Source organism: Perognathus longimembris, chromosome 14 (assembly GCF_023159225.1).
Source record: "Perognathus longimembris pacificus isolate PPM17 chromosome 14, ASM2315922v1, whole genome shotgun sequence".
Classification (NCBI taxonomy): Eukaryota; Metazoa; Chordata; class Mammalia; order Rodentia; family Heteromyidae; genus Perognathus; species Perognathus longimembris.
Genome location: NC_063174.1, coordinates 700931 through 825643, shown reverse-complemented (window position 1 = coordinate 825643; position 124713 = coordinate 700931). Strand labels below are relative to the sequence as shown.

The following is a 124713-nucleotide window of genomic DNA, read 5'->3' as shown; positions in this document are numbered from 1 at the left end:
CAGTCTTTCTCTCAACACTCACTCCCCAAAATAATCACTTCAATGTGTTTGAATTGTGAATCCTATAGAGACACAATGGTTTGGATCTTATGGCGCATAACTTATATTTGCACATAAGGGTGGTGTTTTGCTTTGAATGTCTCAATCTTGGGTTCCTAAATAAGGGCTCCAGATACAGAGTGTATGTATTGTGTATAATGTATGTACATATTGATAAAAGTTAAGAAGGTCGGGGCTGGGGATATGGCCTAGTGGCAAGAGTGCCTGCCTCATATACATGAGGCCCTGGGTTCGATTCCCCAGCACCACATATACAGAAAATGGCCAGAAGTGGCGCTGTGGCTCAAGTGGCAGAGTGCTAGCCTTGAGCAAGAAGAAGCCAGGGACAGTGCTCAGGCCCTGAGCCCAAGGCCCAGGACTGGCAAAAAAAAAAAAAAAAAAAAAAAGGTCTTTGCCCTTGACTATCCTACAAAATAGGTTTCTCCCTTTCTTCCTTTCTTCTCTTTCTTTTCTTTTCTTTGTTTTTTTTTTTTTTTTTTCCAGTCCCAGGGCTTCAACTCAGTCCCTGGCTTCTTTTTGCTCAAGGCTAGCACACTACCACTTGAGCCACAGTGCCACTTCAGGCTTTTTCTGTTTATGTGGTGCTGAGGAATCAAACCCAGGTCTTCATGCATGCTAGGCAAGCACTGTACCCCTAAGCCACATTCCCAGTGCTTTAGTCCTTTCCTTCCTTCCCTTTCTTTCCTTTTGTTTCCTTCCTTCCTTCCTTCCTTCCTTCCTTCCTTCCTTCCTTCCTTCCTTTCTCTTTCTTTCCTCCTTCCTTCCTTTGTTCTTACCTTCCTTCCTTCCCCCTTTTTTAGATAAGTTTCACAGATTTTCCTGCCTGTGCTGGCTCTGAATTGCAATCCTCAGATCTCAGCCTCCTGAGTAGCTAGGATTACAGGCATGAACTACCCAAGATAGGTTTCTTACTATAGTCTCTTTGCAGGTGGGGTAGCATATTCAAGGTTCACAAAAGCAGGAAGGTGAAAGGTTCAGAGTGACTTCATCCACTGACCCCTATCAGAAAAACATCCGAATGCTAACTGAAAAGGCTGCAAAGCTCCACTGGATTTGTGTACACAACTTGTTTACAATGCTACCAGCTGTAGAGTGTGACATTAGTATTCTGATAGGAAGGAAGCTTGATCAGACAGGGTGGCTCATACCTGCAATCCTAGCTACTCAGGAGGCTGAAATTTGAGGACTGCAGTTTGAAGCCAGCCCAGGGAGGAGAAAGTCTGTGAGACTCTTATCTACAAGCCAGAAGTGGAGCTGTGACTCAAGTAGAGTGCTAGCTATTTTGAGCAAAAAAGCTCAGGGAGAGCACCCAAGCCCCTGGGTTCAAGCCCCAGGATTAACACACACACACAACTTTGGGGATGTCTATCAAAGAGCTAGCAAGGTGAGAAAGAAGTGAAAAGTGGTGGCTCATGCCTATAATCCTAGCTATTTAGGAGGCTGAGATCTGAGGATTATGGTTCCAAGTCACTCCAGGCAGGAAACTCTGTGAGACTTCTCCAATCAACCAGCATAAAGCCGGAAGTGGAGCTGTGCCTCAAAGTGACAGAGTGCTAGCCTTGAGTTAAAAAGCTCTGGGATGGGGCTGAGAACATGGCTAAGCCCTGGGTTTGATTCCTCAGGACCACATACACAAAAAAGGCCAGAAGTGGCTCTGTGGCTCAAGAGGTAGAGTGCTAGTCTTGAGCAAAAGAAGCCAGGGACAGCACTCAGGCCCTGAGTTCAAGCCCCAGGACTGGCCAAAAAACAAAAAAAAGGAGGAGGACGAAGAAAGAAAGAAATGTCCTCCTTGTCTGTTTGGAGTCCCTAGTCCACCGGTCTCCATCATCTACCCATGTTCTGCTACTTGTGCTTTTTCCTCATAATATAGTGGGTTGGTCACCATTTCTCTTCTGTGCATTTGCTCATGGAATGTCATCACAAAACACAGTTTCCTTTCCTCCCTCCCCCCGTCTGTCCATAGGCTACCTATTTTTCAAGGCCCAATTCCTAAGCTATGTCGTTTATTCCACTCAGAGTTGCTAGGGCCCGTGCTGTGGCCTGTTTTGTGAGTGTTTTTTCATCTGTTTCAGCATTCTCATTGTCTCATCCACATTCGCAGCTTCACTGCAAGCTCCTTGAGGACCAGGGACCAGAACATGTATGTAATTTGTTATCCCAGAACAATACTTGACGTATGTTTGGTACTTGAGGAGAACAAAATGTCTTCAAGCAATGTGGCTGAAAGATAAAATATCCTAGAAAAACTTACTCAGATTGGGGTAGATTGAAAGTGAAAATATGTTTTGTTTTGTTTTTGGCCAGTCCTGGGCCTTGAACTCAGGGCCTGAGCACTGTCCCTGGCTTCCTTTTGCTCAAGGCTAGCACTCTGCCACTTGAGCCACAGCGCCACTTCTGGCCGTTTTCTGTATATGTGGTGCTGGGGAATTGAACCCAGGGCCTTCATGTATACGAGGCAAGCTCTCTTGCCACTAGGCCATATCCCCAGCCCCATGAAAATATGTTGAGAGTAGTAAACAAACGTGTATGCCTCATGAGAATCCCAAAGAAGAGGAGACCCTTACTCCAATCTCTCTAACGCAGTTAAAGGCACAAGTGTAGCCAAGGCTCAGAGTGGAAGGGCTCCTCCTCCAGGGGACAGGGCCTTTGCTTGGAGGGGATAAAAGAGCACAGACCTCTCACAGTGGCTGAGAGGAGCACTTGAGAAGGGTCTAGAAGCTGGCACCGGGCAGCTCAGGTTCCAGGCCTCTTGCCGATCCCTCCTCTCGGCTCAGACCAACAGTTCTGTTGCCTTTCTTGGAGGGAGGGAGGGAGGGGGGTAGCCTGGCTCTGGAGGAAGACCCCACCTCTTGGGAGTCTGGCGTGAGCCTGGCCTCAGCTTCCGTCTGCTCTGAGCTCTTCCCAGTGGGCGTCGGGAGGGAACACACAGATGGGCCGGGCTGATGGGGCGGGCTGAGCTGGGGGGAGGGAGGCGCCTGGTGTGTGGCCCCCCTCCCTCCCCGGGGAGGACCTGCCTGTCGCCTCTAATGAACAATTTATGCTTACAGCTAGGCGCTGGAAGCTTCTGTCACATGCAAGGCACTGGCCCTTTCTGGATCCTGGTCCTTTTCTTTGGCCACACTTGGCTCTGGGTGAGTTTTTCCTTCTGGAAGCTGCCCACCCACCCCCCTTTGGCAGCAGCCACAATAGGCTCCATTCTAGTTTTTCCCCTACCTTCCTGGCAGCTGCTTCTCAGCTTTACTCCTCCTTGTCCCCAGAACTTTCTTTTTGGTCCTTTCTGTGGAACACTGAGGGTTTATTTTTAATTATTTAATTTTAAACACCAATAAATGGCATAGTTGAAAATTCAAAGGGTAGAAGAAACACATACCAAACAAAACCCAAACAGCCACCCTCCTCTCCCTGTGTTCTTCCCACCGTGCACAAGCAGTGCCACCAGTGCTGTGTGAGTGAACGGCTGGGGCAGACACGTGTTCAACGGATGGAACCCGAGAACTCTGTTCTCAGATGCCTTACTGTAAAAACACATCAGGTTTCATGGGGACCCATCTGTAGTCTGGGTCAAAGTTTTCAGATCTCTGTGCAAACTGAAATGCAGGACTCTATGCAAAGAATTTCAGGGCAGAAACAGGCCAGACCATTGAACTAGTTGGTCCACATGTCCATAAAGCTGGCCCTGCAGCTCCTTTTTTTTTTTCTTTCTTTCTGATTCTTGTACTACGGTGTGTGTGTGTGTGTGTGCGTGTGTGTGTGTGCGTGTGTGTGCGTGTGCGTGCATGTGTACTGTTAATGAAGCCTGAACTCAGGGCCTTACTCACTTGCTTGGCTGTTTTGCTCAAGGCTGGTATTTTACTACTTCACCCACACCTCCGCTTCTGGTTTTTTGGTTGTTAACTGGAGTATCTCGTGTGACCTTCCTAACCTGGCTGGCTTCCAATCATCCTCTGGTCATGATCCTGAGTAGCAAGGATTACATGTATGAGCCACCAGCAATTGCACCACCATCTTGATGGTGACTGTTCTCACACCCCAGCTTGCCCTGGATTTCAGATTCATCTATTCAAAGAGCTGCTGAGAACCAGGTGCTGGTGTCTCGTGCCTATAATCCTGGCTACTCGGGAGGCTGACGTGAGGATGGAGGTTCGAAGCCAGCCCAGGCAGGAAAGGCCTTGAGAGTCTCCTGTCCAATTACCACCACAAAAGCTGGAAATGGTGCTGTGGCTCAAGTGGTAGAATGCTAGCCTTGAGCACCAGGGCTCAGGCCCTGAGTTCAAGACCCAAGACCAGCACCAAGAAGAAAAACAAACAAACAAACAAAAAACCTGTTGGAACTCTGTATGAATGTTCTTCTAACATTTCAAACTCCGAATCTCCAAAACAGAGTCCACGAACCCTGCCCACCGTCACTGCCTTCCACGCCTAGCTGCTCAGCTTACTCCTACCATGTGGGCTTCACACACTGGCCACATCCCATCAGTGTGGTGCTTTTTGTTTTTGAGACAGAGTCTCACTATGTAGCCCAGGTTGGCCTCAAACCCACAACTTTCCTATCTTAGCCTCCTGAGCCGGTGGGCCAAACCCCACCAGTTCTAACCCTCAACTCCATGCCTCTTTTCTGCTGCTACTTCCCTTGGAATGGCCCTTCCTCACCCTCCACGTGTGGGGCTGAGCTCAGCTCCACAGGTCCTGCCTCGATTGCTCCAGTCCACGTACCCCTCTCCCCAATATCCCAACCATGTCACCTCCATATTTGGAGACTTTCATGGACTCTCACCTCCTACGACGCTAGGCACACACTCCTTTGCCATGGCTAAAAGCCAGACCCTCTGTGGTGGGACTCCAAATCTTCATTTCCGTGTTCATCTTTTACCTCCTCTTCTTGTCCCTGAGGTTTCAACCCAACTGTACAACCATCTGGTCCTGTATTGGCCCCATGTGTTTTCCTGCATTCTACATTTTGAACTGCCTTTTTGCACAGTCCCAGAGTTTAAAGCCTGCTAACTCTGCGAGAGCCATGTCATTTCTCTGACCTTCTCACCACCACAATTGCATATGGCTCTGCCCAGTGTCCCGGCATTGCTTCTCCGCACTTCCATCTCTTCTTCCCATCCCTATCGGGAGGGAGAAATCTCAGAGTCAGAGCTAACTAAAACCACCGTTAAGTATCAAGCATCCAGTGGAATTCTTAGCCCTGTTTCTTACTAGTAACCTCAAGCAAGTTACTGAAATTGTTTATCCCACTGTCAGTAGGTAGCAATACCTTCTATAGGGCAGTGGTATTATTACTGTCACATGACCACTCTGCTGAGACAGTCCCCCTTAGCTCTTCCCCAATTGCAGGGATCTCCATTGGGTTCTGGAAGGCTGCGGGTGCCTGGCCCTCAGGCACTCAGGTATTTAGACTGTGTGTCTAGGGCTGAGCACAACCGCTGCCTCTGCTCCCTTTGTTCAGACTCCCGGCTCAGGCAGCGGTGCAGCGGTGGCGTGGGCGTCCCCAGGGGAGGCAGTGACAGCTTCAGTCCTCACACGGGCTTTGCAGGTGACAGCTGGGGTGGCGGGGTTCTGACGGGCAGCCTGGGTGGATATGCCTCAGCCTCACACCAGCCCCAGTCAAAGCTGAGTAGCTCTGGAAGCCAACGGCGGCTCCCAGCCTGCTTCCTGCAGTCGCACAGGATAACAAATGGGCCTTCTGCCAGGCACTCGCGGGTCACACCTATAATCCTAGCTACTGAGGAGGCTGACATCTGGAGATGGTGGTTCAAAGCCAGCCTGAGCAGGAAAGTCTGTAAGACTTCTAATTCACCACCAGAAAACCAGAAGTGGAGCTGTAGCTCAAAGTGGTAGAGGGCTAGCTTTGAACAGAAAAGCTCGGCCAACACCCAGGCTCTAAGTTCAAGCCTATGACTGACAAAACAAAAATTTTTTTTTTTTTGCCAGTCCTGGGGCTTGGACTCAGGGCCTGAGCACTGTCCCTGGCTTCTTTTTGCTCAAGGCTAGCACTCTGCCACTTGAGCCACAGCACCCCTTCTGGCCGTTTTCTGTATATGTGGTGCTAGGGAATCGAACCCAGGGCCTCATGTATACGAGGCAAGCACTCTTGCCACTAGGCCATATCCCTAGCCCCAGGTTCCAGCTTCTTTATATGTCTGTTTTCTCACTGGAAAATGGGCAAAGTGAACCCATTTATCCTTTTTTTTCCCCCCTTAAGTTTTAGCAAAGATTTATTTTAAGTATTTGCAAGGATTTGTTTTAGTATAACATGGTTAAAGTAGACAACTTTTTAAAAAGAGAAAGAAAAAGAAATAAGAGAAAAGCACTGATGGGAGTTAAAGGCTCTAACCTCACCCTGTTATTCATATTTGTGTGTGTGTGCCAGTCCTGAGTCTTGAACTCAGAGCCTGGATGCTGACTCTGAGCTTCTGTGCTCAAGGCTCATGATCTTACCACTTGAGCCACAGCGCATGGACTTTTCCTGCCTGGGCTGGCTTTGAACTCTGATCCTCAGCTCTCAGTCTCCAAAGTAGTAGGATTACAGGCCTGAGCCACTGGTGACCAACGTCTCTATTACCTTTGGCGTGTACGTGTATGTGTGCCAATCCTGGGGTCCTGAACTCAGGCTCTGGGCACTGTCCCTGAGCTGTTGTGCTCAAGGCCAGCACTCAACTGTTTGAGTCATAGTTCCACTTCTGGCCTTTCTTTCTTTCTTTCTTTCTTTTGAGATAAAGGTCTCACAGACTCTGCTCTCCTGGGCTGGCTTTGAACTGCAATCCTGGTCTCTGAGTAGGTGCCCAGCTGGCCTTATTGCTTTAAAGGCCTGTTGCCCTTCGAAATGCACTGCCCTAGGGCCACAGCCTCCCCGTGAGTTTAGGTCCCTCGCTCCCGGGGGCCTCCTGAGTTTTCCTGTCTAAAACACAAGTTTCCAGGCACGGCCATTCCTTCCCCGAGGGCTCCAAAGACCAAAAGCCAACATGGACGGATGGCAATAGAAAACTTCTTTATTGGAAGGGAAAGGGGTGGCCCCTGGCTGGCGCCTCCGGGGCCCCGGCCAGAGGGGCGGCACCGCTGCCTCCACTGGCGGGCGGCCGACCGGCAGAAAGCCTGTCGGCCTCACCTTTAATGGCCTTAAAGGGGAAGTGCCGGGGTGGAGCCGAAACCACAGAATCCAGGCTCAAGAACAGCACTTGCGAGCCCGGGCCTTTAAGGGCTAAGGGCTTAAGGGCCGAGTGGGCCGAGGCCGCACAGGCCAGGCCCAGGCTGTTTTCCTCGGGAGTCTTCGGAAGAAGATTCCCTCGAAGGCGAGGCGCGTGGAGATCGGGACGGAGGTCAGCTCCGTCCGGGAGTCTGCAGAGCCTCCACGCGGGGGAGGTGGCCGCGCGTGACGTAAGGACGGAACCCCGGCCCGCCCGGCTCCAGCCGGGTCCGGTCCGCGCCTCCCGGAAGCGCGCGGGCCCACCGGGGCCGTCGGCCGACCGCGTGGGGGAAGGCCCCGCCCCCGGCCGCCCCGGGGCATCCTGGGAGTTTTTGGTTTCCTCGACGGCCCGGCCTCCCGGGGGGCGCGGGCGCGGGCGGGGCCGCGGCGGCCACCGGGCTCAGAGCACCGAGAGGTCGTGGCAGGACCGGGAGCGCTGCTTGAAGAACTTGGCGTTGCGCGGCACCAGGTTGGCGAGGAAGCGCTTGGCCTTCTTGGTGAGGCTCTCGCGGCGCGCGGGCGGCGCGGGGCCCTCGGGGCTGCCGGCCTCGGGCCGCCGGCCGCCGGGGCGGGCCCGGGCCCCCCGCCGCAGCCGGATCTGCCGCACCGCGCCCTCGAAGAGCTCCCGCGTGTTGTGGTGCAGCGCGGCCGACGTCTCGATGTGCTTGCAGCTCAGCGTCCCGGCCAGGTGGCGGCCCTCTGCGGGGAGGGAGGGAGGGAGGGAGGGAGGGACGGGCTCGCTCGGGCGCCGCCGCCGCGGGGGGGGGGGGGGGCGCGGGCTCCGGCCCGGGGCCGAGCGCGCGGGCGGGCGCCGGGGAGGGCGGGCCGGGAGTGGGGGCGGGGCTCTGTGGACGGCCTGGGGCGCGGGCCGGTGGGGGAGGGCGGGGTGGGGGGGGGTGGGTGGGGAGGAGGTGGCCAGCCCGGGAGTGACCGGTTCTGGATACACACCCTCCAGCGACACCTCCCGCGAGCGGGCCAGGTCGCTCTTGTTTCCCACTAGGATGACCGGCAGGTCGTGGTGGGGCCTCCCGGCCCGGAGCCGAAGTAGGGTCTCTGGAACTTTGGAAAAGCTTCGTCGATCAGTGACCGAGAAGACGATGAGAAAGGCATCTCCGGTCTGAAGGCAGTGGTCCTGCAGCCACCCTCCAGCGTCCCCCTGCGGGTGAGCAGAGCGTGGGGGCCGCGGTCAGGTCACGGGGTGAGTGAGACTCTACCCGGCCCTGCTGAGGACCACGCACCGATGGACGGCGGAGTACCAGGAGCCCCACACGGGACAACTGGAGACAGCCGTTCTACTGTGTGTGTGTGACACGCGCGCGTGCACCTTTGCCCTCTGAGGGGGTACAGATGAACAGTGGGGTTTCACACAGAAAATGGGACAGTCACTCTGCCCTTGGCCAAACTGTCATTCCCCATTCCTTCCCGTTCCCCCACCTGCTGGCAGCCACGCTTTAGTCCTCACCTGTTCCCAGATGTCATAAACAACTAAAGTCACTTCCTCCTTGTCCACCGTGATGCGTCTCTCATAGGTGTCCTCTGTTGAGAAGTAGAGTGGGAGTAACACCAGTTAGGCTTCCCATCACTTGTGAGGCCTGATAACCAGGAGCACCAGGGAATTCCCCCTGGGGGTGGGGTGGGACTGCCACATAAAGCACTTCTGCCTTTCAGCGGTTGCTTATGCCAAGAGCACTCATCCCTGGCTGGGGCTCCCAGGGTCCCCTCAGCCCACGAACCCTCCCCTAAATACCTGAGTTCTCTGGGTCATGAGCTGTGTCCCCTTGGAGACCGCCGAAAGTGCCCGCGAGGGTGCTCTTGCCCACTCCACTTTCCCCAACTAGCATCACCTTGAAGATGCCATCTTTGGGGGCAGGAGCGGCCTCTCCTGAGCCCAAGGAGTCAGAGGAGCCAGAGGAGGAGGCCTGAGCTGGCCAGTCAAGTTCATCCACAGCCTGGGCCCGCCGCAGCTGGTGCTTGTAAGGCACAGGCATGCTGCCTCTCCGTCTGGGGGCTCCCTGGGCAGAGGGTGGCCCGTTCCGGTCCAACCCTGCCAACAGTTTCTCCTGCTTCTTGAGAAGTGAGGCATCTGCTTCTGGAGGAGCAAAGGAAATCTGTGAGTGGGATATACCCAGCCGTCTGCCCAGAGCGTAACTTGGGTCTTCCCAGCCTCCCAGGCCTGGCCACGCCCAGTCAGTGACCTCGACCTAAGAAAAACCCAGCTCTTCGGCCCAGTCTTGCACACAAGTCCCCCAGAGGCCTGAAAGGATGACCTTCCTTCCAGAGAACTCACACGAGCTAGATCTTCCCCGCCAGGGCCTCAGCCATAACCTGTTTAAAACAGTCCTCACGCAGGAGAGGCACCTGTGCATAGGTTCACACCCACTCACACTTTATACTGACAGGCACACCCGCACACCCCTAGATGAGGCCTCTGACCCTGGGGGGGGGGTGGGTAGCTCCTTCCACCGGTGGGGAGGGGGGCTTGCCTTTCACTGCTTCCTGCACTGGTGAACCCCCAAACTGAGGAGGGACAGAAGCTGGAGGAAGCTGAAGCAATTGCCCAGATCCTGGGGAGTAGGTAGGGGCAGGCAAAAACTTTGTAGGGAACCGGTTCCCAGAGCTCTGTAAGATGATGGTCTGCATGAGTGTGAGCCTGTGCGTGTGGGGGGGGGTGCTGCTTTTTGAGGCCCCATAGGTGAGCACCTCCAGAGCACCGTTACACACGTGTGAGGACCCTGCGTTCCTAGCTGTCCCTGGAAGATGAGAGACTATTGTGTTGGTGGGGCGGTGCGTGCGCATGAGAGCCAGGGAGGGTGACAATGCAAGGGTCAGGGTAACCGGAGGAGGAACAACAGACACAACAAAGGGGGATGGAGAGAGGCTGTAAATAGCACAGGATCAATACCTGGCTGGCAGCCAGCGCCTCCGGGAGCCAGAAGAAACCCTTACAACAGGTCCCCAGGGTGCCCCCGCGGTGATTCCCAGGCTTGAGGACTGTCCCTTTCTTTCTTCTCTCCCTTTGGTCTGCCCGGCCTATCTGGAATTAGGTTGACCCAGGAGCCACAGACCAGCCTCTCCGGGCCAAGCCCTGGAGGGAGGGGGGAGGGAGCGTCGGGGTAATTGTTCCTCCCCTCCACCCCGTCCCACCCAGCCCTGAAGCGAATGGAGTCTTCTCCACTTCCGACTCACTTCATCCCGCTTGCTGATCGAAGCCCTATTGCCGGCCTCCCCACCAAAGCTCCCACTCCCACCCCCGTGGCTTAGCCAGAACCTGCTCCGGTCAGTCCTCACCTGGCGTGGGTGTCCCTGGTGGGGAGGCCTGCCGGCTGCCGGAGGGACAGAGTGCTGTGGTTTCCGTGTCCATGTCCATGTCTGTATTGTGGTCCGTGTGCATCGGTCCGTGTGTGTGTGTGCATCCACACAGGAGTGCAGCCCCGCAGCGCGTGGCTCCGGCTCCCTCCCTCAGCCGCTCGTCAGCTTTCCCCTTTAAATACCACCCTCCCTCCCCACAGACACCTGGGGAAATTGTCCCACCCCCTGATGAGGTCACATATGCTAATGAGCAGTGATGTCAGCGGGATTCCCTCCTTCGGTCCCCCCTCCCTTTTCTTTGTGTCATTTCCCTCCGGGAGCAAGCTGGAGGCAGAGCTGGGTTAAGGCATGGGGGAACCGAGTCGGAGGGGCTGACGAGGCCGGGGAGGGGTGGGCTGTGTGGGCTGCGGGCTCCTAGGAGGAGGCTGAGGGTGGCGGGAGGCAGAGACCCCAGGGGACAGGTCTGTGGGTGCGGGATCCAGGACTTTGTGTCATTTGTCTGTGTGCAGCCCGGAGCAGTTCAGTGGCTATGGAGGGAAGAGGGACAGAGACAGAAAGCTGATCTGAACGATAAGGAGCCCGACGTGCTGCGGCCGGACAGGCCGGGGACCACGCGTCTCCACGGTGCCCTTTCTGGGCTAGCAGCCACTGGAGTACTGTTGCACAGCCTGTCCCCGGGCGCGGCTCTGTTGGGGGAGCTTCATTCTGCTGCTGAGTTGAGATAAGTGTGGACTCCCCACCTTCTCTCCTTCACCACTAGTCACCAGGAGAAAGGAGAGGCAAAGCCGACCCACGGTGCATGCTTCCCTGTGGGAAAAGCCCGGGCAGGTGGCCCCTTCACAGCCCCTTTTCTCTGCAGATTCCCACCGATGACCTTCCACACCCTTAAGACGGGGTGTGGCTTAAATGGTGAAACGCCCGCCTTGCAAGTGCAAGTTTGAACCCCAGTAAGGTGTCCTTCCCCAAGGGGAAACAATCCTTCAACGTGCCATTTCCATCTTTTTGCTGGTAACTGGAGATAGAGTCTCTTGGACCTTCCTGCCTGGGCTGGCTTCTAACAGCATTTCTCAGATCTAAATGGACAGGATTACAGGCTGAGCCGTGGTCTCCCTCCTCTTCTCTTTCTGCCTGTACTGGGGTTTGAACTCGGGGCCTTTCAAGCTCAAGGCTGGCACTGCTTCATTTCCAGCTTTTGGTTGTTACTTGGACTTTGTGGATTTCCCTGCCGAGTCTGGCTTTGAACCAGGACCCTCTCCAGCTACTGAGCAGCTAGAATCCCAGGTGTGAGTCCTAGGTGCCTGGAGTTTCTCTGATACTCTTCGGCACCCAGCACACCATCTGATCTCCTCTCCTCCTGCCTGTTTTGCCAGCACTCTGCCGCATTCTCTCCCTTCTGTGACTCCCCAAGGCTCAGAGAGGTGAGCCGCCTGTGTCTAAAGCACTCCTGTGGAGTGTCACCAGGGTTCCGGAACACTTGGCTTTTCCTAAGGCTGTGCCTTGCTTTTCATTTCTTCACCGTACATACTGCTTTCCTTGTCTTGACTATAATGACCGTCCTTAGTCTTCTGATGGGAGAAGCAGGAGTATCTTGGAGATGACGTGTAGTGACACCTTACTTATGTAGAGATCAACTCCAGGGCCAGGTCTGGAGGAGTGGAGAGGGCTCCACCAGCAGTAACTGTCATTGGTCTTCAGTCCCCCGTGACAGCCCGCCTCCCTTGATCTTAGTCAGTTTTGTGGTGTCGGTGCGTGGTCCTGCGGAGGTGCCGTGGAAGCACACTGCTGCCTGAGCGCCTGGCGGTGAGGGAGGGCACCTCACAGAACCTTTGAAAGCACTGTCAGTCTTTACACATGGGCCTGAGGTCATGCTCCAAGGTCACTTAGTATAAATGCAAAAGAGCCCCACAGGCACCACTTCTAAAGCCATAAGAAGCGTTTGTTTCCATGAGAGAAACATTTGTTTCCACTGTTGAGAAAATTTTGCAGATCTGCTGAAGATATCACTTTTTTTGGGGGGGGGGGGGTCGGTCGTGGGGCTTGAACTCTGGGCCTGGGCACTGTCCCTAAGCTCTTCAGCTCAAAGCTAGCGCGCTACCACTTGAGCCACAGTGCCACTTCTAGCCTTTTCTGTTTATGAGGTACTTAAGGAATGGAACCCAGGGCTTCATGCATGCTAGGCAACCATGCTACCACTAGGCCGAATTCCCAGCCCACTTTGTTTTTGAGACAGGACTTATTGTATAGTCCAAGCCAGGGGTGAACTTGTAATCCTCTTACCTTAGCCCCCTGAGTGCTGGGATTACAGATGTACAAAATGAGTGTCACATTTTGGAATATTTCCTTCCAAACCAGCTGTTTTGTGGTGTGTGTGTGTGTGTGTGTGTGTGTGTGTGTGTGTGTGTGTGTGTATATAAATTTTTTATTTATTTTTTGCCAGTCCTGGGCCTTGCACTTGGGGCCTGAGCGCTGTCCCTGGCTTCTTTTTGCTCAAGGCTAGCACTCTACTACTTGAATCACAGCACCACTTCTGGCCATTTTCTATATATGTGGTGCTTGGGTATCGAACCCAGGGCTTCATGTATATGAGGCAAGCACCCTTGCCACTAGGCCATATTCCCAGCCCCTTGTTTTGTATTTTGTTTTAAACTGTAAAAGGTTGGTCATAGTGGCATACCACTGTAATCCCAGCACTCAGAAGGCTGAGTCAAGAAGATCATAAGTTGAAGGCCTACCTGGGCTACAAAGTAAGAACCTGTCTCAAGTCTCGCTCTCTCTCGGAATGCACTTTATCTTTCTGGAAAACTCACTTGGACTGGGTTCATTTCTGTGATACTAGGTAAGAGTAAGGAGCAGTGAATTCTACCAACAGTTCTCTACCACCATTTTTGTCTCCCTCTTCATTCATGGGTCCTGGGAGTTGACAGGCGTTTCCTTCGCACGCTATTCCCCTCCTCCTGCTCCCAGTAGGCTGCACTTGCCCTTTGGCCAGCACTCAGCAGTGGGGTCTTGTGGGTACTCCCGTAAGATGGAGAGTGGAGCAGGAGCCAGTGGCTCACACTTGTATTCCTTGCTAAGATATGAGGATGGCAGAAAAGTCCATGAGACTCTTATCTCCAGTAAACCACCAAAATAGCCAGAATAGAGCTGTGGCTCAAGTGGTGGCGTGCTTGCCTTGAGCAAAGTTCAGGGGTGGTGCCCAGGCTCATGCCCCCAAGAAAGTGTGCGCACGTGCACACGCGCACGCACACACACACACACTGATTTGGAATGGAGGAAGTGGAAGTGTGGCTAAGTGGTAAAGGGCTACCCTTGAGTGAAAACACCAAGCTAGACTGAAGGCCCTGAGTTCATGCCTTAATAATGGCGTGCGCGCACACACACACAGATTTGAAATGGGACCAAGCTGGGCCTAAGTCCTGAGCCTATAAAAAGGGTCGACAAGCCCTGGGGCACAGCTGTGTGTTCTGTGTTAAGTACATGTGAGAAAGGATCTGGGGTTCAACAGGAGCGACTCTAGCCCACCCCCTTGCTCCCACAGCCTCAGGCCACGTGGCTGGGTCTCCTTCCCTTCCTAACGGAGCCTGGAGATGATTCAGCCCCAGAATTTCTTCTGTTTTTGGTTGGTTGGTTATGCGGCTTGAACTCAAGGCCTGGACGCTCAAGGCTAGCGCTCTACCACTTGAGCCACATACAGCTTTTTCTGTATAAGTGGTGCTGAGGAATTATTATTTTGGTTGTGGGGCTTGAACTCTGGGCCTGGGCACTGTCCGTGAGCTCTTCGGCTCAAAGCCGGCGCGCTACCACTGGAGTCACAGCGCCACTTCTGGTTTTCTGGTGGGCACTTGGAGATAAGAGTTTCACAGGCTTTCCCACCGGGCTGGCTTTGAATCTGGATCCTCAGATCCCAGTCTCTGGAGAGTAGCTAGGATACAGGCTTGAGTCACCCACTCCAGCCTTGAGTAGATTTTAAGACGGCCGATGTCACAGTTAAAAACCTGGAATGTATGTTACACGTTTGGTGCACAGCCCCTGGGCACGCTGGGGTGGGAGGTGTTAGGTCACTGGGCCCTCACTAGGGATTGAGTCAGGCGCTGGTGACTCAGGCAGAGCCCTTCACCCCAGGGTGGGGGCAGACAACCCAGCAGAGGAGGGAGGAGGAGGGGGAGGAGGGGCCAGTTCCCAGGGGAGTGCATCTCTCCCACCCTGGACTCCTTCTACATCTGTTCCCATTTTCCTTTTTTTTGGCCAGTCCTGGGGCTTGGACTCAGGGCTTGAGCACTGTCCCTGGCTTCTTTTTGCTCAAGGCTAGCACTCTGCCACTTGAGCCACAGCGCCACTTCTGGCCGTTTTCTGTATATGTGGTGCTGGGGAATGGAACCCAGGGCCTCATGTATATGAGGCAGGCACTCTTGCCACTAGGCCATATCCCTAGCCCCTGTTCCCATTTTCCTAAGGCAGCTTCTGTCTCTTGTCACCTCTGTGACACCATCATCCCTCATAGCTCCTTGGCTCTGAGCACTGCTTGACCTGCTGACCTCACTTGGGAGGCCCAAGGGTCCCGCCCTCACGTGACTTCAGCTTGCTTTCCCTTTCTAGGACTCATAGCGCGAATCCCACTGCGGGTAGCGTTCTTCGCAGCCCGGAGGACTGCTCCACTTTGTCTGCACTGATGGTACCGAGAGCCATGGGGGCTTTTGCATCCGAATTCCACCGTTCCCTCAACTAAGCTTGGCAAGCCGGGGAAGAGCCAGGCTGAGGCCTCATCCGTTCCGTGTGGGACAGATCTTTACCAGCCTGGTGTGGGTGCAGGGCAGGAGTCGGGGCTCCTCTGTGCCACCAAGGACAGTCTGCTCCTGTGATTTGTGGCTCTGACATGACTCCATAAATGGGAGCTGTCTGGGCTGCGGGGCCCAGCTGGCTCCCTGAGCTCCTGCCTGGTGCTCACCCTGCCATCCGTCACTGCGGGGCTGGGCTCCGGGAAGGAATGGCTGGTTGGTAGAGTTCCCTGGACCCCCCTTCCTCCTGAGGGGTGGGTGGCTGGAAGACGCACAGAGCCGGGAGCAGGTGGAGGCCTCGAGCAGGGAGATGTACCACCAGGCGAGCGAGCTCAGAAATGGCACAGCGGGGGCTGGGGATATAGCCTAGTGGCAAGAGTGCCTGCCTCGGATACACGAGGCCCTAGGTTCGATTCCCCAGCACCACATATACAGAAAACGGCCAGAAGCGGCGCTGTGGCTCAAGGGCGAAGTGCTAGCCTTGAGCGGGAAGAAGCCAGGGACAGTGCTCAGGCCCTGAGTCCAAGGCCCAGGACTGGCCAAAAAAAAAAAAAAAAAAAAGAAAGAAATGGCACAGCGGATCTGCAAATGTTACAACTGACAACTGCTTTATTTTCTATTTCTGTGGCGACGTGGTCAAGCTCAGGGCCTCATACCTGCCATACCTGCTACAAGTGCGCAGTCCACCACTGAGCCCCACCCCCAAGCCTGGGCAATGAGCAAGCCACGGGATGGAAGCCCTTGTTGTATTCTTTGACAACTAGCCTTCTGGTGCTTAAGGTCACTTTGGGGGGGGGGGGTTGGGCAGGGATGAAGTGTCCAGACCTAGAATCCTTTACAAGCCTTACTCTTAGAAACTGGCCCCTGGACGGTGACGGGACACGGGGGGGGGGGACAGGGGGAGGGCGGGAGGGCAGGGCTGGGGGGCTGCCGGCGGGGACACCTAGCTTTCCGGCCGCCTTACAGACTTGGGGCCCTGTCTGGAGTCGGGCGCCCTCAAGCCAGCAGCGGCTCGTCCTCAGCCTCAGCCGCCCACACCTCGGCCTCGGCCAGGGGCATCAGCAGCACGTCGTCCTCCTCCTCGGGGGGCCGGGACGGCGGGGTGCGGTCCCGGCGGGGGCCAGGCTGGCCCGGGGGGCCAGAGGCTGGGTAAGAGACGGCCGCGCAGGGCCTGCACGACTCCGGACAGGAGTGACGGCTCCAGGGGCGCGGAGGGCGGCGTCCCCCGGGCTTCGGCGCCGGCAGGGGGGGGCCGCCGGAGGGGCGCCGGCGGGGGGCAGGGGGGCCTTGGTGGGGAGCGGCGGGGCCTGCTCCCCGTCCGGCCCGCCCACGGCGCCGCCCTCCCGGGCCGGGCCGGGCCGCCGTCCTGGACCTCGACGGGGGCGGGAGGGCGCGGCCTGGGGCCGGGTGTCAGGGGCCCGGGCGGCGGGCGGCGCCCGGGAAGCAGGCCCCAGCGGCGCAGCCTCCGCACCAGGCGGCGCACCGAGCCGCCCCGCGCCCCGCGGCCGCCGCCGCCCGCCCGGGCCCCTCGCGGAGCCGCGTCCTGGCGCAGGATCTGCAGCAGGGACCGCAGGTTTCCCAGCACCGAGCTCTGCGGGGCGGGAGAGGCGGGCGTCGGGGTGGGGGGGGGCGGGGAGGGGGGAGCCCCGAGGGAGAGGACGGGGGAGGGGGGGGGGCGGGGAGGGGGGGCCGGGGAGGGGGGAGCCCGGGGGGCCGGGGAGGGGGGAGCTCGGGGAGGGGGGAGCCCGGGGGGGGGAGCCCGGGGGGCCGGGGAGGGGAGCCGGGGGGGGTGGGGGGGGGGCGGGGGGAGCCCCGGGGGGGGGGGGCGGGCGCGCGCCACTCACGTCGCTGGGGCTCTCGGTGGGGAAGTCCTCCACGGGCGGGATGGCGCCCTGCGCGATGAGCTGCCCGTAGGACGGGGGCGCCTGCTGCTGCACGATCTCGGCCTCCATCCGGACAGAGGCGCGAAGATGCTGCCAAGAACCGAGCGCGAGCGCCGCTCAGGCCCGGGCCGAGCCCAGGCCGGGCCCGTGAGAACCTCGCCGGCTACCGACCCCCCCCCCCCCCGCCCCCCGACGGCCTCAGGAGCCAAGGGCCGGGCGGTGCGGGGCGCCCTCCCCAAGAGGGGCACCCTGCAGGGGCCTGGCCCCCTCCCCTCCCCCACCTGCACTCCCGCGTGCGGAGGGCGTAGAGCTCGCGGGGGCAGCCCTCCCCCTCTCCCCCGCCCCCCCCGCCCCCCCACCTGTACTCCTGCGTTGTAGAGCTTGCAGGTGCAGCCCTCCCCTCCCCCTCCCCCGCCCCCCCACCTGTACTCCTGCGTGCGGATGGCGTAGAGCTCGCAGGTGCAGCCCCTCCCTCCCCCTCCCCCTCCCCCCGCCCCCGCCCCCCCCCACCTGTACTCCCGCGTGCGGAGGGCGTAGAGCTTGCAGGTGCAGCCCAGGGCGATCACGAGCAGCAGGCCGCACACGAGGCTGCCGATGACGGCGGCGTGATGACCTTGCGGGGCAGGGCGTAGGCGCAGTCGCGCTCGTCGCTGCCGTCGGCGCAGTCGGGCTGCCCGTCGCACACCCACGTCTCGTACACGCACTTCTCGTCGCGGCAGCGGAAGTTGCCGGGCTGGCAGTGGCGGCAGCGGCGCTCGTCCGCGCCGTCGGCGCAGAACGTCTGGTAGTTGCAGCGGTCGGCGGGCGGGTAGCAGGCGGGGCGCCGGCGCCGGGGCCCGGGGCGCCGCAGGGGAAGTGCCCGGGCGGGCAGCCGGGGCAGCCGCGCTCGTCCGCGCCGTCGGCGCAGTCCCAGGAGCCGTCGCAGCGCTGCGCCTCGCTGTAGCAGCGCTCGCCGCCGCCGTCGGGGGGCGCGCCGGGCCCCGCGCCCCCGCAGGGCCGGTCCCACGGCAGGCAGTAGCCGCGCACAGCGGTAGGTGGCGTTGAAGCCGCGCCCGGCGGCGCCGCGGGCCGCCGCGTGGAAGGCCACGACGGCGCGGCCCGACAGCGTCTCCACCGTCACCGCCTGGCCGTTGCTCAGGTGCGTGAGGCTGCGCAGCAGCCGGGGGGCCTCGGGCGGCCCCGCGCCGTCGTACACGTGCACCGCGTCCCCGAAGCCAGGTCCAGCGCCGTGAACCGCACCGCCAGGCGCCGGCCGTCGTGCGGGTCCAGCAGCACAGGCAGGACTGCGGGCGCGCGGCGGCGGCGGGGCGCGCGAACCCCGGCGGCCAGAACACGCCGTAGAAGCCCTCCAGGGTGCGGTTTGCAGGGCGGCGCGGGGGGCGGCGGGCCGGGGGGCGGCGGGCCCGGGCCCCCGCCCCTGCCGCAGCCCGCCTCGTCCGAGCCGTCGCCGCACGCGTCCGCGCCGTCGCAGCGCTGGGCCGCGGGGACGCAGCGGTGGTTCAGGCACTGGAACTCCTCCCGCAGGCACACCAGCCAATCTGGAGGGGACAGGGGGCGGGGCCTTAGGATCCCTTCCCCCCCCCCAGGGCCGGGTGGGGGGGGCGCGGGGCGGGGCCTTAGGATCCCTTCCTCCCCCCCCTCCAGGCCGGGGTGGAGGGGGGCACGGGCGGGGCCTTAGGATCCCTTCCTCCCCCCCCCCCCAGGGCCGGGGTGGGGGGGCGCCGGGGCGGGGCCTTAGGATCCCTTCCTCCCCCCCATGGCGGGGGGGGGGGGGGGGGTCGTCCGTCCCCTCCCCTCCCTCCACTCCCCCGCCCACCTTGGCTGTAGGACAGCAGGAAGCCGGGGCCCGCGGACCTCCGGGCCGCCCCCTGCGCCCCCTGCGCCCCCGCGTAGCTGTAGGTGATGGTCACGTTGCCCCCGGGCAGCTGCAGGGGCCCCGGCGGGGCCTCACACAGGGAGATGGGCGGCTGCAGCGGGGAGCGCAGGGTGAGGCGCTCGGAGCCGCAGGCCAGGTGCAGCCTCTGGAACCTGCGGGGCAGGGCGGAGGAGAGCCGGGCGTGAGCTACCTGGGGTACCCCGGGCTCCTCCATCCCCCCAGGTCCCTGCTAGACCAGAGCACAGGCAGCCCTTACCAGCGCCCTTAAGGAGCCAAATCTGGAAGTAAACGTGGTCAATGGCTAAAGTCCTAACCCAGGACGGGGCGCCATGTCCTAGAGACACGCCCCGGAGCCAGGAGGACCGCCTTGTGTTCGGGGAGTACTGCTTTCCAGTGGTTGTAGCACCGTTGCCGGGTACTACCATGAGCTGGCAATCTCTCATCCTGTACAACTAACCAGAACTCTCCAAGCCCTGGCAGCAGGAGGGAAGACCCGAGAGCCTCCTGGTATACGCAGAGCCGTAGAGCTCCTAGCCAGCCTCCTAGCCAGTCTCTCCCCGCTGCATTCGTAGCACATGGATTTTGCGACCCCAACCCTATGACCCGCCGGCAGAGTAGCTTGAGGAGACTTGGGAGTATTTAACAGACAGGGTGGTGGGGAGCTGAGGGTGTTGCTTGGTGGTAGAGGGCTGGCCTAGGCACGGGTCAGGTCCCGAGTTGCATCCCAGAACATAAACAAGGAAGGAAGCTGGGCACTGGTGGCTCAAGCCTGTAATCCTAGCTCCTCAAGAGGCTGAGATCATAGTTCAAAGCCAGCCTGGCAGGAAAGCCCAGGAGACTCTTATCTCCAATTAACCACCAAAAAGCTAAAAGTGGAGCTGGGGCTCAACTGGTAAAGCACTAACTAGCCTGAGCACAAAAGGCTGAGGGACAGTACCTAGGCCCTGAGTTCAAGCCGGGGATGGACACACACACAGGAAAAAATAAATAAAGAAAAGAAAAAGAAGGAAGGAAAGCAGACAGGCAGGCAAGAAGGAAAGGAGAGAGATAGGCAGACAGGCAGGCAAGAGGAAAGCAGGCAGACAGGCAGGCAAACAGGTGGATGTGGTAGTGCATGTCCTATAATCCCAGCACTGTGGAGACTAAGATAGGAGATAGAGAGCTCAAGGTCAGCTGGGCTACTCAGTTAAGACTGTGTCTCAAAAACAAAACAAAACAAAATTTTGGTTGATCCTGGGGCTTGGACTCAGGGCCTGAGCACTGTCCCTGGCTTTTACCCCGCTCAAGGCTAGCACTCTGCCACTTGAGCCACAGCGCCACTTCTGGCCATTTTCTGTATATGTGGTGCTGGGGATCGAACCCAGGGCTTCCTGTATACGAGGCAAGCACTCTTGCCACTAGGCCACATTCCCAGCCCCTCAATTTTTTTTTTTTAAGAGCAGGAGCTGGTGCCTCTTGCCTGTAATCCTAACTACTTGGAAGGCTGAGATCTGATGAGATCTGAGTACCTCATTTTTTTTTTTTTTTTTTTTTTTTTTGGCCAGTCCTGGCCTTGGACTCAGGCCTGAGCACTGTCCCTGGCTTCTACCCGCTCAAGGCTAGCACTCTGCCACCTGAGCCACAGCGCCCCTTCTGGCCATTTTCATATATGTGGTGCTGGGGAATGAACCGACCGTATTCCCAGCCCTGCGTACCTCATTTTGAAGTCTCCCTAGCAAAGTCTGTGAGGTGCTCATCTCCAAATAAAGACCAAAAAGCTGAAGTGAAGCTGTGACTCAAGTGACAGAACACTAGCCTCGAGTGAAAAAGTTGGGCACTGGACCAGTGCCCAGGCCCGGAGTTCAATCCCCAGCACTGGCAGAAAATAAAAATAAATAGGAGGTTGAACACTGTCAAAATAGATTATGAAAATAGTGAAATCTATTTGGAGAAGGCAAGGACTGTGGAAGAAGGGGTGAGGATTGGAATACAGTATCAACATAGGTAGAAATTTAACAACAAAATCTCTGTGTAACATAAGCGGCTAACAAAAGAAAATTTAAAAAAGATAACTGCGGGGCTGGGAATGCGTAGTGCTAGAGTGCTTGGCCTAGCACGCAACAGAGCCCTGGGTTCGATTCCTCAGCACCACATAAACAGAAAAAGCCAGAAGGGGCGCTGTGGCTCAAGTGCAGAGTGCTAGCCTTGAGCAGAAAGAAGCCAGGGACAGAGCCCAGGCCCTGAGTCCAAGCCCCCAAGCCTATCAAAAATAACCAGGACAGTTTTATTTTCTTTGTCCTTTGTGTGGTGCTGAAGCCTTGGTCTCATGCTAGGCAAGTGCTTCACCTCTGAGTTAGCTCACCTCTATCCCAAGGAAGAGAGAGGTCCAGTTCCCACTCGACCCATCTGGCCCAATAAGCTAAAGCTTTAAGGTGGACCAGGTCGAATGCGAGTCTGCCCTTCTCTTGGCAAGGATGCCATCCAAGGCGAAGTGACCTCTGGAGGCCTGGGCGGAGGGGAAGGTGCAGGGGTCTCGCTTCTCACCTGATGGTCACCGTCTGCTCTTTGCTGCCCGGATGAGCCAGGTGCAGTTGGCAGGGGAGCTGGAGCTCTCCCTGCCTAGAGGCCTCTGTAAGGTGCCCTGCACTTCCAAGAGCACGGCGGGTGGGGCCTCACACGCTGGAAGGAAGAAATGACACTGGCGGAGAGCTCTTGTATCCCATTCCTCCCCAGCACTGTGGCCTCCAGGAGCCTGTGCCCTTCAAGGGGCCAGGCCTGCCACGCATGGAGGCCCCTGGCCCCTCTTCCCCTCCACGCTCTCAGCTTCACCTCAAACATCAGCACCGCCCCGGGGCCAAGAAGAGCGGGTCATACCGGTCCCCTCTCTGGGAAGACTATATTCCCAGCTGTGGAGACCAAGTCAGGGTGCTCCACTGGAAAAACGCGACACACCCACTGCGAGGCAGGCCCGCGGTCAGGGGGCGCACCCCCGCAATCCGTGATTTGAAACAGGCAGGCAGAAGCGTCTGTGAGACTTCATCTCCAAGACCAGAGCTTGAGACTCTCGAGTTCAAGCCCCTGGTTCCGGTGACGAACAGGCACAGGCGGGCCACAGGTGGCTCAGGCCCGTGGCCCAGCTACAGTGGCCAAGGTCAGAGCGCTGAGGTGGGGCGCCAACCCTGCGGGTCCGTCCTGAAGACAGTCTGCGGTCCCTCAGGGGCCCAAGCAGACGCTGGGAATGGGAAGCGGGGCTCCAGTGATGGAGGACTGGGGTCAGCCCCGGGCCCCCCCACTGTCGCAGGACGGCAGAAACCAAAAGCAAGGGCTGCGCCCCCCCGGTTCTCACCCCGGATCCTAGCGCACGGGGTGCTGGGCCCTGGAGGCAGAGTTCGGACCCAGCCGGGGCCGGAAAGTCTGCGAGTCTGACCCGGGCGGGGGGCGTGGCTGGAGGGGTGGCGCCCCCTCCGCGGGTGACGCGGGGGCCAGGGGGACGTGGGAGCAGGCCCGGCCCCGTCCCGCGCCGGGCCCCGCGTCCTCGAGGGGAGGCGGCCCCCCGGGGGTCCCCGCCCCGGCCGCCCCCTCCCCACGCTCGCCCGGGCTCCCCGCACTCACCCGGGCTGGGGCTGGGGCTCGGGAGGCGGGTCGGTCCGGGGCGGGCCAGGGCTCCCCCTGCAGGGGAGGGGAGGAGAGTCACCGCGCCGGCTCACCGGGGCCGCGGGCGCTTCCGGGGGGCGCGGGGCGCGGGGCGCGGCGGGGCCGGGCGCGGGGGGCGGCGGGGCCGGCGCGGGGGGCGGCGGGCCGGGCGCGGGGGGCGGCGGGCCGGGCGCGGGGGGCGGCGGGGCCGGGCGCGGGGCGCTTACCCAGGAGGAGCAGGAGCAGCGCGGCGGGCCGCAGGCTGGGCCGAGGCGCGGGCTCCGGCCGTGCCCGGCGCGGGGCGTCCGCGGGGCTCCCCCGGCCCCCGCCGCCCCGCGGGGGCTGCATGGCCCCGGCTCCGCGCCCCGGGCTCCGGGCGCCAGGACGCGGGCGGGCGGCGGCGCGGGGCGCGGACGGGGCCTCGCGCCAACTTCGGGGTCGTCGTCTCGCGCGGGGCCCCGGCCCGGCCCGGCCCGGCCCGCACACCGAGCGCCCGCGGCCTCTCCTCCGCGACAAACTTTGCCGAGCTGGCGCCCGCGGGGCCCGCGCCGCTCCGCTCGCCGCCTGCGCGTCCGGGGCCTGGGAGCCGGGGAGCCGGGGAGCCGGGGAGCCGGGAGGCTGGGAGGCGGAAGCGGCTGCGCGGCGCCGCGGCCCGGCCCTCGCCCCGGCCGTCCCCGGCCGGCTCGGAGCCCGAGCCGCCCGGCCCGGGGCGGGGAGCCCGGCCCCGCCCCGCCCCCGCCCGCCCGTCCGCGCGCGGCCCGCCCTCCGCCCTCCGCGCGCCTTAACCCTCCCGCGGCCGGGGCGCGGGGGCTCGGGGGGCGCGGGGCTCGGGGGGCGCGGGGGGCCGGGGGGCGCGGGGCTCGGGGGGCGCGGGGGCTCGGGGTCCCCCGCCGTCCGGGTCCGGGTCCGGTGGGTGGAGAGCCTCCGCGGGGGCGACGGGCGCCGGGTACGGAGACGAGCCTCCCGTAAGTGTTTACCCGCGATCCGCCCGCCCCGCGCCCCGCCCCGCGCGGACGCCGAAACTTCCTGGTTGGCGATCCGCGGCTACGCGGCCGGCTCCGTCGAACCGGGCTGGGAACCCGGCTTCGCCCCGGCCGAGGCGCGGCGAGGGCGCCACGGAGGATCAGTACCCGGCGCCGAGGAACCAATCACCAGTACCCAAACCCCCCCATGCCCGAGGAACCGATCACCAGTACCCAAACCCCCCCATGCCCGAGGAACCAATCACCAGTACCCAGCCCCCAGCACCGCCCGCACCCGGTGGCCTCGTGCCCTCCCCACTCCCCCCCCCACAGGCAGCGGCAAGTGCTTGCGGAGTGTGGTCCCCTCCCCCTCTCCAGGCTGCAGCCGAGGGGCGTTTGTCACGCGTGGACACCGGTGCTGGGCCTCGGGTCCGTCCACGACTCCGAGGTGGACGCGCGGGAGGGAGCGGGCGGGAGCGGTGCGCGGCGTCTGGAAGCCGAGCTCTGGACCGGAGCAAGAACCTGAGGCTCCCGCTCCCGCGCGGCGTCCTTCCGGCGGAGGCGCGTGGCGATGCCACCCGCGCGCTCAGGCCCGACCCGCAGGGGCGCGTGGGCGATGCACCCGCGCGCTCAGGCCCCACCCACCCGCAGGGACGCGTGGGCGATGCCACCCGCGTGCTCAGGCCCCACCCACCCGCAGGACGCGTGGGCGATGCCAACACGCGCGCCCAGGCCCGACCCGCAGGGGCGCGTGGGCGATGCCACCGCGCGCTCAGGCCCCACCCGCGCGCTCAGGCCCGACCCGCAGGGGCGCGTGTGCGATGCCACCCGCGCGCTCAGGCCTCACCCACCCGCAAGGGCGCGTGGGCGATGCACCCGCGCGCTCAGGCCCGACCCACCCGCAAGGGCGCGTGGGCGATGCCACCCGCGCGCTCAGGCCCGACCCACCCGCAGGGGCGCGTGGGCGATGCCACCCGCGCGCCCAGGCCCACCCGCAAGGGCGCGCGGGCAGTGCCACCCGCGCGCTCAGGCCCGACCCGCAGGGCGCGCGGGCAGTGCCACCCGCGCGCTCAGGCCCCACCCGCAAGGGCGCACCGGCCCGGGCAGATAGTCCCAAGACAGTCATCAGAACAGACGGACACCGCGGAGAGGAAGTGTGCTTATAACCCGCGTGGGTAAACACTGCCCTGTCCTATACCAGGTCTGAAACAACAATAAAGTCAAGTTAAGAAATTGTTGTGGTTCTGTGCAATCTGTAAATGGTGACATCATGGAAAGTGGGGAGATGCTTCATTTTCAAAAATGATGTTAGCCGGGCGCTGGTGGCCCAAGCTGTAACCCTAGCTACGCAGGAGGCTGAGATCTGAGATCAGGGTTCAAAGCCGGCTAGGCAGGAATGTCCGTGAGACTCTGGTATCCAATGAAATCACGGAAAAGCCAGAAAGGTGCTAGCAAAAGAGGTCAGGGACCGCACCCAGGCCCTGAGTTCAAGCCCCACAATCAAGAACAACAACAACACAAAGACAATATGTATCTTAAAGACTTGTGTGTGTGTCAATACTAGGGATTAAACCCAGGGCCTTGTGCTCTCCCTTAGCTTCTCACTCACAGTTAATGTTGGAAAATGGAGGAGAATGGGGAAAGGAATAGGCCGGACTCCATCCTCAACATGAGGGACAGCGAGGGGCACAGACCTTCTTGTGGGTTTGGAGGTTGTGCGAGGAACTGGATTTTGGGGTGGGCTTATATAGGGCTTAACAAGGAAGCAGAATATAGAGAAGGGGGAATGGTCTCTCGCCCCCGGGCCGTGTCCTTGGCCAGGCCCCAGTGGGATGCTCGGCCTGGTGTGAGGGCTACTGTCCCCTGGGGACCAAGGGTGGGGTCCTGGGCCAGGCCCAGATTGGAATAACCTGCAAGCCCACAGGCATGTGGTCAAGCCTGTTCGTGTGCACCTGGTGTCTCGCTTGACCTGGGGAATGAGGCAGGAACCAGTCCTTCATATTCCACATTTAGATACAAAAAAGGATCCAGGCCAGGAGGGGGGCGTAAGCCCAAGTCCTTTACTTAACGCTTTACCCATTGAGCCACACCGACATTTTTGTAGGGCTCACCCCTTGAGGGCTCCATGCAGAGGCCCCCGCACCTGTTTAAGTCAGTGTCCAGGACCTGAGTTACCCAGGTACCTGGGTCACCTGGAGGCAGCTACCTCCTCCTTCTCGAAGGTCACGTCCAACCCACCTGGCCAGATCGCCCACTCTTTCCTCTATAATCCGGCTCACCACAGTCCCTGCCCTCTCTCCTTTTCTCCTCTTCTTCTCCGCCCTGTCTCCACGTACCTCCATCTTGTGCTGGCTGGCAGTTTGCTGTCCCCCAAATAAGCTCTTCTCTGCCTGAACCATGTGGTGGCTTTCCTTCCCTGAGAACCTTACACTTGTTTTGTTTTGTTTTGGGTTGGCCGTGAGGCTTGAACCCTGGGCCTTGGCACTGCCCCGGAGCCTTTCAGCTCAAGGCTAGCGCTCTGCCACTTTGAGTCACAGCGCCTCTTCTGGCTTTCTGGTGGTCAATGGAGATCAGAGTCTCGCAGATCTTCTGCCCAGGTTGGCTTTGACCTGTGATCCTCAGATCTCAGCCTCGGGAGTAAGAATCCATCCGCCCCAGCCATCCCAGGGGATCAGGAGCAGCGTCGGGAATGGGAGAAGGGTTAGAAGGAGGTTTGTTCCTGGGGCCTCGCCTCCGCGGGAAGGAGGAGCACCGTGGCATCTGCCCCCACCCTGGTGGCCGCCCGTAACGCCGGCCCTAGCGGGGAGATTCTCTGCCTGCCCAGGTAGGTCTGGGCGGTGAGTGGGGTGCCCAGCTACCCAGCCCAGCCCCAGGAGATGGGGTCTGGGTGGAGCTGGGGGGCTGCACGCTGGGCCTGGCTGGGAGGGGCCGAGGGCCTGAGGCTGGAGAAGGCTGTCACTGAGTAGCTGGGATTCCAGGCGTGAGCCACGGGTTTACCCAGGCGTTTGTACTGTACTCATCCTACACTAGGCACTGTGGGATGCCGACCACACCCCTGTGGAGTAGATATTATTTTTAACCCTAACTTTATAATTGAGGAAACTGAGTCATGTATGTGTCAACTACGTTGCTCAATACCAAACTACTAGCGTGAATAAGAGCCCAGACTTGTTGGGTGCCAGCGACTCGCGCCTGTAATCTTAGCCACTCAGTAGCTGAGATCTGCGGATGGCTGTTCGAAGCCAGCCCTAGGGGAAAAAAGTCCGTGGAGCTCTTATCTCCAATTAACCACCAAAAAAGCTAGAAGCGGGGCTGGGGCTCACGTGGTAGAGTTCTAGCCTGAGCACGAAAACTCATGCGCAATGCCCAGGCTGTGGGTTCAAGCCCCAGGAGCAGCACAGAGAAAGAAAGGAAGGAAAGAAAAGATAGCCCAGCTGTCTGGAATCACAGTTCTTATGGTTAAACATGGTTGACTGTAGAATCGTCAGAGCAAGGAATTACTTAACTCCTGGATAATTTCTCAACTAGATTCTAAAACAGACTGTTTGCGAACTCGCAAAGCGGGAGGAGGTGACCTGTCAGCCCCACCTTCACCTGTCTGCTTTCCAGCGCGTTTGAACCCCATTCTCCACGGTCCCTGTGGCGTGACCTTGCCTTACGCCTTGCTACAGAGAGACACTAGCAGCTGGGGGGGGGGGGGTGGAGGGGAGGGGAAGGGGCTCGGGATGTGCCCTCGGTCCGACTTCAGCCACCAGCCCAGCTCCCCCGCCCAGCCTGGCCTCTAGGTCCTGGAACTCCTACTTCCTTCCTTTGTTCCTTCACCTTCCTTTGTTGCTGATGTGTGGGCACCTCATTGTATCCCTTCTGACAACTTCAGCAATTTAATTGTATTCATGTCTATTCCTCCTCTTCCTTCCTTTTTCTTTTTTTTAAATTTTGCCGGTCCTGGGCTTGCATTCCAGGCAGCTCAGTCTCTGAGCATCTTTGTGCAAAAGGCTGGCACTCTACCACTTGAGCCCCAGCCCCAGTTCTGCCTTTTCTGAGTAGTTTATTGGCCTTGAGTCTCCTGGACTTTCCTGCCTGGTTGGCTTTGAACAGCTATCCTCAGATCTCACCCTCCTGAGTAGGTAGGATTACAAGTGAGAGCCACCAGTGCCGGGCTATTCCTCTTCTACTGCTGAGCCCTCTGGCAGGGACTGCTGTCCTGACTAGCCGCTGCCCTGGAGGTGGCCATCGCTCCTCACTGGCACGGCCAGACACATTCCGAAAGCATTCTCTGTTGTGGAAGCTTTACTTAGACAATGTCATAAACTTAGACTATCTGGATTCAAGCCAATGGAGCAATATGGGCTGAATGATAATAAAACTAGCAGTACTCAATTGAAATACACATCAGTGGTATACTTATCAAACCTGACATCAATCTGGAGAGCTCTTATTAACATTTTAAAAAACTAATTAGCTGAGGGCTGGGAATATGGCTTACTGGTAGAGTGCTTGCCTAGCACGCATGGAGCCCTGGGTCCGAATCCTCAACACCACATACACAGAGAAAGCTGGAAGTGGAGCTGTGTCTCAAGTGGTAGAGTGCCAGCCTTGAGAAAAAAGAAGAAAAGCCAGGGACAGTGCCCAGGCCCTGAGTTCAATCCCCAGGACAGGCAAAAAGGGGAGAGGAAGAAGAAGAAGAAGAAGAAGAAGAAGAAGAAGAAGAAGAAGAAGAAGAAGAAGAAGAATCATCTTATAGATTTGTCTGCCTGGATGGCTTAGAATGGAGATTCTTAGATTTTAGTCTAAGCAGCTAGCTAGTGGTGTGAGCCACCAGTGCCTAATTTATTTTCCTTTCCCTCCCCCTCCCTCCCTCCCTCCCTCCCTTCATCCTTCCTTCCTTTCCTGTCCTGGGGCTTGAACTCAGGGCCTGAGCACTGTCTCTGGCTTCTTTTTGCTCAAGGCTAGCACTCTGCCTCTGGAGCCACAGCGCCCCTTCCAGCTTTTTCTGTTTATGTGGTGCTGAGGAAATGAACACAAGGCTTCATGCGCGCTAGGCAAGCTCTCTGCCGCCCAGCCACATTCCCAGCCCCATTAACTACCTTTTCTGTGTCCCACATCACTACAGGCTGACTCGTGATGCTAAACTCGCTATATATTAAGGATCCTCTTTCTTTCAGTTTCAAAAACACCTCCTCGCTCGTGCCAGCGCCTCTGACCTGCAATCCTAGCTACCCAGGAGGCTGTGATCTGAAGATCCCAGTTAGAGCAAGGCAGCTATGTCTGACAGACTTTTATCTCCAGTTGAGCAGCGAAGAAGGCAAGCAGTGGAGGAGTTTGGCTGACGTGACTGAACCCACGAGCAGGTTGGCCTTGAGTTCAAATTCTCCCCTCTCTGAAACAAGCAAGTACACACAAATACCTCCCAAAGCAAGCAAGCACACAGAAATACCTCCTCCCTCTTCAAGCCTTCTCTCCTTGACTCTGTTAGGCCGGCATGGTTCCATTAATATTGCTTTAAGGCGTGTAAATCCTACTGACACCTTAGTCCCTCCAGTTTCAACCACGGCCTGATTACAGTCACTGGCGTTTCCAGTATTTGTCAAGGAAGCTCTTCTGATGTCCAAGTCTGCATCGGTCACTGGGTGACCAATTTCCCCACATGTTAAAAGTGTAAAGAAATGAACACTATCTGTTTGTTTGTGCTCATTTGCCCCGACGAGCCCAGCTCAAGGTCTGTCATTGGGCGGTGGTGGTCAAGGCTTCAACCCCGCACTGGGGCTTAGGCGGCTTGGCTGGCGCTGAGGCAAGCCATACCGCGCTAGATGCTAAAATCAGGCCCGGGAAATCTGGGGTGAGGACAAGCCCCCGCAGGGAGAAGACGGGGGTCAGTCAGGAAGGCCTTTTAGGAAGCGGTTTTGGTAGATGTGATGCAGATGCAGACGTTGGGCTACAAGAAGCCAGAGATGGCAGTGGACTTCCATAATCCCGGCAGCTGGGAGGCTGCGGCCGGGGGAGCATGGGTTTGGGGCTAGCCTGGGCTACATAGTGAAGATGCTGTCTCAAACACACACACACACACACACACACACACACTTGCACGCCCTAGGGGACGGGGAAGAGAGAGAGGGAGAGAAACCTTGGCTGAGAGAAAGGAAAAACTGGAGGAAGGGGGGCAGCTGGAAATTCTGTGGCGTCCAGGAGGGCGTTTTTCCATGGGAGGCCTGGCGATTTGAGGGGAGGCAGAACCGGAGACCCCGCCATATGCGTGCGAGGAGCTGCTCCGTCCCGGGAGGAGCTGAGGTGCAGTTCAGCTGCTCACAGGCGGGGCAGATCCCTTAGCAGGTCCTTGGGGCCTCTGGTCTCCCATAACTGAGAACTGCTAGGATGGAGGACGGAGGTTCAAAGCCAGCCCGGGGAAAGGAAGCCCACGAAGCTCTTCTCTCCCATCAACCAGCAGAAAGCTGGCAGTATAGGTGTCGGCGCAAGTGGTAGAGCAGCCGCCTCGATGGAAAAAGCTGCGAGTTCAAGGCCCTGACGGCAAACCCCAGCCCCGGCACAACCACACACTTAAAATGAAAAACCAGCACAGAAAGCGGTGACCCAGCGCTGCTGACGGGAGGGCAGCGGGAATTCAGGACTTAGATTCACCACGTCCGGCTTTCTGGTGGTTCATTGGGGATGAGAGTCTCGTGGACTTGGCTGCCCCGGGGTGGCTTCGAACCGCGGTCCTCAGAGCTCAGCCTCCTGAGCAGCGTGGTCCAGGCGGCAGAGGGCCGGCCGAGCGAGGGTGCAGCCCCGAGGGAAACCCCTTCCCTGCGGGCAGCCCCCCGGGGAAGCCACCACGGGAGGGCGCGGCCCCGTGCGGGGCGCCAGGGGGCAGCCCGCGGGGAGGCGGCCGCGCGGCGGGAGCAGGCTCGCGGGGCCCCTGACCCGGCTCCCAGCGGGGGCCCCAGGCGTCCTCGGCTCCTCCGGGGCGGGCGCCGGCTTCGCCCTTCCCTCCCACCCCGGTCCACGCTGCAGTCCCAACGCCCACCACCGGGGGGCGCCACCGCGCAGCCCGGGTCCACGCTGCAGTCCCAACGCCCAGCACCGGGGGGCGCCACCGCTCAGCAAGCCGCCCCGCGGCCCGGGTCCACGCTGCAGTCCCAACACCCACCACCGGGGGGCGCCACTGTGCAGCAAGCCGCCCCGCGGCCCGGGTCCACGCTGCAGTCCCAACGCCCAGCACCGGGGGGCGCCACCGCTCAGCAAGCCGCCCCGCGGCCCGGGTCCACGCTGCAGTCCCAACACCCACCACCGGGGGGCGCCACTGTGCAGCAAGCCGCCCCGCGGCCCGGGTCCACGCTGCAGTCCCAACACCCACCACCGGGGGTCGCCACCGCGCAGCCCGGGTCCACGCTGCAGTCCCAATGCCCACCACCGGGGGGGCGCCACCCGCGCAGCCCGGGTCCATGCTGCAGTCCCAACGCCCACCACCGGGGGCGCCATCGCGCAGCCCGGGTCCACGCTGCAGTCCCAATGCCCACCACCGGGGGGCGCCACCGCGCAGCCCGGGTCCACGCTGCAGTCCCAATGCCCACCACCGGGGGGGCGCCACCCGCGCAGCCCGGGTCCACGCTGCAGTCCCAACGCCCACCACCGGGGGGCGCCACCGCGCAGCCCGGGTCCACGCTGCAGTCCCAATGCCCACCACCGGGGGGCGGCGCCATCGCGCAGCAAGCCGCCCCGCGGCCCGGGTCCACGCTGCAGTCCCAACGCCCACCACCGGGGGACGCCACTGTGCAGCCCGGGTCTATGCTGCAGTCCCAACACCCAGCACCAGAGGGCGCCACCGCGCAGCAAGCCGCCCTGCGGCCCGGGGCCACACTGCAGTCCCAACGCCCACCACCGGGGGGCGGGGGGGGGGGAAGGGGGGTGGCGCGCCACATAGCTTGCTGCCCTGTGGCCAGGGATGTTCTCCCCTCCCACCCGTCCACGCTGCAGTCCCAACGCCCAGCACGGGGGGGGGGGGGGGGGGGCGCCACCGCACAGCATGGGGGTGTCCTCCCCACTATCCCAGGTCCATGCTGCAGTCCCAACGCCCAGTACGGGGGGGGGGGGGCGCCACCACACAGCATGGGGGTGTCCTCCCCACTATCCCAGGTCCACGCTGCAGTCCCAACGCCCAGCACGGGGGGGCGGGGGGGGGGCGCCACCTCACAGCAAGCCGCGACCTGGCCTGGGTCCATGCTGCAGTCCCAACGCCCAGCACGGGGGGGGGGGGGGGGCGCCACCACACAGCATGGGGGTGTCCTCCCCACTATCCCAGGTCCATGCTGCAGTCCCAACGCCCAGCACCGGGGGGCGCCACCACATAGCACACTGCCCCGCGGCCAGGGCTGTTCTCCCCTCCCACCCCGGTCCACGCTGCAGTCCCAACGTCCAGCACCAGGGGGCGCCATTGCGCAGCATGTCCCCCCCCCCCGGGGCCTGGGCCCACACTGCAGTCCCAACGCCCAGCACTGGGGGGCGCCATCGCGCAGCCCGGGTCCACACTGCAGTCCCAACGCCCAGCACTGGGGGGCGCCATCGCGCAGCATGCCGCCCCCTGGCCCGGGTCTATGCTGCAGTTCCAATGCCCACCACCGGGGGGCGCCATCGCGCAACCCGGGTCCACGCTGCAGTCCCAACGCCCAGCACTGGGGGGCGCCACCACACGGCATGGGGGTGTCCTCCCCACTACCCCAGGTCCGTGCTGCAGTCCCAACGCCCAGCACCAGGGGGCGCCACTGCCCACCCGCTGCTGTCCTCCACGTGGAGCCCACGGGCAGCGTGGGGGATCTCGCCTTCCTTGCTACCCCTCCAGGTCAGGGTACCAGAAAGGCGGCCCCACCAACAGCATCCCGGATGGAGGGCAGGCAGGAGGTTCAGGTGAATGAACTTGGCCTTCACCTCAGAGAGAGTGTGTGCGCGTGTGTGCGCGTGCGCGCGCGCGTGTGTACCTATGTAATTTCTTTTTTTAACTCAATTTTATTGGCAAGGTGTTGTGCAGAGGGGTACAGTTACGTACTAAGGCAGTGAGTACATTTCTTGTGGTATCTTGCGCCCTCATTTTTCTTTCCCTTTCTTGGATCAGGTGGGCACATAGACAATACCCAGTGTCATACCCAAATCATATACAGTAGCCCCGTGGGGTACGACGCCCCAGGAGGTTCACCTCGAACTCGAAAGGCGACATCAGCAGCAGAGTCCTCCTGTGTCCTCTTTATGTAATTTCTCTGACCTGGGTGCTGTCCCTGGCTTCTTTGGGCGCAAGGCGAGTTCTCTGCCACTCGAGCCACGGTGCCACTTCTGGCGTTTCCTGAGTAGTTTATTGGACATAAGAGTTTATTGGAGATACGACAAACTCTTCTGCCCTGGCTGGCTTCGAACTGTGATCCTCAGACCTCAACTTCCTGAGTAGCTAGGATTACAGGTGTGATCCACTGGTGCCCCGGCTTATAATTTTATTTTAATTACACACACACACACACACACACATACACACACACGGGTTGGGAATGTGGCTTAGTGGTAAGGTGCTTGCCTTGAAGCCCTGGGTTCAATTCCATAGTACCACACACATAGAAAGAGCCAGAAGTGCCGGGTGCTGGTGGCGCAGGCCTGTAATCCTAGCTACTCAGGAGGCTGAGGTCTGAGGAGTCACTGTCTGAAGCCAGCCTGGGCAGGAAAGTCGGTGAGACTCATCTCCAGTTCACCACCAGAAAACCAGAAGTGACCCTGAGGCTCAGCCTTGAGCTGAAGAGCCCAGGGACAGCATCCAGGCCCAGACCAGAGCTCAAGCCCCAACACTGACGTGGGGGGGGGGGGCGAGGGGGGGAAGAGCGGGAAATGACACTGTGGCTCAAGTGGCAGAGTGCTAGCCTTGGGCGAAAGAAGCCAGGGACAGTTCCCAGGGCCTGAGTTCAAGCCCCAGGACTGGCAAGAAACAAAAACACAAACTCCCCAGTCCTGGGGTTGAGCCCTAGGGCCCAGTACTTAAGCTATTGTTTCTGAGATAGGTTCTCAGTAGCTGCCTTGAACTCATGATCCTCCTGCCTCACCTCCTGGCGAGCTAGGACTGCAAGTGTGTGCTGTCATGGTCAACTCTCCAGCCCTCTTAGAACACCTCCGTCTCTGTGGTGCCTGCCTGTAACTCCATCCCTTGGGAGCCGGAGACAGCATCTCCAGTCCCATACTATCTCAAAGCAAAACAACCACCAAACCGCTTTGGAAATTGAAGTAGTTGGACGCTTATGGCTCATGCCTGTGATCCTAGCTATTCAGGAAGCTGAAATGTGGAGGATCACAAGTTCGAGGCCATTGGGGTAGGAAAGTTTACCAGACTCTATCTCTAAAATAACCAGCCAAAGACAGCGCTGTCAGGCATGGCTTAAGTGGTAAATCAACAGCCTAGTAAGCTTGAGGACCTGACTTCAAACCCTAGCACCACCACCAAAAATAAAAAATAAAAATAGGGCTGGGAGCATGGCTTAGTGGTAGAGGGCTCGCCTAGCATGCATGAAGCCCTGGGTTCGGTTCCTCAGCACCACATACACAGAAAAGGCCAGAAGTGGCACTGTGGCTCAAGTGATAGCATGCTAGCCTTGAGCAAAAGAAGCTCAGGGACAGAGTCCAGGGCCTGAGTTCAAGGCTCAGGACAGACAAAAAAAAAAAAAAAAAAAAAAAAAAAAAAGGATTGAAATAAAATATAAAATGAAGTTCACAAAATCTGTGAAGTGTAAATTACATGGTAGTGATTCTTTAGTTATCTGCTCACCATGTGTATACAAATACATTTGTATACAAAATCACAACAATCATCTACCTGTATATATCACAAGGGTCACTGGCAATTCAATTCAATAAGCTTTTATCAAGTGCCTGTTGTGTGTCTAGAACCATGTTGCCTTTTTGTAAGAAAAACAAGGCTAGAAGATGCTTGCTTGTGGCTGAGATTGGTTTGGCATTATATATCACAGGAAATTCTTGGCAGTGTTCTACCATCAGAGGAGGGCAGAGCAGGGCTTGTGTCTGTCATCCTAGCTACTCAGGAGTCCAAGATCTGAGGAGGGAGGTTCAAAACCAGCCCAGGCAAAAACAATCTGTGAAAGTCTTATCTCCAGTTACACAGCGAAACACTGGAAGTGTGGCTCGTGTGGTAAAGCACTAGCCAAGGGAGAGCTCAAGGCCCTGAGTTCAAGCCCAGCACCTGTATAAACACACACAAATAAATAAATCAAAAGGAGGGCAACAGCTGCGGCTCCACGCGCAGGGAGAAGAATTGTCTTGCCAGGCGCTGTGGCTCACCCCTGTCATCCTGGCTACTCAGGAGGCTGAGATCTGAGGATCCCGGTTCAAAGCCAACTGGGCAGGAAAGTCTGTGAGACTCCTACCTCCAATTAACAAGCAAAAATCTGGGAGTGGCGCTGTGGCTCAAGTGGTAGCGCGGCAGCCTTGAGATGAAGAGCTCAGGGACAGCGCCCAGGCCCAGAGTTCAGGCCCCACGACCTACAAGAAAAAAAGAATTGTTTGTCTTGTCTGAGTATACTAACTCATTATTGTATTCATCCAAAGTCTGTGAAACCTCGTGTCTCCAATTAAACACCAAGAAGTCAGAGGCAGAGCCTTAAGCAAACAACAACAAAACAACTAAGAGGTAGAGCCCAGGCCCTGAGTTCAAGCCTTAGTATTGGTGTGCTTTCTCTTGTGTGGTGCGTGTGCATGCATGCGCGTGCGCACACACACACACACACACACACACGGTCTCAGGACTGTCCTGTCTAAGCTGGCTTTGAGCTGTGATCCTCAGATCTCAGCCTCCTGAGTTAGGACTTCAGGCCTGGGCCGCTCCCGCCTCCTGCTAGGCCTCCTGAGGCCCCTGCTGCAGCTCCTCCGTGGGAAACCCCGTGGTGCCCAAGCCAAGGACGCGCTGAGGGGGAAGTCAGCGAGTGAGGGTGCAGGATGTGAGCTACCGCGCGGCAGCCCCGGCCCGGCCCGGCCCCTGACGCACTGAGCGACTGCAGGCACTTCTTTGGAAGGAAGTCCTTCCGTCCATTCACCAGGGGCACATCTTGTGTCTGTTCTGCCGCCTGCCTTTCCTCCCCCCCCCCCCCCAGCCTCTCCTTTCTTTCCCAGTCCTGGGGCTTAAACTCTGAGCCTAGGTGCTATCCCTGAGCTTTAGTGCTCAAGGCCAGTGTTCTTGAGCCACAGCTCCAGTTCCACCGTGTGTGTGTGTGTGTGTGTGTGTGTGTGTGTGTGTGTGTGATGGTCATTCCTGTCGTGGCCCGCTACCCACCGCGATCTCCGATGTCAGGCTCCTGCGTGGTTAGGATTGCAGGCCTGAGCCACCAGCGTCCTGTGCCTGGCCCCACTGCTCTTTTGCTCTTCTTGGGGGGCAGGGAGTGAGGGGCTTGGGGAGGTGCTGGCTCTGCTCCCTGGGGCTGGGCACAGGTCTGGGGTGTCAGATGACACCGGGCCAGGCCGGGTGGCACTGGAGGACAGGGGCGGCCGGGCTGGCAGGCGCTGGGCCGGGTGGGAAGCGTGTGCGTGAGCTCATGTGGAAGGTGGCGTTGCGCCAGCCGAGCTGGCCTCCCTCCCGGGCCCTGGCTGCCTAGCCCTTGGCCGGCGGCTCCAGGGCTCCCTGGTCCCCCTCCACCCACTGAAGGAGAAGGGTGGAGACCCCGCTATGGGGAGTCTGTGCCGGACGGGTCTTCTGAAGGATGAGAACTGAGGTTTGCAGTGTCAGAGGGGCCAGGAGGGCTGCAGGGCTGGGGAAGCCCCCTAGGGTTCGGTGGGGGCCTCCGGGGCTGGCTCCCCAGGCTGAGCACCCCTGCCCGACACCCACCCTTCCCCTAGCTGCTCTCCCGGGCCACCAGCCCTTGGTGCCTTCTCTGCCCCTGCCTCTGGTGTCATTACTGGGCTTAGACTCAGGGCCTGGGCGCTGTCCTCGTGTTTGTTCACTCCAGGCTGGGACTCTACCTCTCTTCCTTTCAGGGCGCCCGCTTTTCTACGCCCGGAAGGGAAGTGGAGGCCTTCAAGGCGCCTTCCCGAGGAAGATCCTTTCTCCCTCGCCCCTGCCCACTCGTGTCCGCAGCCCGCCTGCGCTGGTGCCTCCGCAGCACCCGCTAGCATGGCTCACACAGGGCCACACGGTGACACCCGAGGGACCCTGTCACCCTAGGCATGCAGGAGCCCGAGAGCCGAGGATCTCGGTTCAAAACCAGCCAGAGCAGGAGAGTGGGTGAGACTCTCACCTCCAGTTAACCACCAAAGAGCCAGAAGTGGTCGAGTGCCAGGCCTTGAGTTCAATCCCTACAGAGTATCAGCACAAATGAGAGAGAGAGAGAGAGAGAGAGAGAGAGAGAGAGAGAGAGAGAGAGAGAGAGAGAGAGAGAGAGAGAGAGAAACTTGCTTGCATTGAAAAGAAAATCAGTCATGTCAGGATTTTCAGCTGTGTTCCTAAGTACCTCATTTTTTTTTTTTTTTTTTTGCCAGTCCTGGGCCTTGGACTCAGGGCCTGAGCACTGTCCCTGGCTTCTTTTTGCTCAAGGCTAGCACTCTGCCACTTGAGCCACAGCGCCACTTCTGGCCATTTTCTATTTATGTGGTGCTGGGGAATCGAACCCAGGGCTTCCTGCATGCTAAGCGAGCGCTCTATCCTGCCTATGTTTTTTATAGGATTTTTTTATGCTTATTTATTGTCAAAGTGATGCACAGAGAGGTTACAGTTTCCTGCGTTAGGCCTTGGGTACATTTCTTGTACCGTGTGCTACCTCCTCGTGCCCATTTTTAATTTTACGTCCCTCTTTCTTCCTGGGTAAAATGGGGGCACGTGCGTGGCTGCAAGGCTGCTGACTGTGAGGATCTCTGCACTCGAGCTCCTCTCCCGGGCAGGGAGGACGGGGCGGCTGTCAGATGGCAGGGAGCGGAGTCCTGGGGGAGAGCAGCAGGCTGGCCGGATCCTCAGCGGCGGGGTTGTGTCCCCCGCCCAGTCCTTCCCTCCGAAGGGCACGGACTCCCCTTCCCTCTTCCTTTCCCTGCCTGGCTGGCAACCCTGAGGCTTGGGCCCAGCTGGGGGCAGGAACCTGGGAGCAGGGGAGATGATGAGAGGGGAGTCCTTGGCCCTCTCCGAATGTGTGGGGTGCCCTGGTGGGCAGAGCACTGCTCCTCCTCGACCCCTGCTGTCAGTCCAGCCGTGTCTCAGACCCATTATCCTGGGCTCTGCCCGGGGCCTGGTCCTGAAGATCCCCGCTGGCTTTCTCCTGGCCGCTGGTACTCACAAGTGCTGCTTTCGAATAAAGGAACTTGGAAGCGAGGAATTGGGTCAGGCCCAATGGCCGAACTGGGCCAGGCCAGGCCAGGCCAGGCCAGGGAAGGCAGTTTGCAGCTCTTCAGGAGCCCCAGCCCCTCTGCCGCCCATCACCTGGGCTCCTCCCAGAGTTCTTGCCCGCAGGTGGGGGCTTGTGGCCGCCGAGACCCCCTCCACGGGGGCAGGGCAGCTCACGCGCCGGAGGGGGCAGGCCCCGGCGCGTGGGAGGCATGGGACCCCCGTAGCCCCTGCAGTTCTGACGGGAAGCCAGACCTCCACCTCGCCTCCCTTTGTCTCCAGGCCTCCCCTCCCGCCTCTCCCCCTTGGCTTCGGAGAGCGTCTTGTGATTCCAGAATCACGGCCAAATAATTTCCTCGTGATGGGGAAACCGCACTCCAGCCACAGGAGCCCGAGGCTCCCCCCCCCCTCCCGCCCTCCAGCAGCCCCCCTCCCGGCTCTCCACTGGTTCCAGCTGTGCTTTGCAGAACTCCCACTGGATAACATCTGTAATTGTCTCCAGATGTGGACTACAAAAACAAAAAGGGGCCATGAGCTCATCTTTGGAGTTCCTGGCCGCACGCTCGGGACCTACCACCCCCAGATGCCCCTGGCGTCCTTGAACTATCTCGTCAGGACCCATCCCCGCTGCTGAAGCCCCAGCTAGAGGCAGCACTCCGGGAGGACACACAGGCCCTGCCAAACAGCTGCTGGCAGGGGAGCTGCCAGGCTCAGGGTTCTGGGCTGGCAAGAAGGTGGGGGCAACCCCCTCTGCCAAAGCAACCACACTGACCCCCTTGAAGAGCAGCTGTGTGGACGCCCGGCCCAGGTGGGGTCGGGCTCTGGGAGGGGGCTGCGCCCGGCCCTGGGCCGGAGCCCAGCGGGCTGGGCCGAGGCAGGAAGGGAAGGCAGGGAAGGAAAAGGGCCCCTCCGTGGAGCTGACTCAGCAGCCGAGGTGGCCGCCCTGCAGGCTGGCTTTGGAGGGGGGGCCAGCGCCTGGGAACCCTGTCTGGGGCAGAAGTCTCTAAAGAAAAGAAACAAACCTTAATTATTCTGCCCTTCCAACCCGACCCTCCTGGTTCCTTGGGGGCACCGGGGGAAGGGTCCCTCTGCTGCCAGAGGCCAGGCTCTGCTTGGGGGCCCCGAGTGCCCCTACAGCAGACCCACGCCGAAAAGGAGCCCGTCACAGAGCCCCAGATTGACACGCTCGGTCACGGGTCACGACCCGCCATGGGAAGAGACGCGAGAAAACCCAGGCTGCGGCCGGCCCCCACGGAGGGTCATGCAATTTGGGAAGATTTTCCTACTGGCCACGTCGTGACCACTTCCTCTAGTCTCTGGCGGCCTCGGGCTCAAAGGCAGCCTTTTAAGGCATGCAGGGGAAGAACAGCTGGCCTCCCTCATCCGCTCCCCTGCCCCCAAGGAGGTGTGCCCCGCTCCCCCCCCACCGACGCCCCAACTCCGGCTCCTAAATCCTGCTTGATCCACTCAGAATACCAGGCCCCACCTCTTGGAACGCGCGGCTTAGGGTGTCTCCCCACTTCCTTCCCAGCCCTTCCCAACCACCTGCCCGCCCCCCACAGAACTACAACCAGACATAGATCGTGAAACGGTTTATTCTCTGTGGAAAGGTTGAACAAGGTCAAAAATGTCCTCAGAGGGCACTGACCCAGCCCCGCCCCGCAGGTTCCTGGGGTCAGACGCCTCTGCCCCCCTCCCCCTCCCCTCCCCCTCATTAACAAAAAGGAACAATTTGAATGGAGTTCATATATAATAATTATAATAAAAATATACATTAAACAAAACAAAAAACCGAACAAGACAAATTTAGCTGAACTGCCAGCACCGTTCACCCCGTTTCCCCTCCCCCCGAATCCTCCCCCGACATCCCTCCTCTCACGCCCTCTCAAGTCCCCGGTACCAGGACCACCTCTGGTGGCCGAAGGCGACTTCAAACGGACGGGCTGGGTGGGAAGGAGGAGGGCAGGACACCCCAGGGAAGCTGGGCTAAGGCACGTGGGCGCCCAGGAAAGGGACCGCCGCATCACGACCACGTAGCCAGGCATCTGCCCCGCACCGGAGGAGGGAGACAGACTGAGCGTTCCAGGTCTCGGGGCCCCTCTGGTCCCACAGCTCAGTTCCCCAGTCCCCTGTCCTGAGAGCTCCCTGGTGGAGCCCTGGTGGCCTGCCCAGCCCCCAGCCACGCCTGGTGCCACACTTCATTTCCTGTCTCCTTTGGTTATTTGGGCTTGGGCCTCAGCCCCAGGTGCCTGCATTTAAACGAGGCTCTCCAGGCGCATCTCTGGGGCTCCAGACACAAGCATCTCCCCTGGGTCCCATTCTACCCTGGGATACACTCCTCTCTCTGGTTTCAGCTCTTCCAACCCTGAGAGTCTCACCCCAGGCTAACATGCGAGAGGGGCTAGGGTTGCCAAAGGCTCCTTCAGCCACAGTTTCGTCTCCAATGGCTCAGGCGCCTTCTTTGGGAGTTCTGCTGGGTAGGAAGGGCAGAGGCAGATCTTTGTGGATCTTGACCGAGCAAGCCACCAACGCCAAGGTCTTTAGGTGATGGAGCCGCCCTCCCTGCCCTCCCCGCCCCTTCTCGGGGACCTTCACCCTCCCTGCAAGAAGATCTCACTCCCATCAGCCTAAGAATGGCCGGAGACTGCCAACCGAGGTCCCCGGGGCCTACAGGGCTGCCGTGCCCAGAGCCTCCTGAGGTCAGAGTTCAGAGGTTAAAGGTATGTCCGGGGATGGAGCAGGGGCAGATGATCCCCTTTGACCTTCGCCAGTGAGGTCTGAGGGTCCTGCCTTCAAGCGTAGAACCGCCGTGACATTCACAAGAGGCTGAACACATACCAAGCTACAGGGCTCCCCTGAGGCCGGAAGGGACCCCCACTCAGTCCTCAGGGAGTCCATCTAGGGAAGAAGTGATGCCAAGAGTGAGGGGCGGGAAAGGCCAGTGGGGGGTGCGGAAGGGAGGCCGGAGGGAGGAGGCTCAGGACGGGTGGGAACAGCCCCCCCACTGCCACCTGCTGCTACTGCCTTCACAGACAAAGTCCTCCCGGTAGCAGTGGGGAGCGGCGGTGGGGGTCAGACCTTGTCCAGCAGGGAACGCTGGCAGTAGAGCAGTCGCTTGGGGGTCCCGTGGCGTCTGAAGAAGAAGACAGCGAGGCCCACTGCCAGCACCAAGAGTAGCAACAGCACGGGCAGCACGATGGCGGCTGCATTCACAGCCCCGCCGCCGTCCTCGTCCACCTCGATGATGATCACCTCCGACTCCTCCGTCTCCTCCACAGCCTCGTCTGGCCGGCCTGCCGAGGGGCAGCCCATCCAGTCCCGGAGGGCCGACTTGGGGTAGCCCGGCTCTACCTTCAGCTTCTGGTTGTTGAATTTCCAGTATTTGTTCCCCTTGTAGAAGTAGGTGAAGACTGGACAAGGGGCGAAAGGGACGGGGGCCGGAAAGATCCGAAAAGAAGAGCAGAAGGAAGCTCGGTTAGTGTGCTGGGCAGCTAAGCTCACCTCGGTCTTTCTGAGCATGTCTCCTCTGCTGTAAAGTGGGATGGGTTATGGGAAGACTGGGAGAGGAAGAATGGGGACCGTGAAAGTTCTTAGCTAGGCCAGTGTCTTTACTTGGTAAGCACTCCACTCATTAGTATTAATTTTTTTTTTTCTGGTGCTGGTACTGGGGCTTGAACTCAGGGTCTAGGCACTGTCCCCGAGCTCTTTTGCTCAAGGCTAGCACTCTACCACTTGGGCCACAGCACAACTTCCGGCCTTTTCTGTGTATGTGGTGCTGAGGAATCAAACCCAGGGCTTCATGCATGCTAGGCAAGCGCTCTAGCACTAAATCACCTTCCCAGCCCCACTGAGCTTCTTTTGCTCAAGGTTAGTGATCTACCATTTGAGCTACCACACTACTTTCAGATTTTTCTGGGTGGTTAATTGGAGATAAGAGTCTCACAGACTTTCCTGCCTGGGCTGGTTTCTAACTACAGTCCTCAGATCTCAGCCTCCTAAGTAGCTAGCGAGTAGGGAGCCACTGGTGCTTAGCTCCTTTAGCAAAAGCTCAAGGCTGGTGCGCTACCACTTGAGCCACAGCTCCACTTCTGGCTTTTTGATGGTTAATTGGATGTAAGAGTCTCATAAACTTTCCTCCCCCAGCTGGCTTTAAACCTCGATCCTCAAATCTTAGCTTCCTGAACAGCTAGGATTACAGGTGTGAGCGCTGGCGCCTGACAGCACTCCACTATTATCTCTATCAACTGCCTTCTACGTGGTGCGCGCTCTCCTCCCGCTCCTCCCTAACTCCCTGCTCCCATCCTCCTCTCAGACTGCTTTTCTGGTCTCACTCACCTTCATCACTGCCCATGAATGACCCTCTGGGAGACTCAGGGATTCCTTCCCAGACTTTGATGTTTTTGGGGTACTCGCTGTCCACTGCTCTGAACTCTTCATTGAAACGGTAGTACCTGGGGGACAGAATGCACCAGTGAGCAAAGGGTCGTGTGGACAGGGTGGGGACAGGGACTTTGAGTAATGAGGGCTTGCGGCTGAAAGTGGCGGAAGGAGGAGGTGGCAGGGAAGATCCAGGTTACCAGGAGCCACCAACAGCCCTTAATGACAGTGCCTGGCCGCGGGAGGAGAGGCGCGGGGCGAGGGCCAGGAGGCACCAAATGACCAGGTTTGAAACGGTGACCGGGTCACATCCCACTCATGCGGCTCCCAAGAGAGGCTGCTCGCTGCCAGCCAACAGTGGGGGGCAACGGGGGGGGGGGCTGTCGGCCTGCTCCTTCTCCAGGGAAACACGTTGGGGGAGAGTGGTCCTTGCTCCAGAATCTAGGGCGAAGGATTTGTGTGTCGGGGGGGGGGGGGGGGCTTGAACTTAGAGCCTGGGCGCTGTCCCTGAGCTTTTTATGTGCTCAAGGCTGGTGCTCGACCACATTGAGCCACAGCTCCACTCCTAGTTGTTTCGAAGTTCTCGTTAATTCGAAGAGTCTGACAGACGTTCCTGCCTGGGCTGGCTTTGAAGCAGGATCCTCAGATCTCAGCCTCCCGAGTAGCTAGGACGACAGATGTGAGCTACTAGCATCAGGGAAGGAATTTTGTGTGTGTGTGTCAGTACTGAGACTTGAACCTGGGCATGGGCACTGTCCCTTAGCTTTCTCATTCAAGGCTGGTATGCTACTTGCGCCATCGCTCCACTTCTGGCTTTTTGGTGGCTAGTCAGAGGGTAAGAGCCTCACACACCTTTCTGTCCAGCCTGACTTTGAACCTTGATTCTCGGATCACAGGCGCCAGGCAGGGTGGGGCGACAGGAGAGTGGAATGACAGTCGTTTCTGAGGGTAGAGGCCCGGCGTGAGGGCCTCAGGTCTTACTTGTTTCCACGGAAGAAGTAGGTCTTTCCATTGGGCATCCAGAAGAGAGCAGCGTCAATCTTGTCAGTAGGCAGTCCCCGACCCAGCTCCTTAATGTGCTTAGGATAACCAGGTTCCAGCGAGGCCTCGTCAAACACCCAGTGCTTATCTCCTGGCAGAGACAGACAGACAAAATCAGAGTTGAAATTGGGCTCTGAGGTTATTGGGAGTTAACTGGAATCAGTTCCTCCAAAGAGACCCTCCCAACGCCCAAAGACTAAGGAGGAATGCCTGGTTACCTTTGAAGAAGACAAATTTGCCATCCTTCCTCTCGTAGGCAGTGTTGATGGATGGAGGCAGGCCCCTCCAGAACTGGCCAATGGGCATCGGATAGCCATCCATCACTTGGTTGTTCCTCACCCTCCAGAACCAACGCTCCTGGAAGCCAGGTAAGGTGCGGAGGACACATTACGACTCGGAGCCCAGTCCTCTTGTGCTGTTCCCCTGTGGCCCTTTGTCCTTTAGTTTTACTTTGTAGTCCTTCTGTTGCCTCCCTGCAGGGAGCCCCTCTGCCCGTCCCCCACACCAGTCCACTTCTTTCTCTCACCTTGAAAACAAACATCTCCCCTCGCAGCATGGCGACAGTATCAAAGTTCCCATCACAGATGTTGGGCCCATAGGTGGGGTTTTTGGGCTTATCGGGGACAGAGGGCCAAGAGGTACTCCTGGGTTGAGACGGTATTCTGGTGGGTGACCCTGAGTCACTTCCTGGGGGAGACGAGAGAGGGCACTTCAGACTTGGAGAAAGTATAGACAGATGACAGACAGATGAGCTGATAGCACTCTAGAAAGGTGTGAACAGGCCTTTGGGGGAGGATGAAGCAATCACCTTACAGGCAGGGTAGAGTGTGTGTGTGTGTGTGTGTGTGTGTGTACTTGTAACGCATGAGAGAAGGAATAGGAACAGACCAGAGGGGCCAGGAGGGAGCAGTGAGCAGGTGTGTGTGTGTGTGTGTGTGTGTGTGTGTGCACGTGTGCATGCGTGTAGCCCTAACGCAGGAGGAACAGACCAGAGGGAGCAGTGAGCAGGGGTGTGTGTGTGTGTACTTGTAACGCATGAGAGAAGGAATAGGAACAGACCAGAGGGGCCAGGAGGGAGCAGTGAGCAGGTGTGTGTGTGTGTGTGTGTGTGTGTGTGTGTGCACGTGTGCATGCATGTAGCCCTAACGCAGGAGGAACAGACCAGAGGGAGCAGTGAGCAGGGGTGTGTGTGTGTGTGTGTGCGTGTAGACCTGTAACGCAGGAGGAACAGACCAGAGGGAGCAGTGAGCAGGGGTGTGTGTGTGTGTGTGTGTGTGTGCGTGTAGACCTGTAACGCAGGAGGAACAGACCAGAGGGAGCAGTGAGCAGGGGTGGGTGTGTGTGTGTGTGTGTGTGTGCGTGTAGACCTGTAACGCAGGAGGAACAGAGCAGAGGGAGCAGTGAGCAGGGGTGTGTGTGTGTGTGCGTGTGTACCTGTAACGCACGAGGAACAGACCAGAGGGAGCAGTGAGCAGGTATGTGTGCATGTGTACGTGTAGACCTGTAACGCACAAGGAACAGACCTGAGGGAGCAGGAGGGAGCCGTGAGCAGGGGTGGCTCTGGTCCACTCACCATAAAGCTGCTGGATGCCGCGGCGATCATCATCCGGCAGCACGAAGTTCTCCGTGTCCATCCACTGGTAGAAGGGCGCCATGATGGCGGAGGGGTCGTTGGAATGCTCCAGGCCCAGGGCGTGGCCCAGCTCGTGTACAGCCACCAAGAAGAGGTCATTCCCTGGAGGAGTGCGGACAGTGAGATGGGGCCTCCTCTCAGGCTCCTTCCTCCTCACTGGAGATTGCTGTTTCCACGTAGCCTGCCAGGCATGTCTCCCAACCAAGACAGCGAATCTGTAGGCTCAACCTCCTACTTGGTAGCTCGGGCACACGGCCAGTCGGAAACCTCCTCTGGGAGGAGCGGGAGTACAATGCTGAGGGCAGCATCGCAATGGCGGCAGACCTGCGCTGTAGAAGCAAAGACCCTCTGGGGACCCATCTTCTTCCAGGAGCTTGGCATGAGGTTGGCCTGGCAACGTGGGCACTTTGAAGTCTTTGACTGCAAAGTCGTTCAGGGAGTGAGAAGGGACTAGACTCCAATAGTTACAATCAGGTTCTTGCTTTTGTTAGACGTTACATTAGGAGGTCATTGTGGTCCTTTCTAGCACTTACCTGGGTTTCTTAGTTTGTCTGTCTGTTTTTATTGTTGTTATCTTCTTTTTTGGTACTGAGGGATCGAAACCAAGGTTGTGGTACCCTCTAGGCAAGTGCTTTGGTACTGAGCTACATACTAGTCCCTTTGTAGAACTTAGAATTTCCTTTGTATGGAGACTCCCTATTTAGGTTGGCCTAAATCCAGGGTGGGTCTAGGGTGGGTGATAGGATTGACACAGGGTTCCCTTACTCACCGTTTAGATCTTCGTTCTGGACAGTCCAGGGTTCGGCAGAGTCAAAGTGGGTATCCCCTCCAATGTTGGGGCCTGGGAAATAGGCGTGGGCTAGGAAGCCACCCTCGCCGTCAAAAGGTGTGCTGTCACCGTGGAAACCCTCAGCAAACAAGATCATGATGTCCGCCTGCTTTTCATGGCCCTCTCGGATGTAGGCGTAGGGTATTTCACGGAAGCGCAGGGGCGTGGCACTCTCCCACACACGGAATGCTTTGCGGATGGCCTCCAGTGTGGCATATTCTCCCACCTTGGGGGTGTAATTCTGGATGCTGGGGTGCAGTTGTGAGGGGAAGGGATGAGATGTGTTAGGATAACAAGGGGTAAGTAAGATTCTCCTTCCCTCTTCTCTACTCTGAACTGCCCAGCCATCTTTGCCAGATCCACTCTTCTTGCTGCCTCATGTGTGAACCTTCAGCACCAGGAACTGAAGAGGTAGGTCTCTTCCAGCTTTGACTCTGTGGTACCGGGTGCATCTACTGACGGCTGCGCCTCTCTCAAGGGTTACAGCCATTTCCCCACAGTCTGGGATGTTTCTCAGGAAGGGAGGGACAAGTACAGGAGGTCCTGAAGAACACAACTGACGTCTCTCCCCAAAGCGAGGAACGTCATAGGCCTGTTGAACTTACCAGAAAGTGATCTCATTATGCTGCCACTTGAGGCCCTGGATGGCGTAGCGCTTCCTTCGTACATTGGCCTTGATCTCAGCCCCAAACTTATCTGGAACTCCACAGCGAGGACGCTTCATGGCCCTGGGGTGGGGGGACTGGGGTGAGTCCAGGGCAGTGGAGAGAAAGCTCTCCAAGGGGAGAGGGTGGGGTTCCACGGCAGCCCCTGGATCCTGGCCTCTGGCCCGGGCATCAGTGTCGGGTGAGGCTGGCAAGGTGGGGAAAGGCCAAGGTTATGAGGTTAGGGTTTGGACTGGTTTATCAAGGAGGGGAACACGGAAAGAGCCAGGCATTCGAGTGGTAACGTTCTGGTGTTCTGTGTTGTCATGGGTACTGGGCAGGGCCAGGCACTTACTTCAGGGTGTCTGCATCAGCCTTGCCCGTCACTTGCAAACCATAGAACTTCTGCATGGCAGCAATGGCAGCCGAGAAGGACTGGGGTGAGCGCTGTGTGTGGGTACGTAGGTCCCCAGGAGGCAGGTAGCCATACTGCTGTAGCCAGGCCTGTCAGGAAGAAGAAAATGGCTTAGGGCATTCCCACCAGCCCCACAGCACCTGGCATCTGCCCGTGGCTTTGTGAGGTTCCCAGCCTGACGCTGGCAGCAGGTGTGGAGGGATTCCCAGCCTGACCCCTGGCCTAGACTCCAGAACGGCTTGTCTCCTCGAGGGCTGCCTGTGAGCCCACACAGACCACACACTGCGGCAGCCTTCTTGAGGATGTGAAGGCTGGTGGCTCAACGAAGAGTTCTAGGACATTTACCAGAGCTGTGATTCCTTCCAGTGTTTGTTGGTGCGCCTGCAGATGTAGCAAGTCCCATCTGGGCCCATGATGAGAGGCGGTGTCAGGCCGAGGGGCTCTGCTTTTGGACCCAATAGGAGGCTGTCCTAGCAGAGGTGCCACACCTCTAGGACCCTCAGAGCTGAGATTTTTAGGAAAAAGGACCTAAAAGCTGGAGTTGAGCACCAGTGACTTGTCTGTCACCCTAGCTACTCAGGAGGCCGAGATCTGAGGATTGCAGATCAAAGCCACCCAAGGCAAGCAAGTCCATGAGATTCTTTTTTTTTAATTTGGCCAGTCCTGGGGCTTGAACTCAGGGCCTGAGCACTGTCCCTGGCTTTTTTTTTTTCCTCCAAGATAACACTCTACCTCTTAAGCCACAGCGCCACTTCTGTCTTTTTCTATATATGTGGTGCTGAGGAATCGAACCCAGAGCTTCATGTATGCTAAGCAAGTACTCTACCACTAGGCCATATTCCCAGCCCAAGTGTATGAGATTCTTCTCACCAGTTAACTACCCCAAAGTTGGAGATATAGCTGTGGCTCAAGTGGTAGAGAGCCAGCCTTGAGTTGAAGAGCTCAGGGACACCACCCAGGCCCACAGTTCAAGCGCCACGATTGAAAGAAGTCTAGTACAGGCATTGTCCCCATCCAAACACTATATATATATATATATACACACACACACACACACATATATACACACACATATACACATATATACACACACATATATACACACATATATACACACACATATATATACACACACATACATTATATACATATATATAATTTTTTTTTCAAACCAGGATCCTTAGATCTCAGCCTTTTTAGAAGCTAAGACTACAGGCACAAGCCACTGGCCCCTGGCTCAAACACTATCTGACCTAGGGCTTGGGACATAAAAATCCATTCAAGATTCTCAGCTTAGTGGGACATACAAGAGTTTGACTGAAAGGCACACACACACACTGGGGCTGGGGATATAGCCTAGTGGCAAGAGTGCCTGCCTCGGTATACCCGAGGCCCTAGGTTCGATTCCCCAGCACCACATATACAGAAAACGGCCAGAAGCGGCGCTGTGGCTCAGGTGGCAGAGTGCTAGCCTTGAGCGGGAAGAAGCCAGGGACAGTGCTCAGGCCCTGAGTCCAAGGCCCAGGACTGGCCAAAAAAAAAAAAAAAAAAAAAAAAAAAAAGGCACACACACTGTGAAGGCATAGTAAGGGAACGGTTGGCCTTTCTTGTAAGAACAATGGATGGCGTGTTTTCCTAATTTTTTTTTTTTTTTTTTTTTGCCATTCCTGGGGCTTGAACTCAGGGCTGGGCACCATCCCTGAGCTTCTTTTGCTCAAGACTAGCACTCTAGCACTTGAGCCACAGCGCCCCTTCCGGCTTAAGGTGGTCTAGTGGTAGAGTGCTTGCCTAACATGCATGAAGCTCTGGGTTTGATTCCTCAGCACCCCATAAACAGAAAAAGTTGGAAGTGGTGCTGTGGTTCAAGTGGTAGCCTTGAGCAAAAAGAAGCCAGTCCCAAGCCCCAGGACTGGCAAAAAAAAAAAAAAAAAAAAAGTAAAATAAGTCAGTTGACACATGGGATATGAAGATGTTTAGATTCTTTAATGGGGAGATATAACCAAAAGAGCTAGCTCTGGTCCCTGTTCTGTTTTTAAGGCGTCTAGAGTGGGCTGCAGGTTGCTAAGGACAGGGACTCTGAGAGAGAGAGGACTAGGCTGCTGCTGTTGTGTGTTGCATCCTCTATTCATCTGATGCCTCTATTTCCATTCCGCCCTCCCAGCAGCTCCTAGGTCCAGACACTGATGATGGAACAAAGCCCTTGCACAGGGTCTTGGGGTGATTCAAGAGCAGCTGACTGGGGACCTGTGCCCACATGGGCACGAATTGCAACACAGTTCCGGGAAGTGTTCCCCGGAGGCCGATGGGAACTGGAACCTGAGCTGTGCACAGCCCAGGCTTTCCCTCGTCAACAGGCTTGGCCTCAACAGCTCTGGTGTATACAAGAGGGAAGCCACGCAGTCTGCTCTGGTCTGGAGGTGTTCTCTGTGAGCGGCAGGCCTGCCCTGACCTGTGCTGGTGATGCCACAGCCAGGGCCCTCGCGAGGCCTGCTGTGGCCTGTGCCTACCCGTGCAGGAAACTCTCTCTGCCCCTAGCCTCACCTGCAGGACAGACACACCCCAGGCTTCTGACCCCAGCTGGGAGAGCAGATGTGGAGGGGGGGAGAGGAAGTCAGGAGGAATGAGGTCAGAAACCTCAACCCTCGAAGCCAAGCTAAGATGAATGCTCCCAGGGCAGCCTGATGGGAGGGAGAGCGGCCACGGAGCGCATAGTTCCTTTCGGATGAGTTGCTCAGGAGGTAAGTAAGTTGAAATAGTCACGCCCACAACGCCCGTTCTGTCCCCTATAGAGGAAGATGGAGGCTTAGGCAGAAAGGGACCTCCCTTGAGTCAAGGGAGCCCCAAGGCTTGGAAACAAAGTGTCGCTGTCCTTTTCCTGGGCAGGATTCCCTCTTCTATCTTACAGGGAGGCTCTGAGCAAAGCAAGAACCACAGAAACGATGAGGTCTGAACCACAGGAGAGAGGACGCTCCTGTCTGCGGCCGGTGGGGGGAGGCCCAGGGCCCAGGGGAGGAGAGGGCTCCCCCATCCCCATCCCCGGGGCGGTGGGGGCCTGGTGGAAGGGACCCAGCTGCCTGAGGCCTGTTGGCCCGGAGAAGGGGCAGCGATGGGTCACAGAACGCAGCCCAGCCCAGACACACACGGGAAGGAGGAGAAACCAGAAGGGCTATCTGGGGCCTTGCCTTCGGGGCTGCGGGAGCCTGGGTCTGGGAGCCTGGGTCTGCTCTCCAGCCGGCCCCGCCCCGGGAGCCTGCCCCTCCCTCCCTCCCCCTGCCTCCCACCCCGCTACTAGGGCCCAGAAGCAAATGGTGGTTCTGGCACCGGGACATCCATGACCCACTTACAACTCGGCCAAGGGCTGCCGCCCATCCCCACGGGGCCTAGTGGGGCCAGGGAGGGGAAGAGGAGCCCCCCCACCCCGTGCCGGGGGTCCTTTTGTTAGAGGCCGTCCCCGCGGCCCAGGTGGAGATTCCGGGCCGGGTGAGGGGCGAGGGCGGGGACCCTTCAGGGGCCGGGGGAGGCAGGCGTTCTTCTTTCCGGGGAGGTTTCTGTGGGGGTGGCACCGGCACCGGCACCCGGACCCGGACCCGGGCGGTTGGAGCCCAGCCCCGGCCCCATCCCCCGCTTCGCCGGGGCCTTTCCCGGCCCCTCCTGACCGCACCCCGGCCCTGGCGGGGCTGAGTGGGCCGGGATGGCCCAAAATAAGAAGCCGATTCAGTCAGTCTCCCACCTTCACCCCAAAATAAAGGAGAGGACAAACTTCCTCGGGTCCCTCCCACGCGGCTCCTTCCAGGCCCGGCGGGCCCCGGCCGGGGAGCGGCACGGCGGGGGGGGCGGGCCCGGCCCCCTCGCCGCCCCCGGGTGACACCCGGCTCCCCCGCCGTCACCGCAGAAACACAATAACGACGCCCGGCCGGGCCCGCGGGCGCCGGCGGGGTGGGGGGCGGGGGGCCGGGCTGCGCCCCCGTCCACAAGCCGCGCTTTGTGCGTGCGCGGGGAGGGAGCGGGGCCCCGGGGGGCGGCCGGGGCGCGGGGCGGTCCGCGGGGGCCGCACCTGGCCGCGGGGCGGGCGGCGGGGCGGCGGGGCGGGCGGCGGGGCGGCCCCGCTCCCTCCCCGCGCCGTGCGCCCCGGGGCGCCGCGAAGTTCACCCCGTCACGTACGGCCCGACCGGGCCCGGCCCGCGCCGGGGCACCGGACACCGGGACACCGGGGTCGGCTAGGTCCGGTCGGGAGCCCAGCTCGTGGCGGAGGGGGCCCGGGCCCGGCGGCGGGGGCGGCCACGCTCCCCCGAGGGAAGGAGCCACGGGACGGGGCCGGGCGGAGCGGGGCGCGGGCGGAAAGTTGGCTCGGGTGGAAGTTTGCCGAGGGAGGGAGGGAGGGAGGGAGGGAGGGAGGGGAGGGGGCCCTGCGCGCCGGAGCCCCGCGAGCGGGGGGCTGCGGTCCGCGGGCGGCCCCCGGGCCCTCACTTACTTCGGGGCTGAAGCTGCTGCTCTGGGCCGCGGCGAGCGCGGCGAGCGCGGCGCCGAGCGCGAGCAGGGCCGGCAGGCGGCGGCGGGAGGCCCGGGGGGCGGGAGCCATGGTGCGCGGCGTCGGCGCGCCGGAGCCCTGGAGCGCGCCGCCGCTCGCCTTTGTCCGGGGCCGGGGCGAAGCTCGCGTCCGTGCGGGCGCCGGCGGCGGGGGGGCTGCTCCCGGCGAGGTCGGCGCGGCGGCGGCGGCGGCGGCGGCCCCGGGCCCGTTTTTATCTTTCTCCGGCTCCGTCGGCGGGCGGCCCGGCTGGTCCCTCCCTCCCCGGCTCCCCGCAGCCTTCCCCGCCCCCCGCCCCCAGTGCCCTCCTTTCCTGGTGGGGACGTGGTGGTTTCAGCCTGAATCCAATTACAGCGGAGCGCTGGAGGGCACGCGCGCGCGCGCACACACTCACACACTCACACCCCGCGCACGGGACCCTGGACGGGGCGGGACGGGGCGGGTGGGAGGCCTTCCCCTCCAGGCACGGTGGGCGGCTTGATTCCGGCGGTACTCCGCGTTTGTCTCACCTCAGCGGGAAGGGCGGGGGGCGGGGGGGGGGTGCCCCGTGGGGGGGGTGCCCCGTGGGGGGGCGCCCCGTGGGGAAGGCCGGGAAGGGGCGCCTCACCGAGCTGGACAGCTTCTCCTGGTGCCCCCCCACCCTTGAACTCCACACCCCGCCCTCACCACACCGGGCCTGGAGACCCAGTCCCGGGAGGGAGGGACAAGGCGCTCCTCGGCCGCGGTGCTGGCCGTCGAGCTCCGGGCCAGTGGGAGCTGAGTAGTTGCAGGGGTTCAAGGCCATGGGACTGAGAGCGGCCGGGGCAGAGGGCCGCGCTGGGAGTCTCACTGCGAGCCGCAGGGCGTTCTGCCGCCTCGCTGGAAAGGCGGCTTGGGGACCCGCGGGGCTCGGAGGACGCGAGGTGCCAGACGCGGGCCAGGCCGAGCGGGACACAGATAAGGGCCTGGAACGCGACCTGGAAAAGCCGCACCACAGAAGCAGGAAGAGCGTGGGAGACAGAAAACCCGACCCTCAGCGAAATCCAAGATCCAAGGACCGCATCTGGTCAGGGGGAGAGGAGAGAGGTGTCGTGGGGGGAGGAGGCGGGGAAGGAGCCTGGACAGAAATTAGGTCAGGTTAGGCACAAAGCTCCAGCTATCTAGGAACGATCACATTTGGGGCAGAAAGATAAAAATCCGGTGCTCTGTCCTGGAACAAGCACAAAGGTCCTTTGCCCTCAGATCCCATGGGAAGGCAGTGGTCAATAAAACGAAGGGCTTCCTCAGTCCTGGGCAGTTTCCCGTTGAGGGGGGTGGGGTGGGGTGGGGTGAGTGGGGGTGGCCCCCTTGTGCAGCGGGTGGGGAAGGGAAGGCCCTTCTCTTCGACCTGGCATTCAGTCAGCACGGCGGAGCCCTCAGAACCCAACTCCTTAAGCAGAACTTGACACATCTGAAGTTTGCCATTTCTCATGTCAGCCTTCCCAGCGGAGGCCCTCCTAGACAATAAATCTGAACCTTAGGCAAAGTGACATAGGTGGCCTGCCAACGGGGACCTCAGCTAGAAAGGCTTTTCATCAAAACCTTACTAAAGTGAACTGCAGGTGGTGACAGGGCCCTGTATAGGACCCGAGTATCTAGCTAAGACAGGTACTCTCCTTCTCATGTCCAGGAAGCAGCAGACTTCTCTTAGCCTGGCGTCCTATCCGCGGCAAAGGGGGGGGGGGGGGGAGATAAAAATCCCAAAGCAAGGTTGGAGATGTAGTTTGATGGTATTGCTTGTTTAGCTTGCACAAGGTCCTGGGTTCTTTTTCCAGCACTAAGAAAAAAACAAAACAAAAACCCAGGGCAAATGTGGTTGAACTAGAGTCAAGGATGAGGGCACTGGGCCAAGCAGTGTGCTTGGCGCCGCCCCCCCCCCCCCCCCCCAAGGCTTGAACTCTGGGCCATGCAGGGTTTTGTGGGGTTTTTTTTTGCCAGTCTTGGGGACTGAACTCGGGGCCTGGCACAGTCCTTGAGCTTCTTTTGCTCCAGACTAGCACTCTAGCACTTGAGCCACTTCCAGCTTTTTCTGTGTATGTGGTACTGAGGAATGGAACCCAGGGCTTCACGCATGCTAGGCAAACACTCTACCACTAAGCCACATTCCCAGACCAGGGCCATGGCATTCTTGCTTATTAGCTTTTTTGTTCAAGATTGAGCCACATCCCCACTTGTAGTTTTTGTGCTGGTTAAGTGGAACTAAGAGTCTTTGGGATTTATCTATCCAGGCTGACTCCAACCCTGATCCTCAGATTTCAGCCTCCTGAGTAGTTACAATTATAGACATGAAGCCCTAGAGCCTGGCTTCTCATAGTCTCTTCTTCCTGGTGTTTGGGCTCTTTTGCTCTCAGGACATATGGGCTCTCTTCTGCTGGAAGAGAAGTCTATCTAGACTGACAGAAAAGAACATCAGAGAGAGGCTGGGGAAGGTGTCAAGAGTTGTTTTTAATTGATTTGCGAAGTGGGCTCTGCAGTGAAGCCCCTTTGGGTTTAAGAGCTTGCTTCTGCTTCCTTTCCTCTTCCTGCAACTTCTCTTGCTGCCTGATGTTCCATGCCTGTAACCCAGCATCCATTTCCTGTGACAGCAACACAACTCGTCTCTGAAAGACAGGAAAACTGGATTACATCTGGGGCCTGAGCATTGTCCCACACATTCTTCCATGAAGTCAGAGGTTTCAGCTGCCAGGGGAACAAGTTAGGAAGCAGAGGGAGGTAACAATACGTGAGATAGGATGCCTGTTAGGGGTTTCTGCCCTCAGAGAATTCCTTCCTCTCATGAGGCCATTAAAATATCTGGCTGTCAGGGTTGGGGTTATAGTTCAGGGATGGAGAACTTGCCTAATACCCATGAAGCCCTAGTGTTGACCCCCAGCACTGTCAAAACATTTGGCTGTTAAAATTTTGGCATGCATGGTACGTTAGCAACACAGCTTAAAACACATCATGGCTTAATTGTGCGTGCGTGTGTGTAAGTCTTGGGACTTGAACTCAGGGCCTGGATGCTGCCACTGCTCCTTAGATTTTTTGTTTAAGGCTGGCAATCTCCCATTTAAGCCACAGCTCTACTTCTGGCTTTTTGGTGGTTAACTGGGGACAGGAGTCTCAGATACTTTCCTTCCAGGGTTGCTTTTGAGCCTCTATCCCCAGATCTCAGGCATGAACCACCACTGCCCATCAGGATGTAAATTTTCTCCCTGCAACCACACACATATAACCTAACCACTCACTGCAAATTCCTCTCTTTGGGCTTTTCTTCGAAGCTGGCCTTTCATTGGAGGAGCAGGGCGGCCATCTGCGGATAGAAAAGTGATGAGATGATTTTAGAGAAACTTGTCCAAACCCTGTGATAAGAACGAAGCAAGCCAGGCGCCAGTGGCTCACACCTGTAATCCTAGCTAGCTACCTAACAGGCGGAGATCTGAGGACCACAGTTCAAAGCCAGCAGGGACAGGAAAGTTCCTGAGACTCTCATCTCCACTTAACCACCAGAAAACTGGGGACATGACGCTGTGGCTCAAGTGGTAGAGCACTAGCCTTGAGCAGAAGAGCTCAGGAACAGCACCCAGACCCAGAGTTCAAACCCCATGACTGACCAAAAAAAAACCAGAATGGGGGAAGATGCTAGGCAAGCACTCAACCACTAAGCCATGTTCCCAGTCCCAACACAAATCTATTATCTCACAGTTCTGGAGAAGTCTAATATATGGGTCTCACTTGTCACAGTTTGCTCTTTTCTAATACTCTTTGGGTGAATGTTTCCTTGCTTCTTCCAGCTCTTCAGGTATCTAAATTCCTCCTCTCCTCTCACACTCCTTTACTCCATCATCAAAGCCAATACACGCCATCTGTCTAACCATTTATCCTCAGCCTCCAGGGATCACAGCTGGGAAAGGCTCTGGGTTTTTTTTTTTTTTTGCTGATATTGGAGGCTTGAACTGGAGGCATAGGCACTGTCCTTGAGCTCTTTTGCTCAAAGCTACCACCTGAGCCACAGCTCCACTTCTAGTTTTCTGGTGGTTAATTGGAGGGAAGAGTTGCAGATTTTCCAGCCCCCTCTGGCTTCAAACTTCTATCCTCAGATCTCAGCCTTCTGAGCAGCTAGGATTACAGGTGTGAGTAACCAATGTCTAGCCACTTCCGGCTCTTTGTGGTAAGTTGAAGAATGTCATAGACTTTCCCTACCCAGGTTGGCTTTGAGCTGCACTCCTCAGATCCCAGCCTCCTGGGTAGCTAAGGGTGATAAGGATAAGCCACCGGTGCTCAGCACCAACTCCCTTTTATTAGCCTAGAATTTAAAGTAATCTGCAATATCAAATCCACTGTTATCTTCAAAACTCCTTCACTTTAATTAGAAAACTAAATAACCACCCTGCATTAAGTCAGTGTCTTTCTAAATCCCATCCCACTGTACAATGGAATATTTTCCTACCCCTTTTTGGGGGCAGTACTATTCTTTAATCAATATTCGTATGTATTAATAGCACAGTTACATCAATTTTATCTGCACAGCACAAATACTGTGTAATGCTTTGCTACTGCCTACCTTTTTTGCCAATTCTCACTGGTAGCTTGATATCGGCCATGGTGTATTGGGGGGGGGGGGAAGTACTATTTAGTGCTTGAACTCAGGGTCTCATACTTGCTAATTAGGTTATCTACTACTTGAACTACAGCCCTTTTTCTTTCTTTTTCTTTTGCCAGTCCTGAGGCTTTGATTGAACTCAAGGCCTGGGCATTGTCCCTGAGTTTCTTTTGCTCAAGACTAGTGTTCTACCGCATGAGCCACGGCACCACTTCCAGCTTTTTCTTTTTATGTGGTGCTGAGGAATTGAACCCAGGACTTCATGCATGCCAGGCAAGCACTCTACCACTAAGCCACATCCCCAGCCCCCTACAGCCCTTTTTCCCTGCAGTTCTTTTCTTTTCTTTTTTTTTTTTTTTTTTGCCAGTCCTGGGCCTTGGACTCAGGGGCTGAGCACTGTCCCTGGCTTCCTTTTGCTCAAGGCTAGCACTCTGCCACTTCAGAGCCACAGCGCCACTTCTGGCCATTTTCTGTATATGTGGTGCTGGGGAATTGAACCCAGGACTTCTTGTATACGAGGCGACCACTCTTGCCACTAGGCCATATCCCCAGCCCCTGCAGTTATTTTCAGTACAGTATTTTCCAAGGCTTGGCTCAGATCTCCAATCTTTCCATCTGTGACTTCATGCACAGCTGGGATGACATCTTCTTGTGATGGAGTCTTGCTAACCTTTCAGCCATGTGCTCTTGAACCTATCTTCTCAACCTCTGTCTCCTAAGTATCTTGAGTAGCTAGGATTAAGATTACAGGTGTGAGCCACCTGTGCCCAGCTTTTTTTTTTTTTTTTTGACTAGGTCTCACTATGTAGTCCAGGTTTGTTTAGAACTTACTTAGGTAGTAAAAGCTGGCCTTTAACACACAACCTTCCCGCCTCAACCTCCCAAATGCTGGGATTACAGGTGTGTGAAATGCCCTTTTCTCTTCCAGCCAAGTCTTCACCTTCATCCATTGAAGACTCATGCAAGGTTTCTCCAGAAACTTTTTTTTTTCTTTTTTTTGGCCAGTCCTGGGCCTTGGACTCAGGGCCTGAGCACTGTCCCTGGCTTCTTTTTGCTCAAGGCTAGAGCACTCTGCCACTTGAGTCACAGCGCCACTTCTGGCCATTTTCTGTATATGTGGTGCTGGGTAATCGAACCCAGGGCTTCATGTATATGAGGCAAGCGCACTTGCCACTAGGCTATATCCCCAGCCCTCTCCAGAAACTTTAACTTCAACTACAGATCTCTTCTTGTGGTGCTGAGGATCCAACCCAAGGCTTTAAGCATACTTGCTCTCTCTCCTGAAGATGTGCTTACATTTAAAACTCGGGGCACACATTATACTATTGTTGTTATTAGCATTATTTAGCTATCTCCCAGCCTCCTAGATCCCAGCAAAGTACTACAATATTATTATTAATTTTTTTTGTCACTGGTGGGCTTGAACTCAGGGACTAAGTGTTGTCCTTGAACTCTTCTCCTCAAGGCGAGTGCTCTACCACTTTGAGCCACAGCTCCATTTCTGGTTTTCCGGTGGTTAAATGGAGGTAATAGTCTTACAAAGGCTGGCTTCAAACCACAATCCTCAGATCTCAGTCTCCTGACTAGGATTACAGGTGTGACCCACCAGAGCCAGGCTTGAAATATTACTTAACTTTTAAAATGTTTATGGTTTATTTTCCAGCCAGATTTTTTAATTCATTGAAATCAGGCACTGAATTGCTAGGTTTTGCTGTATATACTAAAGTGTAGGCACATAATAAAGATTCCAAAGATTTTGGTTGATTTGCAGAAATTATACAGTATGTGACCACAATAACTTTAAAACACATGAAGAGACAGGGCTGGGAACATGGCGTGGTAGAGTGCTTGCCTTGTAAATACATGAAGGCCTGGGATCGACTCCTCAGAACCACAAAAATAGAAAAAGCCAGAAGTGGTGACGTGGCTCAAGTGGTAGAGTGCTAGCCTTGAGCACAAAGAAGCCAGGGACAGTGCTCAGGCCCTGAGTCCCAAGCCCCAGAACTGGCAACACACACACACACACACACACACACAAAAAAAAAAAAAAAAAAAAAAAAACTTACATGAAGAAAAAGGATAGTTGCTCTGTTAGACAGAAATGGAGTCACTTATACACTGGCATACCCAGGAGCCTGAGGCAGGAGGACTGAATTCTAAGCCACAGTACAAGATTCTGTCTCAAGAAACCACACACACACACACACACACACACACAAGAAAGATGGGCTGGGCGCTGGTGGCTCACACCTGTTATCCTAGCTACTCAGGAGGCTGAGATGTAAGCATTCTGGTTGGAAGCCAGCCCTAGCAGAGAAGTCACACAGGACACCTTGCCTCTAATTAACAAGGTGGAAGTGAAGCTGTGGCTTAGTGGTAAAGTGCTGGTCTTGAGAAAAGTACCCCAGGGACAGCGCTTAGACCTGGTGATCAAGCTCCAGGCCAGGCCCGGAAGCATAAAAACAAAACAAAAAGCACAGAACAATGAAAAACCAGAAGAAAGGGAGAAAGAAAAATATTGCCCAAAAGTTTGCAGGTAAGAGGTATTGTTTTTTCTTTTTTTTTTTTTTTTGCCAGTCCTGGGGCTTGGACTCTGGGCCTGAGCACTGTCCCTGGCTTCTTTTTGCTCAAGGCTAGCACTCTGCCACTTGAGCCACAGCCCCACTTCTGGCAGTTTTCTGTATATGTGGTGCTGGGGAATTGAACCCAGGGCCTCATGTATACGAGGCAAGCTCTCTCGCCACGAGGCCATATCCCCAGCCTGAGGTATTGTTTTTTCTTTTGTACTAATCCTAGGGCTTGACCTTAGGGGCTGAGTGCTGTTCCTTAGCCTTTTCTGCTCAAGGCTGGTACTCCACAACTTGAATAGTAAACCCACATGCAGATTTTTGGTGGTTAATTGGAGACTAGAGTCTTGTGGACTTTCATTCCTCAGGCTGGCTTCAAACTACAAACCTCAGATCTCAGTGTCCTGAGTTAGCTAGGATTACATGTGTGAGACGCTGGTGCCTGACTTCAGAGTTATTTATGAAAAGAGGGAACCAGAAGTTTGCATAGTGGCACATGCCCATAATCCTAACACTAGAAGCCCAATGAGGGTGATGATTTTGAGCCTGTCGGGGCTATATAATGAGGCCAGCAAAAGCTACATGATGAGACAGAATCTTAACTCCCAGTCCCTAAAAAGGGAATCAGTACTGTTTATGCCATGTGCTTTACATTGGTTGTTTTATTTTATCCACAAAGGTAAAATCCTTCAGAGTTACAAATTAAGAAGTTAGTAAGTGGGGCTGGGAATATGGCCTAGTGGTAGAGTGCTTGCCTTGTATACACGAAGCCCTGGGTTCGATTCCCCAGCACCACATATATAGAAAAAGCCCGAAGTGGCGCTGTGGCTCAAGTGGCAGAGTGCTAGCCTTGAGCAAAAAGAAGCCAGAGACAGTGCTCAGGCCCTGAGTTCAAGCCCCAGGAATGGCAAAAACAAACAAAAAGAAGTTAGTAAGGAAGTCTAGACTAAGAATTAAACATAGGAGTTGGGCACTGGTGGCTCATGCATATAATCCTAGCTACTCAGGAGACTGAGAACTGAAGATGCAGTTCAAAGCCAGCTGGACAGAAAAGTCCTTGTGAGACTTTTATCTCCAATTAACCACTCAAAAACAAGAGTGAAGCTGTTGCTCAGGGATAGCGCCGAGGCCCTAAGTTCAAGACCCACAACTACCAAAAAAAAGAAAGGAAGGAACAGACAAACATGGAGAGGGAGGCACCAGTGGCTCATACCTGTAATCCTAGCTACTAAGGAGGCTGAGGTCTGAGGATCCTGGTTTGAAGCTAGCACTGACAGTAAAGTCTGTGAGACTTTTATCTCCACTAAACTACCAAAAAGCCAGAAGTGGATGGGGCTGGGAATGTGGTTTAATGGTAGAGTGCTTGCCTAGCACGCATGAAGCACTGGGTTTAATTCCTCAGCACCACATAAATTGAAAAAGCCAGAAGTAGCGCTGTGACTCAAGAGGTAAAGTGCTAGCCTTGAGCAAAATGAAGCCAAGAACAGTGCTCAGGCCCTGAGTTCAAGATCCCAGGCTTGGCAAAAAAAAAAACCCAGAAGTGAAGATGTGGCTCAAGTAGAGGGGCACCAGCTGTGACCAAAAAAGCCACAGAAGAGCTTGAAGGCTGGAGTTCAAGCCCCAACACATACATAAATACATACATACACACACACACACACACACACACCCCAAACCAAAATAGAGGCTAGTGGGTGTTCAATTCTCAGCACCTCACTTCAGGTATATATAATTCCAATCTTTCTGGCATTTCTTAACAAAGAGAGCCTAGGATGCCTACAGAAAATACCAGATGAGGGGCTGGGAATATGGCCTAGTGGTAAGAGTGCTTGCCTCCTACACATGAAGCTCTTGGTTCGATTCCCCAGCACCACATATATGGAAAATGGCCAGAAGGGGCGCTGTGGCTCAGGTGGCAGAGTGCTAGCCTTGAGCAAAAAGAAGCCAGGGACAGTGCTCAGGCCCTGAGTCCAAGGCCCAGGACTGGCAAAAACAAAAAAAAAAAGAAAGAAAATACCAGATGAAAACAACTTTCACCATCCTCCTCAGTCGCCAAACATCTGAATAAGCAGAATGGGAACGAGGTCCCACCCCTGAGGAGTTGTAATCTGGGACTTGCTACTTTCTAGTTATACATCACAGGCATTTCACTTCTGCAGGCCTCTATTTTCCTCCCTGTAAACTGTAGTCTCTCAATGAGAGGGCAGAGTGGCTTCAACTTCTCTGAGGTCCCATTCTACTAGGGATAACTATCTCTCTTTTTTTTTTTACAAGGTCAGGGAATTGAGACTGTCTTACGAAGCCCAGGCTAGCCTGGAACTCACAATCCTCCTGCCTCAGCCTCCCAAGTGCCAGTGCTGGGGTTACAGGTGTACATCACCAGCACAGATCTTTTTTTTTTTTTTTTTTTTGGGGGGGGGGGTCAGTTGTAGAGCTTAAACTCAGGGCCTGAGCGCCGACCGTGAGCTCAAGGCTAGCACTTTACACTTTGAGCCACACCACCACTTCGAGTTTTCTGGTAGTTAATTTGAGGTAAGATTCTTTGGGGATTTAACGCCCACACTGGCTTTGAACCCGGATCCTCAGATCTCAGCTTCCTGAATAACTAATTATTATAAGCATGAGCCACCAGTGCCCAGTCTTTACTTTTTTGCGTCCTGGAGCTTGGACTCAGGGCCTGAGCACAGTCCTTGGCTTCTTTTTGCTCAAGGCTAGCTAGCACTCTACCTCTTGAGCCACAGCACCACTTCTGGCTTTTTCTGTTTCTGCTTATATGGTGCTAAGGAATTGAACCCAAGGCTTTGTGCACTCTACCGCTTAGCGTTTTTGTTTGGTCTGTCCTGGGGCTTGAACGCTGGGCCGGGGAGCGGTCCCTCAGCTCTTCAGCTCCAGGCTAGTACTGTATCACTTGGGCCACAGCGCTGCTTCCGGCCTCCCGGTGGTTAATTGGAGATGAGAGTCTCATGGACTTTCCTGGCTGGGCTAGCCTTGAACCGCGATCTTCAGATGTCAGCCTCCTGAGTAGCTGGGATTACACGACTGGCGCCCGGCTTCTTTTTCTTTTTTAAAATAAAGGTAAAACGACTTTCCTGGAGGAAGACTGCCATCCTCAACCTTCCAGCTCTCGGAAGGGCTCCTCTCAAAGAACTCCTCCAGCAGTTATCAAAATACGCATTCACCACAAAGGAGGGCAGTTCTCCCTGCCTGCTGACATCACGTCCTCCCTGGCCCGTTTGTTTGGTCAGAGACCGGGACTCAGCTGTGTACCAGGTGCGGGGCCAGGCCTGCAGCCCTGCGGGTCCCCGGAGGGAGGGGCAGGGCTTCTCCGGGGCGCCCCAGGCCGGAACGCAGGCGCAGTTTAACTGACAACCTAGGCAGGAGGACTTCTTTCCTCAAACTCCGTGTGGGAGATTAAAAGGTGGCCGCGTCCCGCACCCGGACACGCCCCCGACCCGGCCAGCACCCCCGTCCCCCGCGTGCGGGCAGGGGCGGCCCCCGGGCCCGGCGTCCCCCGGGTCAAGACCGACGCTCACCGGCGAAGGACCAGTCAGGGAGCTCCGTGAGGGGTCCGTAGCCGGAAGGACTGGCAGCCAGCCCCTGCCTGGGGGAGAGAAACGGCGGCGGCGTGAGGACCGGGCCGGGTCGGGGCCCCGACCCCCGCCCCGCCCCCCGCCCCGAGGCCCCGCCCCCGGCCCGCGGCCCCGCCCCCGGCCCCGGCCCCGCACTCACTTGAGCCGCCACTGGCTGCCCGCCCGGGCCGACGCGCCGCAGTGCAGCCTCCGGACACCTACTGGGGGAACAAAGCCGCGTCAGAGGACGGGCCGCGCAGCCCGGCCCGGCGGGCGCGTCCGCGGGAGACCCTCCCACCCCCACTCCCACTCCCACTCACTGGAAAGCACAGTCCCCCAGGCAGCCATGCCGAAGCCGCGAGACCGGAAGCGGGCGTGGCCGGCGCGCCGCGCGGAGGCGGGGTGGGCGGGGACCGGAAGCCGCCATCTTGAACCGGGTTCCAATGGCGGGCCCCGCCATCTTGGGTCATCTTGCGGAAGTGCGGAGCAGGTGCCAGCCCGGGGCTCTGGGGCGAGACGCGGCCGCGGTCCTGAGCGTGCGTCCTCGGTGGGGCTCCTCCCGGGAGCGCTGGCCCTGAGGTGCCCTCCGGGGCTGGAGGCTGCCCCCGCCCCGCCCGCCCCTCCCCTCCGAGGCCTCGCCGTCGGTGAGGCCTGCTCCTCCTCACCCGACGGCCTCCCGCGCCCCCGACGCGCTTCCCCCGGACTCAGAACTGACCCGGTGTAGAGGGGGCCCAGGCATCGCCATGTCCGCGCCCAGGCGTCCGACAGCGCTGTTACTGTTAGCGGAGCCTGTGTGGGGGCAGGAACGCACACGGGGCCGCCCTCCTGGCAGAGCCGTCCAGGGGGAGGAAGAGGACGGCCGGTGTTAGGAGCGCGCGCCGGGCCGGGACGGGGAGCGAGTGTGGTCTGTGAGCGTGTCTGCGCTCACGCCCGTGTGCCGGGGTCGGGGCCGCGGTGTGCGGTGAGCGCGGCGGGGGACGCGTGGTGCGGGAGCCCCGAGCCGCCGGTTACCCCGGGGGTCCGAGCCCCCGCCCCCCGCCCCGCACGGTACCCGGGGAGCAGCCCTAGTCGGAGACGCTTGGACACCACGCTTCCCGAGCGCACACATTTCAGAAACACAAAATCCTCTCCTCTCATCTTTTTTCTTTTTTGGCCAGTCGTGGGGATTGAACTCAGAACCTGGGAACTGCCCCGAGCTGCTGCTTGCTCAAGACGAGCACTCTACCACTTGGGCCACAGCGCCACTTCCGCTTGTTCGGTTTATGCGGTAGTGGGGAATCGAACCCGGGGCTCCGTGTATGCTAGGCAAGCGCTCTACCACTAAGCCACGCTCCCAGCCCCTCTAGAGCTAATCTTGCTCTCAACGAACAGGTGAACTAAAAATAGTATACGAAATTACCTTCAGGGACTGGTAGTAATCACTCAGTGGCAGAGCTTTTCCCTGCTATGCTCAAGCCCCTAGGTTCATCCTCAGCTCAATGAAACCAAACCAAACACCTTCAGGCCCTGTACGTAGATACATACAGTATTTGTAATATTTAGTGTTGGGTCCTAGCTGGGCATTGGTGGCTCAAGCCTATCATAGCTACTCAGGTGTCTGCGATCTGAGGATTGTGGTTTGTAGACAGCCCAGGCAGAAGATTCCTGGAGACTCTTATCTCAGAGTATCCAGCGTAAAGCTTGAAGTAGGGAGTGTGGCTCAAGTGGTAGAGCATCAGCCTTGAGCAAAAAAGCCAAGCAAGAGAGAAAATGAGGGAAGAGGTTATACTGTTCAAAAAATGTACTCATTACCTGACCTATGTAACTTTAACCCCTCGGTAATCACCTTTACAATAAGAGAGAGAGAGAGCCCGAGCACATGAGAAAGAAAGGCTGGGAATGTGGCTTAGTGGTAGAGTGCTTGCCAAGCATGCATGAAGCCCTGGGTACCACATAAACAGAAAATGCTGCAAGTGGCACTGTGGCTCAAGTGGCACTGTGGCTCTGTTAGCCATGAGCAAAAGAAGCTCAGGGGCAGCGCTCAGGCCCAGGACTGGCAAAAAAAAAAAAAGTGAGAGAATTTGGGTCCAATACTGGCATGTGTGCACATGTGCACACACACACACACTTAGACAATTAGGCCCTCTCTTCAAGATATCTAATTATGGGCTGGGGATATGGCCTAGTGGCAAGAGTGCCTGCCTCCTATACATGAGGCCCTGGGTTCAATTCCCCAGCACCACATATACAGAAAATGGTCAGAAGTGGCGCTGTGGCTCAAGTGGCAGAGTGCTAGCCTTGAGCAGAAAGAAGCCAGGGACAGTGCTCAGGCCCTGAGCCCAAGCCCCAGGACTGACCAAAAAAAAAAAAAAAAGATATCTAATTATATATGTATATTACAGTGTTCAAAATTTGAAAAAGATTGGAGACACTTATGATAACAAGTGTTTCAAATAAAGAATACCCAATCTGTCTAGTAAGTAAAGTCTGATTTTTTTTTTTTTTGGTCATTTGTGAAGCTTGAACTCAGGACTTGGGCGCTGTCCCTAAGCCTCTGTCCTCATGGCTAGTGCTCTACCACTTGAGCCACAGCACCACTTCTGGTTTTTGAGTGGTTAATTGGAGATAAAAGTCTCAAAGGGGGGTGGGGAGTGGGAATATGGCCTAGTGGTAGAGCGCTTGCCTCCTATACATGAAGCCCTGGGTTCGATTCCTCAGCACCACATATATGGAAAAAGCCAGAAGTGGTGCTGTGGCTCAAGTGGTAGAGTGCTAGCCTTGAGCAAAAAGTAGCCAAGGACAGTGCTCAGGCCTTGAGTTCAAGCTCCACAGCTGGCAAAAAAAACACAAAACAAAACAACAGTCTCAAGGTGACTTTTCTGCCCAAGCTGGCTTCAACCCTTTCTCAGATCTCAGCCTCCTGAGTAGCTAGGATTACAGGCATGAGCCTTTGGTGCCTGACAAGTCTGATTTTTTAAATCACTTTTGCTTCCTTCTTCCCTCCTTCCCTTCTTGCTGTCCCCTCTCCCTCCTTATGTTCTTTTCTCTCTTCTCTCTCTCTTCCCTTCCCTTCCTTTCCTTCCTCAGGGTCTCCCTATGCATTCTATCTTTCTGCCTCAGTTGTATCCTTGATTCCTTTTTTGTTTTTTGCCAGTCCTGGGGCTTGAACTCAGAGCCTGAGTGCTGTTCCTGAGCTTCTTTTGCTCAAGGCTAGGACTCTACCATTTGAACCACAGCACTACTTCTGTTTTTTTTCCTGAATAGTTTACTGAAGATACGAGTCTCAAACTTTTCTGCCCCTGTTGGCTTTGAACTGTGATCCTCTGATCTCCACCTCCTGAGTAGCTAGGATTTCAGGGGTGAGCCACTGGTGCCTGGCTCAATTCCTTAATTTAAAAATATTTTTGTGAAAATATTTTAAGGATAATAATGTAGTGAAAGTGCCTTATGATGAAACTTCCACAAAAGTGCTCATTACTGTATTGCTTGCTGGGCTAGACATGTAAACACATGCTGACTGGGGAACCGAGGCATATTGGTCTCTATCTGGAAGTTTATCATTTCCTTCTGCAAGACTGGAAAGTTTTTCCTCTGGAGGTAGCTCAGAGTTCTGCATTGAAAGAGGGGAAGGGTGGATCCTGGCTTGAGAAGTAAAAGCAAGCTATTTGGGTAACAATAAGAATGGTATAGGGGAGTAGGGCTGAACTAGAGGTGATGGGAAACAAACTAGGCACAAGCTAACATTTGGACCCGCAAAATACAAGCAAAGGAAATAGAATAATATTCATACCATCTTACATTCCTATATTATTTCTTCTTCTCCTTCTTTTCCTCTTCCTCTTCTTTCCTCTCTCTTTCTTCTCTCTCTCTCTCTCTCTCCTTTCTTCTCCAGTACTGGGGCTTGAACTCAGGACCTTGTACTCTCATTTAACTTTTTCACTCAAAGCTGGCACTAGACTTCCAGCTTTTTGTTGGAAATAAGATTAGAATTATTGGGCTAGGAATATGGCCTAGTGGCAAGAGTGCTTGTTTCATATACATGAAACCCTAGGTTCGATTCCTCAGCACCACATATATAGAAAATGGCCAGAAGTGATGCTGTGGCTCAAGTGGCAGAGTGCTAGCCTTGAGCAAAAAGAAGCCAGGGACAGTGCTCAGGACCTGAGTCCAAGCCCAGGACTGGCAAAAATAAATAAATAAATAAATACACAAAGTTATTGGGCTGGGAATATGGCCTAGTGGCAAGAGTGCTTGCCTTGTATACATGAGGCCCTGGGTTCGATTCCCCAGCACCACATATATAGAAAATGGCCAGAAGTGGCGCTGTAGCTCAAGTGGCAGAGTGGTAGCCTTGAGCAGAAAGAAGCCAGGGACAGTGCTCAGGCCCTGAGTCCAGGGCCCAGGACGGGCAAAAAAAAAGAAAAGATTAGAATTGTTTGCCCAGGCTGGCTTCAAACTGTGATCCTCAGATCTCAGCCTCTGATGAAGTTAGGATTATAAGTGTGAGTCACCAGTATCCAGTTCTTTCTGTGTGTGTGTGTGTGTGTGTGTGTGTGTGTGCCAGTGTGCCATCCTAGGGCTTGAACCACAGGGCCTGGGTGCTGTCTCTGAACTTTTTTGCTCAAAGCTAGCACTCTACTTGAGCCAAGGCTCCACTTCTGGCTTTTTGGTGCTTAATTGGAGATAGAGAAGAGTCTCATGGAGGGGCTAGGAATGTGGCTTAGTGGTAGAGTGCTTGCCTAGCATGCATGAAGGATTCCTCAACACCATATAAACAAAATAAGCCTGATGTGGTGCTATGGCCCAAGAGGTTACCTTGAACAACAGCAACAACGAAGCCAGGGACAGTGCTCAGGTCCTTAGTCTAGGCCCCAGGACTGGCAAAAAAATAAATAAATAAATAAAATAAAAAGCCTCCTGGACTCTGTCCAGGTTGGCTTTGAACCAGATCCTCAGATCTCAGCCTTTTGAGTTGCTAGGATTTCAGGGGTGAGCCACCAACACCTGACTCCTGCCCTCCCTCTCCCTCCCCCCAATCTATGGCTATGGGTTGGGCTATATAGATTAGACTGAACTCAAATTTGAGATCTTACTGCTTTGGCTTCTTTCCTTTTTTTTTTTTTTTTTGCCAGTCCTGGTCCTTGAACTCAGGGTCTGAGCACTGTCCCTGGCATCTTTTTGCTCAAGGCTAGCACTCTACCACTTGAGCCACAGCACCACTGCTGGCTTTTTCTATATATGTGGTGCTGAGGAATTGAACCCAGGACTTCATGTATATGAGGCAAGTACTCTACCACTAGGCCACATTCCCAGCCCTGCTTTGCCCTGTTGAGTGATTATAGGCTTCTTCCTTCCCTCCCTCCCTCCCTTCTTCCCTTCCTCCCTTCCTTCTTTTCATGGGGCTTGAACTCTGGGCCTAGGTGCTGTCCCTGAGCTCTTCAGCTCAAGGCTAGTGCTCTACCACTTTGAGCCACAGTGCCACTTCCAGTTTTCTGGTGGTTAATTGGAGATAAGAGTCTCATGGACTTTCCTGCCCAGGCTGGCTTTGAACCAGGATCCTCAGATCTTAGATCTTAGCCTCCTGAGTAGCTAGGATTACAGGGATGAGTCAGCTTTTCTTTCTTTCTTTCTTTCTTTTTTTTTTTTTTTTGCCAGTCCTGGGGCTTGGGCTCAGGGGCTGAGCACTGTCCCTGGCTTCCTTTTGCTCAAGGCTAGCACTCTGCCACTTGAGCCACAGCGCCATTTCTGGCCGTTTTCTGTATATGTGGTGCTGGGGAGTCGAACCCAGGGCTTCATGTATACGAGGCGAGCACTTTTGCCACTAGGCCATATCCCCAGCATCTATCTTTCTTTCTTTCTTTCTTTCTTTCTTTCTTTCTTTCTTTCTTTCTTTCTTTCTTTCTTTCCTTCCTTCCTTTCTTCCTTCCCTCCTTCCTTCCTTCCTTCCTTCCTTCCTTCCTTCCTTCCTTCCTTCCTTTCATAGCCCTGGGGCTTTGATCTCAAAGCCTGGGCACTGTCCCTGAGCTTCTTTTGCTCAAGGCTAGCATTCTACCGCTTGGGCCACAGCGCCACTTTGGCTTCATGCATGCTAGGCAAACACTCTATCACTAGGCCACATTTCTAGCCTTTATAGTCACTCTTCAAAACACATCTACATAAATGACTGAATATGATTATCATAAGAAACCTGTAAAGTAGATAGAAGTGTCCTGGAAGCAATCCTTGCACACATTTTTGTGTGTTTGTGATGCCAGGGTTTGAACTTAGGACCTCTCACTCTTGCTCAGTGTTTTGCTCCTATCTAGTGCTCCGCCACTTGTGCTTCATCTCCATCCTGTCATTTGGAAAGGGAGTCCTGAGGGCTTTTCTGCCTAAGCTAGTTTTGAGCCTCAGTACTCCATATTTCAGTCTCTTGAGCAGCTAGGATTACAGCCATTGGTGCCTATATAGACTTTTTTTGTTTTTGTTTTTTTTTTGGTAGCTTTCAGGGATCAGAAAATTGAGCCCAAATGAGGCTGTTGGTAGAGTATGTGCTTAGAATGTGTGAGGCCCTAGGTTTAATCTTCAGTGAAAACACATTCTCTCTGTCTGTCTGTCTCCTACTCACACACACATATACAGAGTGACCATAGATTTACTGTTTGACAATTAGACTAAGTGACACGGTTCCCAAGTTTGGCTTCCTGAGCCTTTGTCTAGACCTGAGATAGCAGTATCCCAGAATTTATAGTTGGGATATCAAGAAGTAGCTAATGGCTTGAAGATAAACTAGATACTAGTGGCTCAAACCTATAACCTTAACTATTCAGGAGGCCAAGATCTGAAGATTGTGAAGCTTTTATCTCCAATTAGCCACCAAAAACTGGGAAGTGGAGTTGTGGCTCAAGTGGTAGAGTATTAGTCTTGAACAAAAAGTCTGAGGTACAGCACCTAGGACCTTAGCTCAAGCCCCAGTATGGGTATTCTTAGGCTTGAAGACTAGCCTAACAGTCAATGTTCAGGAATTGGTTGGAAAGAGACAGGCTCACTCTACCTATACAAAGGAATAGAACCAGCATTCTAAGTAACTCACACACGAGGAGTACACAATCAGTTTGCAGAATCATAGAAAATGAATGCACTTGAATTTAGGTGGTAATGTGAACAACAGGAATGCTACATGCAAAATGGACATGGGCAATGACTCAGCTGTGGGAGTCAAGGAACCAAAGTGGGGGGACTTTGGGAGCAGGGTGGGAAGTTTGATTAGAACTGGGAAATCTGGGAAGGGAAGAATCCTTGTAAGGAAGACAAGTTCATCCTTTGACGTGGTTAGTATGGGGTCACAGGGCCAATACATGGGCTGTAATAGCAGGAAATATGGGTTAAGTCTTTGAGAAAGAGGACGAGAACACAACACTGACAGCTAACATCATCACCACTTAGGGCACTGCTGAGGGAGGGATCTGGCACTGGGACTGCACGGGACAATGACTTCAGCCTCACAAAACACAGGAAAGCAGCTTTGTTATCCCACACAGGATGTTGTTGTTTTTGTTTTATTGTGCCAGTCCTGGGAATTGAACTCTGGGCCTGGGAGCTGTCCCTGAGCTTCTTTTGCTTAAGGCTAGTGCTTTTAGCATTTGAGCCTCAGCTCCACTTCCAGCTCTTTTGGTAGTTTTAGTGGAAAGAAGAGTCTCACAGACTTTCCTGCCTGGGTTGGCTTTGAACTGGGATCCTCAGATCTCAGCCTCCTGAGTAGCTAGGATTACGGGAGTTCTTTCTCATTTTAAACGTTTCTTTTTAAAATTTACTCTGGGGCTGGGAATGTGGCTTAGTGGTAGAGTGCTTGCCTGGCATGCATGAAGTCCTGAGTTCCATTCCTCAATACAACATGAACAGAAAAGGCTGGAAGTGGTGCTGTGGCTCAAGTGGAAAAGTGCTAGCCTTGAGCAAAAGAAGCTCAGGGACAGTGTGCAAGCTCTGAGTTCACGCCGCAGGATTGGCCAAAAGAAAGAAAAACTATTGTTATTATAGAGGTGATGTACAAAGAGATTACAATTACATGAGTCAGGTAATGAGTACATTTCATTTCCTACAGAGTCTTCCGTTCCTTCATTCTCTTTTAAAACTGTTTTGCCTTTTAAGTATATCATGTTCCATATTTGGCTTTAGTATTTTGTTATCCACTCATGTTTTTGTGTAACATATTATCTCCAAGTCTCTCTGTCTCTGTGTAGTCTGTACAGAGTTAATTTTGTCCAAGTACATCAAGTACATTGCTCTGTGGAATTAGGTGCTGTGTGTGTGCGTGCACCAGTACTGAGGCTTGAACTCGGGGTCTGGGCACCATCCCTTCACTTTTTGCTCAAAGCTGGCACTCTACTCGAGCCACACCTCCTCTTCTAGCTTTTTGGTGTTTAATTGAAGAAAAGAATGTCATAGACTTTCCTGCCTGAGTTAGGTTTGAACCATGTTCCTTAGATTGCAGCCTCCTGAGTAGCTAGAATTACAGATGTGAGCCATCAGCATCTGTCTTGCTTTGCATAATATTTTCTTATTATGTAACATTTTATTGTAATATATTCTTCTTCTTCTTCTTTTTTTTTTGCCAGTCCTGGGCCTTGAACTTAGGGCCTGAGCACTGTCCTTGGCTTCTTTTTTGCTCAAAGCTAGCACTCTAACACTTGAGCCACAGCACCACTTCTGGCTGTTTTCTATATATGTGGTGCTGAGGAATTGAACCTAGGGCTTCATGTATATGAGGCAAGCACTCTTGCCACTAGGCCATCTTCCCAGCCCTCTTCTTCTTTTTAAGAGCTGTCAAGTTCCTGTTAAACTATTACTGGCTCAAGTTTTGTTAAATGACTTGGTTACACTCTTTCTCCTCCTTGCTTGGAGAGCCTTGAGCCTTTGTGACTTTCCACCTGATTTGTCTTCAAGGCAGGTGGATCTTTCTAGGCTTCAGTGTTAGCTTTAAAAAATGCCAAAGCTCTGGAGCTGGGAATGTGGCTTAGCAGTAGAGTGCTTGCCTAGCATGCATGAAGCCCTGGGTTTGATTCCTCAGTAACACATATACAGAAAAATCTGGAAGTGGCACTGTGGCTCAAGTAGTAGAGTGCTAGCCTTGAGCAAAAGCAAGCCAGGGACAGTGCTCAGGCGCTGAGTTCAAGCCTCAGGACTGGCCAAAAAGAAAAAAAAAAGCCAAAGATTTATAATAGCAATTTGAAAAAAAAAACCCAAAAAACAAATGAAAAAAATGTGCCAAAGGTAGCCAAATACCGGGCCTATAATCCTAGTTACACAGTAGATGGAGATCTGGAGAATCCTACTTCTGCCAACGTGGGCAGAAAATGCCTTGAGACTCCATCTCCAGTTAAGGAGAAAAGAGTTTGGCTGGAAGCATGGTTTAGGTGGTAGAATGCCATCCGTGAGCAAAAATGAGTGAGACCACAGATCCTGAGTTCAAACTCTGTACACACAAACACACGCACACGCACACACAAAGCCAAAGGTGGATTGTGCAAAAATGGTATTTACAAGGCACATTTTGGCTGTAAATTTAAGCTCACTCTCCCAACATGACAGGGATGGAACACCAGGACTTCAGGTACACTAATGCCCTTACTGAGCTACATTCCCCCACCCTCCAAGTACATTTTATTTTGTATTCATTGAACTCAGGGCCTGGCCACTGTCTCTGAACGTTTTTGCTTAAAGCTAGTGTTCTACCACTTCACTTTCTCTCCGGTCCCTCCCTCCCTCCCCACCCCTTTATTTTTGTCAGGGTAGGGATTTGAACTCAAGGGCCTCTCCAGTTGATTAGGCTGGTTCTGTACCCTTGGAACCATGCTGCCAGCTTTGCCTTTTGCTTATGATTTTGCGATTTGGAGATAGAATCTAGCAATCTTTTCTGCTAGAACTGGCTTGGAACCTGCTCCTTTGGATCTCAACCTCCTGAGTACCTGGGATTACAGGTGTGAGCCACCAGTGCCCTGCTAGGGTGTTTTGTTTTTGGTGATAGCACTATTTTTGCTTGGATCGCTAGCCCCAGGTCCCCAGCCGGCCCAGCCACTCCCATTCTTTCTTGCTGGGTACCCCCAAGCAAAGGCTGTTCCCTCGGCGGGGCGTCCTGGGGGGCGGGGCGTCCTTGGCGGGGGGCGGGGCGTCCTGGGGGCGGGGCGTCCTTGGCGGGGGCGGAGCGTCCTGGGGGGTTGGGACGTCCTGGGGGCGGGGCGTCCTGAGGGGACGGAGCGTCCTGGGGGGGCGGGGCGTCCTGGGGGGTGGGGCGCCCGAGGGGTCGGGGCATCCTGGGGGCGGAGCGTCTGGGGGTCGGGACGCCCTGGGGGGCGGGGCGTCCTGGGGGGGCCGGGGGCGTTCCGGGGGCGGGGCGTCCCGGGGGCGGGGCGTCCCGGGGGCGGGGCCTCAGCCTCCAGTGGGGCCCGCACTGAGCATCTTTGGTTGCGCGCTGCCTCCTGGCGGCGCGGGCGCGGCCGGCTCCCCTCCCCGCAGAGGCCTCGGCTGGCCCGGGAGCCTCGGAGCTGATGCAACCGCTGCCCCGGGGGGCGGGGCGCGGGAACCGGGTGGCCGCGCGGGCTCCGGGCAGGCGCCGCCCCCTCCCCCGCGGCCGCCGCCGGGGCTTTCCCGGTCCCGGGTCCCGTCGGCGTCCGGACGCGCGTCCCGGGCTGCAGGCCGGGCTGCCGGGGCGTGGGGCGGCGCGCGGCTGAGCCGGATTGGGCGGGCGGGACGAGGAAGCTGAGCGGTCCCGGGCGGAGGACCTCCCGGGGTCCCGGGTCGGGCGCAGACCCCTGCTCCCCTCGTCTGTATGCACCTCGAGCCCCCCTTCTAGCGCCCCCCAGAGCCGAGGAAGGGCCGGAGCTGCCGGCGGGGTGCGGGGGGCGGCAGGCACCTCGGACGGGACGGGCTGCTGCCCCCCCCCCGGGCCCCGGACAGGGCCTGACCCGGCGCCCCGCTGACGAGGGGCGCTGAGGGCGGCGGTGGCTGGGTCGGTGGACGCAGGACTGGGGTGGGGGGGAGAAAGGGAACTGCAGGGAGACTGAGGGGGGCAGAGAGCGAGCGAGCGAGCGTGGGAGAGAAGGGGGCAAAGGTGAGCGCGGCGGGCCGGCCGGCGCGGGGGCGCACGCGGTGTGAGGTCCCCGAGTCCCCGAGCCCCGCGCGGGCGCACAGGCCCGGCCCCGCGCCGGGAAGCGCGGCTCCGGGAAGCGCGGCTCCGGCCGGCCTCCTCCCTGGCGGTCACCCGCCGGCACCTGGCCGGGCCGCCGCCACGCCCACCGCACCCAGACTGGCACCGAGCCGCCAGGAGCTTCCCGCATTCGAGGGAAGGAGCCCTGGATGAAGGCCTCGTTGTTCTCTTTTCAAAAGCGAAACAGAAGCCGATTTCAAGCCAGTTTAGGTCTCCCACTGTAAACTCAGGGCAGCATCGTGAAAACGGGTACCTGGAAATCCTCCTGGCTCGGAGGAGAAGCCACACCAGGTGGCAAATTCAAGGAGTCATTGGGGAGCACAACCCGGTGGGGGGTCCTTAGGGAGGAAGACAGGGTTCATTCATTTCCCTAGGCCATTCCTCTCATCCAGGAAACGCTTCTTTTGGTGGTAGTGATGAGTTGAACCCGGAGCCTTGCACGGATTCGCTCTCCCCCTAGAGCGATTCCACCGCCCTCTCGTTCACTTACAGGCGTTTGTGGACCGTTTAGATGAGCCCTCTGCTGGAGGATGCCCTGGTGACCAAAGCTCGTGGGATGCTTGTCTTCTAGAGCACAGGCCATTGCGGACAAATAACATCAGGAATGAAAAATGTCAGAGGGAAGAATGTTCCAGGCAGCGGCAGCAGGGAGAGCAGGCAAACAGGTACTGAGAAGGCTCTGGTGTGGGAGTAGGCCTGCTGTGCAGCTCCTGCAGGGAGGCCGTGACCAGAGCGCAGCCAGGGAAGCAGGGCTGTGCTCCACTTAGGACTTCCTTTACTTACAACTCCAGAATTAGGCTAAGGGGCTGGGCAGCTGGGCAGTTGTCCTTGGGATAATTCAGATATTTGGTGACAGTGAGCTCTGTTGAGTGAAATGTAACTTGGCTTCCACGCATTGCACTACTCCTTATCGGTCCCCCCTGCCTTGGGAGTCATTTGCTCCCAGCTACTAGTGCTGCGTGTAGCCTGAAGACAAGCAAGTGGACAATTGCCTAAAGGCTGAATTCTGAACATCTAAGGAAGTACTATGTAGGGCCCCTATGTAGATGTCTGCTATTGTCTACATTTTCCATAGCTTAATTAGACTACTGAGGAGCTAGGTGCTTCAGGCTTACGCCTAGCTGTTAAAGGGACTTGAGATTTGAGGGTGGATGTTTGAAGCCACCCAGGGTGAGAAAGTATTTGAGACTATTATCTCCAATTAACAACAACAACAACAAAAAGCCAGGGGCTGGTAATGTGGCTTAGTGGTAGCGTGCTTGCCTACCGTGCATGAATCCCACCACATAAACAGAAAAGGCTGAAGTGGAGCTGTGGTTCAAGTGGTAGAGTGCTAGTTTTGAGCAAAAGGAAGCAGGGGTGGGGGTGGGCTGGGAATGTGGCTTAGTGGTAGAGTGCTTGCTTTGCATGCTTGAAACCCTGGGTTTGATTCCTCAGCACCACATAAACAGAAAAAGCCGGAGGTGGTGCCATGGCTCAAGTGGTTGAGTGCTAGCCTTGAGCAAAAAGAAGCCAGGGACAGTGCTCAGACCTTGAGTCCTAAGCCCCAGGACTGGCAAAAAAGCAAGGAAGCCAGGACAGTGCTCAAGCCCAGGACAAGAACAAAACAACAACAACAACAAAAAAAGCCAGAAGCAGAGCTGTGGCTCAAGTGATAAGAGCACTATGCTTGAGCAAAAAAGCTAAGGTACTGTGCCCAAGACCTGAGTTAAGCCCAGTACAAAATCAACCCCAAACAAAAATATGCCTCAGAAAATTGCATGTGATAAATTTATGTAATAATCAATTGTTTAATTCTGAGTACTAAAAGAGGTCTACCCAGTTGTATTCCAAGAAGACTGGTATTTCCTCAGCTCTGCTAAGTGAACATAAAGATATTTAAAAGAATCATTGTTTGAAGGGGTGCCAACTTATGAATCTGCCCAGAGTGCCAAGGGCCTAGTTGGTTTTTTCCTGGCAACTCAGACTCACGTGTTCACGTTGACCTGAACCAATTTTAGCTCTGAGATGTGTGTGGGCATGCTTGATGTTGGGGCACAGAATGGCTGTGCTTTCTTTCCTTGTATGCATGGTGTTCCTTGGCTTGCTTCAGGGGCTGAAATGACAAGGAAAGTTGAGATGGAACAGAAGTGTTTTAATGCTAACCAACCATGGGAGCATGGGATCAGATACTGGATTAAGCATAGTCTGTGTGTCGGGTGAGACAATGGAAAGGCCGGCAGAGTGTTGTAAGAGGGCTCAGGGAAGCACTGTAAATTGCCGGCAAAGCTGAAGTGCTCCGTTAACTCAGAGGAATAAGAAAGATTAGGGACTGATAGTGGGAGGCGGACCTTAGACTTAAAAGAGTCCAGAAGATGCCTGGGGCTAGCCAGTGGCCGGGTCTTCTGGGTCTGTCTGTGCAGTCGCGGCTCCAGCCCGTCCCCTGGCCCCTCCCCGCGGCCGGCCAGAGTCACACATGTGTTTTCCTGTTTTCCACTTCAGTCCCCGGCACCCTCTGCCTTTTCGGCTCCTCAGCGTCAACCGCCGCTGCCAGCCTGAGCCTTATACCCCTGCTCCCCTAAGTAGCTGCCCCCAGCGTGCACGCAGCTTTCTCCCTGCACTCGCCCCAAGTCTCAGGACAGGTAAGAGGTGGGAGAGGAGGGACAGTGGGTGAGAGGGGAAAGCCTAGGAGGAAGATGGAGTGGGTCCCTAAAAATCAGTTGGCTGAAAGAGGGTCTCAAGAGCCTTTTTTAGGCAGAACCTCCTGTTAAGACCTCGGTTCTTTATTAATGGGAGCCTCAGCTGTAAAAGTGAACAGTGCTCATATTTCACTTTTTTTTTTTAAGGGGATGGTTTTAACCAAAGAGGAAAAAGCAAAGGAGAACTGTAGAGGGAGAGGTTGAGCGACTACCAGGCTTGGAGGGATGGGACAGCCTGCCATACCGGCGTGTCTGCTTTGTTTCTGTTGTTAGGGCGGCTACCCCCGTCGGTCAGGAAGGCAAAGCCATGGGGGCTTGGAGGAGAAAGTGTGTTCTCACAGTGCAGCTCTCAGTCAAGAACCAGATCTGTGAGCTGGCTCAGGAAGACTTGTAGTTTGGAGTTGTCATTGGAGGGTGGGGTCAGGGCGCGAGGGCTTCCACTGGCTGCTCTGCCAGGCACGTTATGCTGCTTGCTTCCCTGAATCCCCCGATCGGAAGCTTCTTCTACAGGGTGTTGATGAGCGTTGGTCTGAAATCTCTGATAACCATGGGAAGATGATGGTGTATGGGAAGAGATGAGGGCCGGAGGAGGTCCTCATGAGACCTCTGTAAAATCTTGGATGGCCAGCCAAATCTTCAGGAGGGCCGGTGGTGGCGGGGGGGGGGGGGGGATGCTGCTTATTTCCGGGGTGGGGCACCTGAATGACTGACCCAGGGTCTCAAGGAGAAATGTAAGCTCCCAAAGTTGGTTCCTTCTTGCCCGTGGTGCTAGGCAGTGGTTGAGAAAGAGTGGTGGGAGACTCTCGATTACCTGCTGGCCTCCCAGCACTTCCGGGCATATCTAGCTATATTTATTTATATTATTTATTGCCAGTCCACTCTTCTCCTTCTCCTTCCTTCCTTCCTCACTCCCCCCCACCCATCTCCTTCTTTTTGTCAGTCATGGGGCTTGAACTCTGGGCCTGGGTGCTGTCCCTGAGCTCTTCAGCTCAAGGCTAGCCCACTACCACTTGAGCCACAGTGCCACTTCCAGTTTTCTGGTGGTTAATTGGAGATAAGAGTCTTACAGACTTTCCTGCTTGGGCTGGCTTTGAACTACCATCCTCAGATCTCAACCTCCTGAGTAGCTAGGATTATAGGCCTGAGCCACTGATGCTTGGCTCTCCCTGAACTTCTTGTGCTCAAGTAACACTCTATCACTTGAGCCAAGCGCCACTTCTGGCTTTTTCCATTTATGTGGTATGGAAAAATGGAACCCAGGGCTTCATGCATGCTAGGCAAGCACTCTACCACTAAGCCACATTCCCAGCCCCAAGAGGTTTTTTTTTCTCCCCTCAATGTTACCATCTAGCTTCACATCTAGCTTTTTGCTGGGTAATTGGAGATAAGAGTCTCAAAGACTTTCCTGCATAGACTGATAGCTAGCCTTGATCCTCATATCTCAGCCTTCTGAGTAGTTAGGAGTATAGATGTGTACTGGCATCCAGCTACAGAGATCTTTTCTTTTAATACCAAGTCAGGTGTTTGGCCTTGCATGCTTCTTTCCTAGACTCCTTTATCATTTCCATTCCTTTGACTTTCTTTTGTTCCTTCTCTTCCCCCCTCTGCTTCCCTACTTTTTCTTCTTTCCCTCCCTCCCTCTCTTCCCTTTTTTCTTTTTGGTGTTGGTACAGAAGCTTGAACTCAGAGGCAGGCAGAATGCACTCCCTTAGCCTTTTCACTCAAGGCTGGCTCTCTACCACTTGAGCCACAGTTCTACTTCTGGCTTTTTGCTGGTTAGTTGGAGATAAGAGTCTCATGGACTTTTCTGCCTGGAGCTGGCTTTGAACTGCAGTCCTCAGATCTCAGCCTCCTGAGTGGCTAGAATTACAGGTATGAGTACCAGCACCTGTCTTGTTCTCGGTGTCGCATTTGGATATACATCCCCAGTGCCGGTGGACTTGGTCTTAGAAGGGCAGGTGTGATGATGTGTGTTATGTGTGTTTGAGCTTTTGTTTGCTTTCTAAGTGGGCACACTAGCCATCACAGCCTGCCAGGCTGACCTGGAATCCCTTCTCTTGCTGGCCTAGGAGGAGAAGAGGAAGAGCAGCCTGGAAGGCAAAGAACAAACTTTAACTGAAGGATTTCAGAGTATTCTTTTTTTAAACCTAATCACATCTTCCCTCAGGCAACTCATTAGGGACCCCTAGGAAGAGCTTACCAGCCAGCAGGTAGGCCTAGAGACTAGACCTAGTAAGGGCGCTAGGCCTAGAGACTAGACTTAGTAAGGGCTGGGAGCAGATGGGGAGATTAAATAGTTATATGAGCTTTGGGTCTTAGCTGTGGGACTCTCCCTCCAGGTGGCACCCTGCAGGTACTTAGTTTCTGCCTTCTGGGGCTGGCTTGCTGGGCGGGTTCCATGAGATAATGTGCTTAAATGCTCTGCACTGTGTCTGGTGGGCCAATGCGTCACCAGCATTTTGTGGGGTGCTAGGAGGAGACAACAGTGACTTCTGGATGGATTTGAGATGTATATGTGGCTGTCTTAGGAGAAGCATGGTTACCAGTAAAGCTAACTCCAGGCTAGGGTCTCTTTCTGATTTATTTTTCCTTTTCCCTCACCCTTCCCTGACCTCACTGCCCATTTTAAATAATACATTTAAGAATTTTAAATAATAAATTTAAGAATTAGAAGAGAACCATCTTCCCTAGAGAATTTAGATCTTTATTCTCTTGTAGCACAACCAATGAGGGTTAGGCGGTGATCTATGAAAGGACAGACAGGATTTCAGGATGAATACAGTGTACTGGAAAAAAGTAAAACCAACAAAACAACCAGATTTAAAGTAGACTATAAAGATAGAATGAACTGTAATTTCCAAAAAGTGGTAAATCCCCTCTGTATGTTCTGAGCCTGTCTGTCTAGGCTAGCTGAGTGAAATCTTATTTCCATGCTAAAAAAACAAATTCCAGGCAAGCACTCTACTAACAAGCCACATCCCTGGCCCTTTCTCTCTATAGTCTCTCTCTTTCTGTATATATATAGATATCTGTATTTATTTTATTGTATTTTTGTTGGTCATTAGGGCTTGAACTCAGGGCCTAGGCACTGACCCTGCGCCTTTCTGCTCAAAGCTAGCACTCTACTATTTTAAGCCACAGCTCTGCTTCCTAGATACGTGTATTTATATGTATGTGTATACACGTGTATACGTGTGTGTGTGTGTGTGTGTGTGTATACACAAGTCCTGGGGATTAAACTCAAGGCCTGGGCTCTGTCCCTGAGAAGGCTAGTGCTCTACCACTTAAGCCACAGCTCCATTTCTGGCTTTTTCGCTGATTAATCGGAGCTAAGAGTCTCATATCTTTTTCTGCCTGGGCTGGCTTTGACCTGGGATCCTTAGATTTTAGCCTCCTGACTAGCTATAGGTGTGAGCCACTGATGGCTAGTTCATTTCATTTCTTAATCTTGTTTCCTTTGAAGAAGCTTGAGGCTTAGAATTTGGGGTGACTGGGCTGGAAATGTGGCTTAGTGGTAAAGTGCTTGCCTAGCATGCATGAAGCCCTGGGTTCCATTCCCTACTACCACATAAACAGAAAAGGCTGGAAGTGGCACTGTGACTCATGTGGTAAAGCACTACTAGCCTTGAGCACAAGAAGCTCAGAGACAGTGCCCAGGCCCTGAGTTCAAGCCCCAGGACTGGCAAGAGAAAAAAGGATTTGGGGTGACAGCACAAGTTTACCGACAGCCGCCCATCTCCTCTCTCTGCATGAGGAAGTGTACCCAGTTCTAGTTTCAGAACACCCAATCATGGGGTGTAAGAACTGCAGTTATACTTCCTCTACTCTCAGCATGTGAATATCCTTTGGGTCATATTCTGCAATCTTCCTGCCTTTCTTAATTGTTTAGAATGTGAGAGAATCGAGGCTAGGGTGGGGACATGGAGGACACGGAGAAGGCTTGGTGCCGCCGCCCTGTCCCTAGCTAACTTGGTTGGGCAGCACTTCCCCAACTGCCGCAGAGGTGGCCACCCTGCTCCTCGCCTTGCTGGCCCTGGGTCCAGGAGCTGAGCTGACAAAGGAGATTCCTAAGAGTGCCTTCTTATCACAGAAAGTGCTGAGCCAAGTGCTGCCCCCTTCGCAGATGTGAGGGCCGTGAACTTTGGACCCAGACGGTTACTTAACCCTCCTCTCCCTTTCCCTCACCCCTTCCTTTGTCTGCTCCAGCTCTCCACCCTTCTTGACTTAAATCTGTAGGCTCTTGTCCGGCCTTCCCCTTTTCCCGCGGCAGTGAGGAGGAAGTTTGGCTACTGTTCTGGGAGGCCTCATCTCTCTGCCTGCTGTTGACCCCTGCAGTAGAAACCTGCTCAGATCCAGGGCCAGGGCGTGAGTGTGGGTCCCACCCTGTCTCCTTGCCCCGAGCTCCCTCGCTAGCCTCTCTCTGCTCTTCTGCAGTGTTTGCCGTGTCACTGCTGTTCTGCTGGGTTCACGGCACCTCCGCTGTTTCCGCTCTGGGATCTCTCCACTTGCCCGACTAGCTTTTCCTCAGCTCTCTCCTGCTCAGCCTGGCTTTCAGCTGTTTCCCTTCCTTGGTTTTGGGTGCTTTCTCTCCAGCATCATCGCTGGGATTGAAAGGAATCACCAGCTGCCTCCAGGCCTGTCTGGGTGCCACTGCTTATGTCGGCTCTCTTTCTCTTTCTCATGCTGGGGTCTGGGCTGGTGTGAGGTCTGGAACCCTAGCTACTGGCCTGGGTATCTGGGAAAAGAAAAGCAACAAAAAACAAGCGCCTGTGTCTTCCAGAAGGGGATGGGGCTGCTTGGGCTTGCCAGGGTTGAAAATGCCAGCTGCCGTTAATGGATGCTTGCTGAGTAGGGAGATGGCTGGGATTCTAGCAGGAGCTTCCTAAAAGCCTTTAAGGTTTGTCAAAGCTTGAGTCATTGGGGGTGGAAAGACAGCACTCAGAGGAGCTGTCGCAGACTAGCTGCTTGCGAGGTTGGGTCTTCATATTACATCTTAGCACAAGTGAAATTTGAGACTTAAGATGTTGAGCCTTTTTCTTTTTGGTGGGGAGAGAGGCTGAAAACTGCTGCTCAACCCCCTATAATTATACCTGGGAGCTGCCAAGCACCCCGCTGCCTTTCAGGTGGAGCTAGGATTGAGCGGTCTAGTTGGAGGTGAATCAGGTGGGATACATCAGACAGCGGATACTGTCCCTGGGGAATCAGTACCTTTCCTTAAGATTCAAGTGTGGGCTTTTTTTGTTTAAATCTTGTGCTAGTATTATGGCTTAAACTCGGGGTTTTGGTGCTGTCCCTTAGCTTTTTCGCTCAGGCTCAGCACTCTTATCACTGTAGCCACACCTCCACTTCCAGCTTTTTGTTGGTTAGTTACTAGAATTTTCCTGCCCAGGCTGGGTTCAAACCCCAGTCCTCCTGAGTAGCTAGGATTCTGGGTCTGAGCCACAGTGCTCAGGTTAAACTGGGGTTGTTTTGATGAGCTGCTTGGGAAGATGTTATCTGGAGGTGGAAAGGAAGAGGTCTCTGAAGTGGGGGGTTGGGCAACCGTGCTGGCTCCCGTAGGGCAGAGTGGGGGCTGCTCTGTGATTATAAACCATCTTTCTTGCTTCCTTAGAGGGCCATGCCAGGAAGCTGGTGACGACCTTCTTTTCCCACCATGGTTGACAGCACCAAGTATGAAGCGGCCTCCCAGCACGAGGCCCTGGCCTCTCCTCTGGGTGAGGATGAGGCCAAGCCGGAGGCCGACCAGGTAAAGCTGAAGAAGGAGATCTCGCTGCTCAATGGCGTGTGCCTGATAGTGGGGAACATGATTGGCTCAGGCATCTTTGTCTCCCCCAAAGGGGTGCTCATGTACAGTGCCTCCTTTGGCCTCTCTCTGGTTGTGTGGGCTATCGGGGGCCTCTTTTCTGTCTTTGGGGCCCTCTGTTATGCGGAACTGGGCACTACCATTAAGAAATCAGGGGCCAGCTATGCCTACATCCTGGAAGCCTTCGGGGGACTCCTTGCCTTCATCCGCCTCTGGACCTCCCTGCTCATCATCGAGCCCACCAGCCAGGCCGTCATCGCCATCACCTTTGCCAACTACATGGTGCAGCCCCTCTTCCCCAGTTGCGGTGCCCCCTATGCTGCAGGCCGCTTGCTGGCTGCCGCCTGCATCTGTAAGTAGGGCTGGGCTGGAAGGGGCCGAGGTGGGGATGCGAGTTCAGTCAGGAAGTAGGCAGGATTGGGTAAAGAAGGCTTTGACCATGCCTCATTGTTGTAGAATTAGTGTATGCTAGCCTAGTGCCATGGTATCCCGGGGTTAAAATCAGAATCACAGTGTTAAAAAGAAGTCAAGCTGGGGCTGGGGATGTGGCTTAGAGGTAGAGTGCTTGCCTGGCATGCGCGAAGCCCTGGGTTCGATTCCTCACTACAACATAAGCAGAAAAAGCTGAAAGTGGTGCTGTGGCTCAAGTGGTAGAGTGCTAGCCTTGATTAAAAGAAGCTCAGGGGCAGTACTCAGGCCCTGAGTTCAAGGACTGGCCCAAAATAAAGAAATAAATAAAGAGAGAAAGAAAAGAAAGAAAGCTGAGAGCAGTGTTGCATGCCTGTAATCCCAGCTACTCTGTAGGCATAGGTAGGATGCACTCTATCTAAAAAAATGAAATAAATGCAAAAGGCATGAGTCAAGTGGTAGAATGTCAAGCCTCAGGCCTTGAGTTCAGTCTGCACTACTGAGGGGAGAAAGAAAAAGCAAAAAACTAAAATGGCTCAGAGTAGGGTTAAGTAGTAGTGCATTTGCATGCAGACTATTGGATTCCATTCCCAGAATCAAAAAGGCAAGAAGCAAGCAATTTACCTTCCTTCCAGCTTCCCATACAGTGCATCATGAACAGCTGGTATGTTCTTCCTTATTTTCCTCCATCAAGAGAACTTCATTTTGTTCTGTTTTCTAAAAATGAGATTATGTAGTTCTACTTACAAATCTATCTCTCTTTCCCTCTTTCCCTCTTTCTCTCCCTCCCCCACTCCCTTCCTGTCTCTCTACTTAATCTTTAAGTAGTTGTGCAAAGGGTTTTTGTTGTTGTTGTTAATTTGTCTTAACTGGGGTTTAGGACATAGAATGATAAAGGTCACCTTGAGGCATGCCCTTCCCCCCCGCAAAGGGGTTTTGAGTCAATGTGTTAGTTTGAGTATAACACATTTTTTTTTGCCAGTCCTGGAGCTTGGACTCAGGGCCTGAGCACTGTCCCTGGCTTCTTCCTGCTCAAGGCTAGCACTCTACCACCTGAGCCACAGCGTCCCTTCTGGCCGTTTTCCATATATGTGGTGCTGGGGAATCGAACCGAGAGCTTCATGTGTAGGAGGCAAGCACCCTTGCCACTAGGCCATATTCCCAGCCCCCCAAGATTTTTTTTATCATGAAGGAATGTTGATTTTTTTTTCTTGCCAGTCCTGGGGCTTGACCTCAGGGCCTGGGCACTGTCCCAAGCTTCTCTTGCTTAAGGCTAGCACTCTACCACTTGAGTCACAGCACCACTTCCAGCTTTTCCTGTGTATGTGGTGCTGAGGAATCAAACTCTGGGCTTCTTGCATGCTAGGCAAGCACTCTACCACTAAGCCACATTCCCAGCCACCAGGAATATTGATTTTTATTGAGTGCATTTTCTGCATTGATTGAGGTGGTGCTATGGATTTCGTTCTTTATTCTATTAATGTGATGTTATGTTATGATGGCAATATATGATGTTTATTCTGTTAAAGTAATGTGTCCTGTGTACTGATTTATTTACTCAAGGCTTGGACACTGCCTATTAGCTTTCTGGTGGTTAATTGGACATAAGATTCTCATGCACTTTCTTGCTTGACTAGCTTTGATTCTCAGGTCTTAGCCTCTATAGTAGGTAGGATTACAAGTATGAGCTAGTCCTAAGACTTGAACTCAGTGTCTTGTGTCTTTTTTAATGTTCAAGGCTAGGGCTTTACCACTTGAGCCATAGCTCTACTTTGGCTTTTTTTTTTTTAACCAGTCCTGGGGCTTGAACTCAGGACCTGAGCACTGTCCCTGGCTTCTTTGTGCTCAAGGTTAGCACTCTATCACTTGAGCCACAGCGCCACATCTGGCTTTTCCTGTTTATGTGGTGGTCAGGAATCAAACACAGGGCTTCATTCATTGCAGGGAAGTACTCTACCACTAACCCATATTCCCAGCCCTACTTTGGCTTTTTGATGGTTAAGAGTCTCACAGACTTTTTTGCCCAAGATGACTTTGAACTGTAATCCGCAGATCTCAGCCTCTTGATTATCTAGGATTACAGGCATGAGCCACTGGCACGTGTTAAGATAGATCCATCCATCCATCCACCCACCCACCTACCTACCTACCTATTTTTATTCCAATTTGGGGCTTAAACTCAGGGCCCAGGCACTGTCTGACCTGTTTTGCTCAAGTCTAGCACTTTATTACTTGAGCTGAAGCTGACTTTTTGTGTGTATGTGTGTGGTTAATTGGAGATAAAATTCTGACAGACTGTCATCCTTAGATCTCAGCCTCCTGAGTAGGATTTACTGATGTGAGCCATTGGTGCCCAGACAAGGTGGTTTTTTGTTTTTTTTAAATAATGTGTTGATACTTGTTTTCTGGACTATTAGATGGTCATTCTTGGAGAGTGTTCCATATCCTGTTGAGAAGAATATTCTCTAGTTGTTGTATGAAATGTTATATGTTAGGTTCGCTTGGTGTAGAGTATAGTTTAACTCTGATACTTTTTGTTGTTTCATTGCTTTTGTTTTGGTCCGGAAGATCAGTCCATTGGTAAAGGTGTTGAAGTTCTCAACTACATGTCTGTCCTTCATCCTCTTGTTGAACTGATTCCTCTAACTTTTTTTTGGTGCTGCTCCTGGAGTTTGAACTCAGGGCCTGTGCTCTGTCCCTTAGCTTTTTTGCTCAAGGCTGGTTGTCTTATTTCTTGAGCCACAGCTCCATTTCCAACTTTTTGGTGGCTAATTGAAGATAAGGACCTCATGGACTTTCCTATCAGAGCTGACTTTGGACACAGACACCATCAGATCTCAATCTCCTAAGAAGCTGGGATTACAGATGTTAGCCACCAATGCCCTGCTTTCATTCCATTTTCTATGTTGTCCAGGCTGGCATTCAATTCCTGGGCTCAAGTAATCTTTTTTTTTTTTTGCCAGTCCTGGGGCTTGGACTCAGGGCCTGCGCACTGTCCCTGGCTTCTTTTTGCTCAAGGCTAGCACTCTGCCACTTGAGCTACAGTGCCACTTCTGGCCTTTTCTATATATGTGGTGCTGAGGAATCGAACCCAGGGCTTCATGTATATGAGGAAAGCACTCTTGCCACTAGGCCATATTCCTAGCCCCTGGCTTTTTCTATATATGTGGTGCTGAGGAATTGAATCCAGGGCTTCATGCATGTAAGGCAAGCACTCTACCACTAGGCCATATTCCCAGCCCCAAAGTACATATTGTTCTCTCTCCTTCCGTGTTAGGGCTTGAACTCTGGGCCTGGGAACTGTCCCTTGAGTTCTTCAGCTCACTCTACCATTTGAGACACAGTGCCGCTTCAAGTAATTTCTCTGCTTCAGCCTCTTGAGTAGTTGACACTATAAAGTGCCACTGTACCTGGCATTTTCCCCCCTTTCTGTTTTGCCTGCCTTCCTTCCCTTCCTTCCTTCCTTCCCTTCCCTTCCTTCCTTTCTTCCTTCCTTCCTTCCTTCCTTCCTTCCTTCCTTCCTTCCTTCCTTCCTTCCTTCCTTCCTTCCTTCCTTCCTTCCTTCTTTTCTTCCTTTCTTCTTTATTTTCTTTTGTTTGTTTGTGCTTGTATTGGTGCTTGAACTAAGGGCCTCTCGATTTTTCCTAGTTTCTTTGCTCAAGGCTGATGCTCTACCACTTGAGCCACACCTCCACTTCCACTTCTGTCTTTGGGTGGTTAATTGTAGATAAGTTTCTTGGATTTGTTGTCCATCTGATATGGCTTTGAACTTTGGTTCTCAGATCTCAGCCTCCTGAGTAGCTAGGATAATAGGCATGAGCCATCAGTACCCAATCAACAGTTTTTAAGTTGGAATGCATTTTATCTTATCTAAATATAGCTTCTCCTGCTCAGTTTTGGCTTCCATTTGCCTGATGTCTCTTTTTCCATCTTTCAACTTGCAGTTTATGTACATTTTTGCTGTTGAAGTGAGTTTCTTGTAGGGAATTTGCATGAAAATTTCTATGGGCTAGGCTTTGAAAGCTATCATTTCAATATATTTTGACCTTTTCTCCATCTCATAAATAAAATCGGTGCAAAGCCATCATGGAGGTGCTGAGAGGATGATTTTCCATACTCTCCATCTCTCAGTTGTCTCTGTTCTTGGGGAAAAAAGTGCCTTTTTTTTTTTTTTTCCAGCCCAGGAGACTGAAGGGCCTCAGAGATGCCTCTCCTCCCCCAGCTGTGAAAAAGCGCAGACTCTCAGCCAGTATAAGGAGCAGCAGCAGCAGCTGCAGTGGGGTGTGCAGGAATTTTGCATCAGTTGCTCACTGGGTTTACTCTTTTCAGTCAACCTTGTGTCATTTTCTCTTTCAAGGCCTCCATTGCCCCCGTACTCAACTTCTCCAAGGCCTGTGTATGCTGTTATGCAGAGAACTGGCTGCCTTCTCTGAGTTCTTCTGTGTTTTCTGTGTCCCTGAGTATGGCTTAGACTAATTTCTGTGTGGGATCTTTGTCATGCGTGGTAACAACAAGGGAGGGGCGGTAAGCACTGGCTTGGGATGCAACCTGGGGTTTTTCTTGCGGTCTTACATGTGACTTCTAATCTTGTATCACTTGTGGATGAGCTGCTCGGTGGCTCTTTTTTTTTTTTTTTTTCCAGTCCTGGGCCTTGGACTCTGGGCCTGGGCACTGTCCCTGGCTTCTTTTTGCTCAAGGCTAGCACTCTGCCACTTGAGCCACAGCGCCCCTTCTGGCTTTTTTTTTTCTCCTGTTTATGTGGTGCTGAGGATATGAACCCAGGGCTTCATGTATGCTAGGCAAGCACTCTAACACTAGGCCACATTCCCAGCCCCTAGGTGGCTCATGTTTGGAACTACTTTTAGGATCTGCTAGTTTTGAGGCCCCTTCACTTGTGGATATGTAGATACATGTCTTGTGGAGGGGAGGATCATTCCATTTAAGTAGTATTTTGACAATGGCTGCTCCATCATTAAGTACCAGAATTCTGTTATGTTCACCATCTTGGCCTGACATCTCTTTGACATAAACGACATGTTTGCTTATCTTGTTATTTGACATTTCTTTTAGTGACTCAGTGTTGCCACAGTACATTTCAATTCCTGTCTGACTCTGAGGTCTTCCCAGGCCATGGAATGTTTCCTTCCTCAGTGGCCTCAGACTGCTGGCCTGACTTTAGCTCCTTAGGTTTTCTTCTTTTCTGGTGTTGGTTTGTGTCATCTCTGACAGCTGTGCCTACCTCTACTAGTCATCCCCTTTTAGTTTCCTGCTTCTAATTTTGGAATAAAAATGTACTGAAACCCTTAAGTGCTGCATGTACATACACATACAGTATACACCCTTGCAAGAGCACAAGCAAGGCAGCCTCAGCTATAATTGATCTGAAGAGCTCCCCCAGTGGTTTAGCATGTGGACTTAGGGTGTACATTTGAGATAACTTGCATACATTTGTGACAACTCTTTTTTTTTTTTTTTTTTTTTGCCAGTCCTGGGCCTTGGACTCAGGGCCTGAGCACTGTCCCTGGCTTCCTTTTTGCTCAAGGCTAGCACTCTGCCACTTGAGCCACAGCGCCACTTCTGGCCATTTTCTGTATATGTGGTGCTGGGGAATCGAACCCAGGGCCTCATGTATACGAGGCAAACTCTCTCGCCACTAGGCCATATCCCCAGCCCCTGTGACAACTCTTTTTTTTTTTTTTTTTGCCAGTCCTGGGCCTTGGACTCAGGGCCTGAGCACTGTCCCTGGCTTCTTCCCGCTCAAGGCTAGCACTCTGTCACTTGAGCCACAGCACCGCTTCTGGCCGTTTTCTGTATATGTGGTGCTGGGGAATCGAACCTAGGGCCTCGTGTATCCGAGGCAAGCTCTCTTGCCACTAGGCCATATCCCCAGCCCCGTGACAACTCTTAAAGAGTGAAAAAGTACACCAGGCTTTGTTTGAGGCTGTTGATCTAATGTGCATGGGGCACTGACTTTTCGAAGCTATTAGTGAAGCCAGATGCCACGGGAGGCACCTAGAGATCTTAGTACTTTGGAGGTTATTTATTTATTTATTTTTTGGCCAGTCCTGGGGCTTGGACTCAGGGCCTGAGCACTGTCCCTGGCTTCTTTTTGCTCAAGGCTAGCACTCTGCCACTTGATCCACAGTGCGATGTCTGGCCATTTTCTGTACATGTGGTGCTAGGGAATTGAACCCAGGGCTTCATGTATACGAGGCAAGCGCTCTTGCCACTAGGCCACATTCCTAGCCCTACTTTGGAGGTTAGGACAGGAGGATCTCTTGAGTCTATGAACTTGAGACCAGCCTGAGTAACAAAGGAAGAGTTGGTCTCAAAGACTTAGAAAAAACAATGAATCTTCATTCAACTGGTGTTTATTATATTATTGTTGATAAAATAATCATTATTTTGGTGCTGATACTGGGTCTTGAGCTCAGGGCTTTGCACTCTTGCTTGGCTTTTTTGCTCAAATCTGGCACTCTACTGCTTGAGCCACAGGTCTGCTTCTGACTTTTCACTGGTTAATTAGAGATAAGAGTCTTATTTGCTGGACTTTTCTGCCTAGGCTGTCTTCCAACTGTGATCCTCAGATCTCGGTCTTCTGAGTAGCTAGGATTGCCCATCTTGGTCGTGATAATTATGTTTGAAATTGCTCTCATTCACTGGGTGCTGCTGTTTCACGCCTATAATCTGAGCTACTCAGGAGGCTGAGATCTGAGGATCACAGTTCAAAGCCAGTCCAGGCAGGAAAGGTCACGAGACTCTTTATCTGCAGTTAACCAACGTAAAAACCTGAAGTGGAGCTGAGGCTCAAAGTGGTAGAGTGCTAGACTTGAACGAAGAAGGTAAGGACAGCTCCCAGGCTCTGAGTTCTAGCCCATAACTGACCAAAAAAAGAAATTGCTCTCATTCTTGGCTACTTGTAAGCCTTCTCATTTTCCTGCTACTTAGCTTTCCCCCGAGTAGTCACGGTTAGATAAATGAAATATCAATTTATAGGTAGTATTTGGACTTTGTTCACTCTATGAGAATTTCAGATGGAAGTAGAGATCTGGAACAGGGTTCAGAAGGGCAACCCGGGAGAATTTAGTGGCATGACTCATGGCTTTAGTCCTTCAGTTGCTCTTTGACAAGCCCTTTGCAAAGTCAGATACTGACCTATGAGAACTTTCTGCTTAGCCTAAGTGAGGACTTAGGCTATACTTTAGAATTAGCAGGAAATATTTACCTAGGACACAATGCATGTTTTACTTGCAAACAAAGAATAATCTATGGTCTTTTCCATCCAAGAAATCATAGTCCAGAGGAGTGACAGATGTGTTAACAAACACTTGTCACAAAACATAGTAAGTATGGTGACAGAGGCATCGGGAGTGACTACAGACCTCCCTCTTTTCCTCCCTTCTTCCATGAGCCAGTACTAGGGCTTGAACTCAGGATCTCAAGCTTTCACTGGCTTTTTTTCCCCTAAAGGCTAGTGCTTTACCACTTGAGACACACCTGGAAATTTTTTGGACATTTTTTACTAGATATTTTTGCCAGTCTTGGGCTTGAACTCAGGGCCCAGGCACTGTCCCTGAGCTTCTTTTGCCCAAGGCTAGCACTCTACCACTTGAGCTACAGCGCCACTTCTGGATTTTTCTGCTAATGTGGTACTGAGGAATTGAACCCAGGGCTTCATGCATGTTAGGCAAACATTATACCATTAAGCCACATTCTCCCAGCTGGATTTTTGGTGGTTAATTAAAGATAAAGGTCACTTGATTTGTCTACTTTGAACCTCAGATCTCAGCCTACTGAGTAGCTAGAATTACAGATGTGAGTGAGCCTCCAGTGCCTGATATTTAATGTTGTTTTTTTTTTTCTTTTTGAGATAAAACATGACTTGAGTCTGGCTTCAAACTTATAATCCTCCTGCTTCAAGCCTCCACCATACCTGATACTCTGTTTTAGTGAGAAAGCTAGCTTAGGAAGATATTATAAAAAACATGATGTCTGAACTGAATTTTGAAAATATGTATAGCAATCTTCTAGGACATTTCTCCCAGAAAGAACTGTGTATGTAAAAATATAGAGGCCCAAAAGACACAGAATGTTCAGGGAATCTAGACAGTTGGTATGGATGGAATGTGGGCTGAGACAGTTGCAAGGAAATGGCCAGGGTGTTGGGCTGGGAATGTGACTTAGTGGTAGAGTGCTTGCCTAGCATGCTTGAAGTCGTGGGTTCTATTCCTCAGTACCACATAAGCAGAAAAAGCTGGAAGTGGCACTGTGGCTCAAGTGGTAGAGTGCAAAAGAAGCTCAGGGACAGTGCCCAGGCCCCGAGTTCAAGTCCTAGGATTGGCAAAAAAAAAAAAAAAAAAAAAGGCCAGGGTGAAGAAGGCTTCACATGGTGCCTGAACAGGTGGGACTTGATCTCCGCTTTTTTGTAAGAAAACTTGGTGGAGTGTTATTGGGTAAGTAAGCAGGCACGCAGTCAAGCAGACAAGCAGACACCAAGGGGTACATCCTAACAGAATGTGGGCACTCTCCAGGAGAGACACAGACACTTGATCCTAAAGTTGAGGGAGACTGTTGATTTTACAGGGCAGTGGAGGTGAATGGAGCAGGAAGGTTTTTTGTTTTTTGCTTTTTGCCAGTCCTGGGGCCTGAACTCAGGGCCTGGGTACTATCCCTAAGCTTTCTTTTTTTTTAAAATTTATTTATTAATTGAACACAAATTTTTTTTTTTTTTTTTTTTTTTTGGCCAGTCCTGGGCCTTGGACTCCGGGCCTAAGCACTGTCCCTGGCTTCTTCCCGCTCAAGGCTAGCACTCTGCCACTTGAGCCACAGCGCCGCTTCTGGCTGTTTTCTGTATATGTGGTGCTGGGGAATCGAACCTAGGGCCTCGTGTATCTGAGGCAGGTACTCTTGCCACTAGGCTATATCCCCAGCCCCCTGAACACAAATTTTTTGACAAGGTGTTGTGCAAAAAGGGTACAGTTACATAGTAGGACAGTGTGTACATTCCTTGTGATATCTTATGCCCTGTTTTTCTATCCCTTCTCTAGGTCAGGTAGACATATATACAATACACAATGTGTCAAGAACATATGCAGTATCCACGTGGCCAAGCCCAAGAAAATTCGCCTAGGGCTTTAAATGTAATGTCGATATTAGACAATATGTTGACAGTATTCTTATATGAACGTACATAGTTTTTGGGCTATTGTATTCCGCTGAGAGGTCAATTTTTGACCTTTATATGTTGAGTAGTTGTTTGGTTTTAGTTACATACTGTTGGGTCGCTGCCCCAATCCTGTGGGAAATACCATTTGATAAGCAGTTTTTGGTTTCACAGACCTGGTCTCTACTGTCTCTCCGTCACCCTTTGTTAACAGTCATATATCAGGGAGATCATGCCCCTATGTTTTCTGTGTTCTAGGCTTGTCTCACTCAACATTACTTGTTCAAGTTCTGACCATTTCCCTGCGAATAACAATATTTCACCATTCCTAATCGCTATGTAGTATTCCATTGTGTATAGGTACCATATTTTTTGGATCCATTCATCTGTGGAGGGGCATCTGGGTTGTTTCCATATTTTGGCTATTGTGAATTGTGCCGCGATAGAAGTACAAATGTCTTTTTGATATCTTGGGACCTGCTGTTCAGGATAGATGCTTAGGAGTGGTATGGCTGGGTCATAGGGTAGGTGTATATTGAGCTTTTTTTTTTTTTTTTTTTTGCCAGTCCTGGGGCTTGGACTCAGGGCCTGAGCACTGTCCCTGGCTTCTCTTTGCTCAAGGCCAGCACTCTGCCACTTGAGCCACAGTGCCACCTCTGGCCGCTTTCTATATAGGTGGTGCTGGGGAATCGAACCCAGAGCTTCATGTATACGAGGTGAGCGCTCTACCGCTAGGCCATATCCCCAGCCCCTATATTGAGCTTTTTGAGAAAGCTCCATACTGTTTTCCAAAGTGGTTGTACTAATTTGCACTCCCACCAACAATGGAGAAGGGTTCCTCTTTCCCCACACCCCCTCCAGCATTTGTTGTTGCCTGAGTTCAGAGTATAGGCCATTCTAACTGGAGTGAGGTGGTATCTCAGGGTTGTTTTTATTTGCATTTCCTTTACTACCAGGGATGTTGAACATTTCCTCATATGTTTCTTTGCCATTTTTATTTCTTCTCTTGTGAAGTCTCTCTTTAGCTCCTTTACCCATTTCCTAGTAGGTTTATTGGGCTTGGAGGGGCTTAGTTTTTTGAGTTCTCTGTAGATGACAGATATTAGGCCTTTGTCTGTTGCTGTGCTGGTAAAGATTCTTTCCCATATGGTTGGCTGTCTTTCTGTTTTGGTGGCTATGTCCTTAGCTGTGCAGAAACTTTTTAATTTGTAGTAGTCCCATTTGTGGAGTCTCTCCCCTATTTGTTGTGCCCCTGGGACTATATTCAGGAAGTTCCTTCCTGTGCCTATAAGTTCTAGCGTCTTTCCTACTCTGTCCTTCAGTAGTTTCAAGGATTCAGGTCTGATATTGAGGTCTTTGATCCATTTTGAGTTGATCTTGGTGCATGGTGATAGGCTTGGGTCTACTTTGAGTTTTCTGCATATGGCTGCCCAGTTCTCCCAGCACCAGTAGTTGAAGAGACTATGTTTATTCCATTGTATGTCTTTAGCTCCATTGTCTAATATCAGCTGACTGTAAGAGTGTGGTTTTATTTCTGGATCTTCAATTCTAATCCATTGGTCTTTCGATCTGTTTTTATACCAATACCAGGCTGTTTTTGTTATGATGGTCCTGTAGTAGAGCTTGAAGTCTGGTATTGTGATACCTCCTGCATGCACTGCTTTTTTTTGCCTAGAATTGCTTTGGCTATTCTAGGTCTTTTGCTGTTCCATATGAATTTATGGATTGCTTTCTCTATTTCAGTGAAGAATGTGTCTGGGATTTTGATGGGGATTGCATTGAATTTGTATAACAATTTGGGCAATATGGCCATTTTCACTATATTGATTCTGCCTACCCATGAGCATGGGTGGTCTTTCCATTTCCTTGTGTTTTCTTTGACTTCCCTTACTAGATTTTTATAGTTCTCATTAAATAGGTCCGTCACGTCCTTGGTTAAGTTGATCGCTAGGTACTTTATTCTTTTTTTGGCTACTGTAAATGGAATTGTTTCCATAATTTTCTTTTCTGTTTGTCCATTGCTGGTGTACAGAAAAGCTGCTGACTTTTGTGGATTGATTTTGTATCCTGCTACTTTGCCAAAATGGTTTATTAGGTGTAGGAGATTGGGGACTGAGTTTTTTGGGTCCTTCAGATATAAGATCATGTCGTCTGCGAATAGGGATAACTTGATTTCTTCCTTGCCGATGTGGATCCCTTTGATGTCCTCCTCTTGCCTTATTGCTATGACTAGGGATTCCAGCACTATGTTGAAAAGAAGTGGGGAGAGTGGGTATCCTTGTCTTGTTCCTGAGTTTAGGGGGAATGATTTAAGTTTCTCTCCATTTAATATGATGTTAGCAGTTGGTCTGTTGTATATGGCTTTTATTGTTTTGAGGAATGTTCCATCTATTCCTGTTCTCTCCAGAGCTTTTAATAAGTATGGATGTTGTATTTTGTCAAAGGCTTTTTGGGCATCGACTGAGATAACAATGTGATTCTTGATTTTAGTTCTGTTTATGTGGTGAATTACGTTGATTGATTTATGGATGTTGAACCATTCTTGTGACTGTGGGATGAAGCCTACTTGGTCATGATGTATGATTTTCTTGATCAGTTTCTGGATCCTGTTAGCTAATATTTTATTGAGGAGCTTTGCGTCTGTGTTCATTAGTGATATTGTTCTGTAGTTCTCTTTTTTTGTTGGGTCTTTGCCTTGTTTGGGAATGAGTATGATATTAGCTTCATAGAATAAGTTTAGGATTTCTCCCTCTGTTTCTATTTCGTGGAAGAGTTTGAGGAGTATTGGTATTAGCTCCTCACTAAAGGTTTTATAGACTTCATTGGTGAATCCATCTGGGCCTGGGCTTTTCTTTGTTGGGAGGTTCTTGATTACCCCCTGTATCTCACTGTAAATTATTGGTTTATTTAGTTGATTTATTTCTTCTTGGTTCAGTTTGGGCAGTTTATACTTCTCTAAGAATTGATCCATTTCTGTAAAATTATTGTTTTTTACTGAGTAGAGGTTCTGGAACTAGCTCCTTATGACTGTTTGAATATCATGTGTACTTGTTGTAATTTTTCCGGTGGAGTCCCTGATTTTATGAATATGAGTCTCTTCTCTTCTTTTTTTTGTAAGTCTTGCGAGGGGTCTGTCAATTTATTTATTTTCTCAAAGAACCAGCTTTTAGTCTTATTTATTTGTTGAATGGTCTTTCTATTTTCAATCAGATTTATCTCTTCTTTAATCCTTGTGATCTCTCTCCTCCTAGTTATTTTAGATTTGATCATTTCTTGTTTCTGCAGTTGTTTTAGTTTCATCGTGAGGTTATTCACCTGCTCTGCTTCCATTCTTTTAATGTGAGTGCTGAGGGCAATGATCTTGCCCCTCACTACTGCCTTAGCTGTGTCCCATAGGTTTCTTTGTGATGTATTTTCATTGTCATTGTGGCTTATGAATTCATTGATTTCATCTTTAATTTGGTCTGTGGCCCAAGTGTTGGATAACAGTGTGGGATAACAGCCTCCAAGAATGTGTATAGCCTCCAAGAATGTGTGGTAACCGTTGTTATTGAGGGTTACCTTTAATCCACTGTGATCAGATATAATACATGGGATGACATCAATACTTTTGTATTTGCTGAGGTTCTTTGTGTGGGCTATGATGTGGTCTGTTTTGGAGTATGATCCATGGGCTGCTGAGAAGAAGGTGTATTGGGTCTTCGTAGGGTGGAAGATTCTGTATAGGTCTGTCAAATCCATTTGGGATATGGTGTTACTTAGGTCCTCAGCTCCCTTGCTGATCTATGGGTGTTGGATCTGTCTCTTGGAGAGAGTTGGGTAATAAAGTCTTCCACTATGATTGTGTTTGGGTCTATCTTGTTCTGTAGTTCTGTGAGACTTTGCTTGACATATGTAGGGCCTCTTTTGTTTGGTGAGTATACATTTATCATCTTGATGTCTTGATTCTGGGTTTTTCCTTGTATTAAAATGTAGTGTCCTTATTTGTCTTTTTGAGTTGATTTTAATGAAAAGTCCAGCTTGTCTGAGATCAGGATGGCTACACCTGCCGTTTTGGTAGGTGCATTAGCTTGGAAGATCTTGCTCCATCCTTTCATTTGGAGCCTGTTTTTGTCCCTTGCTGTAAGGTGGGTCTCTTGTAGACAACAGATGGCAACTTTTTGTTTGCGGATCCATTCTGCCAGTCTGCTCCTCTTTATCGGAGAGTTTATACTGTTTGTATTCAAAGAGATCAAGGATAAGAGTGTTTTTTCTCCTTCCATTTTCTTGTTGGGCTGTTTTTCCTCTTTTTTTTTTTCTTTTTCCTTGTCTTTAGTGAGCTGCTCTTTCTGTTGGGCTCTAGTTATTGTAGTTTCTTTCTGTTTCTGTCTGTGTGTCCTGTACGATTTCTGTTGGGTGGGATTCCCCTCTTAGAATTCGCTGTAGGGCTGGTTTTTTATTCACATACTCCATTAGATCCTCTTTGCTATGGAAAGATCTGGTTTTCCCCTCGAATGTGAACTCCAACTTTGCTGGATATTTTATCCTAGGTTCCAAGTTGTTGGCCTGTAGAACTTGGATGGTGTTCTTCCACTCTTTTCGCGCTTGGTAGATTTGTGTGGAGAGGTCTGCTGTTATTCGGATCCTCTTCCCATTGTAGTAAATTTCTTTCTTCGCTTTGGCTGCATTCAAAATTTGCTCTTTATTCTTGAGATCTGAAGTCTTGAATATTATGTCTCTTGGCGTCCCTTTTCTGGGGTCTGGCCTGCCAGGTGTCCTATAGGCTTTGGTTACCTGGATGGGGTCCCTTGTGAGATTGGGGAAGTTTTCTGCAGTAACTTTATTGAAAATATGATGAAGCCCTCTGCTCTGGTATTCAGCTCCTTCTTCTATTCCATTTATGCGCAGATTATATCTCTTGTCTTTGTCCACTAGCTCCTGGATTAGTCTGCCCTGAAGCTTCACTGTTTCTTGGAGTGTGGTAATTTTCTGGTTCTTATCGGCTGCATCATTGTCCAAGAGAGAGATTCTGGATTCCATATGGTCAAATCTTTGTGCTGTGGATTCAATTGCAGACTTTATGGATGTCAGAGAGCTATTTATGGTTGTCAGATCAGCTCTGATTGTGGAAATTTCTTCCTTTAAAGAGTTGCATTTTAAATCTAATTTTTTATGCATTTCACTTCTCAGGATGTTAAGGTCTTCTTTAAAGGAGGTTTGCATTGTATCCATTTTTGCTTCCATTTCTTTCTTGGCTTCCTCAAGGTCCTTCAAGACTTCCACTCTAAACTCCTGGAATTGTTTTCTGATTTCATTTCTGAAGCTTTCCATCATTCCTGTTAACATGGCCTCAGTTGTTTTTTTTTTTTTTTTTTTTGCCAGTCCTGGGCCTTGGACTCAGGGCCTGAGCACTGTCCCTGGCTTCTTCCCGCTCAAGGCTAGCACTCTGCCACTTGAGCCACAGCGCCGCGCTTCTGGCCGTTTTCTGTATATGTGGTGCTGGGGAATCGAACCTAGGGCCTCGTGTATCCGAGGCAGGCACTCTTGCCGCTAGGCTATATCCCCAGCCCCCTCAGTTGTTTTTTTATTCTCCATCTCCTCTTCAGTCGTGCTGCTTTTTGGAGCTGGCGAGTTGGCTTGCCCTTTGATGAACTGTGTTATATTTCTTTGTGATTTGCACATCTGGAGATCTGTGGGTGGCTTCCCTGGTTTGGCTTTGTGCTGGTTCCCGCTGTTCCGTCAGTGGGAGCCTTGTGTCCTGGTGTCCTGGCTCTGGGTTTGGGTTTGGCTGTTGAACCTTGCTTCCCAATGGGTGAGCGTGACCTTCTCGGTTGTTGCTGAGGTGGTCACTCTCCCTGCCCTTGGGGGCCGGTAGGTTCTGTGTCTTTCTCTGCGGGACAGTGTCCTGCTGCTGTGCTATGCTGACCCTAGTGTGCCCCTGGTGGGGGTTTGCTGGTTGCTGATTCAGCATGGCGTGGAGGCTTATGTCTTCTTTGGTTCTTTTTTCCATTCTGTATCTTGGTCAGAGGAGCTCACCTCTCAGGCAGTTCGTCTTTCTGTGTGGACCGCTCCGGGGCCGGTGTTGTTGAGGGGCAGCCTACCCACTTGTGTGAAATGCGCCAAACTGAGTGGTCACGGCTGATGGAGAGCTCTGCCCTCCTGTGCAGGCGCGCCTACCAGAGCGGGTGCTGTCGCCGGGGCCCCGCCCACCTGTGTGCTGTGGGCCCACTACAACGGGCGCCGCCGCTGTGGCCCCGTCCACCTGAGCGGGGTACGCCTCCCAGAGCGAGCCCCGGATTGTTGGGTTGTGCTTACACCCTCCCGTGAGTCTGCTGTGGGGCTTGGTATGTGTGGGGCCCAGTGGAATCAACTGTCCGGGCGTGGGTTAGCACCCTCAGACTGCGCCTCAGCTGCGAGGGGGGCGCGTGATCAGGCCCAGGTGTCCCTGCTGGGCTGGTATTGCCCACCAGCACCCCTGAGCTTTTTTTGCTCAATGCTAGCACTCTACCACTTGAGCCACAGTGCCATGTCTGGCCTTTTCTGTGTATGTGGTACTGAAGAATCGAACCCAGGACTTCATGAATACAAAGCAAGCACTCTACCACTAAGCCACATTCCCAGCCCTGGAGAGGGAGGTTTTTACATGACCAGAATTGGTTTGAAGGAGAAATCTGGTGGCCATTTGGAGAGTGCTTTTGGATAAAGCAAGAAACAGACTTGTTCAGGGATGTGAAACTTCAGTCCATGGCAAGGAAGGTGAAGGTCTGTGGAGAGGCCTCAGGGATGGTGATGAGGGAGTTGAGAAGTAGTTACAAAATGGAATTTCTAGGAATTCTATGTATGGAGGTATGGGAGTTCTCAGAGGTGAAACTAAGGCTTTTTAAACTTAGATAGCTGGGAGTATGTGTGGATGAGACCACTACCAAAATATCTGAAACAGGAGTGCGGGCTGTATGAGAGTGGGCGTGTGGGATTGTCATAGGCTGTTCATGTGGTCCTTCATTTTTTTTTATTCAATTTTATTGACAAGGTGTTGTGCTAAGGGGGTACAGTTAGATGATAAGGCAGTGAATACATTTCTTGTGATATCTTACACCCTCATTTCATGTGACTCTTCTATATGCAGTAACTTCTTAGGGTCATCGTGACATAGAGTTAGGTCTTTCTCTTGGCAGCTGAGTCACACATTAAAATAAGAAGTTGAGAGGCTGGGGGCTGTGGCTTATTCCTGTAATCCTAGCTACTCAGGAGGCTGGGGGCTGTGGCTTATTCCTGTAATCCTAGCTACTCAGGAGGCTGAGGTCTGAGCATTGCAATTCAAAGCTAAAGTCTGGGAAACTTTTATCTCCACTTAACCAGCAAAAATCCAGAAGTAGAACTGTGACTCAAGTGGTAGATGAGTTGAGTTAAAAAGCCAAGGCCCAGGGCTGGGAAGGTGGCTTAGCAGTAGAGTGCTCGCCTGGCATGCACGAAGCCCTGTACAGGCTCGATTCCTCAGCACCACATAAACAGAAAAAGCTGGAAGTGGCGCTGTGGCTCAAGTGGTAGAGCGCTGGCCTTGAGCAAAAAGAAGCCAGGGACAGTGCCCAGGCCCTAAATTCAGGCCCCAGGACTGGCCAAAAAAAAAAAAAAAAAGCAAATAATAAAAAAGCTAAGGCCTAGTACCTAGACCCTGAGTTCCAACACCAGTTCTGGCACACATACACAAAGCAATCGATGTGTGAATGATAGTGACAATTTATTAGTGTACAACAGTGGGCATGTTCTTTTTTTTTTTTTTTCTTTCTGCATGTACCAAGGCTTGAGCTCAGGACTTTGAACTCTCACTTGCATTGTATGCTCACGGCTGGCATTCTGTCACTTGAGCCACTCCTCCAGCACAGCTTCTTGCTGGTTACTTTGGAAATGGAGTCTTAAAGACTTTTCTGTCCCAGCTGGCTTTGAATTGCATTCTTCCAGGTCTCAGCCTCCTGAATAGCTAAAATTCTAGGCACGAGTCACTGGCACCTTGCTTAGATATGTGAATTTCTAATGACCAGAACATACTTGCTCACTATCAAAGCATCCCCTTTCTGATACCATAGCAACTGGAAAATTAAAGTTATTTGGACAGGGAATCAGAGCAAAGGAAGAAAGTTTGTATCATCTGGGAAAAAATTTCACTGACTATGAATTAAACATGGCACTCACGATTACTTGCGCTCCTGCCTATAATCCTCTCTACTTGTGACATGCGGATCAAGGTTCAAAGCCAGCTGGACTAGGAAAGTCTGTGAGAGTCTTATCTTCAATTAACCACCAAAAAACCAGAAGTAGAGGTGTGATTAAAATGGAAGAGCACCACCCTTGTGTGAAAAGTTAAGGGACAACACTCAGTCCCTGAGTTCATGCTTGTGCAGAACAAACAAAACAGGAGTCTTTTGAACTTCTTTTCTGCCTGGGCTGGCTTTGAACGGTGATCCTTGGGTCATAGCTTCTCTGTGTAGGTACAGTTATAGCCATGAGCTTCCAGTGCTTGGCCTCCTTAAGACTTTTAAGTCAAAAGAGGACGTTTGTGACTTAGGATTTAGAATTTGTGATTTTTAGAGAGATGGTCTTGGCTTGGAGTAGTCAGGATTAGATATGGGCTGAGGCTGATGATGATAGTTGCTCAAGTAAATGAGTTATGATGGTGACCTAGGTTGGAGGAGCAGTAGGTTTGAGAGAAGTTGGTGGGGTCCGTTTTTGGATGTGTTGAGTTTGATATTCCTGGTGACATCCATGTGGTGTTTGGATATTTGTACCTTCTGGATTCACGATCATTGGCTGGTAATACTTTTTGGGGAATCACCACCATATACTAACGGAACCCTGCAGACAGATGACCTGACAGAAGGGGAGTGTGAAGAAGCCTCAAGAATTCCAAAGAAGACCAACATTGGAGGGATGGTGGAGAAGGGAGAACTTGGAGGTAGTGGAAAAAGTGATTTAAGAAAGAATGAATAAGCAAGTGTTTAATCTGTTAAGAGGCCAAGCTATTTATGGACTGAATATAGTATCTTCCTTTATCAACAGGGAGACACTAGAACTTTCCATGTGGGCTTTCTCTTCAAACAATGAAATTTCCAGACAGTGAGGGTAGAATTGGATTCCTTCCTTCCTTCCTTCCTTCCTTCCTTCCTTCCTTCCTTCCTTCCTTCCTCCCTCCCTCCCTCCCTCCCTCCCTTCCTCCCTCCCTCTCCCTCTTTCTCCCTTCCTTCCTTCCTTCCTTCCTTCCTTCCTTCCTTCCTTCCTTCCTTCCTTCCTTCCTTCCTTCCTTCCTTCTCTCTCTCTCTTTCTTTCTTTTTGTGGGCTGGTACTAGGGCTGAAACCCTGTGCATACAAGGCAAGTGCTGTATCACTTGAGCCACACCTCTACTTCTGGCTGGTTTATTTGAGATAAGAATCTCTGAGATTAGGGGCTGGGAATATGGCCTAGTGGTAAAGTGCTCATCGTGTACTTCATGAAGCCCTGGGTTTGATTCCTCAGCACAATGTATATAGAAAAAGCTGGAAGTGGTGCTGTGGCTCAAGTGGCAGAGTGCTAGCCTTGAGCAAAAAGAAGCCAGGGACAGTGCTCAGGCCCTGAGTTCAAGCCGCAGGACTGGCAAAAAAAACAAAACCAAACAAAGAATCTCTGAGATTAGTCTGTCCTGCTGGCTTCAAACTTTGATCCTCAGATCTCAACATACATTTATTTATTTATTTATTTATTTATTGCCAGTCCTGGGGCTTGGACTCAGTGCCTGAGCACTGTCCCTGGCTTCTTTTTGCTCAAGCGCCACTTCTGACTTTTTCTGTATATGTAGTGCTGACAGTTGAACCCAGGACTTCATGTATGTGAGGCAAGCACTCTACCACTAGATCATATGCTCAGCTCCCTCAACTTCTTTAGTAGCTAGGATTAGAGCTACTGGAGCTACTGGTGGCCTTATCTCTGTTTAGAACTGAGCTAGTTGTTATTGCTAATAGACCTTGAAATCATTCAGAAGTTCTTGCTTAGGTAAGTTTTTTTGTGTGAGTGGATGATTTCACTGGCTGCTGATTTCAGTGTCAGGGTAATCACATGTTTCCTTCTCAGCAGGGAATGCTGCCTCTTCACCCCTCCCCTCCCCTCCCCCATTCTAGCACTGGCCTCTATATAGTCTAGGTAACAGTTGTCCTGCTATTCACCTGGGCCCTTTATTCCCCCAGACTGGATGAGTAGTTCAGGTACTTTCATAATAATACCAGTTCTTATAATTATTCATTTTTCTATGAATGTCGAAGCCTGGATCTTAATCTCAGATCTGAACAAGGTCTGCAAACAATGAGTGCTTGATATGTACTTGTTAAGTAAATGGAAGAATGAATACTGAGTTTTCAAGGAACCTCACTGTTCTGTTCAAGTGCAGGGTGCTAGAAAGGATTGCTCTTTCCCCCAAAGGCTTCTTAGAGCTCAGTGGATTGCTCCAGGTCACTGCAGGTGGAATTGCTGTTATGATTGAAAGGAGATAATTCTATTCTTTACAATTAAGTAGGTACGTGGTGGGTGGTATGGAGAAACGGATGTAAGTTGTGGAGCTGGCCCAGTGACCTCAGTTTTCTCAGTTGGAGGACCAAAATGATGAAGTCTACTCTATCAGATTAAATTAGAAAATGCCTATAAATATGTAAGTGGCCTGGCACATAACTGTTAGTCAAAATGGTATCTAGGACCAGGACTGTGGCTTAGTGGTAGAGAGCTTGCCTAGCATGTGTGAAACCTTGGGTTTGATTCCTCAGCACCACATAAACAGAAAAAGCTGGAAGTGGCACTATGGCTCACGTGATAGAGTGCTAGCCTTCAGCAAAAGAAGCTCAGGGACAGTGCTCAGGCCCTGAGTCTAAGCCCCAGGACTGGCAAAAAAAAAAGCATCTACTAGTTGAAAAGGATTTATTTGACATAATCAATGTGTCAAATTTAAATTATTGGATATTGATAAACAAATTATAATGAAAAAATTAAAAATGTATCTACTACTGTAAATGATATCCAGTCATTATATATGTGTGGATATATATATATATACATATATACATATATATATATATATGTATTTACTTTCCTAGGCCAGGTACATTGACTTATGTCTTTCATCCCAGCTAAAGATAGGGGAAACCTGGTCTGAGTTTACCTTGAGGGAAAAAAAAGAGTCCCTGTCTGAAAAATATGTAAAAGCAAACAAAGACAAGGGTATAACTTAATGGGAAAAGTACCTGTCTAGCAAGTGTGAGGTCCTGCGTTCATACCCCAGTACCAGTACCATCAATTTCTTTATTTTACTTTTTGAATTCTGTCTTTGGATAATTTAAAAGCCCTTTTGGCCAGTTGCTGCTGGCTCTTGTCTATAATACTAGCTGGCTAGCAGGAGGCTGAGATCCGAAGACCATGGTTTGAAGCCATCCCTGGAAGTAAAGCCTGTGAAATTGCTATCTCCAATTAACCACCAAAAAGCCAGAAGTAGGAATGTGGCTCAAGTGGTAGGAGCACTGGCCTTGGGTGAAAAAGCACAGGGACAGGGCTGAGAATATGGCTTAGCGGTAGAATATGGCTTAGTGCTTGCCTTGTATGCATGAAGCCCTGGGTTTGATTCCTTAGCACCACATAAAAACAGGAAAAGCCAGAAGTGGCGCTGTGGCTCACGTGGCAGAGTGCTAGCCTTGAGCAAAAAAGAAGCCAGAGAGACAGTGCACAGGCTCTGAGTCAAAGCCCCAGGACAGATGAAAAAAAAAAAAAAAGAGGACAGGGACAGTGCCCGGGCCTTGAGTTCAAGCCACAGGACTGTCACACACACACGCACACACACATGCCCTCTTGATTTTACAATAGCTCAGAGATTAGAAAGAAAAGCAAAGATTTTTCTTCCTGTTTTTCAGGAGAAGATGGAACTTTTCTCTTGGCAGAGTCAGCACTAGGTGTCCAGAAGTCCAACTCTGCCTGACAGTCCTATCTTCCCAACCCACGCTTCCAGATATGTTTGGCAGGAAGGAGCATTTTACACTTCTGATCATAGGGTAGTTGTGGATGGCTGAGGGAGGGCAGCGTGCCCCGAGTCTGCTAGAGAGACCGGGAAGGACTTTGGATCTCTGTGGGTCTGCTGAGAGCTTTGACCACATGTCCTCAGGCAACTTTTCCTGACCAGAACAACTGACCTCATATCCTCAGGGCTAATTAGGTGGAACAGCCTTATGCTGGGCCTCCGCCTGACTTTTGCCCTTTCAACCTTCTACTTGGAAGTCAGTTACTTTTCTTGGGTTTTCCCAAGAGCCATCATGGAGCCAAGTTGGAGGTCATGTCCCATGATCACCTTAGCATCAGTTCCTTGGGTTCTTTCTAGTGTGGGGTCAGTGTGAACTTGAGCCAGATTTCTCCCCAGCAGTGAGGCAGGGAGAGCCATGTTCTGATTTGATCCTCAATCCTAGCTACCCCGGGGGTTGAGATCTGAAGATCTCAGTTTGAAGCAAGTTGGGGCAGACAAATCTGGGAGACTCATTTCCAATTAACTACCAAAAAGCCAGAAGTGGAGATGTTGCTCAAGTGATAGAGTTCTAGCCATGAGTGGAAAAGCTCAGGGGCAGCATGAGGCCCTGAGTTCAAGTCCCAATACTCTCACACACAAAAAAGATGGCTTTTGGGGAATCACTCTTGGTCTCTTCCTTCCTCTATTCTTTTTCTTTCTACTTTAGAAGAAGACAGAGGTTGGAGAAAGATCTGTGACAGTGGGTCTTAACTGGTGGTACATTGGAATCACCTAGGGAACTTTAAAACGACCCCCCACTCTGGTTGAGTGCACTTGAACCATCAGGAGAAGAATAGGTGCTACCTTGGAGAATGAGAGTTAAGGAAGCAGAAAAAAATTCTTGTTGAGATTGAATAGGTGCTTGTGTCACAGGGGAATAGTTCTCAATTGTCACCACACTTCAGGATCACAAGGGCACTTTAGCTACCAACGTGGGGCTGTACCCCAGGTGTCCCGGTCACCATTCGGGAGGCCTCTGAGCCCCGAATTTCCTTCACGCTTGCCACTGATGTAATGTGCAGTTGAGGAGAGTAGCTCAGAGTAAGTGAAGGGCGGAGGCTCTGTAAGTGATCATCTCCAGAGGTGTTACCCCTGGTAGTGAGCCCAAAGCAGGCCATCGTCAGACCACCTGGGAGTCCCTGTTTCATACATCCTGAATCAGAACCTCTGGGGGAGCTCTGACACTGTTCGCGATCCTGAGGCTTTGAACTGAACCAGAATCAAGGGGCTGAGCCGGGCACCGGTGGTTTCACACCTATAGTCCTAGCTTTCAGGAGGCTGAGCTCTGAGGATTATGGTTTGAAGCTAGCTGGAAGGACGGTCCATGAGACCCTTATCTCCAATTAATGACCACAAAAAGCTAGGAATGGAGCTGTGCCTCAAGTGGTAGAGCACTAGTGCATGCGTGTGTGAGTGCACACACACACACACACACACACGGTTAAGGGTGTGATTCACTTGGACTGGCTGCCTTTGAGAAGGGCCTAACTGTAAGCGGGTGATCCTCCTGATGAAAGTTGCCTGCTTGCCTCCTAGGAGAGGTCAGACCTACCAGGGCCTATGTGCTGTGCTGACTGATTTCCAGAAAGGACTGTGGGACAGTCTGATCCAGTGGCCCATAGCATTTGTGCTTGCTATGTCCATTTGTCTCTCACCCATGGTGTTCTGTAAACTGAAAATGAAACACAGCATGAAAGCCATCTGCCATCTAAGAAAAAAAAAACTCACGACCCAGGAGGAGTAGAAGAAATAATACATCAAGGAAACCAAAGGGAAAGTGATTTTTTAAAAAAATTTCCTGGTACTAAGATTTGAACTCAGGGCCACATACTTGCTTGACTTGCTTACTGTTCTGGCACTCTACCATTTGAGCCATACCTCCAGCTTGGATTTCTGGTAGTTACTTTGGAGGTAAAATCTCAAGGAGTTTTTTTTGCCCAAGCTAGCTTTGAGTCGTGATTCTCCAGAATTCAGCCTCCCGAGTAACTAGGGCTGCAGATGTGAACCACTGGTGCCTGGCTAGTAAAAGTGATCTTTAGGCAGAGCATCTTCTAAAATCTTTAGGCAGAGCATCTTCTAAAACAGTTAGGAAACAAGGCACTGAGATAATAGCAGAGAAAAGATGGAAAAAGAAACTTGGAGGGCTGGGAATGTGGCTTAGGGGTAGAGTGCTTGCCTAGTGTGCATGAAGTCTTGGGTTCAATTTCTCAGCTCCACATAAACAGAAAAACCCAGAAGTGGTGCTGTGGCTCAAGAAATAGAGTGCTAGCCTTGAGCAAAAGGAAGCCAGGGACAGTGTTCAGGCCCTGAGTTCAAGCCCCAGGACTGGCAAAAAAAAAAAAAAAAAAAAAAAAAAACTTGGAATCTCTGCATCTAAGTAACAAATATGAGACTTTTCCAGAGAGCTTTAATCTGGACCTTCTGAGAAAAGAGCAGTGATAGAATGTTCTAGAGGCTTGAGAATATTAGCTCAGCTTGGCTGCTCTCCCTGAATAGTGTACCTCTAACTATACCTAGACCCAGCCTACTATAGAGATGTACAGGTTGTTCTGTTTTGTCTTCTTTCTCTTCCCTCCCACCCTCCTTCCTTCCTTCTCCTTCTTCCTTCTCTTTTCTCCTTTTCCTCCTCTCTGTTTCTTTCTTTTCTTTTTTTCTTCCTCCTCCTTTCTTTCTGTGTGTGTGTGTGTGTGTGTGTGTGTGTGTGTGCGCGCGTGTGTACTGGTACTGGGGCCTGAACTAGGGTCTGAACACTGTTCCTTAGCTTTGTCACTCAAGGCTGGTGCTCTGCCACTTGAGCCATACCTCCACATCTGGCTTTTTGGTGATTTGAGAGAAGAGTCCAATGGACTTCTCTGCTTAGGCTGGTTTCAAATCAAGACTCTTAGATCTCAGCCTCCTGAGTAGCTGAGATTACAGGCGTGAGCCACCAATGCCTAGCCAGATATTCAGGTTTTCTGAATAACATAGGACGAAGAACTTGCCCACACCAATTGAACTGCTGTCCTTCTGCTGACCACTGTGGGTGAATGAGTGAAGACTGCTGAGATACGTTACTTGCTGTTGAAGTCCAAGGTAGCAAGCTGAGTTTCAGGTGTAATGTTCATTTCTGTCAATTGAAGGCTGTATATGTGGGGGAAATAAAAGATGTATAACTGAGTACCTGGCTGTAAATCCTCAAATGCCAGAAAGATGGACTGGGGAAAGAGACAGAGCAGGTTAGGCTCATAGTGATTGAGAGTGGTATTTAATAAAGCATTAGTCGCATGAGGTATTCAGTGCTAGAGTACTTCCCTGACATGTACAAGGCTCTCAGTTTGATCTCCAGCACCATAAGAAACCAACCAGTTGCTGGGCGCTGGTGGTGCATGCCTGTAATGCTAGCTACTCAGGAGGCTGAGATCTGAGGATCGTGGTTCAAAGCCAGCCTGGGCAGTAAAGACCCTGTGAGACTCTTTATCTCCAATTAACCACCAGAAAACCAGAAGTGGTGCTGTGGCTCAAAGTGGTAGAGCGCTAGTCTTGAGCAAAAGAGCTCAGGGACAGCACCCAGGCCCAGAGTTGAAGCCCATGACTGACAAAAAAAGAAAGAAAGAGGGGCTGGGAATATGGCCCTGTGGCAAAAGTGCTCGCCTCATGTACATGAAGCCCTGGGTTCAATTCCCCAGCACCACATATATAGAAAACGGCCAGAAGTGGCGCTGTGGCTCAAGTGGCAGAGTGCTGGCCTTGAGTAAAAAGAAGCCAGGGACAGTGCTCAGGCCCTGAGTCGAAGGCCCAGGACTGGCCAAAAAAAAAAAAGAAAGAAACCAAGCAGTAATGCTTTATATAGAATTTCCAGAGGTTTCTCCCTAGAAAAAGCCAAAAATAAAGGAACAATCAGAGTCTTAGAGGCTATTAGATACTATTTAGCAGGAAGAATAAAGGTGAGGAGTTGCTCAGTAATGCTTTTAGACATTGTTGGATATGTGTCTACAACATTGCAACAAGGCTGATGGTACATTTGACCTTTTATGAAATAATTTCTCAGTTACCAGTGATTGGACTAGAATGTGATAGTGGAAGCTTCTACTTGGTTCAAAAGTGATGGATGTGCTAGAAGAGAGGGCCATCGTATACCAGAGAGAGAGACTTGTATGAGGTCCCGCTATAATAATGCCCCACTGCCAGGGCCCATTTGGATCATTCTTCATTCTTCTTTCTTTTTGTGGTGTCTATCCTTGGACTTGAACAGAGAGCCTGGAGCTCTTCTTTGTTCAAGGCTGGCACTCTCCCATTTCAGCCATACCTCTTCTGGCTTTTTGCTGGCTAATTGGTCCCACAGATTTTCCTGCTTTAGGTATTTTTGAACTGGGTTCTCCTTATCTCAGCCTCCTGAGTAGGTAGGATTACAGGCATGGGTCACTGGTACCCACGTGTATTTGGGTTCTTTTTTATTTGTCAGTCGTGGGGTTTGAACTGTTGGGTGCTCTCCCTGAGCTTTATTACTCAAGGCTAGCGCTCTACCAATTTGAGCCGCAGCACCACTTCTGGTTTTCTAGTGGTTAATTGGAGATAAGACTCTCATGGACTTTCCTGCTTGGGCTGGCATTGAACTATGATTTCATATCTCAGCCTCCTGAGTAGCAAGGATCACAGGCGTGAGCCACTGGCACTAGCCTCAGGGTCCTGCTTTTTTGCTGGCCCAGACCAGATCCATCCTACATAGTTGGGACACACTACACCCATTTTTTATTAAGTAGGCTGGCCTTGAACCACAATCCTGACCTCTGCTACCCACATAGCATAATATACAGAAAGACTAGTGCACAAGTCTCAAGTATGATTCAGTGTATTTTCACCGAGTGAACGTGCGTGGGTGGTCACCCAAAGCCGTGTCAGGAAATTGGCACTGGAGATGGATGCTTATGGCACACCCTTGTAATTCCTCAGGAGGCTGAGACCTGAAGAGCCAGGTTTGATGCTAGACTCTTAGCTCCAATAAACCAGCAAAAAACCAAAAGTGGAGGTATGGCTGAAGTGGTAGAATTCCAGTCTTGAACAGAAAAGCCAAGTGAGAATACAAGGCCCTGAATTTAAGCCCCAGTACTAGCACCAAAAGTAAATAAATAAATAAAAAAGAAAGAAATCTGCACTGGGAACGGGTGCTTTAACCCCAGCACTCCAGAGACTTAAGGTAGGATAGTTTGAGGCTAGGCTGAGTCAGAAGGAAGGAAGAGGGCTGGGGATATGGCCTAGTGGCAAGAGTGCCTGCCTCATATACATGAGGCCCTGGGTTCGATTCCCCAGCACCACATATACAGAAAATGGCCAGAAGGGGCGCTGTGGTTCAAGTGGCAGAGTGCTAGCCTTGAGCAAAAAGAAGCCAGGGACAGTGCTCAGGCCCTGAGTCCAAGGCCCAGGACTGGCCAAAAAAAAAAAAAAAAAAAGGAAGGAAGAGCTGATCAGTCTGAGGCGGGAAGAAGAGTTGTAGTTAATGAGCTCAGCATGAGACTGCTTGTGTGCAGTGTTGAAACTGTCTGTGTCGGCGCGCTGGTCTCCAGGGAAACTGAGTGGGGCTAGGGGCGAAGGCAGAGGTGAGTCAGGGTGGTGAGTGGCACAGAAGCCATATTTGCTCATAAAGGGCTGAAGAAACTGAGCTTTCATCCTACAGGAGGGCAGATGGAATAATCTGTGGTAGGAAGGAGCACCAGATGGAAGGGGCCTGGATTCTCGGTAGCCCCAGAGAAGCCCAAGACTGCCGGCTAGAAGTGGTGGACAGAAAGCTTTGGATTAGTGGAAGCAAAAGCTACATGTCCCCTTAAAGATGGGATAAATTAGCTGGGCACTGATGGCTCACGCCTGTAATCCTAGCTACTCAGGAGGCTGAGATCTGAGGATCACAGTTTGAAACCAGCCTGGGCAAGAAAGTCCATAAAACTCTTATCTCCAGTTAAACACAAAGAAAGCTGAACATGGAGCTGTGACTCAAATGGCTCAAATGGTAGAGTGCTAGTCTTGAGCACAAAAGCTCAGGGACAGCACCTAGGCCCAGAGTTCAAGCCCTAGGACCAGCACCAAAAAAAAAAAAAAAAAGAAAGAAAAGAAAAGGGGATAAGTTGTCTATATAGTATTGTGGTTTTGTAGATAGACCCTGGGAATTTGAGGCAGAAAATGGATTAAATAGCAGCTGTGTTTTCTTAAAATTTTGTGTGTTACAGTGTTACATAGTTAAAGCTACCAGTGCAGGGAGGATTATATACTTCATATTTCTTTCAGAAACTGTTTAGTTTACTTTGAGTATCTAAACTAAGCTGGGCACCAGTCCAGAGAGGGCCTGCTAGCATTGTTTCTTTCTGGATCAAACCCATCGGGTAGTTTCTGGGAGTAGGAGCCACAGGCTGGGTCTGGTCTGATGATCCAGTTCAGTAGCATCTTTTTAGATCTTAAGATGTTTTCATCTTCACCCCTCTTCCTTTTCCTCCTAGGGTTATAGCGGGAATGGAACTGTACCTGAGCCAAGGGTTAAAGGTCACTCTTAAGTGACTTGGCCTCCTATTTGGTAGGGATTAAATGGCCCCTGGAGGTAGAAGGGCAATCTATCACTGTCTCCCTGTATGTTTCTCCTGTCTTTGTCTTTCTGGAAGTAGGGGGATTTGAACTCAAGCAAGTCCTGTACCACTTGAGCTATGCCCTGTATGGGGTATGGCATCTCTGTCTTTGAGAGTAACTTGCAGCCTCTGGTCCCCTCCTGTTTTGAGGCAGTAGATCGGGCTCCACTTGAAGAACTGTGCACTTGGCTGACTGGTGCGTGGTCAGCAGTATTGGCGGGTGTGAGGACAAACAGCTTGGTCAGCTCTGCCGCTCATTTCCCAATCCCATGACCAGGAGGCTCTGGAGGAAGCTGGGCTCTAGGGAAAGTGGGAGGTAGCTCTCTTCACCCTCTGCTCCCTGGCTCCTTTCTGTAGGATTTCCTGCCGCATTCACACTGTGCCCCCTATTCAATACCAAGAGCAGGCCGGGCAGGATGGGTGGGCGTGGGAGGAGGGGGAATCCTGGAAGTTAGAAGTTAGGCTGCTTGTGGGTGGGCATGGAAGAAGAGAAGCAGGAGGGATTAAAACAGAAGAACCTCTATAATCATAGCCACTTAGGAGACAAATCTGAGGATTGCAGTTCGAAGCTACCCAGACAGGAAAGTCTGTTGAGACTTATCCCTAACCACCAAAAACCAGAGAAGAGCTGTGGCTCAAGTGGTAGAGTGCTAGCTAGTCTTGAGGAAAAAAACTCAGAGATAGCATCCAGGCCCTAACTTTAAGCCCAAAATACTGGCACCAAAGAAAATAGAACTCAAGTATCCTCATTGCAGAAATTGCTGTAGTAAAAGGTAATAAATTGGTTGGTTGTTCCTTTTTTTCCTCTGTCCAGTTCTTTTTCGAACAGAACTAAGGAGAGAATGCTATGGCTTATAGCTTCAGGTGTGTGTGTGTGTGTGTGTGTGTGTGTGTGTGTGTGTGTGTGTGTGTGTGTGTATGGCTGTATTGGGGCTTGAACTGAGGGCCTAGGCATTGACCCTTAACTTTTTCATCCAAGGCTGGCTCTCTGTTACTTGTGTCACACCTGCACTTCCAGTCTTTGCTGGTTAATTCCTGCCCTGACTGGCTTGGAACTGTGATCCTCAGATCTCAGCCTCTTGAGTAGCTAGGATTATAGGAATCAGCCATTGGTGTCTGGTTCAGACTTGTTTTGCGCGCACCCACGTGTGTGTGTGTGTGTGTGTGTGTGTGTGTGTGTGTGTTCTGGGGCCTGGGCACTGTCCCTGAGCTTTTTTGCTCAAGGCTAGCACTATCATTTGAGCCACAGCTCCACTTCTGGCTTTTTGGGTGCTTAATTGGAGATAAGAGTTTCCTTGAGTTGGCTTTGAACACTATCCTCAATATTCAGCCTCCTGAGTAGCTAGGATGACAGGCATGAACCACCAGCTCCCGGTTGGCTCAGGCTCTTGATTGTGAACTAGTATTAGCCCCTTCTGTCTATTCCGGTTGAGTGTTGGACACACAGTTAGCACACAGGCTAAGCTGGGATCTGGCTGATATAGCAGTGTCAGTTGTGCCAGGTGTTTGAGTGGGAAGGCTGGCTTGCATTGCCATCATAAGCCACCAGCAGAGGCTGGAAGTAAGGAGTAGAGGTTACCTATGGGGAGAAGGGGAGTGAAGACTGTTGAATCGCTGGAGGTGGAAGTCCAGGTAGTAAGGATGGATGCCTGGATGAGCCTCTGCTGAGGAGAATCAACAACTACCACAGACTTGTGGAGGGCAAGATACAGGCCCTTTGGCCATATTGTGGGATTCCTGTGGATACTGTGCACTTGTGTCTTTAATTATTAACTGAGCACCTGGGTGGCCTGGAGTGGAAGGTGCATTTTTGCCAAGGCTTGTGATAGGGCTTGGTTGTTTATTGCCATGTTTATTAGGCAGTATGACAGGTGTTTGAATAGGACTGGCGTGCCCTTGAAGAGCTGGAGAGAATGGAGTAGAATGGGGTGGAATGGGGGGCGGAAGGAAGGTAGAGTGCTAGAACAGCTGTTCCCAGAGGCCAGTTTTTCCTGCTTTTTGCAATGAAGTAGACTTGGGTCAGACTGGATGAGGCCAGGACACTCAAAACTGGAGGCCTAGGAATGCCAAGACCCTATAGTATCAGGAAAACTCACACACACACACACACAGAGGTTTTAGATTGCTGGTGGCCTGAACCAGACAAGCCTGGCACTAGGTACCCCTTCTCCATGGTTGAGTATAAGGGTGATGCTAACCTTGCCCTTGCAGCCCTTGAGAAGAAGGGTTTACAGTCAAGATAGATAGATAGATAGATGATAGTTATCTATCTATCTATCTATCTATCTATCTATCTATCTATCTATCTATCTATCTATCTATCTATCTATACTTAACCAGGGTCTAAATTCAGGGCACTCTACATACACTATATACTCTGTATCACTTGAGCTTCCAGTTCTCTTTAGCTTTGGTTATTTTTCAGATAGGGTCTCTTGCTTTAGCCCTATGAGGGCCTGAGACCATAATCATCTTCATCATAGCTATGATTATAGGCACATATCACCTCACCTGGCTTTTTAGTTGAGATAGGAGAGGGATGTCTTGTTATTTTATCTGCCTGGCTTTGAACTGCTCTTCCAGGTTGGTTCCACTATTCATGACCCATTAAGCATCCTTTATGGTGTTCCAGTTGCTGAACTGAGGAAGGAATCATGAAGTGGCTTACCATGCTTCTTGGGGTGGCTGTGTGGATGGACCTGCCGCCAGCTGGAAAAGCGTCTAAGGGACATTGGGGTGAACTTAGGAGTTTTTTCTTCTGATTGGTTTCCATGTATGGACTTCCCTTCTTGAACTTCCTCTAAATAATGGAGTATAACTTTTTGGGGGGGAGGTGAAGGGGTAATGAAGTTAATGGATTTCTTGGAGATGATTTTTATTTTTTGGTGCTAGGGTTTGAACCCAGGTCCTCATACTTGCCAAGCCTATGATCTACCACAGAGCTACACGTTAGTCCCTTATCAGAGTTTTTTCCCCCCTGGGGTTTCAACTCAGGTACTCATGCTTTCTAGGTCGTCATTCTACCGCTTGAGTCACGCTAGTTATTTGTCAGGCAGGGTCTTGTGTTTCTGTCTGGGGCAGCCTTAGGCTACGATCCTCTTATATACTGCTTTTGCTTGGCTAGACTCACCAAGGCAGTTGTGTGTTGAGATGGAGTCTCATAAGTTTTTGCTTGGGCTGGCCTTGAACCATGATCCTCCCCATGTCTGCCTCCCAAGTTGCTGGGATTACAGGTGTGAGTATCCATGCCTGGCCCCTTCTCTTGAGATTTTGCTAAAAGATAGAGTCTTTTAATAGACAAGTATGCATACTCATGTACGCATGAATGCTCGGCAAAAGAATTCCAGACCTGTTAAGAACCATGGGTTTTAGCGAAGCTCACCCAGGTACAAGGACCTGAGGAATGTTTACAGCTCATTCTTCTGTATTGTTCAATCAGGAGAAATGTACTGTTTTCATTCTACAAGAACTGCTCTTAGCTGCAAGAATTTTTGCAAGCCTAAAACAAGCATCTAGTTGGTAGGCAGAGGGCAGGAAGTCTGGCCTCCAACCTAGTCCTTGGCTTCTGCCCTGACCTGCTGACCCAGACACTGAATAAATCATAACAGGACTCTTCAAGGTTAATAGTAGTATCATGGAGCCAGAACTCTGGGTCCTAGTGCCTGTATGTTGAAGAAGAGACTGTTATTTTTATTTTATTTTATTTTTATTGTGCCAGTCCTGGGGCTTGGACCTGAGTTCAAGGTACTGGGCACTGTCCTTGTCTCTCTTTTCTTTCTTAGCACTGTACCACTTAAACTACACTCCATTTCTGGCTTTTTTTTTTAGTGGTTAATTGGAGATAAGAGCCTCAGGGACTTTCCTGCCCAGGCTGCTTTCCAACCATGATCCTCAGATCTCAGCCTCCTGAATAGCTAAGATTACAGCTCTTTTGTGTCTCTTCCTGTGAAGAGCCGGGCTGGGACTGGGGCTGGGGTGATGCTGTGTCCCCAGCAGGTACCCTGTGAATGGAAATGGTGAAGACGTTGCGGGGTAGAGCAGGGCAGGGACCAGATATACAGGCTGATGCAAGCTGAAGGGTCGAGGTTGGTGGCTGATCCTGGAAAAATTGTTTGGGAGTCTAGGGCCCTCTGAGTGGTAAGTGTGAGGCACCAACTGATGTTGTTTCCCTTTCAGGTCTCTTAACCTTCATTAACTGTGCCTATGTCAAGTGGGGAACCATGGTGCAAGATGTCTTCACATACGCTAAAGTAGTGGCACTGATTGCTGTTATCATTGCAGGCATCGTTAGACTTGGCCAGGGTAAGAAATAACATTTGTTAAGAAGGTTTTCTTTTGGTGGGCCACACTCATATGCACTTTGTGCCTTATTTCATCTAGGTCTCCTGAGGTCCTTATTTAGTAGGCTCTCTTATTATTATTATTATTCCTTTTTGTGTGTGTGTGTGCTGGTACTGGGGCATAAACTTGAGGGTCTTGTGTAATTGCTAGGCTTTCCCCACTCAAGGCTGGTGCTCTACCATTTGCATCACACCTCTACTTCTGGGCTTTTCACTGGTTACCCTAGATTTCTGTCTCTCCAGCTGGCTTTGTACTGCTGTTCTCAGATCTCAACTTCCTGAGTAGCTAGGATTACAGACGTGGGCCACTGACACCTGACTTTATCCCCCCGACCCCCCCTTTTTTTTTGAACCAGTGGGGAAATTGGCTACAGAATCAAGTGTCTTGGCTATGTTCCTAGTGCAGGGAAGCTGAAATGTATACCAAGGCAGCCTATCTTTTAGCTAAGAGCTGGTCTTAGAAAAGGGGCTGCCAGCCATGTTCAGGGAACTGGTGTTATAGATTGCTGTCAGTAAAGTTACTTTGACCTTTCTGCCCTTGGAAGTGGTTAATGTCTGTCTCCACTCCCTGCTAGTCTCCAGCTATGAAACCTGCCCTACAACCACTCTGTTGACCTGGGCGGGCACACCGAGCCCTGACCTTCCACTACCACCGTGTCCACCCCTAGCTTGTGGCAAAGGGGACAGGAAGCAGGCATCCTGTAGAGCAGACAGAATACTGTTCAGTGGTGGTTAATTACCTTGGAAAGCCACCTGGAGTCTGGTATGGGTCTGTAACCCTAGATGTCAGGAGTCTGACATCTGAGGATCCCAGTTTGAAGCTAGCCCAGGCAAGAATTCTGTGACACTTTTATCTCCAATTAACTCCAGAAACCTGGAGATGGAGGTATGGCTTCAGTGGTAGAGTGCTAGTCTTGAGCAAAAAAGCTAAAGGATAGTGCCTTGAGTTCAAGTACACACACACACACACACACACACACACACACACACACACACACACACACACACACACCCCTCCCCCCCAGCTGGGTTTTCCTGTTGGGATCCAGCATTCCATTCTGGCTTATCTCTGTAGATGCTGTCTTCTATTCCTTTCTTTCACTGTACCCTCCTGTCAGAGGTTTTCTAAGCCATTTAAACCTGTTTCTTCACTGTATTTGTCTACTTCTTTATTGGATCATCTCAGAGCTGAGAGAGCAGGCCACTAATCTTTGCTTTCCATTGTTCTTGGGTTCCAGGAGCCTCCACTAACTTTGAGAACTCCTTTGAGGGTTCATCCTTTGCAATGGGTGACATTGCCCTGGCCCTGTACTCAGCTCTTTTCTCCTACTCTGGCTGGGATACCCTCAACTATGTCACTGAAGAGATCAAGAACCCTGAGAGGTAGGTACCTCACTGCCGATTTTCCAAGCAACAAAGCTGTTAAGTAAACTCCTACTGTGTGCCAGATAGCATGCTGCTCCCTGTGGTGTAATTTCATCAGCATCATTTTCATAAATGGGAGGGCTGAGGCCCAGATTGAATTTGCCCAGTATCTCAGGAACTGAGCTAAGAGGTAAACTTTTATTTTTCTTTTTTTTTGCCAGTCCTGGGCTTGGACTCAGGGCCTGAGCACTGTCCCTGGCTTCTTTTTGCTCAAGGTTAGCACTGTACCACTTGAGCCACAGCGCCACTTCTGGCCATTTTCTATATATGTGGTGCTGGGGAATCGAACCCAGGGCTTCATCTATACGAGGCAAGCACTCTCGCCAGTAGGCCATATTCCCAGCCCAAGAGGTGAACTTTCTTGGGCCTGTCTTGCAAAATCCTTTTTGTGTGTGCTACTACTGGGATTTGAATTCTGAGCCTTACTGGCTCAGCTTGCTTAGCTAGCACTCTACTAGTTGAGCCATGTCTTTAGTTCTGTTGTTTTTTTTTTTGTTGTTGTTTGTTTTTGGTGCCAGTCCTGGGGCTTGCATTCAGGGCTTGAGCACTGTCCCTGGCTTCTTTTTGCTTAAGGCCAGCACTCTGCCACTTGAGCCACAGCGCCACTTCTGGCCATTTTCTGTATATGAGGAAAGCACTCTACCACTAGGCTATATTTCCAGTCCCAACTCAACTTTTTTGCTCAAGGATAGTGTGCTACCATTTGAGCTACAGCTCCACTTACAGCTTTTTGCTGCTTAATTAGAGATAAAAGTCTTATGGACTTTATTTATTATCTGGGCTGGCTTCAAGCTTTGATCCTCAGATCTCAGCCTCCAGAGTAGCAAGGATTACAGACATGAGCCACCAGTCCCCATCAGCTCTGCTTTTTGCTGGTTAGTTGGAGGTGGAGTCTCTCCGACTTTTTCTTACCAGATTGTCTTAAAACTCTGATCCAAGCCTGGCACCTGTGCATGTTTGTAATCCTAGCTAGTCAGGAGGCTGAGATCTGGCTCAAAGCCACCTGGGGAAGGAAAGTCTGTGAGACTCTTACCTCCAATTAACCACCAGAAAACCAAAGTGGTGCTGTGGCCCAAATGGTAGGGCGTTAGCCTTGAGCTGAAGAGCTCTGGGACAGCACCCAGGCCCAGAGTTTAAGCCTCACGACTGACAAAAGCAAAACAAACAAAACCTAACAACAATAACAACAACAACAAATAAAACTGTGGTCGTCTGGCTCTCAGCTGAGTTGGATTACAGGTATGAGTAGCTTCTGGCTTTTTCTGCATATGTGTTGCTGAGGAATCAAACCCAGGGCTTCATGCATGCTAGGCAATCACTCTACTGCTAGACCACATTCTCAGCCCCCCCAAATCACCTTTATCATAACAATAAATTTTTTTTTTTGGCCAGTCCTGGGCCTTGGACTCAGGGCCTGAGCACTGTCCCTGGCTTCTTCCCGCTCAAGGCTAGCACTCTGCCACTTGAGCCACAGCGCCGCTTCTGGCCGTTTTTTTTTTTTTTTTTTTTTCTGTATATGTGGTGCTGGGGAAGCGAACCTAGGGCCTCGTGTATCCGAGGCAGGCACTCTTGCCACTAGGCTATATCCCCAGCCCAAAAATTTTAAAACAAATATTTTCCTGCTGGGCACTGATGGCTCATGCCTGTAATCCTAGATACTTAGGAGGCTGAAATATGAGGATTGTGGTTTGAAGCCAATCTGGGAAGAAAAGTCCATGAGACTCTTATCTCCAATTAACCACCAAAAGTCAGAAGTGGGGCTGGGGATATGGCCTAGTGGCAAGAGTGCCTGCCTCCTATACATGAGGCCCTGGGTTCGATTCCCCAGCACCACATATACAGAAAACGGCCAGAAGGGGCGCTGTGATTCAGGTGGCAGAGTGCTAGCCTTGAGCAAAAAGAAGCCAGGGACAGTGCTCAGGCCCAGAGTCCAAGCCCCAGGACTGGCCAAAAAAAAAAAAAAAAGGCAGAAGTGGAGGTGTGCCTCAAAAGGTAGAGAGCCCAGCCTTGAGTGAAAAAGCCAAACAAGAGCACAAGACCCCGAGTCAAGCCTCAGTACTAGCACACACACAGTTTTTGTTCTTGATAAGTCTTTCACTCATCCTAGCCAATCAACAATGTTTAGGTCATAGACTTTCAGAAACCTTCCTAGGTTTCCATTAGGATTTCTTGCTAACCTAATTCCTCTGAGTGTGTGGAACTGCTTTGCTCATTCAGGTGCATCACCCCCTCAGTTACTCTGATTTGCCTGTTGTCCTGTGAAGGAAGAACAGAACAAGGGGCTGGGACTGAGGTGCCTGGAGTTGGTCTTGACACTGATTTGTTGGGTGACCTTGAGGGAGTTGCCTTGCCTTTTTTTTGAAATGCCTTTGAATTTTCTTGAAACTGAGGAAACTCAATTATACGATGGATCTCCAGGGCTCTTTCCTGGCTCTAAAATATTCTGAAAATTAATATTTGCCAGAGAGTGGAATTAATTTTAAAGAGAATAAGAGAATAACAACTGTATTCCAATCAACTCCTTTTGGCACTGAGAACCAAAAGTGCTCTTGGTCCACCTGAATGTTGCACCCCTGATGAGAGCTGGGATAATAGAGGCAAGTCCGGGTCTGCATGGTGGTCAACCTACTGGACAGAAGAGGAATGACAGAAGAGGACCTGCCCCCTTTGCCTCTCTTTGAGTCTCTCTCCAGGGTGTTTTTAAAGCTCATGATGCTTCTAGGCTAGAAGGACCATGAGAGTTCTTTTTCCTTCTCTTGGGCATTATTTGGAATGACACTTGATGTTCTCAACTGATCAAGGGGTGGGTGGACTCCCTCCCAAGTTGCTTGTGTGCACACACGCACACATACTCACATCATACTGCTCTTCCTACTGAAGGTCTGGCTTATGCTCTGAAACTGAGAGCGTTCACAACTTGATTTTGCAGTTTCTTATTTCTCAGTCTCTTTTTAAATTTATCTTTAAATAGTTATACAAAGGGTTTCAATTCAGCATGTCAGTTTATGAGTTTAATCCATCTTGATCAGTGTCACCCCTCCCATTGTTCTTTCCCTTCCCTATCTATTATTTCTAGTGTTAAGACAAAATTTTCAGAATTGATGATCTTAGAGAAGAAGGAGTTCTGATACCAAGAGACCTTTGGGTGTAAAAACAAACCAGTTCCCTCTAATTTTCCAGGCTGTGACACACTCTCTCTCTCTCTCTCTTCTCTTTCCTCTCTCATCTCTCATCTCTCTCTCCTCTCCTCTTATCTCTCTCCTCTCCCTCTCTCTCTTCTCTTATCTCTCTCCTCTCTCTCTCTTCTCTCTCCTCTCTCCTCTCATCTCTCTCCCTTCTCTCTTCTCCCTTCTTTCCCCCTTCCCTCCCTGCCTCCCCTTTCCAGCACTGAGGGTTGACCTAGGCCAGGGCCTGGTGCTGCCCTTCAGCTTTTCTCACACAAGGCTGATATTCTACCACTTGAGCCACACCTTCACTTTCAATGTTTTGGCTTGCTAATTAGAACCAAGAGTTTGATCCTTATACCTCTTACCCTTATAAGACACTTTCCTGCCCCCGCTGGGTTCAAACCACAATCCTCAGATCTTTGCTACCTCAGTATGTAGGCCCTTTCTTTAAAAAAAATTTTTTTTTTGGTGCCAGTCGTTTTTTTTTTTTTTTTTTCTTTTCTTTCTTTCTTTCTTTAGGCCAATCCTGGGGCTTGAACTCAGGGCCTGGGCCCTGAGCTTCTTTTGCTCAAGACTAGGGCTCTCCCGCTTGAGCCATAGCACCACTTCCAGCTGTTTCTGTGTATATGGTAATGAGGAATGGAGCCTAGGGATCCATGTATCTAGCAAGCACTCTGCCGCTAAGCCACACTCCCAGCCCTTGTTGCTAGTCTTAAGGCTTGAACTCAGGGCCTGCCACTCTTAGCTTTTTTGCTCAAAGTGAGCACTCTACCATTTGAGTCACAGCTCCATTTCCAGCTTTATGGTGATTAACTGGAGGTAAGAGTTTCATGGACTTTTTCCTGCCCAAACTGGCTTTAAAAACTGCAGTCCATGGGGGCTGGGAATATGGCCTAGGGGCAAGAGTGCTTGCCTTGTATCATGAAGCCTTGGGTTCAATTCCTCAGCACCACCTATATAGAAAACAGCCAGAAGTGGCGCTGTGGCTCAAGTGGCAGAGTGCTAGCCTTGAGCACAAAGAAGCCAGGGACAGTGCTCAGGCCCTGAGTCCACGCCCAGGACTGGCCAAAAAAAAAAAAGATCTCCATCTCGAAAAAGAGTAGTGGGGCAGGGAGAGTCAGGCAGAGATGCAGCTGTAAGACTAATGCATCCTTTGTTCTGTTTGGCCTAGGAATCTGCCTCTGTCCATTGGCATTTCCATGCCTGTCGTCACCATCATTTACATCTTGACCAATGTGGCCTATTACACCGTGCTAGAGATGAAGGACATCTTGGCCAGTGATGCTGTTGCTGTGGTAAAAGATGGTTACAAGCAGGAGCAGGTTGCGGGCACACTGTGGGCTCTTTCCTGTTCTAGAAAGAGGATAGGTAGCCTTGGAAAGAGTACACTTAGCTGGGCTGGGGACATGGCCTAGTGGCAAGAGTGTTTGCCTTGTATACATGAGGCCCTGGGTTTGATTCCCCAGCACCACATATACAGAAAACCGCCAGAAGTGGCGCTGTGGCTCAAGTGGCAGAGTGCTAGCCTTGAGCAAAAAGAAGCCAGGGACAGTGCTCAGGTCCTGAGTCCAAGGCCCAGGACTGGCCAAAAAAAAAAAAAAAAGAGTACACTTAGCATACTGAGTTTGCAAGGAAGTCCTATTACCTCTACTACGAGAGGGGGAACTTGGAAATGCATCTGTTCACACCTTTCATCCTGTTTAGGCCTTGCTAATGACTTCTTTACCTTTTCTGTAGACTTTTGCAGACCAGATTTTTGGAATATTCAATTGGACAATTCCATTGGCAGTTGCATTATCTTGCTTTGGTGGCCTCAATGCCTCTATTGTGGCTGCTTCTAGGTAAGATTTGTATCTTTCGTTGGAAGAGCTATGGAAGGTGGTGGAACTTGTGCTGCCCCTGATCTCTCTCATCATTCCCACGAGCAGTGTGCAGTTGTCAGCATTGTACTTAATACAGAACTCCATTGTGTACTCTGCACACTTTCTGCAGAGGGATGGCAGGGAGGGGAGCACTGTGGCAAGCGAGCCGGGCACGCTGTCCCATACCTTCCAATTTACTCAGCTTCTCTCCTCTTTCCTAAACAGGCTTTTCTTTGTGGGCTCAAGAGAAGGTCACCTTCCTGATGCCATCTGCATGATACATGTCCAGCGGTTCACACCTGTGCCTTCTCTGCTCTTCAATGTGAGTGATCGCCAGGCTGAGACAGAAAGCCAGATTGTGGAGGAACTTGGGTGGCAGTAGTAGACGTGGCTGTTTCTTTTCTTTTTTGCCAGTCCTGGGGCTTGCACTCAGGGCCTGGGCACTGTCCCTGAGCTTCTTTTGTTTAAGGCTAGCACTCTACCACTTGAGCCATAGTGCCAGTTCTGGCTTTTTCTGTTTATGGGGTACTGAGGAATGGAACCCATAGATGTGGCTGTTTCTGCTTTCTGAAAGCCCTAGGAAGGATTCTGAGAGAACTATTGTTAGAAAGCTGTGTGCTGGTAGCTCATGCCTGTAATCCCAGTCCTCAGGAGGCCAAGATCCAAGGATTGAGATTCGAAGCCAGCCAGATCAGAGACTCTTATCTCCAAACCACCAAAAAGAAGTATAGCTGTGGCTTAAAGTGGTAGAGTGCTAACCTTGAGCAGAAAAGCTCAGGAACAGCATCCAGCCCAAGTTCAAGCCCCATGACCGACAAAAAAACAAAAAGCCAGAAGTGGAGCTGTGGCTCAGATGGTGGAGCACCCGGGGATAGTATCCAAGCCCTGGGTTCAAGCCTTAGTACTGGCACAAAGAAAAACAAAAACAAAAGCTATTGCTGGAATGACGGGACACCCACCGTGGACATGGCCCTGTGCCAGACGCTGCAGCGCTTGGCAGAGCGCAACTTCTGTGAGGAGTGGTCAGGCGTAAAGTGCACGGAAGACGTACGAGCGATGAGTGCCCAGCAGAGGAAACGCTCGCTTCCTGCAGGGACACAGGGCGCCTGGAGGACTTCATGGAGGGAGTGCATTTGAAAGAGATTTCGAAGGTTGTAAAGACACGGGCCTACATAGCACCACAAAATCTTGTAGCAAAGCAGTGTGGCGTTAAGTAGTAAGTTGGAGAAAGTGCTGGAAATTTCACCTGGACTCATTATGGAAAGGATATACAAAAGACTTGTTTTGGGTGCTGGTACTGGGGCTTGAACTCAGGATCTTAGTTTGTCCCCCCTACCCCCAAGGCTGGCACTCGCACCTGAACCACACCTCCATCTTCAGGTTTTTGCTGGTGAATTGGAGATGTCTCTGGAATTTGTCTAGGCTGCCTTTGCAGTTGATCTTCTGATCTTTGCCTCCTTGTCTAAGATTAGTCATTAGCCACCCACTCCCAGCTGCTGAAGACTTTTGAGGGGGTGTTTTGGGGTTGTGTTTCACAGTTAGCTTGGCAAAGGTTTGAAGAATGAACCGAAAATTCAGTAGAGGGGATTTCTAATAGAGGGAGAGAAGGGTTGGGAACAGAGGGTAGATAAGGAGATTCAGGGCTTGACCAAGAAGGGCTGGTCAGGGGCTTGTGGGGAATAAACGGAAGTAAAAAACAGCTTGAGTAACAGGCTCTGCAGAGCTGACTTGGGCCTGTGCCTACAGGGTATCATGGCATTGATCTACTTGTGTGTGGAGGACATCTTCCAGCTCATCAACTACTACAGCTTCAGCTACTGGTTCTTTGTGGGGCTTTCTATTGTGGGTCAGCTTTATCTGCGCTGGAAGGAGCCTGATCGCCCTCGTCCCCTTAAGGTATTTTACCGCCATTCCATGGAGCAGCTAGGGCTGCTGCTACAAGTCTTGCAAAATGGTTTATTCAGAAATCTTTGCCTGGCCCAGACATGGTGGTCTATATCTGTAATCCCAGCACTTGGGAGGCTGAGGCAGGAGGATCGTAAATTTGAGGCAACTTTAGGCCATAGAATGAGTTTGAGGTCAGCCTGAACAACAGCAGCAAGACCTTCTCTCAAGAAACCAAGTGGGCAGGTGCTTGGGTGGATGCCTATAATCCCAGATACTCAGAATCTGAGATCTGAGGATCCTGGTTTGAATCCTAGTCCAGGCAGAAAAATCTGAGACTCTTGAATTAACCAGCAAAATGCTGAAAGTGGAAGAGCACAAGCCTTGAGCAAAAGAGGCAAGGGAGAGTGGGGGGCCCTGAGTCCGAGCCTGTTCCAGCACAAAAGCAAATAAATGACAATCACCAAGTGCTGGGCATGTAGGACTGCGGCAGGCCACGTGTGACCCCAGCACCACAGAAACCTTTGGGACTAGATGACAGTTGTGTGCTAAGTTGATGGGGTGCTCTACCAATGGACTACTCCCCCGGCTCTTCAGACCTCTGATCTTCATGGGAGGCGGGGTTCCTGTGCCGAGAATCCTGAGCTAACTCCCAATTATTTCCTCGGTGTCCTTAGCTCAGCCTCTTCTTCCCCATTATCTTCTGCCTCTGCACCATCTTCCTGGTAGCCGTTCCACTTTACAGTGACACCATCAACTCCCTCATCGGCATCGGCATCGCCCTCTCAGGCTTGCCCTTTTACTTCCTCATCATCAGAGTGCCGGAACACAAACGACCTGTTGGCCTCCGAAGGATTGTGGGTAAGCTTTGATCTTCCAGTATGCTCCGCTACACAGAAAGCCTTTTGTTTTATCCAACTCTAGACTCCCCAGTCCTCGGCCATTCCCCATTCTTGTTGCTGACTCTGTGGTTTTATGGTTTAATTGAATCCTATCCTTCAGGCCAAGTTCCATTCAATGCCACTTAACTCAGCCTTGCTGACCTCATCTCCCTTTTGACTCAAACTTCTCTTTGTAGCATCGGCCACAAAGTACCTCCAGATCCTGTGTATGTCAGTTGCTGCAGAAATGGATTTGGAAGATGGAGAGATGCTCAAGCAACAGGACCCCAAGTCTAATTAAATACCACCTGGAATCCTGAGTGGAGGGCTGGGACTTCTTGTCTCCTATTGGGTAGTGAAGGGAGTCAACAAGGAAAGCTCACTTCTTTGTGGAGACCTGTCCAGAGGCCTGGTTTAGGCAGCTTCAGCCTTTGAACTTGCTTTTTAGAGATGAAAAGTATTTATTTTTTTTCTACATATCGTTCCAGACTTTGTAAAGGGATGATAAAACAGACTGCTGGGGAGTATGTCATGGGTGGGCTTGGTGGTTCAGTAGCACCTGATGGGCATACCCACTCTTTCTTTGCAAGGGCCAACGCTGCTCCAAACTGTCTCCTTGAGACATGGAACTGTCACAAATGCTGGACAATAAAAACGTTATGTTCATATGGTGGAAGTGGCTGACTGGATGGCTCCCATTAGCTTAGGAAACATGAAAACCAATCCATTTTTTATTCTCAGGCTAGCTGCTGAATAGCTTAAGGCCATCTTTACAAACACGAGGATGTTACATACTACTTAAGAGTATTACCAGCTATTTTTCATCTCCAACACTAAGAATTTGAGCAAATGCAAATCTTGAAGGAAATTTTACAGTCATCTTGGGTCAAGAAACGTGGTTACAGCTGGGAATATGGCCTAGTGGCAAGAGTGCTTGCCTTGTATACATGAAGCCCTGGGTTCGATTCCCCAGCACCACATATATAGAAAATAGCCAGAAGTGGCACTGTGGCTCAAGTGGCAGAGTGCTGGCCTTGAGCAAAAAGAAGCCGGGGACAGTGCTCAGGCCGAGTTCAAGCCCCAGGACTGGCAAAAAAAAAAAAAAAAAAAAAAAA

At 52.4% G+C, this 124713-nt stretch overlaps 5 protein-coding genes across 14 annotated transcripts; 1 reads left to right on the top strand and 4 right to left on the bottom strand.

Annotated features, from left to right (window-relative positions):
* Nucleotides 1-7649: 7649 nt before the first annotated feature.
* Nucleotides 7650-10653, bottom strand: Rem2 (RRAD and GEM like GTPase 2). The gene is made up of 5 exons (XM_048362803.1): nt 10538-10653; nt 8997-9338; nt 8712-8785; nt 8198-8405; nt 7650-7948 (listed from the first exon to the last, which is right to left on the bottom strand). Exons 1-5 carry the CDS (start codon nt 10638-10640, stop codon nt 7650-7652), a joined length of 1026 nt encoding a protein of 341 aa, XP_048218760.1. The 5' UTR covers nt 10641-10653.
* A 5387-nt stretch (nt 10654-16040) lies between these two features.
* Nucleotides 16041-23379, bottom strand: Lrp10 (LDL receptor related protein 10). Its single transcript, XM_048362727.1, is given in 18 exon segments — nt 16041-16425; nt 16427-16585; nt 16587-16690; nt 16693-16924; nt 17178-17290; nt 17293-17306; nt 17727-17820; nt 17823-18035; nt 18038-18242; nt 18244-18434; nt 18437-18493; nt 18496-18577; nt 18579-18754; nt 19033-19244; nt 21616-21646; nt 21649-21750; nt 22696-22740; nt 22932-23379. Coding segments are annotated over 18 exon segments (2247 nt in total). The 5' UTR covers nt 23053-23379; the 3' UTR covers nt 16041-16329.
* Nucleotides 23380-39852: 16473 nt separating this feature from the next.
* Mmp14 (matrix metallopeptidase 14) lies at nt 39853-51690 on the bottom strand. Its single transcript, XM_048362733.1, has 10 exons — nt 51412-51690; nt 46881-47029; nt 46487-46609; nt 45822-46129; nt 44993-45154; nt 43946-44106; nt 43638-43776; nt 43360-43510; nt 42337-42452; nt 39853-41411 (listed from the first exon to the last, which is right to left on the bottom strand). The coding sequence occupies exons 1-10, from the start codon at nt 51517-51519 to the stop codon at nt 41074-41076; spliced, it is 1755 nt and encodes a 584-aa protein (XP_048218690.1). The 5' UTR covers nt 51520-51690; the 3' UTR covers nt 39853-41073.
* A 2218-nt stretch (nt 51691-53908) lies between these two features.
* On the bottom strand, nt 53909-62565 carry Mrpl52 (mitochondrial ribosomal protein L52). Of its 6 annotated transcripts, none has more exons than XM_048362790.1 (5): nt 62522-62565; nt 62362-62422; nt 62166-62233; nt 54711-54775; nt 53909-54083 (listed from the first exon to the last, which is right to left on the bottom strand). In XM_048362790.1, exons 1-5 carry the CDS (start codon nt 62547-62549, stop codon nt 53916-53918), a joined length of 390 nt encoding a protein of 129 aa, XP_048218747.1. In that variant the 5' UTR covers nt 62550-62565; the 3' UTR covers nt 53909-53915. The 6 variants fall into 6 exon arrangements, with proteins under 6 accessions (XP_048218747.1, XP_048218748.1, XP_048218749.1 ...); XM_048362791.1 differs by having other exon boundaries at nt 62362-62419; nt 62522-62555; XM_048362794.1 differs by having other exon boundaries at nt 53974-54083; nt 54704-54775; nt 62362-62419; nt 62522-62555.
* Nucleotides 62566-73903: 11338 nt separating this feature from the next.
* Nucleotides 73904-124264, top strand: Slc7a7 (solute carrier family 7 member 7). 5 transcript variants are annotated; one of them, XM_048362746.1, is made up of 10 exons: nt 73904-74027; nt 81652-82195; nt 114216-114341; nt 115618-115762; nt 120143-120266; nt 120709-120812; nt 121059-121155; nt 122580-122729; nt 123395-123578; nt 123796-124264. In XM_048362746.1, the coding sequence occupies exons 2-10, from the start codon at nt 81694-81696 to the stop codon at nt 123897-123899; spliced, it is 1536 nt and encodes a 511-aa protein (XP_048218703.1). In that variant the 5' UTR covers nt 73904-74027; nt 81652-81693; the 3' UTR covers nt 123900-124264. The 5 variants fall into 5 exon arrangements, with proteins under 5 accessions (XP_048218703.1, XP_048218702.1, XP_048218700.1 ...); XM_048362745.1 differs by lacking the exon at nt 73904-74027 and adding an exon at nt 75846-75983; XM_048362743.1 differs by lacking the exon at nt 73904-74027 and adding an exon at nt 80216-80405.
* Nucleotides 124265-124713: the final 449 nt, after the last annotated feature.

Coding starts and splice junctions, on each gene's coding strand:
- Mmp14 (XM_048362733.1), bottom strand. CDS start 51,519: ATGGCTCCCGCCCCCCGGGCCTCCCGCCGCCGCCTGCCGGCCCTGCTC. Junction 46,130..46,486: donor CATAATGAGATCACTTTCTG/GTAAGTTCAACA, acceptor ACTGCACCCCAG/CATCCAGAATTACACCCCCA. Junction 43,511..43,637: donor CAAATTTGTCTTCTTCAAAG/GTAACCAGGCAT, acceptor TGTCTCTGCCAG/GAGATAAGCACTGGGTGTTT.
- Slc7a7 (XM_048362746.1), top strand. CDS start 81,694: ATGGTTGACAGCACCAAGTATGAAGCGGCCTCCCAGCACGAGGCCCTG. Junction 115,763..120,142: donor GAGATCAAGAACCCTGAGAG/GTAGGTACCTCA, acceptor TGTTTGGCCTAG/GAATCTGCCTCTGTCCATTG. Junction 121,156..122,579: donor TGCCTTCTCTGCTCTTCAAT/GTGAGTGATCGC, acceptor CTGTGCCTACAG/GGTATCATGGCATTGATCTA.
- Rem2 (XM_048362803.1), bottom strand. CDS start 10,640: ATGCACACGGACCACAATACAGACATGGACATGGACACGGAAACCACA. Junction 9,339..10,537: donor ACCAGGGACACCCACGCCAG/GTGAGGACTGAC, acceptor TTGCTCCTCCAG/AAGCAGATGCCTCACTTCTC. Junction 8,786..8,996: donor TCATGACCCAGAGAACTCAG/GTATTTAGGGGA, acceptor ACTTCTCAACAG/AGGACACCTATGAGAGACGC.
- Mrpl52 (XM_048362790.1), bottom strand. CDS start 62,549: ATGGCTGCCTGGGGGACTGTGCTTTCCA. Junction 62,423..62,521: donor CTGGGGGACTGTGCTTTCCA/GTGAGTGGGAGT, acceptor TTGTTCCCCCAG/TAGGTGTCCGGAGGCTGCAC. Junction 54,084..54,710: donor CCCAAAGAGAGGAATTTGCA/GTGAGTGGTTAG, acceptor CCTGTCTTTCAG/AGACGAGTTGTGTTGCTGTC.